The 144,179-nt window shown below is 40.8% G+C and overlaps 2 protein-coding genes across 4 annotated transcripts; one reads left to right on the top strand and one right to left on the bottom strand.

Moving 5' to 3' along the window:
- Positions 1-27,525: 27,525 nt before the first annotated feature.
- On the bottom strand, positions 27,526-85,671 carry OSTF1 (osteoclast stimulating factor 1). Of its 2 annotated transcripts, XM_015117913.3 has the most exons (10): positions 85,459-85,671; positions 56,955-57,001; positions 47,517-47,567; positions 44,657-44,720; positions 43,470-43,523; positions 41,907-42,014; positions 40,917-40,966; positions 37,705-37,783; positions 34,092-34,190; positions 27,526-28,047 (listed from the first exon to the last, which is right to left on the bottom strand). In XM_015117913.3, the coding sequence occupies exons 1-10, from the start codon at positions 85,490-85,492 to the stop codon at positions 27,989-27,991; spliced, it is 645 nt and encodes a 214-aa protein (XP_014973399.1). In that variant the 5' UTR covers positions 85,493-85,671; the 3' UTR covers positions 27,526-27,988. The 2 variants fall into 2 exon arrangements, 1 of the variants encoding a protein (XP_014973399.1); XR_013404889.1 differs by lacking the exons at positions 27,526-28,047; positions 34,092-34,190 and adding an exon at positions 35,730-37,214 and having other exon boundaries at positions 37,519-37,783.
- A 192-nt stretch (positions 85,672-85,863) lies between these two features.
- On the top strand, positions 85,864-114,403 carry NMRK1 (nicotinamide riboside kinase 1). 2 transcript variants are annotated; one of them, XM_015117794.3, is made up of 9 exons: positions 85,864-86,162; positions 91,273-91,336; positions 97,469-97,559; positions 97,842-97,890; positions 105,581-105,728; positions 105,811-105,882; positions 106,506-106,612; positions 108,761-108,844; positions 114,036-114,403. In XM_015117794.3, exons 2-9 carry the CDS (start codon positions 91,308-91,310, stop codon positions 114,053-114,055), a joined length of 600 nt encoding a protein of 199 aa, XP_014973280.1. In that variant the 5' UTR covers positions 85,864-86,162; positions 91,273-91,307; the 3' UTR covers positions 114,056-114,403.
- Positions 114,404-144,179: the final 29,776 nt, after the last annotated feature.

The following is a 144,179-nucleotide window of genomic DNA, read 5'->3' as shown; positions in this document are numbered from 1 at the left end:
AGGTTTCTTCAATAATCATAGCCACCATAAGTGCTAATGATAGTTTTTCAGAGGTATATGAATTCTAGTTTTGCTATTCTAGCTTTGTTGAAACATTTTTAAAATAATAACTTGTTTCTGTATTGCTCAAGAAGTCCATTATGAAGCATTCCCAATAATGGTTGTCTCTAGCAACAGCTATCAGGCAGAGGGTGGGAAACAGCTTTCTCAAATATTAAGTTACACCCTTTCTTCTCTGCCCAGCCCCCACGCTGCCCTCTCTACTTCCATGGGATAAAGTTAAATGACTGGTGATCCAAGTACCTGAGAGAGGAGGCGTGTCCAGCCTTAAGAGATGAGGTATAACCTACCAGATTATCTTCTGGTCACAGTTTTTGAAAGGAAGGACAGAAGATGTGGGCTGTCTTTCACAATTGTCTTCAAATATCTAAAGGGCTGTCATCTAGAAAAGGCAGATTTAATTCCAAAGGAACAAAAAAAATCTTGGAGGAGTGTATGAAAGTCTTGGTACAATAAACTAAACATTCTCTTTCTCTTAGAGTTGATTAAAAATGGAATGAGGTGTCTCAGAAAGTAACATTTTTCCATTCCCTGGAGGGGTAGGTAGCAGCAGGGTCTGGATAACTATTTTGTGGAGATGTTACAGAAGAATTCCTGCAACTGTCGATCAGGGACAGGTTGTTTATATGATGTCCAAGTGTCCTTTGGACTGTATACAATTTACAGTCCAAATAAAATTCACTTCTTGTTTTCATGCCTTCTTTTACAATCTATGTATGTAAAATCCTGTCAGTATGTGATATATTAACCATTCCTTCCCAGGTAGGGAACAGCTTTGAGGTTCAAGAGACCCATGCAGCAGAATTTGGGAGAGTAATAATAACTCTTACCAGCAACTGTAATATGTGCAGCTGTAGAGTCATTACTAGAAGACCCAGTAGAATGGCTAACAGATCCTGCACACTTGTGCTATGGCAAAAAGTCCAACATGCCATACAAATGGAGACACATAGGAATTGGATATAATAAGATGTGACCTCTATTGGTTTGGGGGCATAGGAAAGTCAGTGCACAAAGTATAGTGTTTGAAAGCAGAAGGAAAGTAAGCCTGGTAGGAACCTTGAGTGTAGTAGCATTTATTTGCCATGACTAGGTAAGAGATCATTAGGATTATTGGGATAAAATATTGGGATAGTTATGGGCATGGTTGTACTATTAGGCTGGGCAAGGGCTTCGGTCACTAAGGAACAGGCTATCACAAGACTAAAGACTACTATCTCCACATAGATCATTCTCACAGGGAAAGTGTTTCATCTTTACCGGAAGAATAATTAGAATCTTAATTATGAGCTCACCAATGACCTTGATATTGCCAAATACAGTTACCGTCCTCTGGGCTAATCTTACTATTTCTTTCAGTAACTTTTCACACAAGTTTTCATTTCTCTCTCTTTTTTTTTTTTTTAAGATGGAGTCTCACTCTGTCACCCAGGCTGGAGTGCAGTGGTGCAATCTCAGCTCACTGCAACCTCCGTCTCCCAGGTTCAAGTGATTCTCCTGCCTCAGCTTCCCAAGTAGCTGGAAATACAGGCCTGCACCACCGTGCCTGGCTAATTTTTGTATTTTTAGTAGAGATGGGGTTATGCCATGTTGGTCAGGTTTGTCTTGAACTCCTGACTTCAGGTGATCCACCCACCTCAGTCTCCCAAAGTGCTGGGATTTACAGGCATGAGCTACCGTACCTGGCCACATTCCTCTTTCTTTCTTTAAACATTTTCCTCTCTTGGTTTCAGTGGTTCTACACTGTTCCTGCTCCCTCCTCTTTGTCAGTTTACTCCACCCACATTCCTTTTGCTGGCCCTTCTTGACATCTGTTGTAAAGACTGGGAGTCCTCAAGCCCCATCATAACTATTATTTTGCCATATTATTAAACACCATCTATACCACCTATACACTGATCACCCCCGCAATGTCTATCTTGAGGCCAGACCGCACCTAAGGGCTCCACGTATATATAGGTTATATATCTAAACTGCCTACTTAACATCTCTACTTGTGTATTTCACATCCCTTAAACTCAAGATGTAGAAAATACATTGTTTGATTTTGCTCTTTACCCATACCATTCCTCATACACCCGTTCCCCTCCAAATCTGTTACTCTGTAAGTCTTCCCTATACCAGTAAATGGTGCATCACCATAGACTCAGTTGTTTAGTCAGACACCCAAGAATTTTCCTTGACTTCTACTTCTCCCTTACTCTACCATATCAAATCTGTATTAACAAGTTCTGTGAGTCCATGTACAAAATATATCTAGAATCCATCCACTACCCATTTTTTCATAGCCACAATCCTAGTATCAGCTACAGCAGACCTTGTAATGGTCTTCCTCACAGCTCTCCCCATACCTGCCTTGAAGACCTTCAATCTACTCTCCATCCAGCAAACGCCAAGGCTCTTTCAAAAAGTAATTTGTTTATCTAACATGTGTTTCCATTTCTCTCCACCCCAGCCCCAAATGGCTCAAAAAAAAAAAAGGCTTACAGAATTTTTACTGGACTGTAGGAACAGGTGAGGTATCAGTTCTTACTATTTCTAAGATGCAATCTTTCAGTTCTCGTTAATTCTTTTTTTCCATTTTTTCCATTATTCCTTTCCTTTTCATGTGTCAATAAAACGCCTAGGAAATATATCCTCATCTGCCAAGGGAGTCCACTTTTTGACACGTGTCATAGCCAAACTAGCCCCATAGTGGTCTTCTTAAAAGATAAATCAATTCAAGTGACTCTTAAAACTTTCTATGACTTCCTTTTGAACGTAAAAATAAAATCTAACTCTTTATTGGAACTTATAAGATCTCACAGCAATGCTTCTCAAACTATCTGTGACAAAGAACCAGCTTGTTTTCTGTTTTTCTTTTTTTTCTCTCTTCAATTTTCAATTCCTCTCTGATGGATACTTTTATAAGATAAAATAAAAATGGATTACTAGAAAAAATGAAACTAGAAATAAGACATCAAAATATAAGTCCAATTTTTTCATTAGATTGAAGAGATATCAAACCACTATGTCAAATCGTTGAAAAGGCTTTACAAGCTTATTTTCAATCTCTGTATTTATCCCATCATGAGCTAGTTCAAGGACTGACACTGACCTGGTTTTGGCTCCAGCTTACCTCTCTAACTTTGTCTTAGAAAGTCTTTCCCTCCTTCACTCTGTTCCAGCCCTGCTTTCTATAACTTAAACAAAGAAAGGTTTTTCTAGCTTCAAGGCATGTTCCTTCCCCTGGATCTGGAAGCTTCAGTATCCCATATGCCTCACCTGGAGAGTTCCTTCTCATCCAGTCTGTCAACTGAAGAATCATGAGTTTCATAAATTTGAAAAAGAGAGCTTTTTTTTATAGATATAAAGGCTTGCAGCCTGCAGGGTGGTCTCTCTAACAGTCTGGGAAAGTGTAGCCTCCAGCCAGAAGCCAGAAACATACTTCATGGGAAGGGCAAGGGGAACAGGAATTGATGATGAACAGGGTGACCAAATATACATATTCAGTAAGCTAGAGGAGGCCCGGGTGCAGTGGCTCACGCCTGTAATCCCAACACTTTAGTAGGCCGAGGCGGGTGGATCACCTGAGGTCAGGAGTTTGAGATGACCAGCCTGGCCAACGTGGTGAAACCCCATCTCTACTAAAAATGTAAAAATTAGCCAGGCGTGGTGGTGGGCACCTATAATCCCAGCTACTCGGGAGGCTGAGGCAGGAGAATCACTTGAACCCGGGAGGTGGAGTTTGCAGTGAGCTAAGATTGCACCACTGCACTCCAGCCTGGGTGAGAGAGCAAGACTCTGTCTCAAAAACAAAAATAAGCTAGAGGAGGAATCATGAGTATTTATGAAAGGAGAAACAAGCACATGCACAATTGAGCTTCATGACTCTCTAAGGAAACCAGGTTCAAACAATGGCAGTATTAGCATGATCCAAGGGTGGAGTTTTCAGCCCTCTGATGTCAAAAGGTGAAGAAAGGACATGAAAATCCACACTACTCATCCTTTGTAGACTGGTCAGAACCACTCCGTGGTTGGTGGTCTCTTACCAGGAAGGAATGCTGGTCAGTTGTGCTAAAACTGCAAAAAGGGGGAGCAGCCTCAGGAAGCTGGGTGACACCAGAGGGAAAACGTTTTGAAAGAACTGGTTTCTATTTAGCCCTCAGGGAAGAAAGCCTGGTGGTGGTTAGAGAGGGGATAAGTATAACAAGACGTGTCCTGTCTCCCATCCCATCATGGCCAAGAACTCAGTTTTCAAGGTTACTCTGGATCCTGTTGGCCAAGAGGGGGTCCACTTAGTCATTTGGGGGGCTTAGGGTTTTATTTTATCAAGTTTCATTTTAATTCCCTTTTCTCAAACGACAATCTCAACTGAAGAAATCCTGTTATTCCCTAACACAGCCCTGCTTCCTTTCTGCATACTACGGATAATAATTCATATTCTTTACCTATTTATTGTTTATCTCCTAAACTAGACCTCAGTTAAACATAGGAAAAAAAACCATGTTAGTTTTATTCACCACTAATACCTGGCATACACTAGGCACAACATAAATATTTGTTGTATGATTGAATAAATGAATGGATTAAATGAATAAATAAATGAGCTTTTCTGATAGAGCACACTACTAGCCATGCTATCCATACATTTCATTCTGCATTTGAGCAAGGGCAACCTAGCCAAAATGAACAACAAAAGTATGCAATTATTCTATGACTTCATTCAACTGTTCATCTTGTTGACCTAAAGGATAAACTGAGGTAAAATTAATACAAGTAGAGAGTTTATTGAACCAAGTTTGAGGACTGCAACTGAGGAGCATAGTTTCAAGTTTCCCAGAATATATGCTCTAATTAGCAGCAGCTACAAGTATACAAGTGGGTGTGTTTGTTTGTCTGTTTGTTTGTTTTTGAGATGGAGTCTCGCTCTGTCGCCCAAGCTGGAGTGCAGTGGCATGATCTTGGCTCACTGCAACCTCCCCCGTCTGGGTTCAAGGGATTCTTCTGCCTCAGCCTCCTGAGTAGCTGGGACTACAGGCGCACACCACCACATCCGGCTAATTTTTGTATTTTTAGTAGAGACAGGGTTTCACCATGTTGGCCAGGATGGTCTCGATCTCTTGACCTCGTGATCCACTGGCCTCGGCCTCCCGAAGTGCTGGGATCACAGGCATGAGCCAACACGCCCGGCCACAAGTGGGTTTTTAAAGGAGAAATGAAGAGGCAGTTTCTAGGTTGTTTACCAAGATTTTACATTAAAATAACATAAGCTAGATTGGCTATACATTTTTCTTTGTATCACAGATTCTAGGAACATGAAGATAATGGGTGAGTCAGCTAGTCAGGAAACTACATGGAAAAAAAAGAAAAGAATGAAATGCCTTTAAACAATTGCTCCTGGGCATGGGTAGGGGCTGGGGGATGACCTGTGTCCCATATTCGTGAATCTCCAGACCTGATAAATGTTGCACACCTCACAGAGCTCAGACTGCTCTGGGCTATTTTTTTCTCAATTCAGGAATTTTCTAAAAATAGCACTAAATCCAAAATTATTTATTGATACAACTCTCTGCTATTAACTAACCTTCATGGGGTTTGTGTGCCCCCCCCCCCCACCAAAAAAAAAAAAAAAACCCATCCCAGGTCTCTTCTATCCTTTTGAATAACCTCACAGATACTCTTTTACTCACTTAGCATAAGCATGTGGCACTTATATTCCCTTCAGATAATACCATTATCCCACAGGGGTAAACACTTTAAGGTTAAGATTAAAATTAAAATAGCACTATATATTTTTTTCATCAAGGCAATTTTGCTTTCTGATGTTTTGTTTTATCCTTTATTTGTAGACTGTGGTAGAATAATATGAATATGAAAGGCAAATCAACTCAAAAACAAAAATCTTCTCCAAGCATACAAATATTCTTAAAACCTTTGTTGAGAAAAAGCCTTGATATGCAAGTGGCACCCTAGTTGACTACTCTGACAAAAACAATGTGTAATTTAATTTCCTTGCCATTACCCTGAAGAAACTTAATTAAATGTTACGCCTCCAGAGAATATTTTTCGAGATGCAACCATCCACATTTGAAATATTAAATAAGGAATTAAGCAATCCTCAATTTAGAGAGTGGAGGTTACAGGGGAAGTTGAGGGATGAATTTCAGGTGCCTCAAAGCCAAAGCTCAACAAGGGAGCTGAGCCAAGAGTTAGATTTCAGAATTTTCAAACAAATAACAAAAGAGTTGGAGAACTAGGAGCTGTCCCCTCTTCAGCACTTTCTTGAATGTCCACAGTTTCTTCTGCAAGCCCAAAGGGTCCAGGAAGAAGTCAGAAAGAGAAGATGGTGTTTTTTTTTTTCTTTTGAAACAGTGCCTTGTTATGTTGCCAAGACTGGACTCAAAACTACTGGGCTCAAGTGATCCTTCTGCCTCAGCCTCCTGAGTAGCTGGGACTACAAGCACAAACCACCATGTCCAGGAAGAGGGATTGCTTTTAGATCCTTCCCCAGAGCCTAGTCTGCAGCTTCTGTTATCTAAGAAGTCATCACCAAAAGAGCCATCTTTCCAAGGAAACACTAACCAACCTGTTGCTTTGTTAATGTTATTTATTGTTGTCTTCCCTTCTTTAGACATTCACTCCTTTAGGAAAGAAATCTTACCTCTATGATTCACCCTTGTAACTCAGCTAGAGCATGTGTTGAATACAAGAGGTCAATAAATATTGTTGAATCAATGAATGTATATATGACTTAACACGAGTGTGCAGCAGATGATGAATACAGCACCGTTCAAGTTGAATATACATTGAATTCAATTTTATATAAAGTTTTACACTAAATGCTGAGAAAAACACAACTGTAAAGATTAACCACAGCTCTTACTCTTTAGGCATAGATGGTCTAATTGAAAAGTCAAAGTTGCACTAAGTGACATCAGCAAAATGGTGAAGTTGGCAGCTACAAGTTCTCATTTCCTACAGAAACTCTAAAAAAACAAGCATAAACTAACTATCAGAACCAATTTTTTCAGAACTCTAGCAAACAAAACTGAATGAAGAAAAAAGCACAACAACATGTTAGGAAAGTTTGTGGTGATTTTATAGCAGATTTGGTCTTAAAGCAGGGGCTGCCTACATTCTTAGTGTAGGACACTTTTCTCTGATTCAGGAGGGAGTGGAGCAGAGCAGATATTATTCACAAATCATGTATGTCTGTTCTAACCTGTCTGGGGACTACCTGAAGGAGTGATGGAAAGCAAACATCTCTTTTTCTATCTCAGAAATCAGGCCAAAAAAGCAATGCTCACAAATACTACAAGCCCAACTAACAACTTTCAGGTGCCTTGGACAAAAGATTACAGTGAAAACATAAAATAAGTTGCCCAAGTCAAAGGCTGAGGAAAATTTCTTTAGGAAATCAGGACATTCAAAAGCAGTCGTGTATACTGGGCATTTAGAAAGCCATGTACACACCCAGGACAAAACATGTACAGAGGAAAGACCTAAGAAGACCCTAAACTTTCACCTTGAGTTGCTCCACAGACTCAGTGTGAGGGTGGCTAACTGTTGAAGGAAGGGCACACATGCACATATACAGAGGCAGTCTGGAAAGATTAGTAGAGGTGGTTTTCCCTTTCTCTCCCTTTGTTTTGTTTTGTTTTGTTTTGTTTTGTTTTGTTTTGTTTTTAGCTCCTGGCACTGAAGGAAATCTTAGTCAGAAAACTAGCTGAATATAAGCTAAGGAACAAAGACTTCTGTGACCTCACATGATAAGAAATATAGTCTTTGCAATAATAATTTGGAAAAAATACTAAACAAACAGACTACTATAACATTCAATAATTTAAAAAAATCACAAGGCATACAGGAAACAGGAAATTATAGCCCATTCAAAGGAACAAAATAAATTGAAAGCAACTGTACCTGTGGGAGCACATACATCAGACTTACTAGACAAAAACTTTAAAACAACTGTCTTAAGTATGCTTACAGAGCAAAGGGAAAACACAGACACAGAACAGAAGAAAATCAGGATAATAACATATGGGCAAAATGAGAATATCAATGAATAGGTAGAAATTATATAAAGGAACCAAACAGAACATTTGGAGTGAGAAGTACAAGAACAAAAAATTTTAAAATTCACTAGAGAGATTCAAAAGCAGATTTGAGTAGGCAGAAAAAAGAATGGCCAAATTTGAAAATAGGACAACTAAAAATACTGAGTCTGAGTAAAAGAAAAAAAAAGTGAACAGAATCTAAGGGACCTGTGGGATACCATCAAGAGGACTGATATATACAATAGAAGAGCTTGAAAAAGAGGGGCTAGAGAAAGGGGCAAAATAATATTTGAATAAATAATGGCTGAAACTTCCCAAATTTGATGAAATACATGAATCTACAAATCCAATAAACTTAACCAACTCAAAGTGAGATAAGCTCTCAGACCCACGCCAAGACACATCATGATCAAACTGTCAAAAGACAAAGAGATAATCTTAAAAGCAGCAAGAGAGAAGCAGCACATCACATATAAGGGAGACTCAAAATTAGCAGCTGATTTCAAAAACTATCAGAAAATGGGCTAGAAGACAGTGGGATAACATATGTGAAGTGCTGAAGGAAATAACTGTCAACTAAGAGTTCTATAACCAACAAACAATTTTTCAAAAATGATGGATAAAAATAACATATTCTTAGATAAACAAGTGATGAGGGAGCTTGTTACCACTAGACCTGTCTTACAAAAACATTTAGGCCGGGGCGGTGGCTCAAGCCTGTAATCCCAGCACTTTGGGAGGCCGAGACGGGCGGATCACGAGGTCAGGAGATCGAGACCATCCAGGCTAACATGGTGAAACCCCGTCTCTACTAAAAAATACAAAAATCTAGCCAGGTGAGATGGCGGTGCCTGTAGTCCCAGCTACTCAGGAGGCTGAGGCAGGAGAATGCCATGAACCCCGGAGGCGGAGCTCGCAGTGAGCTGAGATCACGCCACTCCAGCCCAGGCAACAGAGCGAGACTCTGTCTCAAAAAAAAAAAAAAAAAAAATTTAAAGGGTCCTTCATATTGAAATAAAAGAACACTAAACAGTAACTCAAAGCCAAATGCAAGAAAAATAAAGACCTCTGGTAAAGGTAAATACATGATCAAATATTAAAGTGATTATTATTGTATTTTTTGTTTGTAACTCTACTTATTTCCTGTAGAATTTAAAAGAAAAATGCATTAAAATATAATAAATATATGCTTCTAGACACATAAAGATGTAATTTGTGATAACATAAGGAGAGGGATGACAGAGCTGTATAGGAATCAAGTGTTGTGTGCTGTTAGAGTTAAGTTGGTATCCAATCAAATTAGATTGTTATAAATTTAGTTATTTGTTTTATTTTTTAAATTTTAGGATGTTAAATGTAGTTCCTGTAATAACCACAAAAAATCTTAAATATATATACAAAAGGAACTGAGAAGGGAATCAAAATGGTCTGCTACAAAACAACAAAAATCAATTAATCACAAAAGAAGGCAGTAATAGAAAAAATGAAAGACAAAAAAGGCATAAGATGTACAGAAGACAAACTGACAGAAGTAAGTCCTTTCTTACCAGCAATTATTTTAAATATAAACAGGCTAAACTTTCCAATCAAAAGGCAGAGATAGGCAGAACAGATGAAAAACCATGATCCAACTACATCCTGTTACAAGAAGATCCAAAGATTGAAATTAAAAGGATGGAAAAAATATTCTATGCATCAAAAGAAAGCTGGGGTAGCAATACTAAAATTAGACAAAATAGACTTTAAATAAAAATCTATTAAAAAACACAAAGAAAGACATTATATGAAAAGGAGTTTATCAAGAAGATATAACAGTTATAAGCATATATACAACAGACAACAGAAATATTGACAGAATTAAAGGGAGAAATAGGCAGTTCAACAATAATAGTTGGAGACTTCAGTACATTTTCAATAATGGATAGAGCATGTAGACATAAAATCAATAATAAGAAAGAGAACTTGAACAACAACATAAACTAACAAGATATAACAGACTCATATACAAGACTTCATCCAACAACAGCAGAATCTACATTATTCTAAAGTGCACAGGGAATATACTCCAGGATAGAGCATATGTTATGCCATAAAACAAGTTTCTATAAATTTTAAGAGATGGAGATTATACCGTGTATCTTCTTCAATCACAATCACGAGATAAAGCTAGAAATAAATAATAAAAGAAAAACATTTTTAAATTCACAATATTCAATATGGCTCTAAGGGGAAAAAAATTCACAAATATATGGAAATTAAATTACACATTCTTAAATAACCAGAAGATCAAAGAAGAAACCACAAGGGAATTTTAAAAATACTGAGAGACAAATAAAAATTCAATACAATATACAAAATCTTATGGGATGCAGCAAAGGCAGTGCTCAGAGGAATATTTATAACTATACCCAACTACATTTTAAAAAATAGCTCAAATCAATAACTTAATTTTATACCTTTATGAACTAGAAGCAGAAGAACAAACTAAGCCCAAAGCTACTAGAAAGAAGGAAATAATAAAGATTAGAGTGGAGAAAAATAAAATAGAAACTAGAAAGGTAATAGAGAGCAATAAAACCAAAAGTTGTTTTTTTGAAAAGATCAGCAAAACTGACAAAATTTTAGCTAGACCTGACAAAGGAAAAAGAGAGAAGACACAAGTAACTATTAAATGAAATCTGAAATAAAAATGGAAACAATACTAGTATCTTTACAGAAATAAAAAGGGTACTATTATGAATAATTATATACTAATTAGATAGGCTGCAAGAAATGAACAAATTCCACACAAATTACCTAAACTGACTCAAGATGAATTAGAAAATCTTAACAAATCTATAACAAAAAAGATCAAATTAGTAATTGAAAACCTCCGAATAAAGAAAATTTCAGGACCAAATTGCATCACTGGTGAAGTACCAAACTTGGATGATTTACCAAATATTTTAGAAAGGATTAACACCAATCCTTCTGACATTTTTCTAAAAAATAAAAGAAAAAAGAACACTACCTAACTTATTATGAAATCATCATTACCTTATCTGATATCTGTTTAGGTGATCAGACCCAACACCAGGCCGTGGGAGCTACAAAGTCTGGCAGAGTCAAAGGAATGAGAAAAGACAAGTTAAGAATACACAAGGTGGGCCGGGCGCGGTGGCTCAAGCCTGTAATCCCAGCACTTTGGGAGGCCGAGACGGGCGGATCACGAGGTCAGGAGATGGAGACCATCCTGGCTAACACAGTGAAACCCCGTCTCTACTAAAAATACAAAAAAAACTTAGCCGGGCGAGGTGGCAGGCGCCTGTAGTCCCAGCTACTCGGGAGGCTGAGGCAGGAGAATGGCGTAAACCCGGGAGGCGGAGCTTGCAGTGAGCTGAGATCCGGCCACTGCACTCCAGCCTGGGTGACAGAGCGAGACTCCGTCTCAAAAAAAAAAAAAAAAAAAAAAAGAATACACAAGGTGGTTCCAGGGGGTCAGCGCTGGTATGGAGGCTGCGAAGGCCCCAAGCTCTGGGAGTCCACACTATTTACTGGTGATTAAACAAAGAAGCAGGTGGTGAGGATGTGCAGAGGTGGGGGTAGAAAGGTAGCGGTGCATCAAGTGTTGCTGTGATGGTTTAGCATTTTCTTTGACGCATATAGAATATGCTTTACTGCTTGAGATAATGGAGAACATGTTTACGAGCCTGGGAGAGCAACCAACAAGTCTGTGCACATTCCAGAGGCTACGAGGGGTTTTATGCCATGAGCCCTGGATTCTATCCAGCCACAAGGGGTTTTATGCCCTGGGCTTAGATTTGTGGTGCAGCAGGGCAGCCTTCCATCCTTTGGCACAGAGCTTGGTGTTCTAAGGGCCACGAGGGGTTTTAGTCCCTGGACCCCGGACATCTTCCAAGACTCTTCAATATTATGACAGACAAGCCAGTCCTGCCTCAGCTCTTCTACCAACAATATCAAAGCCAAATAAAGCCATCACAAAAAAAGAAACTACCTTTTGAAAAAATGGAAAAGCACCTCATGTTCATGAATAGAAAGGCTTAAAATTATCAAGATGTCAATACAACTAGGCAAACTACAAATTAATGTAATTCCTATAAAAATTTCAACAGCCTTTTGGGAAAAATGGAAAAGCCATCAAATTCATATGAAATTTTAATGAACCCCAAATAGCCAAAACAATATTAAAAATGAACAAAGTCAAGGACTTACATGTTCCAATTTCAAAACTCACTATAAAGCTACAGTGATTAAAACAGCATGGTACTGGCATAAGGGTAGACTATAGATCAATGGAATAGCATTGAGAATTCAGAAATAAACCCATATATGTATGGCAAATTAGTTTTTAACAATGATATACAGTCCACTCAACAATGAAAGAACAAGCTCTTCAACAAATGGCACTATAACAACTATATTTCTACAGGTGAAAGAATGAAGTTGGACCCCCAAATTATACCATATACAAAAGTTAACTTAAAATGGAACAACCTAGATATAAGAACTAAAACCATAAAACTTTCAGAAGAAAACATGGGAATAAATCTTGACCTTGGATTTAATAATGGAGTCTTAATATGACACCAAAAACACAAGCCACAAAAGAAAAAATAGATACATTGGACTTCATCAATATAAAATGTTTGTATATAAGGAGCATTATCAAGAAAGTGAAAAGAAAACCCACAGAATGGGAGAAAATATTTGTAAGTCATATATCTGATAAAGTTATATCCAAAATATAGTTAAAACTCCTAAAACTCAACAAGAAGAAAAACAACCCAATTTAAATGGGCAAAATATTTGAATAGCTGTTTCTCCAAGGACATATGGAAATGTCCAAGAAGTACCAAAAGGATATTCACTACCTTTAGTCATTAGAGAAATGCAAATTAAAACCACAGTGTAATACTGTTTCATATCTACTACGATGGCTGTAATTAAAAGTGGAAAATAAGTGTTGGCAAGAATGTGGAGAAACTGGAACCCTCCTACATTGCTGATGGGAATATAAAATGGTGCAGCTGCTGTGGGGAACAATTTGGTGATTCCTTTAAAAAGCTAAACACAGAATTACCATATGGCCCAGGAATTCCACTCGTAGGTATATACCTGAAAGAATTTAAAACAGGGACTTGATCAGGTACTTGTATGGCAACATTCATTGCAGCATTATTTACAATAATGCTGTCAATAGGTGGAAATGTGTCCACCAACAGATGAATAGGAAAACAAAATGTGGAATGTACATACAATAAAATATCATTCTGTAATTCCAGCACTTTGGGAGGCCAGGGAGGGCAGATCACCTGAGGTCAGGAGTTCAAGACCACCCTGGCCAACATGGTGAAACTCCATCTCTACTAAACATAAAAAAAATTAGCCAGGCATGGTGGTGAGCACCTGTAATTCCAGCTACTCAGGAGTCTGAGGCAGGAGAATCACCTGAACCTGGGAGACGGAGGAGGTTGCAGTGAGCCGAGATTGTGCCACTACACTCCAGCCTGAGTGACAGAGTGAGACTCCATCTCAAAAAAAAAAAGAAAAGAAAAAGAATATTATTCATCCATAAAGAGAAATAAAGTTTTGATACATGCTATAACGTGGATGCACCTTGAAAATATTACGCTAAGTGAAATAAGCCAGATGTTAAAAGGACAAATATTATATTAATTAGATAAAATATATTGAATAGGAAAATTCATAGAGACACAAAATAGACTAGAGATTGCCATGGCACTCGAAGAAGAGGGGAATCAGAAGTTATTGCTTAATGGTGACAGAGTTTCTGTTTGGGTAGTGAGACAGTTTTGCAGATAGATAGAGGTAATGGTTGTACAACATTGTTAATGAAATTAATGCCCCTTTTTAAATGTTTTATATATTTTACCACAGTAAAATAAATTACACTAACAAAAGAATGTGAACAGATAATCTGTCTTAAGAATATTTGCTTTTTAATAGAGAACAATATTTATTTAAGTAACATTTCTTAAAGGCCCTCTGTGGTCCAGACTCTGTGAATGCTCTAGTGCACAAGATTTCGGAGCTTAAAGAATTTACAATCCAGTAGAAAAGGTGGACCAGCCAACATCAACCCTGATAAATCCAGGGAAAAATGTAAACCTGGGAAGTTAGGCAGCGCACAACAGGAGCACTTAATTTAAAACAGATTGGGTAAGGCTATAAGATGAAAAAGGGTCAAAGCATTCCAAGAAAGAAGCGAAGTTGGCAAAAGCTGTCAATGAGACAAACTTCGGGCATTAGGGGGAAACTGTTAGTTAGTGGTTGAACAAAGTTGGAGCAGAACTGGGGAGGGAGAGGCCATTATCGAGGGGACAGTGAGGGATGAGGTTAAAGATACAAGCACAAACCTGACTAAGCTACACTGAGGAGTCCTTATCCCAGTGTACAGAGAAGCAATTACAGGATTTTATGCAAGATGGTAATACCATCAAGGGCAGCTCTATAAAGAATGGATTTAAGAGTGGTAAGACTAAATAAAGGGAGTCAGGCATTTCCATGAGCTTGAGAGAAAAATGTTTAGAAGATAGAGGATCTATCAATAATGTCCTAAAATCACAAAATACTTGATAAATCCTGTGTTGGTAATGCTTTGGGTAAACAGGCATTCTCATACAGTGTTGATGTAGGGCAATTACCCTATTATAGTAATTTGACAATATTTATGGAAATATATGTACATACTTAACAATTTTTCAGGAATTCATCCCAGAGATAGACATGCTCTTGTAATAAAATGAAATACATATAATGTAATAAATTTATCACTGCACTGTTTGTAATCCTAAATTATTGAAAATAGTGTAAATATCCACCAGTTGTAGCCCAGTCAAATAAATTATGGTACAGCCATACTCCGGAATACCATTTGACAATTCAAAATAAATGATAAAGCTCTTATGTAAAGACAGAGAATAACTGCCAAGATTTTTTTTTTAATAGGGTCTCATTCTGTTACCCAGGCTGGAGTGCAGTGGCACAATAACAGCTCATTGCAGCCATCAACTCCTGGGCTCAAGTGATCCTCCCACCTCAGCCACCTGAGTAGCTGGGGACTACAGGCATGGGCCACCACGCCCAGCTAATTTTTTAAATTTTCAGTAGAGATGGGATTTTGCCATGTTGTCCAGGCTAGTCTCCAACTCCTGAGTTCAAGTTATCCTCCCACCTCGACCTCCCACAGTGCTGGGATTACAGGCCTGAGCCACTGAATGAGGAGTAAAATTTTAAGCAATAACAGAAACAAAATAATCTCACTTCATCCCCCCAAAAAAGTGTAACATATGATACTATTTATATTTAAAAGAAGGGACAGATTTTTTTTTAAAAATGCTATTGCCAAGATAAAATTTTAAACAATAACAATAAAAAATAAACAAAGACCAGGCATGGTGGCTCAAGCCTGTAATCCTAGCACTCTGGCAGGCCAAGGCAATAGGATGGCTTAAGTCCAGGAATTCAAGACCAGCCTGAGCAACTGTGGAAATCCTGTCTCTACAGAAAACACAAAAATTAGCAGGTATGGTGGTGCACGCCTATAGTACCAGCTGCTCAAGAGGCTGGGAGAATTGCTTGAGCCTGGGAGGTCTAGGTTGCAGTGAGCCGAGATTGTGCCACTGCCTTCCAGCCTGGGTGACAGATCAAGACCTTGTCTCAAATAACAAAAGAGCAAGAATTGAATATGTTACTAATTGTGTAAAAACGAAAGAAAGAGAAATTCTGTACTAAAGAAGAAGAATGCAGCTGGGCGCGGCAGCTTACGCCTGTAATCCCAGCACTTTGGGAGGTTGAGGTGGGTGGATCACCTGAGGTCAGGAGCTCAAGACCAGCCTGGCCAACATGGTAAAACACCATCTCTACTAAAAACACAAACATGAGCTGGGCATGGTGGCGGACGCCTGTAATCTCAGCTACTCGGGAGGCTGAGACAGGAGAATTGCTTGAACCCAGAAGGTGGAGGTTGCAGTGAGCCAACATCACGCCGCTGCACTCCAGCCTGGGCAACAGAGTGAGACTCCCTCTCAAAAGAAGAAGAAAAATGTTAAAAGGACATTAGTAAGACAATTGGGGAAGTAACATTATAACAGTGTTAAATTTCTTGAGTGTCTTGAATGTGTTGTAATTATGTAGGAAAATGTCCTACTTTTCTATAAGCTGATTATTTGTTTTATCATTCATTCTATAATTTTGACAATGATTAACATAAAGCCCACTGGCCTATAGTTTCTGAAATCCAACTAAATATTTCCTTCTTTTAAAAATAAGCACGTTTGTTACCACCAAATATGAGCCTTTCTGAGAGATAATGAGGCCCTTTATGCAACTGAATCCCAGAAATATTAGTTGCTCAGCACTCAGTTTTAAATTTCCTCCTAAGGCCGGGCGCGGTGGCTCAAGCCTGTAATCCCAGCACTTTGGGAGGCCGAAGCGGGCGGATCACAAGGTCAGGAGATCGAGACCACAGTGAAACCCCGTCTCTACTAAAAATACAAAAAATTAGCCGGGCGCGGTGGCGGGCGCCTGTAGTCCTAGCTACTCATGAGGCTGAGGCAGGAGAATGGCGTGAACCCAGGAGGCAGAGCTTGCAGTGAGCCGAGATCGCGCCACTGCACTCCAGCCTGGGAAACAGCGTGAGACTCCGTCTCAAAAAAAAAAAATAAAAATAAATAAATAAATAAATAAATAAATAAATTTCTTCCTGACCATCAGTCTGATGCCTTGGTTAGAGTTCTGTGACTTTTTCATTTTCTCTGTGCTTTAGGAACATACATAAGAATTGTAAAGGTGGATACCAGACTGGAAAAAAAAAAAAAAAAGTTATATAGAACCACTGGGAATCTTTGAGTTCAAGGTTAGACATTTGGTGTCACTATTCCTTCATTATCATCAAGTATATTCCTGAATTAGAAGGCCTGGAGCACTATACCTAACTTATTGCCTCCAAAGTAATTTGAAACAGAAAAAAATCATTAACATTTTATTTTAAATTATCTAATGCAAGTCAAACTGGAGTATAAAAGAGAATTGAGACACAATATTTTACTTACCAATTCAGAGAATTGTGTGCCTGGTAGATATACCTGTTCATAACTCACTCAGTCACAAAAACTAAAACAAAATAAATCCAGAGCTAGAAAAATTTTTAGAAATCATGTACTCTTAGTCCCGCATTTCAAAGATAAGCAAGTCGAAGCTCAGAGAAGAAGGGATTTAGCGTTTATTGAAAGAATATTATATGACAAGCATTTTTTTTGAGACGGAGTCTCCTCTGTCGCCCAGGCTGGAGTACAATGGCGTGATCTCGGCTCACTGCAACCTCTGCCTCCTGGGTTCAAGCCATTCTCCCGCCTCAGCCTCCCAAGTAGCTGAGATTACAGGCACCCCTGCCATCATGTCCAGCTAATTTTTATATTTTTGTAGAGATGGGATTTCACCATGTTGGCTAGGCTGGTCTTGAACTCCTGGCCTTAGGTGATCTGCCAGCCTCGGCTTCCCAAACTGCGGGGATTACAGGCATGAGCCACTGCGCCCAGCCGTGACAACCATTTTACACATGATCTCTTGAAACTGTAACTGTCCTACTTGGCAGCCAATAGTAATCTCAGTTTTAGAGATGAGAAAACAGAGGTTCAAGAGGTTAAAAAAAACTTGGCTGATGCTTTTTAGTTAAGTTTATAGTTAAATCCAGGTCCAAAACTCAGTTCTCCCTAAAAGTGGATGCATTTTTCTAGAAGGGGAAGTCAAAACACTTTGCACTACTTTGAATTTTCTGAGAGTGTCTTGCTCTATTTGAAATTTTTGAGAATCTCTTGCTCTATTTGAAATTTCTGAGAATGTCTACAATGACATTGTTTAAAACTGTATTTAACGTGTTTTGTATTTCTGAATCACAGGGAGTAATTTTGTCAATGATATCAACAGACATTTTGGACCTCATGGAAGCATTTTAAAAACAGTCAATTAATTCTATATAAATAACAAAATAAACAAATCTTTGGGCAGGTTCATGCGTTTCTTTGGTTTGTAGGCCTCTGAGTTTGGGAAGCAATTGTTTGATTTCAGAATCCTAATAATGTTGATGATACCTTACCCGCATCCACAACTAGCCAGAAGTAACCCCATCTTTTTTTGAAATCTGAAAAAAAATTGTTTGTATGTCTATTTTAGAACTATTCATTATATATAATCTTTATCTATATAATATATATAAATATTATGTATATGTCCATTTCTGTATGTGCCTCCAATGAGGCTTATCACAAATTTTACTTACGTATAGCAGTCCATAAGACCACATGGTTGAAATTATACTGATCATTTATTCATCTGTTCATTCAAAAAGCACTTGCTTAAACCTGCACACAAATACTTATAGCTCTTTATAATTGCCAAAAGCTGGAAACAACCCAAATGTCCAGCCACGAACTGTGTTATATCCATATAATGGACTATTACTCAACAATAAAAAAGGAAGCCACGATTGATACAATAATCTCAAAGTCCTTATGGTTGAGTAAAAGGAGCCAGCCTCAAAAGACTACATACTGTATGATTCCATTTATATGACATCCTAGGAAAAAACAGAACTACAGTAACGAAGAATAGATCAGTGATTGGCTAGGGGAAGAAGAAGGGGAGGGTGTGACTCTAGAGTGATAGCACAGGAAGTTATTTAGAGTGTTCTGTGTCCTGGTTGTGGTGGTTACCTAAATCTATACAAAGTGTTAAAATTTGTAGACCTAAACATAGAAAGAAGTCAATTTTACTCTGCATTTCTTTTTAATGTTTAAGCACTTACTGTATGCTAGGCACTGTGCTATCTTGAGGCAAAAGCAATGACAGACCCTATCCTCAAAGAGTGCAATGAGTTAAGGCATGAATATAAACACAAAGTAACTACAACACAAAAATATTTGTTACCTGATAACTAAAAAATAAAAACAGCAAATGTTATAAGAAATTAAAGGAAAAATAGATCATTTCTAGCTTAACTACACAGAAAATGCTTCAGAGTGGAGGTTGCATTGGATCTCACTTTCAAGAGCCAGAAAAGGCAAATGATCATTCCATGTGAAAATTTAGAAAGATTATCTTGTCAATAGTGTGCAGAAAGGTGTCTTAGTCTGTTTTCTGTTGCTTACAACAGAATACCTGAACCTGGGTAATTTACAAAGAAAAGGAATTTGTTTTTTAAAGTTATGGAATCTGGCCGGGCACGGTGACTCACGTCTGTAATCCCAGCACTTTGGGAGGCTGAGGCAGGGGGATCACTTGAGGTCAAGAGTTCAAGACCAGCCTGGCCAATAAGGTAAAACCCCGTCTCTACTAAAAATACAAAAATTACCTGGGTGTGGTGGCACATGCTTGTAATCCCAGCCACTCAGGAGGCTGAGACAGGAGAATCGCTTGAACCCAGGAGGCGGAGGTTGCAGTGAGCCGAGATCATGCCACTGCACTCCAGCCTGGGCAACAGAGTGAGACTCTGTCTCAATCAATCAATCAATAATCAACAATCCCTCAAATCACAATTTAAAACTCCTTATTGAGGTAGAGATGAGTAAAGAATTTTCATAGATTTTATAAAATAGAGAACAAGAAAATACTACATGGTAAGAATTTCTTAAGACTTAAGTATTGGCTTCTTTCATAATAAAGAAATTATGTTGAAAAATGAAAATGACTTATATACAGAATAAAGTAAGCTTATCACATAGCTTGTAGTAACAAGGAAAATGAAACAGTACTGGATGTACATTGTTACAGTTTTAGTATTAAACCACAATCAACATGCAACAGAGGAGACCCACAAAGGAATGTGAACACAATGAGACTTTTATTGTGTATCTGTATGAATTATGTACAGCACAATAAAAAATATATGCGAGCCATTAAAATAAGCAAAGCATATCAATAAAGATTGAGGACATGAAATGGCCTTGTGTTCTCATTCAATTGAAGTAATTACAAATTTTACTGGGCTCTTGGTTAAAAGGGAAACATAGTCACCACAAGTGTTTACTGAAACATTACCTATTTGCCTATTCATGATTATTTCATTCTTAAGATTCCCCAGTGGGCCTAAACGACAATGCTGCTACTAAAGAAAGCCATTCAATACATTTATTCTTATTCTCCAACTTTAAAAGGAAGCATTTTAAACATGAAAGTGCTATTCACTGCTGATAGATGAAATAAAGAAAAAGCAGAGTGAACACTGATACTCTGTAATAGGACAGACCCCAAGGGATCGAGTGATCTTGTTATTGTAGTAATTAAAAGACCATAAAAATCAGGACACAAGACATTCAACTCCTGTTTATCTAGGAGAGGTAATAGGGGATGGTCAAAAAACATGGATTATAAACTCTATCATCTCGAACGACATTTTGGTTGGCATTTCAATTTCTTCTCATATTAGCCACATTAAATCAGAAGATAAAAGAGTTTTGTTTGTTTGTTTGTTTTGAGATAAGAGTTTCACTTTTGTTGCCCAGGCTGGAGTGCAATGTCACGATCATGGCTCACCGCAACCTCCGTCTCCCGGGTTGAAGCGATTCTTCTGCCTCAGCCTCCCGAGTAGCTGGGATTACAGGGATGCGCCACCACGCCCGGCTGATTTTGTATTTTTAATAGAGACAGGGTTTCTCCATGTTGGTCAGGCTGGTCTCGAACTCCTGACCTCAGGTGATCCGCCTGCCTCGGACTCCCAAAGTGCTAAGATTACAGGCATAAGCCACTGCGCCCGGCCTCAGAAGATAAAAGTTTTTTTAAAAAATAGTTGATTTAATCAGGCCCTTTCCATTCCCCTGTGTGTGGCTAAAATGGAATTAAAGAAAAGGAAGGAGGAGAGCGCAGAATATAGAGTACCTGGAAAATTCACTCAAGGAAAACAAGCCCACAGTGGGAAAATGATCTCGCAGCAACACGATCTAGAAGAAAATACCCATGGCAACCATCTCAGACCCCTTGCTTCCAATTCCTCACTTGCTGGTCAGCTCTGGTATTGACTTATGTTTCTCACAGCAAGTCACTTCTGGGCCTCAGGCTCCAGCTATTAAAAAGGGGATGAGGGCAAGGCACTGGACTGGACATCTAAGGACTGTTTAAAGACAATATTGAAGAACAATTCTCATGTGAGCAGTTATAGTTTTCCTGCTGAGATTTCCTAGCAAGGAATAAATGCTTAGTAGTTAGAAGTAGCAGTAGTAGTTTCAGTTTCAACACCAGAGGAAAATAAATACATTAAATAAATAGTAGTGGTAGTGGTAATAATTAATTCACATCGCAGTATACCAGACACTATTGCTAACTAAAAATGAGAAATGGGGAGAGAGCTGATAAGGCATGATTTCCCATTTTCAAAAACAGAAGAAAGGCATTCACTAACTTCATACAGTATCCATATATTGTGGCCACAACATAAACAGTTTGTGAAACGCAATGGTTCATCGAAGAGCAAGAATCCCAGCACCGCCCAGAGCAGGTCTAAAGATCCGGTAAACATCTCCACCACACCAGACCACACTCACATACTCAGCTGGGCCCTCGAGTGCTCTTTCATCCTGAGACCAACCATCTGAACCCCAGATCTGAGACTAAGCACAGGGGTTTGTCACGCATCCTGATGCAGATGAGGAGTACCACACCCTGGAAAGTTGACACAACCACCACAGAAGGTTATGCTGTGATCTGAGGCTCAAAAATCAGGTCATGGTCGAGGATCTCTAAGAAACTGATGCAGCAATGATACCTTGCTTCACACAAGGAGGAGCCGATATCACCTGATCCTAATTTTGGACATATCATGTGGACCAAGGGACCGGGTCAAAGTCACAGGCTCAGGATGACAGAGGACTGAATGCCAGCTTTCCCTGAACCCTGCTGTCAGGGTGACACACCCTCTCTGAGAGCTTTCAGGGCCACGAATTTCTCCAAAGCCATTTCTAGTTTCAGTCAATGACCAGCTTTGCGTGACTCTTCAAGCCAACCTGTGTCCAAACAGGCATCACATCCACATCTCATACTTACTGTTGCCATAAAGCATTTTCTTGCGGCCTCAGGAATTCCCCTTCTGAAATGGGTAGTAACAAAATATGCAATTTAGTTCTTTTTAGTTTGCCTTGTTGTTCAAAGTTAATGATGATTGTATGATACTTAACTTTTAAATGTCTTCAATTCTCTTTTTCTCATTGACACTGTGAGACTAAATTCTTGAAGTTTAGACTTTATAGGGGAACCTATGAAGGTGCAAAGTCTATTCATTTGAATAACAGTATTTCTGAATTTTGAAGTCATGTAAGAGCAGGATAGTAACACCTAACCCCTTTCTGATTTCAAATCATCATGTATCAAACATCAGACCCAGGGTCTATCAAGCCTATCAAACCACTTGAAAGCAACAAGATGAAACTGAAACAGTGGCAGAGACATTCTCCCTACTTCATCTTTGAATTACTCTATTAACAATAATAACAATAGTAACCATCTTTGAATTACTCTATTAATAATAATATTATTAATAATAATATTAACAATAATAGTCTTTTCCAGTTACAGACCTCTTCCCTGTAACTCAAATAAAGTACATTTATATTGAAAAACTCGGCCGGGCACAGTGGCTCACGCCTGTAATCCCAGTACTTTGGGAGGCCGAGGCGTGTGGATCACTTGAGGTCAGAAGTTCGAGACCAGCCTGGCTAAAATGGCAAAACCCCGTCTTTACTAAAAATACAAAAATAAGCCAGGCGTGATGGTGCGCACCTGTAGTCCCAGCGACTCGGGAGGCTGAGGCAGGAGAATCGCTTGAACCCGGGAGGTGGAAGTTGCAGTGAGCTGAGATTGGTCACTGCACTCCAGCCTGGCGACAGAATAAGACTCCGTCTCAAAAAAAAAAAAAAAAGAAAAGAAAAAGAGAAAAAGAAAAACTCTACTACCACATATAAAGAAACCTAAATGACTGGAAAGCAACATCATTGTCCTCCACTGATTTTTTTTTTTTTTTTTTTTTTTTTTTTTGAGACGGAGTCTCGCTCTGTTGCCCAGGCTGGAGTGCTGTGGCGCGATCTCGGCTCACTGCAAGCTCCGCCTCCCGGGTTCACGCCATTCTCCTGCCTCAGCCTCCCGAGTGGCTGGAACTACAGGCGCCCGCCACCACGCCTGGCTAATTTTTTGTATTTTTTAGTAGAGACAGGGTTTCACACCCGTGTTAGCCAGGATGGTCTCCATCTCTTGACCCCGCCCACCTCGGCCTCCCAAAGTGCTGGGATTACAGACATGAGCCACCGCGCCTGGCCCCTCCACTCATTTTTAAAGTATTTTTAAATACTTTAAAAATACTGCTCAATATTGGTAGTGAAACTGAAAAACGTGTTGACACACTCCTTTGAATAACACACATATCTGGTTTTAATGTAGACTTCCTTGTTCATGGTTATACTCAATGTTAACTGAGCAACTGCTCAGTAGTAGAGTTTTTCAGGAACTAAGTCATTTGCATATATGATTTTATTTAATCCTTTGAACTCCAGGCAGTAGATACTACCACTTCCTCCATTGCACAGCTAGGGAATCTGGGTGTTTAGGTAACCAGTCCCAGGTCACTCAGCAGAATCTGGCTTGAATCCAGACAGTGTGATTCCAAAGCCCATACGCCTCACCACTTCTCGAAGCATTCTACTGATTTCTGTCAGAACTATGGGTCATTAGAAAAGGGAACCATTTTTCCTTTGAGGCTCAGCTTCTTCACTACTTGTCTATTCTTTCCACTTTCCTTCCTGCTTCCTGTCAGGCTCTCTAATGCATACCTTTGGATTTCCTCAGTGTTCTTTTCCAGTCACAGCGAGGAACCTGGCCTCCCTCCGGCTCCCAGTTGCTCACAGTGCAAGCTCTGGAGAAAGGCTGAGCCTGCTGGGAAACCCGATCCGCTGGCCACTGACAACAGACACAGCAGCACTGCCTGGGAAGTGTGAGGTTACTTACCTCCATGTACACATCGAGCTCCCAGACTCAGGTAAGACCACATCCCCTGACCCTTCCAAGGGATGCATTTATTTTCATGGTTACACAGAAGTGAGGCTCTCAGATTCTGAGAACTGCTGAACTTAGCAATGTAAACTCAAAGCAAAGTGAGTAGCTGCTGATCTAAGCTTTCCTTCTCTTATACTTGCTCATACTCTAATGTGCACAGAGTAGGAAATTTTGGAAAATTGGGAGTAAAACCTGCTTCATTAAATCATGTGTCTTTAGGGTTACTGGGAACTAAAAGTTTTACAAAAATTTCTCTGGAAGCACTTAGGGTCATTTTAAATAAATTATGAATTGATTAGCAGATATGCTGAATTTGTTAGACGCTCGTATCAGGGCTTCCATTGGAAAGAAGCTGTTCTGTTTCTGCAGATTTTTCTGACAATGCGAATGATGACATCTGACTGTTGCAGCAGGCAAGAGCGCGTGGGTTCAGGCATCCCCCAGACCCGTGTGTCCACCTTCAAGCAGTGTGCATTTGAACCAGTTCTTTCACTTCTTCAAACCTCAGCATCTCTGTAAAAAGTTGGGGCATTAACGTTCCTCGCCTAAGGTTACTGCAAAGATCAAATGACATCATGTCTGTGAAAATGTCTCACACAGGCACTGGCAGAGTAGACATTTCATAAATGGTAGTTGTATTTAATTTCATGTCATTTTAAGGGAGGGGCAGATGTAAAAGCTTGTTATTGAGAAATAAGGAAACAGAAGCCATAAATTTGTGGTCTGCAATTTTTCCTGCACATAAGAAAACTATTCACCAAAGCTATATTTGCAAACAGGAATACCAGAATCTTTTACGATACTTCTCCCACTAAAACCTCAACTTTTAGTAATTGGACACTTCAAAGTTTGGCTATACGATATTTTCCTGCTATGTACATGTTTACAATATAAAAATCAAGACAAAAAATACACAGTCTGAGTCAACAGGGAATGCAGATGATCAGATGTAAATGTTAGCTTCCACAGCCTATCAGAAAAGAAATCATTTACAAAGATGATGAATATAGTGCTCACAATGAGAAAATCAGCAAATCAGAAACTCTACACAGTAAAAAACATTTATGAAGAAGGCTTATGTGGAAAAATTACATTTCCATCTTTAGAATTATCTGCAAATTACCTAAAATTTCATTTTCAGCATTATTTCCTTTTTTTTTTTTTTTTGAGACGGAATTGCTCTCTGTTGACCAGGCTGGAGTGCAATGGCACAATCTTGGTTCACTGCAACCTCTGCCTCCCGGGTTCAAGCAGTTCTCCTGCCTCAGCCTCCCAAATAGATGGGATTACAGGCACCCGCCACCATGCCCAGCTACTTTTTTTATATATATATTTTTAGTAGAGACAGGGTTTCACCATGTTGGTCAGGCTGGTCTCGAACTCCTGACCTCAGGTGATCCTCCCGCCTCAGCCTCTCGAAGTGCTGGGATTACAGGCGTGAGCCAACCACACCCAGTCTATTTCCAGTTTTTTTTAAGATTAATAAAATGGAGTCGCCATTGCTTTGTTCAACATTTCCCTTTGGGTAATAACATGATTAATCTATTGAAAAGAGGAGCCATGGGGGCTCAGAAAGAAATGAGGTAATACATGTCAGCCCAACAACAACAAAATGTGCAACAGAACAGTCCAGAAAGAAAACTGAAATGGGAACCCCTGCTAAGAATTTTTCTTTGCATGAGGCTCCTGGGCCTACAACTAAACAAGTATCGCACTGCCCAAGTAGCTGGAAGGCATTTCCTAAAGGGTGCAATCGCTAGAAAGGAGTTCAGGCCACAGTGACTGTCAGCAAGCTCAGATTACAGCAAAACCTCTGAAGTTATTTCCAAAACATAATCAAAGCTCTCTGCACAGTCAGGGCAGTGGCAAATTCCTAGAACTGATTTTTGTTGCTGAGTTCAGCACTAAACAATCTCTGAGAAAGCTCAGATTAGTCAGGCTGAACAAACAAGAAACAAACCAAAAAAATTTCCAGTAGAGTTTTAGCCACAACTAAATGAGTTGTCCTGTTTCACCAAAAATTCATGCACATAGCTAAGTACTTTCCTCATCTTCAAAAAAACTATAGTTGTCCAACTTTCTAAAATTCTCTTAAGTTTGCTAATGTTAAAAACAATGATAGTGAAACCTCCACTATTCTATCCCTCAGATATACAAATAATATATCTAAAGCAAGTACATGGTATTTTCATAAACACTGTCTATAGCCACACAAGCTGTATTATTTCTGCCCATGTTTTAAAAATTAAGAATCTTTAGTTGAAATCTATCCCAATTACTCCGGCCCAAAGTATAGAAGAACAAAAAGTGACAGGGTTCTCTAAAAGCTTTTTGTTAAGAAACAAGCCCCATTTTAAAGAAAAATCTTAAAGGATCTATGGGAATAGATAACAATTTCAGGAAGAATTTCGTATCTTCAAGTTTATGTTTAAGAAGAAATACAACTGGTTACATCAAATTTAATAACATATTTAAGAATAACATGCCCTCTTTCATTGGTGCCAGAATTTGTGTTCATACTTTGTTGTCACTAGTGGTACAGATTCCCTTCTACTAAAATTTAGTTGGGGGTGTTTGAAAGACCTCAAATGGGCTTCTCTGGGTATCGTTTCTCAAGGCTCCCACAGAGAGAAAAACCAAAGAGTCACAGAATAAACTCTTATAGAGGCAGTTATTCATTTCCTGAGCTAACCCACTTCCTTCTTCACACATTTCCTTCTCTTCAACAACGTGTTTTTTGAAAGTAGCATTGAAATCATGCAAAATATACTTTTGGACCTAGGGCCGGGATTCCAGGCAAATTCTAATCCATATCATTTTTAATATCATCACTGTAGTGATACCAAATTAGAATGCCAAAGAAGTGTCGTGTCAGTGGTACAGAAGGCTCCCTGCAATGTTAATTGTGTTTCAGCAAAAGAATCTGAATCATTATGAACTAGATCCATACTGTGAGAAAACAAATGTTATTAAAAAAACTGAACGCAAAAAATTTCATGGTTCCTGACTACTCTATATGGAAAAGTATGGCATCTAACATAAGGAAATAAATTTTTTTAACCTTTCAAATCTTACAGAAACTCTAATGAGTTGTTGAGTTTCTCCACTCTAAATACAACCTTGGAGATAAAAACTGGAAGTCTCATAATTATTAAATTTACCTATTTTATTAGACATGCACCTTCTCAATGATTATTGTCTTGACTTTGATCAAAGCTGACACAAGAAGTTGAACTAACATGTGGCTCTCATTATTCTTCTGTGCTAAAAAATATTAAATATAATTGAAAAAATAAAATCAGTTCTTACCTAAATATAAAAAGCTTTACTTAGTGACAACGAGTGATACCACAGAAACAGACAAAAGGAATAAAGTTTCTCAAAATGTTTATTTTTGTCAGAATAGCTGACGATTTTCTGTTAAGTATTTTGGTTTATTATTATAATAAGCATTTTTCCCCCTTAAAAAATCCATTCAAAATATTTCAACCATTGAGGTAAAGCACTTTAACTAAAAAAAAAAGAAAAAAAAATCCTGATTTGTTTTAAAGAAAAAAAAAATCTTAAAATTCCTTTAGCTTGATAAATAGAAATAATCTCTTTTTGTTCTACTCTGGTGAACACAAATGTATTTTATACAGCCAAGAATCCAGTCACTTATTGGCAAGCCAAAGGTGGGAACAAGTCATTTACACTTGCTACTCAAACACAGTGCAACACTGCCGTGTTCATATATACTTTGCTTTATAGTTACCAACACTTTTCTGGCAAAGACCAAGTTTTGGAATGGCAAAAGCAACAGAAGTTTTAGATCTCAAAGCTCCAGAAAGGAATTAATCTGAGTCTTCATCATCGAGATAGTCCTCGGCATTGCTTAATGTTCGAACTGCATCTAAGAGAAAGAGGAGGGGAAAAAGCAAAATAGGGAAATTATAAACTGCTCAGATTTTATTTTTTCATTTTCAAAGCTCTTAAATAGAATAGAATCTTCCATCTGACCCATGGATTGTACTTTCCCTGAGGATCTTTCTCTGCTTTAGATTTTCAGCCTGACCATTAAGTTTCTGTTGCCACAGAGGCTGACGATGTGCTGGTTCCATAGTCATGCAGAAGAGTTTTGGCCCTAGGTGCCATGCATCCATTTCCAACAGAAAGGCCCAGCCACAGGCACCATGACCAACAGGACACACCACCAGCAGCACTCCAGTCTGACAACTGCGCTTCCAACCTCCTCTCCCAGTGACAGCCTGAGGTCTTTCCTAAAGGCAGGGTCACGGGTTAGGAAGTTAACTACTGAAGGGAAAAAAGGAAAAGAAAGAATGAAAACAACGAAGCTTCAATTTCAATGTAGACAACACCGACAATAAAGCAAAAGGCTGAAATAGGGGGGAAAAGTTTTAAAATAGAAAGAGCTGGACCCCATCAAATGTTCAAGCAACCTTGAACAGGACTTGAAAGGAAGACATCTGATCTTTCACTGTCACCTCTTCAACTGTCTAGTCAAATTCCTATAGCAACAGATTACCCCAAGTATAATTTTACTGGGAAAAACAGAATGCAAACACAGGCACACTGTTGAAGTTCAATAAATACATGTCTCAGCACCCAGATCATCATGGTCTGTAAGTATCACATCTCTGAAGCTCATCATACATTTGACCAGTTCCGAGTATGGGGCAGGAAGTGTAAGAGATGGACCTAGAACCCTAGTCGTGCCATAAAGTAAGGATCCTATAAAAGACAGCATCATGTGAAAGGGTCTGAGATTCAACTTAAAGAGGCCTCCACTAGCCAAAGATGGGCTATGGATAAAGCTACTAATTGGAATGGATTAAAGCACATAAATGCACCCCAAAAAGAACTCATTTTTCACCCTTTGGAGGATGACAGAGACCAGCTTATTTTTTAAAAACTCTTAAATAAAGGGCAAAAATCCAGCATTTATCCCACCCTTGCTACATTAACTATTCCACTGTGTAACAAAACAATTGATGAGGGAAAACTTTTATGTTCCAGCTAATAACTCAGAAAGAAGTGATTTAATTAGAATATTATCATTTTGTGCTGTTTAGTAACAGATCTAGGCAATGATCATCAATGGATGTCACATCACAGGAAAAGTGACAACCAGGTATCATGTGCCCCTGATAAAAAAAAAAAACACAATATTCTGTATGACCTATTATTCCTTCTATTCCCAAGAAAGAAACACGATTAGGTAGGTAGGCAGGTAGATACACAGATGGATAGATAGATTGACTGACTGAACCTAAATTGGATCAAACCTTTAGCTACATAGATAGATTAGATACATAGCTAGGTAGGTAGGTAAGTAGATGGATAGAACCTAAATTGCTTCAAACCTCTAGACAGACAGACAGACAGACAGACAGATAGATAGATAGATAGATAGATGAAAGAATGAATCTAAACTGGATCAAACCTCTAAATCTAACACCAATTGACAAAAACTTAAAGGACAGAGGAACATGGCAAATGACACCATGGGAATGCAGTCAGCAATGTCCAGAATGGGAAATTCAAGTGAGTTGACCCAGTTTCTTTAATAAATAAATGGTAAGGTTAAAAAGGGGGAAGAGGGGAGGGAAAGGAACTGTCGCTTAAAAAATAAAGAGATATATCTACCAACCACAAACTGACCTTATGTGAATCCTGACGTAAATAAACCGTAAGTAAATAAATAAGTAAAAACAAACAAAGATGTACGAGAAAATGGAAGTTTGGACAAGGACAAGATATTTGATGATATTAAGGAATTATTTTTTTAGGTATGCTAATGCTCTCTTTTAAAAAAAAAAGTCTTCACGTTTACAGGTTTTGGAAAATGATTGTTAAGAAAAAGAAAAAGGAGAAGGGATGATCAGTACAAGGGAGGTGGGAGCTGATTTATCTTGCAAGAGAGAGAAGGAAAGAACAGAGGTCTCTTTTCTGGATCTCATTCTGTCACCCAGGCTGCAGTGCAGTGGTGCAATCATGGCTCACTGCAGCCTCAACTTCCTGGACTCAAGCAATCCTCCCACCTCAGCCTCCCAAGTAGCTGAGGCTACAGGCGTGCACCACCACACTCAGCTAATTTTTAATTTTTTTTTGTAGAGATGTCATCTCACTATGTTGTCCAGGCTAGTCTTGAACTCCTGGATGCAAGCAACCCTCCCTGCCTCCCAAAGTGCTGGGATTACAGGTGTGAGAAACCGCGCCTGGCCATGTTTCAGTGACTTCACACCAGCTTCCAAGCTACTGGAAGTCTCCAGGTTGATTCTATTTTTCTCCACTCTCCTCAAGAGGAGTTCACAAGAACTGGGAGGAATATATTTTGTTCTCCCCCAAAACACACCCAGGAACTTCAGGACTTCATGTCAACTTGGTAAAACGTAGCTTTCTAAGCTAAAGCCTGAGAGACAAATAGGAAAACTCTTTCCCCTTCTACTCTGCTATCCTAAGGTCTGCCCATATTCTGTGTCCTCAGATGGTTACTTCTGTTCTTTATTTTATTCTCACTTCTCCTATTAAAAAGGGAGGATGATTTGCCACGGTGCAGACTCTGACTGAGTGGTCATCAAAAGACAGGAACAAGTCAGGCAAATAAATTATTTCTCCTTCTTTCCTTTCATGAACTGTTCTGAGGCAGTTTTCTCAGGAAACCTCTCACATGGTCAGGTGTTGTTTAATAAGCTGTATCTCTTCATAGCCCACCTCGGCGTAGCATGCATGGGAATGCATCTTCCTGCAGCACTGCCATCCTTCCCTAGCTCACGTTCATTTTAACTCAATCCTATCACCTTGGGTTTACACATCTCAAATCAAGAACCAGCACTTAAGACCAACCAACAAACATACAGACAATAAATAAATGATGGATTAACAAACACAGGCACACAGATGAATCTCACAGACATAATGTAAATGAAAAGAGGTCAGTCACAAAAAGTACATACCGTCTGATTCCATTTACATAAAATTCACAAACGGGCAGAACTAATCTATGGTGAGAGAAGCAGAAGACACTGAGGAAGGAGTGTGGGAGGCATGAGGGTGGCATGTGGGAACTGTTCTCTAGCTTCATCTGGGTTGTGGTAAACAGGTGTAAAAAAAATTCATCAAGCTGTATGCTTAAGATTTATATACTTAGGCCGGGCGCGGTGGCTCAAGCCTGTAATCCCAGCACTTTGGGAGGCCGAGACGGGCGGATCACAAGGTCAGGAGTTCGAGACCATCCTGGCTAACACGGTGAAACCCCGTCTCTACTAAAAAATACAAAAAACTAGCCGGGCGAGGTGGCGGGCGCCTGTAGTCCCGGCTACTCGGGAGGCTGAGGCAGGAGAATGGCGTAAAAACCCGGGAGGCAGAGCTTGCAGTGAGCTGAGATCCGGCCACTGCACTCCAGCCTGGGCGACACAGCGAGACTCCGTCTCAAAAAAAAGATTTATATACTTACTTAATGTAAATTATACTCAGAATTTTAAAAGTTGGAAAAAATTTTAAAGGGCTCAACTCTTGAGTATAACCCCCAGCCCTATATCCTAGTTATCTTCCATAGTAACTACAACATGTGAATTTTTGTACCTATTAAAAAATCCACACTGTGCTTCTAAAAGTAGACAGCAACTCACACCTGTAATCCCAGCACTTTGGGAGGCCAAAGCAGGCAGATTGCTTGAGGTCAGGAGATCGAGACCAACCTGGATAAAAAGGTGAAACCCCATCTCTACTAAAAATACAAAAATTAGCCGGGCGTGGTGGCGCATGCCTGTAATCCCAGCTACTCAGGAGGCTGAGGCAGGAGAATCACTTGAGCCCGGGAGGCGGAGGTTGCAGTGAACTGAGATCGGTCACTTCACTCCAGCATGGGTGACAGAGTGAGACTGTCTCAAAAAAAAAAAAAAAAAAAAAAAGGACAACAATATCAGAATATACCTCTTCCAACTTAAGAGCTCATGCTGACAATTAACTCTATGGCCAAATAGTCCAAACCTATTCCAATGAGGATCAATATACAAATTAAAGCTTTTTTTTTTTTTTTTTTTTAACTGTATAACTGGGGAAATGAAGCAAGAAAAAACATTTTAAAAGTAACATGAAAATTGAAATATCAAAATTCATTTCTTGGCTCTGTCTGCCAGGCCCTAAGATTACGTCATTAATGAACCCATTACCTAATCAGTTCAAATTTAGGAAGGCAGACTAAACACACTTGGGGTACACAGAGAAAAGAGGACCTGCCTCCCAGCCCTGTTCTACAAAGGCGGCAGAAAGCCCCATCACCTGCTTCCCTCAACTCAAACCGCTCCTGAGTAAGGCTTCTGGGTAAGCTCTCTGGGATCTAAGAAAGTTTGGTATATGCCTTGTCTATCAAAATGGAGCTCATAGCATGCATGAGACTCTGGTACCTTCAGGTCATAAGAAGCCTCACTCTTCGGTCAGGACAGGCTAAGGGTAGCCACACAACAGGAAGTCAGTGGCAGAGAAAGGAAGTTAGGCCAGAGTCCTACTTCCTGACCCAATCAAGGCAGCAAGGAGTAAGAGGTTGACCTCAAGCAGAAGTATGTCTCTCACACAGCTGCAAATATGGCTTCTCAATCATAATGTAGCTGGGGGGCACCAGCTCAGCTGATACTTTCTCATTCCCTTAGTAGAACCCATCTCCATCTATCCACGAGGAATTACTTTAAAGAAAGGCTTGCACTGCCAGTGAGCTCTCATGGCTTAATTAAGGAATACCAACTGATTAACAGTTTACACTACATTCAAACTGAAGTTAAAAAAAAGAAAAGAAATCTGGAACAAAGACATATCTAGAATAAAGAACAAAAGGAGGCCGGGCACCTTTTGGTGGCTCTCGCCTGTAATCCCAGTGCTTTGGGAGGCTGAGGCGGGAGGATGGCTTGAGTCCACGAGTTTGAGACCAACCTGGACAACATGGCAAGACCCCTATCTTTACGTTAAAAAAAAAAAAAGCTGGGCATGATGACACATGCCTGTAGTCCCATCTTCTCAGGAACCTGAGATGGGAGGATCACTTGATCCCAGGAGTTTGAGGCTGCAGTGAGCTACGACTGCACCCCTGCACTCCAGGCTGGGCAACAGAGCAAGACTCCATCTAAAAAAATAATAATAATGTACACCTAAACTCTATTTTAAAAAACCACCCATAGTACTATGAATAAAGTCCAAACTATTTAGCAAAGTCTAGAATAATTTTGATTACATTTTATTGATATCCTCATTTAAAATAGAAACAAAATATAATCATGGAGCTATCAAATATGATTTTTAAAAATATTTAGTGATAATCACTCATAAATACATATTGAAATGAGGGAATGAAGACAATCGTTCTCTGAAAAGGACTGTAATGGAAAGCAAGGTGATTAGAACTTGATTGCAAGGAATAAAAGAAACACAAAATAAAGGTAAAAGATTATGTTTCTCGTCTAATTTCTGTTTAACTGAGGGTATCCTATTTTGGGGGTTCTGATTAAGATCAAGGATATAGAAACAAACTTTAGAATCATCTGAAGAGTTTATGTTTGTTTTGTTTTGTTTTGTTTTTAAGATATGGTCTCGCGCTCACCCAGGCTGGAATGCAGTGGTATGATCACAGCTCACTGCAGCCTCAACCTCCCAGGGCTCAAGTGATCCCCCAGCTCAGCCTCCTGAGTAGCTGGGACTACAGACCCACACCACGATGTCTGGCTAATTTTTTATACTTTTTGTTGAGATGGGGTCTCACTTTGTCGCTCAGGCTGGTCTCCAACTCCTGGGCTCAAGGGAACCTCCCGCCTTGGCCTCCCAAAGTGCTGGGATTACAGGCATAAGCCACTGCATTCGGCAGAGTTTATTTCTTTTGCGCAATTCTAAGTTAATAAATCTTAGTTATGGGGCACCAGAGAAGAAAGAAGGGTTTAAAACAAATACCTGTTCCCTGTTTCTTTTTCAGGAGAGATGCACAGGCAGCATTGGTAGCCATGTCGAAGGCCAGCTTCTTCTCATTGTTTCTTAAGTCTGTTCTAGCACCTTCCCAACACAAGAAAAATCAATTAGGTGTCTTTGAAGACTATACAGTAGTAGCCAATCCTGTCTCCCCATAGCTAACCACTTTTGGCAAAACAAACTAGTGAACAACTCTGGCCCAGAAGTAAACGTTCTCAAAACAACAAACTTTCTCATGCAGTATATTTGGCATCTTTAATCAGGAAGCTTGTTGCTGCACCTGTGATAACAATTAATTCCGAGCCTTTCCCTTCGAGTCCCTTTAGAATTGCATGTGAACTTTGCAGTGAGGAGTTTATGGTCCCTGTGGAGCTTAACTTCAATGAGCCCTTTGCTTCCTCTTTTGCTCAAGAGGGTCTTTAGAAAAGACCAAGTGGGTAGTGCTTGAGGGGATTAATATTTTATATCTGTAAGCAGGTTCTCATGCAAATTAGCAGAATAGCAACACATAAAACCAAGAGGCAATTCATTATTCCCATAAGCCATCTTCTACCCGCTTTTCCTTTGCCTTTATTGTGTTCAAAATTACATCAGAATTCATAAATACATTTGCATTGTTAAGGATTCAAAAATACAAATGTATGCTGAACAAAAGCACAAGTCCCATTTCATCCCTTCATCTTCTACCTACTCCTAAGGTAACTATTCTTAACAAGTGGGCGTGAGTTCTTATCTCCCTTATTTGCATCAATGCATTCATACACATATTGATATAGACACAAAATCATACTACACGTATTGGTCTGTAATTTCATGTTTTTAAAACTTAATGTCTAATGGTACTGTTTTCTTAGCAATACATATATTTGTAACTCAACCATTTAAGTATTCCATTTTGTGGATGCTCCAAAATTTAATTACTCCTGTACTGATGGGTACTTAGGCTACTCCTAATTTTCATTATCTCAAACACTCCAGTGAACATCCTTGAACAACATCTTTGTTCACGTGTATTTCTGAAGAATGATTTACTAAAAGTGGTATTGGAAAGTAAGGCTAAGTCCATTTTAAATTCTGCCAGCTACTGCCAGATTGCTTTTCATACTAGTCTCTAATGATCCTCTGAATTTATGTGGTATCAGTTGTAATATCTCCTTTTTCATCTCTGATTTTAAGATTGCTTTCCAAGAAGGCTTTAGGCCAAGCATGGTGGCTCACGCCTATAATCTCAGCAATTTGGGAGGCCAAAGTGGGTGGATCATTTGAGGTCAGGAGTTCAAGACCAGCCTGGCCAATATGGCCCATCTCTACTAAAGATACAAAAATTAGCCAAGCATGGTGGCGCATGCCTGTAATCCCAGCTACTTGGGAGACTGAGGCATGAGAATCACTTGAACCCGGGAGGCGGAGACTGCAATGAGCCAAGATTGCACCACTGCACTCCAACCTGGGCAATAGAGCTAGACTCAGTCTCAAAAAAACCAAAAACCAAAAACAGAAGGCGTTATCAGTTCATACTTTCTGCCACAGTGTAGGAAAGTGTCATTTTCTTTGCAACCACTTCCCCTTCAATAAACAAAAATAGGCCAACAGAGTAGCTCATCACGCCTGTAATCCCAGCACTTTGGGAGGCTGAGGCAAGCAGATCGCTTGTGTTCAGGAGTTTAAGACCACACTGGGTAACATGGCAAAACTGCCTCTACAAAAATTAGCCATGTGTGGTGGTGCACATTTGTAATTTCAGCTACTCGGGAGGCTGAGGTGGGAGAATCACTCGAACCCCAGGAGGCAGAGGTTGCAGTGAGCCGAGATCATGCCACTGCATTCCAGTCTGGGCCATAGAGTGAGACCAAGTTTCAAAAAAAAAAAAAGAAAGAAAGAAGTGTCCCCAAATTTAAAGGCACAGAAATATTGCATCAAGAAAAAAAAAAATAGTATGTTTAATTAGTAATATAATGATCTTGTGTCAAAATCTTTCTCCTAAGCAGATCGTTCTATTCACAGTAGGGTTATATAAGAAATCTCATTCTCTCAGTGTGCTACAGGTCAAAAACTCCCGAGGGTTAACAGTTCTGTGACTAATCATATATTATGTTACACTTTAGAGCTCATAGACATGATTTCTATCAGAACAGGAAATATTCAGAGAGTGATGATAGAGAAGAAACACAACCATTTCCTGGGTCCCTTTAGATAAGCACTAATAGGAATATAATGTGATCCACATATATAATTTTTAATTTTCTAATAGCCACATTTGCAAAATGTGAAATTAATTTTAATTATATATTTTATTTAACCCAGCATGTCCGAAATGTTATCATTTCAACACATAACCAACACGAAAATTACTGTGATGTTTTACTTTTTGTTTCACTAAGTCTTTGAAATCTGGTATGCATTTTACACTTACAGCACATCTCAATTCAGATAGCCTCATTTAAAGGGCTCAGTTGTGCACGTGGCTAGTGGCTGCCATATTAGACATCAAAGTCCTCAGCAAACCCTTTACAGGGCCCTAGAGTGATTCTCATAGTGTCTGGCCTTTTAGACCTGGAGCTTACCTCACCAGCATACTTAAAATCTAACCATTCCTATCATATATCCCACAATATTGCTCTGAGGATCCCTAATAAGGGTAATTCCATGACAAGTGTCTTGGGGACTCAAGCATCCTACATGATAGGCTTCTGGACTAGGGTACGGTATGGGTGGTCTGCCTGGCCTTCTCTAAGAGTAAACTAATATTTACAGGACAAATGGATAAAGGGATAGTCTGTTTATAACTTCACTGTTTCCCCTGACTTATAAAAACAGGGGATCAAGATATCCTCTCTCGTTCACTTTACATCTAGCACCTGCTCACCTCAAAGCAGGACATTGCAGCCACATCATTCTTGCTTATCCATCAAGACTTCCCTGTGAGAACAGGGGCCTCAGCAACTTTACTTATACAGCTTTCTCAGACAGGATCTCCCCAACACATGTGTACACACACATTCTTTGTTTCTAAGGCTCTATAATCCTGCAGAAACGTACAATACAGTTCTTACTAAAAGTAATATATGTAATGTTAAAGCTTGCCATGGTTTTAGTTTATATTAAAAACTAACACAGCCGGGCGCGGTGGCTCAAGCCTGTAATCCCAGCACTTTGGGAGGCCGAGGCGGGCGGATCACAAGGTCAGGAGATCGAGACCACAGTGAAACCCCGTCTCTACTAAAAATACAAAAAATTAGCCGGGCGCGGTGGCGGGCGCCTGTAGTCCCAGCTACTCAGGAGGCTGAGGCAGGAGAATGGCGGGAACCCGGGAGGCGGAGCTTGCAGTGAGCCGAGATCGCGCCACTGCACTCCAGCCTGGGCGACAGCGTGAGACTCCGTCTCAAAAAAAAAAAAAAAAAAAAAAAAAAACCTAACACAAACCAACACCCAATAATTTCATTTTATCATAACTACTCCACGATATACAGGCAGAGCAAAGGTTAAACCCTATTCTGAAATAAGACTATTATTCTTCCTACCATTTCAAATGGCATAATTTGATATAGACTATTTTTCAGGGCAAGCAAAGACCAGATAAACTCAGCACAAACTTTACCTTTTGCCAGAAGCAACTGGACAATATCTGCATAACCCTTCCAGGCAGCAGCATGCAAAGCTGTGTCTCCCAACTTGTTCTGTAGTGATAAAAAGAGAAAGTACCGTTTTTAAGATAGAGGGAATCTTAAATTATTATTTAGGTTTAATTTAACCCAATTAAACCTAAAATGGGAATGAAGTTCTAGAATTCCAAAGAGAAAAGGAAAGGAGACTCAAGAGATGGGAGAGGAGTCATTCTTGGGAGATGGAATTGGACGGAGGAGTACAAGCTCACTTGGTGGAGCACGAGCTGAAAAGCAGATGCCTGCAGAGGGAGACCCAGGAGGAAGCAAGCAGATTTGAACATGCAGAAACCTGGCAAAAATGAGGAACTGGAGATTCCTGGAGGTGTTAGGGCAGATATGAGGCATTGGTGGGAAAACAGAGATACTGGTTAAAAGTACTTATAAAAAGTAGAATCTCAGAACCTCTTCCCCTTCTCTTGCTGCCAGATGACCCAATCATGATGACAGATTTACCTGTTGATAAAGTAACCTGATAGTTTCCAAGTTCATGAACACTAGGTACAAGAGAAGGTAGCAAAAGGCCAAACACTAAAAGCTGAGGGTTAGGTAAAAAACCTACAGACTGAACAGTAAGACCCCTCTCTCAGGTACCTTCACATACCCCACTGCCCAGTGTGCACACACCCCAGGCAGGAGACTGGAGGGTTCCTCTGGTGAAGCAGTGCAGTCCCATGTGCAGGGGAGAGAAGGAGTGTACTTTCATTAGCATTTGGGTGTCACCTAGCGAAATAGCGAGGACCTCACCAGATCGCCCTGTGGAGGAGCCCACCAGCCAGCAGACCTCACCAAGCACACACAGCTTCCAATCACACTTAAAAATGAATGGATAAGGGCCAGGTATGGTGGCTCATGCCTGCAATCCCAGCACTTTGGGAGACCAAGGAGGGCGGATGACCTGAAGTCAGGAATTCGAGACCAGCCTGGCCAACATGGTGAAAGCCCATCTCTACTAAAAACACAAAAATTAGCCAGGCCCGGTGGCAAAGGCCTGTAGTCTCAGGTACTTGGGAGACTGAGGCAGGAGAATAGCTTGAACCCAGGAGGCAGAGGTTGCAGTGAGCTGAGATTGCGCCACTATACTCCAGCCTGGATGACAGAGCGAGACACAATCTCAAATTTAAAAAATAATAATGAATGGATAGATAATGACATCAAGTGTTCATGGAAAGCCTACAATATTTTAGGAAAGACCAAAACAAACAAAATAAATGGATCTCAAAGGGAAAAAACACAGTACAGTGAATAGCCAAAAAATACAGTTTGAAAAGTTATACATATTATATCAGCAAGATACAAGATCATATTGTATCATGAAACAAGAAAAAGAAAGATACTACATAAAAGTAACAATCAGAGTAAAATAAGAGCTTATAACAGACAGAATTCTAAGAACGGCCCCCAAGGTTCCTGGCCCCCGGTATAGGCCCCCTCCTCTTGACTGCGAGTGAAAGCAGTGAATGTAATAGGCTATCACTCCTGTAATTAGGTTTCTAGTCAGCGGATGCTGAGTTCATCAAAAGGGACATTATCCCAGGTGGGCCTGACCTAACCAGGTGGGCCCTTAAAAACTAAAACCGATGAAGCAGCAGACAGACAATCTCCTTCTGGCCTTGAGGAAGAAAGCAAACAGCCATACTGTGAGCTGTCTACAGAGAGGGGCGGCCTCTAAAAGCTGAGGGCCTCAGTAGCACTACAGACACAAGAAAATCAATTCTTCCAGCAACCTAAATATACTTGGAAGCAGACCCCAAGCTCCAGATGAGAATCCAGCTCCAGCCAATACCTTGATTTCCACCTGGGAGACCCTGAGCAGAGAACGCAGCTATGCCATGCCCAGAATTCTGACGTACAGAAAGTAGAAGCTGCTAAGCCTGTGGTTGTTTGCTAGGCAGCAATAGAAAACTAATACAGAACTCTGCGGAATGAAAAAGATAACCAAAATAAAACAAAGGTGAGAATATCTCTGGGAAAAATTAAGAAAACTGAAGGTTCAATCCAAGAAGTCCAACATCCTACTAATCAGGCATTCCAGAACAAAAAGAACAAAGAAGGGTCAGATAAAAACCCTAAAAGAAATAATACAAGATAATTTTCCAGGCCGAAAGAACTCATCATAATCATTGGGAAGAGATGAACGCTAAGGCACATCATCATAAAATGTTAAAACACCAACAAAAAAGTAAATACTGTTAGCAAGAGAAAAAGCAGATCACACATAAAAGAAGGGGAATCAAAATGGCACCAAACCTCTCAACAGCAGCCCTGGAAACAAGAATGCCACAGGGCCATGCCTTCAAAATTCTGAGGGAAACTGTTTTTGACCTAGACTTCTGATCAGTCAAATAATCAATCCCAAGCTTCTCTTTCTCAGGAATCTACTTGAAGATGTTCTCTGACAAAAGAAACACAAGGGATCCAGAAAAATGAAGATGCAACATGGCAGAGAATGGAAGGGGTTCCCTGGAGGTCAGCAAAGGGCCACAGGGACCAAGTTGCTCAGCCTGGAGAATGATGGAGAACTTCAGGAAGTATGAGTCCAGGGAGAAAAAAGAAAGCTGTTGATGATCTTACACATTTTGGAAAAGTATTATATGTCAAGACTGTATAAAACAGTAGAGAAGTCACAGTGAGATAACAAAAAATGAGTTTTAAAAAGTCGATAAGTACAGAAACAAAAAAAAAGGTTATATAAGCAGTGAACACTATTTAGACACCCATAATAAAGTAAACGTCATATAGTAATATAACCAAAAACTGTGATGAAGTGCATTGAGGAGCAGAGGACAGGCTGGGTGCTGGGGTGCTGAAAGATGAGAGCTGGGGCAGTGACAAGCTTAACCCTTCACATACCCAACAGGAGGCCAAAGTACACATGAAGATAACGCACAGAGAGATAGCTCCGTCAGCCTATTCCTTGGTAAGACAAAGGTAAGTACACAAAGAAAGAGCTAAAAGCTGAAAGTGACATCTGAGGAGGAGTGGGTTTGGCACTTGGGGCTGTGGACAATTTGAATTTTAGTGCAATTATAATTTTTAAATTATGCGCTTGTAGTATTTTGACAATACTTCACATGCCCATAAGTTGCTCTGTACTAAAGAGAACAAGCAGGTATGTGTTAAATAATTTTCAGATAAGCAGTCTTACCTGCTGGTTCAGTTCAATATTTGGTTGAGTAAATAGCATTTCTACTATATCTGAAATTCAAAGAGAAAAGATACTTTTTTAAGAATTAAAATTAGAAGCCTGACAAATCTAGGTACAATAATTTTATAAAAGCGAGATTCTTTAGAAGAACCTTCAAGAAAATGTTAACACATTTTCTAAAATTTATAAAATAGAAAAACTTAAGAATCTAAAAAGTGGAATTATTTAGGAAAATACACTTTTTCTAATAGTTTTGGCTTTTGCATTTTCATATGACACAGGAATATTTTTACATTCATTATAATACTTTTCATTCATATAACTAACATGTTTATTAGCTGAAATAAGATAAGCTTCTTTTTAGGAGACAGTTACAAATTTTCCTTTGGCACTGCTATTTAATTTGTTGAGATCTTCATTTCTTATTGTTGTTGAGTTTATTTCCTTTGTTATAGAGAGACGTAGAAAAGCAGTGGGTAATACATTTTTGGCCAGGAAAAAATACATCTAAAAATTCACTTTGTCATTATTATTGATTATAACAGAAAAAGTATCAATGGAATCGCTAACTTAGGCAAATGTTGGCTTTCTCTTGAATCTAATAGTTTGCATGAAACTTAAAATGCAAATCATAAAAGCAGACCTTGTGAAAAGCTAAGCTAGGGAGCCAATTCTGATCTTTTCTTCTGTAAGATTAGACAGCGGTTTTGTTTTGATATTACTGCTGTTTTCCAGTAACCTTTCTAAGCCTGAGAGAGGAAAGGAAGTGTCCAGTCTTTCAAGCGAGAGGGGCCCATGCGGAGAGACTGGCTGACCACACTCTACCCACTGTTCTACAGAGCTTCCAGGAACAAGGCTTTTGGCCGCTGTTCTAAAGGATTCAAAAACAATAGCCAATGCTTTTTCTTTCTCATTTTTTGTAAATCTGGCTCCCGTAGGTGAAACATATTTTCAGCAGCATAGAAACATATAACAAACAAAATGGAATACCTTTGTGACCCCCGTGGCAAGCCCAGTACAAGGCAGTGCTTCCAGCTTTGTCTAAGCCATTAACACCCACTCTGTTGTCCAAACACTCTCTCAACCAGCTCAAGTTGCCTGAAAGAATTTTACATTTACAAAAACACAAGAAGAAAAGCTTTCACTTTTTATTTTGCTTTTAAATAAATTTCATTGTTTCATTCTGCACAAATTTCCATTTGCAATGGATTAATCAGTAAGTAGTAAATTAAGACCTGCCCATTAATGCATTTATTATGGTACATTTTGACTTCCAGGTTATTAATGTAAAGTATTAACATCAATGTTTCTAATGATAGGTTAATGGGAAGAGTTGCCTAAATGGGTATACTTAAGGTATTTCTATTCTGTTAAAAAATATATATATGTGTGTGTGTGTTTGTATGTGTATATACATATATTATTTTTTCTTTGTGAAATTCTGGAAATTGAGGAAAAAACAATCAAACCTAAGAACAAGCAGATACTATTCATATTCATATTTACAATGCATCTTCAGTTCCTATAAGAAAGGCTAAATAACCTACTCAAAGCTGCTGCTCTTATATGCTAAACTATAACTATTAATTTAAAATCCTCAGGCTAATGTCCCAAGTATCTAATTTACAAAGAATTTTTAAAATGTCAGTTTACTCCTTTTACTTTTTCACAATCCTAACCAATAATTTCCTTGTGTACATTCAGATTTCCAAAAAATCTAAAAATTGAATGAAATGGAGCTCACTGAGGCTTTACAAAAACTCCCCATTATCTATAGCAGGGTTTCTTGGCAGCAACCCCATTGGCATTTGGGGTTGGATTTATTGTGGGGGTGCTCCTGTGTGCTGTAGGATGTGTGGCAATAACCCCTGCCTCTCCCCAAAAGATGCCAGTAACATCCCTCCAGTCATGACAGTCAACACCTCTCCAGATATTGCCAAATATCCTCAGGGTTTGTGAAAGAGGAATCACCCCTAGCTGAGGACTACTGATCTACAGAATAAAGCCCAAGACAAGATTGACAGTTGTTTGGTCAAGGATCCTCCCCAGGTTCATCCCTGTTGTTATGCCCTCCCTGGCCAAGTGCTCACCACACCAATGCTCTCCTAAATGCTGTACCCACCAGACCGTTCCATTCTTCTGCCCTCCAGTTACCCACCCTGGCCTCTACAGCCTGTTAAACACATTTCAATTACTGTACTTATCATACCATATTTTAATGATCTGTTACATCTCTCTCTCCCCTGCCAGATGTTGAGCTTTGGAAGTCACAGACCATGTCTTTCGACTTGTGTCTCCCCACAACAGTGTTTCTTGATTGACATTTTAAAATTAAAATCACACTGCTCTAGGGTAATAGATGTTGGGACAGACTGTCTCTGGGGAAGGCAGGGATTTAACTGAGAAGGTGCAAAGGGAACTTTATAGGATGGTAGAAATGTTCCAGATCTTGATCTGAGTGTTGGTTACATGGGTGTATGCACTTGTCAAAACTAATTGAAATCCGTGCATTTTACTGTACTGTATACCTCAGTCAAAAAGAATCACACCTACCTCTTTTTGCTGCTTCATGCAATGGATTGTCAATAGATTCTGCCTGCTCAGCCACTAGATTGAAAATAAAAAGTGTTAGCCCAATGTTGAATTACCACACAAATGATTTACTGAAGCCACTCATTCACCACAGTCCCCCAGCTTCAGGAGTACCAGGGCCTTCAACACAGTTTCCTTTACTTAATGTGGATAAAAAGTAACAGAAAATCAAATGGATAGTTCTTGCATTAAATGAAGCTGAATTAGGTGTTAAGGGAAAGGAAGCCAGGCAATAACGCAATAACCTAGTAATTAACTGGAAGTATAAACAAAAACAAACAAACCTGCATACCTGAGTTGAATGCATACTTGATATTACTCAAGTATTCAATAAACAAAGCACAGAAATGCAAAAGAAAGCATTTGATGTTCATTTTTACATTTTGTAGATCACTCTGCTTTAAAGATGCCTAAAAGTAATTTTGAGTCTCTTGTGTGTATTTATGTAGGAGTGGGTGGCGGGGGGATTATTTTGCTTCCTGTATTCAGAAAGAACAATCAGCATAGCTACCTGCCTCTAAAAGAAGGTGTGTTCACTGCTGTCCTAGAATCAGTAGGGAGTGTTATTAGGAAATGGAAGAAAAAGGATTAAAACTCAGGAGCCTTGTTTATCAATTCTGTGCTCTTTTGACTTTATTCTGCTGACAACTAAATAAGTGTTTTGTCCATTTGTGCCACTTGCAGCTAGAAGCAGCTTCATGGCGGGAGCCGTGTCTCTCCTCTCTCAAGGTCCCCAGACTGCCACGATAAGCATTTAATGAACGTCACTGCCCCGAACATGAATTAACAAGGTCGTGTTACTCCATCACAAAAGAAAGGGCTAGTCTAAGAAACGATCTGCAAGATTGAGTTTATCAGCATTAAAAACAATTGTTTTAGGAGCTGAAGAAAGTAAAACCATAAGCGTTCTCGGAAACCTTGGGTTAAGAATGCTATAATGCTTTCTCTTAGGCCACACAGTCAGGCTCAAGCACATCTGGTGGTCATGACCAGTTTATTAACAGGAGGCTCATGGAATGGAAAATGTCCGAGACTGACAGTGACTCCATTGCCTTCTCAGCCACAGCAGCAAGCAGAGAAGCCTCAAGAACCAAAAAAATTCCAAGTGAACGAAGAATAGCTGAATAAAACCACTCAGCAACACTTACCATAGTTGCTTGGAATTAGTCCAGTCCTGCCTTTGGAGGTGCCTTTCCACCAGTTGGTGTCACTCTGGTAAAAGAAGAGTTAAATTAAGCGGTGTGAAATCCAGACTGCATTCATTCACTTTTCAAATTATTTGGCTCCTAGGGAGTACCTGTTCTACAAAATGTCCGTCAACCCTACCCACACTGTCAAGTTTCCTCACAGCCTAGCTGTGGGTGTCTGTCTCCCTTACCACTAAGTCACAAATAAATGTGCATCTGCCTGCAACAAATGGAATACGTTTCATGACAGAGTCCCAACAAACAAACAAATCAGAGATGATACGAAACAGAAGAAAACAAATTACGCTAGTTTAGACTAGCTATATGATTTTGTGTCCACAGTTTCATTTCTCTTAGCTCCGAGATAATATTTTTTATGGGGGAGGAAGTTCTAAAGATCTCTTTATATTATCTTCATTTTGGGGGTAACTTTTTACCATAGAAAAATTTAAACTTATAAAAAAAGAGAACAATGTAACGACCTTATATATACCCATTTCCCAACTGCACAAATTATTTCTTAATGATCAATATTGTTTCATATATGCCCCCACGACCTCACTCCCCTCCTGGATTATTTCAAAATAAATTCTAGACATCATATTATTTCATTTGTAAATATTTCAGTATGTATCTCGGAAAGATACATACTTTTTGAAAGACAATTATAATGCCATTATCACAGCTTAAAAGTTTTTTCCAACAATACTCAAGGTCAATACTCAAATTTCCCAACTGCCCCATAATTTGGGATTCAAATAAGGGCTATACAATATGATTGATTTGTCTTTTAAGTATCTTTTAATCTAAAGGTTGTCTCTCCATTCTTTTTTATCTCTTAGAAATATATTTGTTGAAGAATCCAGTTGGTTTGTCCTGTAGTTTCAACCTCTATGGATTTTGCCTGTTGTATCCCTGTGTTATCATTAAACATGTTCCTCTGTTCCCTGTATTGCCTATAAATTGGTCATTCGTTCTAGAGGTTTAATTAGATTCAGCTTCAATGTTTTTTGGCAAAGCTATTTCCTAGGCAGTACTGATTTCTTCCATTGGGAAACGCGTACTATCTAGTCGGCTTCTTTTCATAATGTTGGTAGCCTTTGATGATCATTGTCTAGATCCACTATTTCCTGGGGGCTGCAAGATGGTGACATGCTAATTCTATCATTCCTTCTTCATTGAAATAACCTGAATACCTCTTCAAACAAAAACTTCCTCATCAACTCTCAGGTTGCCCAGATAAGAAATTCATAAAGAAAACACAGAATAAATGGGGATTCTTCCCCTTAACGGTTGTCAGAATAAAAACCTGGTTTCCTAGCATTCTCTCATGCTGACCAATGAGATTTGTTCAGAAGTAACATTAGGAACTCATAAATTTAAATGTATTGAATATGTTTCAATTCTTGAAAGTTGTTGCCCTAATTGATGCTCAAATTGTCCTATCTTTGGCCAGTGGGAGTCTCTTCAAGTTAGTTCCCAAGTCCTTTCATTATGACCCTACTGTCTTTGGGAGCTTCCATGGTTTCTAATAAGAGGATGTTCTGGGTTTATCTTGTACCTCTGCTGCCCCTGAGTTGGTACTAACCATTTCTCAAAGAAGCCTGTTCGTTTCAATGGAAAATAACATATTATTATTGGGTTGGTCATTTTTCCTAGGCCCTTTCAAAGAACACAGCAGGGAATATTTTCGTTTTATTTTAGATAAAATACAATGTGATCCTTCCAATTCAGATGAAGGAATACAGAGCTTTTCTTAAACTGTCATTAATCTTATATCTGTCATTAATCTTGTATCCTTTTTGCCATGCTGAAAATCCGTTAGCAACATCACCAACCTAATGACTCATTTGCTCTAAACCACAATACACCTGCAACAATCTCAGACTTAGCAATACCAACATTTCCCTAACAAGGGCATGATTTAAATCAATTTACCCTTTTTTGGCCAGTTCTTTTTGTCCTTCATATATATATTCTTCATATGTATATATATGTTCTTCATATATATATTCTTCATATATATATGTTCTTCATATATATATTCTTCGTATATATGTTCTTCATATATATATTCCTCATATATATATATATATCCATATTCTACTATGGATGTTCAGTCAAATTGCTGAGTTTTAAACTTGGAATATTTCCTCTCTGTGTGGTTATGTCAATTACCAGAGTACAATTAAGGTCATTTGATTCATTCTGCTTTTAATTTTTAGGGATTGCTTTTTACTCCAATTTTTAACTATGTCAAGGTTTACATCAGTTCAAAGTCAAATTCACAAAACAAGGTATAATTTCCCAAAAAGTCTATCTTCCATCTATGTCCATTATACCCTATTTCCCTCCCTCCACCTAGAGAAAGGATATTTACTCTTCACAGAATAAAACTAAATTTTACTTCGCAACTCATCTTTCAATTTTTTATTCGAAATTGAGAAAAACAAGGGTCTGCGTGTGTGTGTGTATACATACACTCTCACCCTTTCCTAAAAAGTGAGGATATACTATCTATATTTTCTCACTTTGCTTTTTTTTCACTTAAATCACTTCATAATAGCATATAGAGATATTCCCCATTTCTTTCTATAGCTGCATAATATTCTGTTTGTCGATAGACCAAAGCTTATTCAACTCTTTTCCTATTGATGGAGATAAGGGCTACTTTCAATCTTATGCTACTATCAATTGTGCTAAAATGAACAGACTTGTACATATGTATTTCTGTGTACATATACATTTAAATAACTTACAATGTTATAGCTACATAAAACACTCTTTATATGTGGTATTACAAGATATTATCTGGACTTACCATGTCAGTAATGTAGATAATATCACCTTCCTCAAAGTATAATTCATCTGGCTAGAAGAAAAAAAAAGTTTGACTCCATGTGATTTTTCATGAATTAGAATATAATCATTATATAGATTCAAAATTCTATCATATTCTAATAAATAATGTGGTTTTATACACTTAAATCAGCACATAAGCCATATAATAAAACACTACTGAAAAATTAATACATGAATAGATTTTTTCCCATGATGAACTTCAAAGAATTACATATATAAAGATTCTCCAACACATCTTGTATTCTTCTACAACCAAAGCAAAACATTTGTATATCAAAATAGAATATTAATAAAACTTCTTCCTTGTAGAAATTCTAAAAGGTGGTATTTTTTTTTCATAAAAAGATAAATGTCTAGAATTAGAATCATGAAAAACAGCCAGAAGCTTGGCTTTCTCTTAAACAAGGCCTCAATCCTGGAACACTTTAAGATCAACATCTGCTATCTGCTTATTACGAGAAAATCATTGTCCTAACTCTTCATGTTCAGGGAGAATGAACATTTTCTGTATGAGAAAAGTTAATATGTAATTCAACCATGAATAAGGCTAAAGAGCTAAAAGATATGAAGCAGTAACTCAGGCAGTCCAGAAACCCCAAGCAGCTCTAAGGAGTTGGCTAATTACACCAACCATATGTGCTCTGGCCTGTACCAACCAAATGTTCTAAAAACTTTCTGAGGCCAGGTGTGGTGGCTCATGCCTGTAATCCCAGCACTTTGGGAGGCCGAGGCAGGTGGTTCATGAGGTCAGGAGTTCAAGACCAGCCTGGCCAAGATGGTGAAAATCTGTCTCTACTAAAAATACAAAAATTAGCTGGGTGTGGTGGTGGATGCCTGTAATCCCAGCTACTCGGGAGGCTGAGGCAGAGAATTGCTTGAACCCAGGAGGCAGAGGTTGTGGTGAGCCGAGATTACGCCACAGCACTCCAGCCTGGGTGACAGAGCGAGACTCCGTCTCAAAAAAAAAAAAAAAACCTCTCTGAATAAAGATACACATTTTAAACATCTTTTCCCCATTAGTAGATAACATTTGCCGTGACTTTATAAGTAAGTAGGGTGATGCCTACTGAGAGCAAATTTCAGATATTAGGAAATATTTACATCATCATGGTGGATGAAAAATGTAGGACACAAATTTCACATGTGATAAGAACACAACTATGCATTAAATAGACACAGAAAAATTTCCAAATTCTGTCATGAGCATGTGTTGCTTTCATAGTTTAGGTGGGAAAAATACTATTAAAAGAAAGGCTCTGATGTTTGTGATTATAATTACTATTCCATATAAATCAAATTTATGCTAGTGAAAATTACTTCACCCAGCCAGGTGTGGTAGCTCACGCCTGCACAATTCCTGCACGTTGGGAGGCTGAGGTGGGCAGATCACTTGAGGACAGGCGTTCGAGACCAGCCTGGGCAACATGGTGAAACCCCGTGTCTACTAAAAATACACACAAAAAATGTGCCAGGTGTGGTGGTGCACACTTATAATCCCAGCTACTCAGGAGGCTGAGACATGAGAATCACTTGAACCTGGGAGGGAGAGGTTGCAGTGAGCTGAGATTACACCACTGCACTCCGGCCTGAGCGACAGAGCGAGACTCTGTCTCAAAAAATTTTTTTAATATTTCATCCATTCATTTTTCCATTTGTTTACCTCCTCTCAGTAGCAGACTAGGGCAGCAAATATGATTCTGCACTAGTAATTTATTTAGTTTTAAGGCTGATCTACATTCTTACTATAACTATTTCTCCATGAATGTAAATTAAGGCTATTATCAGCCATAACATGCTTTAAGCAACCATAATACAGGAAAATATTTAGATGCATTAAGCATTCAAATATAAAAATAAGCAAACGATTATTATTGATGCCCCCAAATGGCTAAAGTCCTTTAAAAGGTAACTTTCTGACACATATATTGCTTTTATACTTTGATTTGCACAGACTAGTCTGACACATAGCACAAACTATGGAAAATTGGTTATATGTACTAGACCTTGTGACATACATTTTGATATTATTTGAAACAAGTTTTTACTTTTTATTTTTGTTGCTTGAATTTGGGAAAAAAGAAAGTAATAACCACTAATATTCTCTCAAACCTGTCTCTACAATGTTCTGATGATCAATGATCACTATTACTACCAATATGTGATAGATACAGAAAGTGATTAGGTAAAGAAACTATTTCCTTTAGTATTTATTTTGATGCAAACCGGATTACTCCCAGAGAGGCCAGAAAGATGGCTCTCTCCCCACCACAGCATCCCAGCTGGACTCAGCAACTACCACCACTCACCCCCACAACATTAAGGTTGGCCTTTGTTGACAATTTTAACCCCATCTGACTCTCCTTTAGATGGTGCTAAGGCCTGGGAGGGGAAAATGGAGGAAGAAGAGTATAAGGAAAATAGGACATGTGGACAGCAACATTTTCCTGGAGCAACTTTTCATTTCCTGGAACTTGAAAGAGTTCAATGCCATGAAGAGGTCTGTTCCATCTTTGAGCCGTCCCGGGCTATTCTTACTGAGCACGTCTCCCAAAGTTAATCTCACTCAGTTATGTCTTACAATAAATCCTCCTCAAACAGTACTGTCAAGAAGTTAAGAAGTCATCTTTCCCTACAGTTTTACCCTCCTTCTAAAAATCACAAAAGTCACGTCTCCCTAAATTTCCATTTAATAAAACCACTCACCCTTTAAACAAACAAAATACATTATGAAAAAGTACCAAACAAATAGCTTTTAAAAACAAAGCACACACATACACACACACACAATCATGGTAATGACTCTTTCTTATAAAAACAAGCAATAAATCAGGGGGAATAGGGAGTAACTGTTTAATGGGTACAGGCTTAATCTGTAGGATGATGAAAATGTTTTAGAACTACACAGAGGTAATGAATTGTAAATGTACTAAACACCACTGAATGATTCACTTTAAAATGGTTAATTTGGAAATAAGCCAGGCACAGAAAGACAAACATCGCATGTTCTCACTTACTTGTGAGATCTGAAAATCAGAACAATTGAACTCATGGACATAGAGAGTAGACGTATGGCTACCCGAGGCTGGGAAGGGTAATGGGAAAACCTGGGGGGAGATTGGGATGGTTAATGGGTACAAAAAAAATTTAAGAAGAAATAATAAGACCTATTATTTGATAGTACAATGGGATAACTATAGTCAATAATAATCGTACATTTTAAAATAACTGAAAGAGTATAATTGGGTTGTCTGTAACACAAAGGACAAACACTTGAGGGGATGGATACTTAATATCCCATGATGTGATGATTCCACATTGCACGCCTGTATCCAATCATCTCATATGCCTCATAAATATATACTCCTACTATGTACTCATAGAAATTAAAAATTTTAAAAATGGTTAATTTTATGTGAATTTTACCTCAATTTTTTAAAAAAAGTATTAAGGCCCAAAATAGTTAAAACTCTTAATGTCTTTCAAGTAATTCTTGTCCTCTGTGGTTTGGGAAAGTGCATCATTTGAGAAAGACCACTGAGCACCAGTCGCTTCGATACCTCTCAGTGCTATTTCGGTTTTTGAATTAATGGCTGCCATTCAATAGTGGTGTCTGCCACAAGCCGCCCATTAGGTCAGACTTGTTTTTCAACGGAGGCAACGAGAACAGGCAGTCCATTTCAGTCAGGCAAAAAGTGACCTCATTTTTTCATCCCGAGAAATTACAGTCGACAGTTTATTCTCTTTTAATCCATAGCTCCCAGACACAGAAGGCTACTGCTCGTAAAATATCTTCTTCCAAAGAAACCAGGGACACGTTTTCCTAATCTAGCTAAGTAGGTAGTCTACTAAATTCTTCGCAGTGTTGGTGGCAGTACATACAACACGATAATTTCATGGTTTTAAGAACAGATTTCACCTGCAATATTCACATTTTCCATTAAGAAACCACTAGCAGGATACCTGATGTAAATTGTTCAACGAGCATCTACTTTTAAATTCCCAGCATCATAGTCAGGGAACAGAAATGGGAAAACAGTAACATAATGAAGTATGCACTTCCCCATTTCCAGCTTGTTCTTTGTTTTTTAACCACATTCCTCCTTTCCTCTCTCCTTGAAGAACAACAAGGTATCAGAATAAGAAAGCTATTGTCCACTGGGATGTTACACACTTAGTAACATCAAAGCAAAGAGTACACACTTAGTAACATATATTCCCATTCCCATTCCATATATTCTTGGTAACATATAATTCCCAAGGCATTAATTTTGTTGGTTTATGCAAATATACCTTATGAAAAGTTTAGAAAAACTGATATACTTTTGAAATTTTTCAGATTTGTTAGTCTGAAGCCCTCAAACTTCATAAAAAGAGAAAACAAATTCTCCACAGATGTTTTTATTTAACACTTTATTGTCTATATTATGTGCTACATACTGGTCTGGGCATTCAGAAATATTAACTAATTTGCTCCTCACCAACAACACTACATGAAGTGGGTGCTATTCTTATCATCATGTTATAGATGAGAAACCTGTCCAAGGCGATAGAGCAGGTACATGGTAGAACCTGCACTTGAACTCTAAGTCAGATTGCGGAGTCCCTGCTCTTACCCACCACCTATGCTTTCTCTCATACAAAAGGCATCACACACAGCCATTATTGGCCATCATGGTGTCATGACCAGATTAAAAGCTGGCCGCCTTGGAAAATACCTGTCTCTATCCACTCCCAACTCCCCCACCCCTATAGTGCAGTACAACAAAACCAATGGCAGCATATTTTACTTGCAAAGTATACTTGACCTCATTTAGTCCTCACAACTCACTAGGCTTGGCTGGGTCATGGATACAATCTCTATTTCACAACCAGGCTTAGAGAAGTTAAAGAATCTCTGAAAATCAGCGTGAGTGGCAGGGCTGGGCTCCTACCTCAGCTCTTAGATTCCCAGTCTCCTTCCTCTACACGTGGCTCTATTAACCTAGTGCAGCCCAGCAGCTTTTACATGACAGAGCAGGGTCCTGCTGGTTTCCCTTTGGAAATCAATGCACCTCAGCCACACAGGAAATTCTGTTCTCTCCTCATTAGTCTGTCTTGACACTCATCAATCCAGTCCAGCCAGGTCTGTGGTTGACACTTTATTGAAAGGAGCTGGGTGAGAAAAAAGAACCAAATGGGGCTGGGTGGTGCCAAGACACCCTTGCCTTTAAGCAAGACAGATGGGAAATGGGTTGGCAAGAAGAACCAGGAGCTACCTAGCGTTCTTCCGGTTCAATGAATCCCCAAGACTGGGGTTGGGCATTGCTGTCCCCATCTCCTGAGGGGGAACAGGAGCTTAACACTGGACCCAGGCCTGCCTGGGGGGCTGCACATGCCAGCAATGTCTCTCAGAGCCCACCTCAGCCTTTCAATATTGCCTGGTCCCAGTGACTTCGAGGAGGCCAGGTCAGCTTGGGATATGCTGTGGTGTATCTATCCCTCCAGAGGAGATGGCTGCTGGTCAGAGGGCAGAAAGACCAAACAGCTTCCAACAGAAATTCTCATTCAGAAAAAGAAGGTAAGACAAATCTAGTTCTGGAATGATATTCAAAATTTAACAATGGGTATGGCATGGCACTTTACCAGTCAGGAAGGCCTGTGGGAGCTAGAGGCTGCCTGCTGTGCTAGATGCTACCCACTTCATACCGGAATTGAAGGGAGCTGAACAGGGGAGAAATATGGCGGCAACAGGGCTTGAGGTGGTCATTACTGACTGCGGCCTACAATCCTAGGGACTAAAAATATTAAAAATACAACATTTTAAATATTGAATATTTTTTAAAGCCTAATGAATTAAATGTATATTCTCCTGTATATTCAATCATAACTAAGATCTTTTTAAAAGCAGTGGAGAAACTCCATTTTGGAGTAGAACTGGAAGTAAATAAATCAATACACAACCCATCAAAAATATCTGTTAAATGTCTACTAATACAGCAACCACTATTCTGTCAATAGTAACAAGTACTCCTTAATAGTAGCAATAGCAGCTTTATGCAATTAATCTCATTTAATTCTCATTAAAACCCGGTGGGACTATTATTATCCTCACCTTACAGATGAGAACACTGTGACAGAGAGGTTCGGTAATTTCCTCAAGGTCACACAGCTGCTCAAGAAGTGGAGCCAGTCCTGAACCCTAGTGTAGGCTCTGAACCTGGTGCTACCCTGCTTCTTCAGATGTCGTGCCTGTGAGCAGGACTTCAATACCAAGTGTGGAAGTTCAGAGGCGGGAGAGGCAGTCCACCTCCAGCTGGGGTGGTCAGAAAAGTCTTTACAGAACAGGAAGTATGTAATGTGAGCTTGGAAGGGACAGGGCCATGGGTCTAGAAAGGGCTGAGAGATAGGTTCTACCGTGAGTCACCTCCAGATGGGATAGTTCAAGAACAGGAAGGAGCAGAGCACAGCGGGGCTGGAATAGGGGCTGGACTATAGAGGACGACACCTTTAGTCAAATAAAAGATTGAAGCAGGAGGTGGAAGCAAAGCCACCTTTGAGGAATGCCAATCTAGCTCAGACTACACAGATGGAATGGAGGAGCTAAGTCTGTAGGTGGGAAGTGAGGAAAGGCATAACCAGGTCATGAGGAAGCAAAGGGGAAGGAGGAGGTTGGTGAGAAAGGACAAAGGCGGGGACAACGAAGCATACTAAGAGAGGAGACAGAGTCAGGAGTCACCTCAAGCCTCAAAACAAAGTAAATGCAGGTCCTATTCTAGATTCACAGAGGCAGCAGAGAATGGTCTATTCATTGAGTGGCCCAGGCTGGCACCTGACCACCCCTAACCTCTCTCACTCTTATCCCTCTTAGGGTCATGCAACCACCCAGGACACAACTGATAAGGACAAGCCGTGGCATAAAATGACAGCGCTCCCTGTGAGCAGGGCTTAAAGACAACAGTCCTGGGCCTCACACTTCCCTGTTATGGGCTCTCTGTGCCCTCTCCCTACCTCAAATTCTTACGTTAGAGTCCAAACCCCCAGTACAGATGCCCCTGACATATGATGATCCAACTTAACAATTTGTCAACTTTACGATGGGCTTATCGGGGTATTAAATGCATCTTTGACTTACGGATTTTTTTGTCTTACAATGAGTTTATTGGGTTCATCATAAGTTGAAGAGCATCCGTACTTCCAAATATGAGTGTATTTGGAGATAAGGACTTTAAAGAGTTAATTAAGTTAAAATGAGGTCTTTAGGGTGAGCCCTAATTCAATGACTCACATCTTTATAAGAAGAGGAGATGAAAACACAGCCATACGGGGAAAGACCATGAGAAGATGTGGAGAGAAGTACGACATCTAGAAACCAAAGAGCAAGGCCTCAGAAGAAACCAACCCTGCAGACACTTTGATCTCTGTCTTCTAGCTCCCGGAATTGTGAGAAAATAAATTTCTTTTGGTTAAGCCACCCAGTCTGTAGAACTTTGTTATGGCAGGCTCAGTAAACTAACACTACCCACTCCCAATCCCTCACCAACACAGGAGAGTTGTCAGTGCAATCTCTTGGTCAGAAGAATAAAAACCCCACCTTTCTTATTCCAGAAACATTTCGTGGACAAACTCTTGGGAGAACTGTCTGAATATGCACACTCCCATGTTAGTCTATTAGTGGCTACCATTTATTGGTGCTCACCATGTGGTAGGCCTTCAATATTCACCCCACTCCACGCTCACGGCATGGTGCCACTGCAGAATGGTATCCCTATTTTCACATGAGGAATCAATGGCTGTGAGGTAAGAACATTCATGCAGTAAGTAAAAGACAGATTTGGGATTTGAAGTCAGGCCCTGGCCTGATGGCAGCGAACTGATGTTCAGTGTCACTTGCTCTGTGTGACCTTCTGAGTTGCCTCTAACTTTGGGGACAGTGGGGTCTGGGACAAACCCAGATGAAGCCGGCAGCAAGCTGACTGCCCACAGAGAGAAAGCTCTGGTCCCTAGCCTATATGAGAGAAAAGTCAAGGATAGCAGGTTTCTCCTTGATACGGTTTTGCTGTGTCACCACCCAAATCGCACCTTGAATTGTAGGTCCCATAATCCCCATGTGTTGTGGGAGGGACCTGGTGGGAGATAACTGAATCATGGGAGCAGTTTCGCCCATACCGTTCTCGTGGTAGTGAATAAGTCTCACAAGATGAGTTGATTTTATAAGGGGTTTCCCCTTTCACTTGGTTCTCATTCTCTCTTGTCTGCTGCCATGTAAGACATGCCTTTGCCTTCCGCCATGACTGTAAGTCCATTAAACCTCTTTTTCTCTATAAATTACCCAGTCTCAGGTACGTCTTTATCAGCAGAGGAAAAACGGACTCATACACCCCTTCTCCCCGAGAAACCTTCCTGATTTCTTTCCTTTCCCTCCTGTCTCAACTCCCTGCTTCACCATCTAGTCACTCCTGTATCAAAACCATCTACTCACCTCCAATCTTACCCAGAGCAAAATCGAAATGAGATCCACAGGCCCTAAATGCTTTGCCCTTCCAGTTCACCCCAACTCTCAGAAGTAGTCTCCCACCACCCTCTCCTGTGTCTGCAACTTTCCAAGCCATGCTGTCTTCCCTGTTTTTTCTATTCTAGCATCCACCAAGGATGCTGCTTGCACTTGTTGCTCCCTCACTTCCTTCAAGTCTCTCCCCCGATGCCACCTTTATAGAAAGGCCATCTCTGAACATGCTATTGAAGACAGCACTCTTTTCTCCATTCACTTCTTTGCCCCTCACCCTCCTTATTTTTCTCCAGAGTACTTAGCCCTTGACAGTCACATTCACATTCACATTCATTTGTCTGCTTACTCTCTGTCTCTCTCCATTGGATGCAAGCTCTATGACAGCATCCTTTCTGTTGTCCCGGCACTAGTACCAAGGCCTGGACCAGTGTCTGGCATATAATAGATGCTTAATAAACCACAGATCAATGGATGGATACCAGAAACTATAACAATGAAAATGCACACTGCAGAGAAATAAAAAATTGTTCTGGAAGGCTAGCAGTGGGTACCATTATGAGCTATTTTGAGGTAGAAGGTCAAGAGGAGAATGAAGGAAGGTTAGTACGAGATTCAGCAGAAGGATGACTAAGATAGGGTCGCCATGCTTTATATGCAAGTCACTTGTCAATTTGAAAGCAGGTGGTGTCACTATGTGGGGAGAAGCTTTACAAGACAGACATGACCTCAAGATGCAGAAGACATGCGAATCAGCCGGGACTTAACTTGCACAGCTCTGCACCCAACATCCATTCCTGAGAATTACCTAGGTTTATCAAAGAAAACGCAGACCATTCACACCAGAGAAAATGTCTAAATAAAATCACCTTAGGTTTTTCTGTCAATTTCAAAAGTTAAAAACTGAACACTTACAGTTCTGGGTTCAAACGTGTACAGGGCTCTGAAGACTTTAACTTGCCCTAAAAAAGGAAGAAAAAACAACAACTGAATTTTTCATTGCTGAATTTGCTCTTAATAGCATTATTCATCATATCCTTCAGAATTCCCTAATTAAAAACCCATGTGATCAAGTAGAATAGAGGCTACTAGAGGCTGGAAAGGCTAGAGAGAAAGGAAGGACAGGGAGAGATGTGCTAAAGGATATAAAATCGGCCGGGCGCGGTGGCTCAAGCCTGTAATCCCAGCACTTTGGGAGATGGGCGGATCCCGAGGTCAGGAGATCGAGACCATCCTGGCTAACACGGTGAAACCCCGTCTCTACTAAAAAATACAAAAAATTAGCCGGGCGAGGTGGCGGGCGCCTGTAGTCCCAGCTACTCGGGAGGCTGAGGCAGGAGAATGGCGTGAACCTGGGAGGCGGAGCTTGCAGTGAGCTGAGATCGGGCCACTGCACTCCAGCCTGGGCAACAGAGAGAGACTCCATCTCAAAAAAAAAAAAAAAGATATAAAATCACACTTAGATAGGAGGAATAAGTTCCAGTGTTCTATACCACTGTAAGATGGCCATAGCTAACAATTATTATATAGTTCAAACAGCTAGCAGGAAGATATTAAATTTCCCAATACTAAGAAATGATAAATGTTTAAGATGATGAATATGCTAATTACCCTGATCTGATCGCTATACATTATATGTATCAAAGCATCACTATGTACCCCATGAATATGTACAATTATCTGTCAATGAAAAAATAAATTTAAAAAATACGTCACTATATATATCAATGTGACTACATAGAAAAATTATATAAGTACCAGCAGCAACTATTGTCATTATAAAAACATTGACTGAAATATCTCTATCCAAGAAAAAAAAGCCTGTGGGAGAACTGTGTTTCAGAATTGAATGCCTTTTCCACATAGGAGATATTTTTTAATATTTCTTAAGTGAATGTACGAACAGACGCACACCTCTGAAAGATGACTTTGCTTCCTTCTAACAGCAAGAGCTACATAATTATTTGTGCTTCGGTTCTGTCCTATACAGAGTCCTTCCAACCCTGAGATCTCAGTTTAAAAATATAAACATGACCATCTTAACATAAACAAATCCTTAATGTGATAATCTACACTGGTTTGATATGCTTAAATCAGCGGGTTGGAATTTTATATTTTCCAAAAGAAAAGAAAATACCATGGAGGGAAAAAAAGGACCCATTGGAGAAACCTATGAGTCCATTAAGTCCCAAAACAGAAAAGAGGCAACGAGGTCACATGCCTGAGAGTTGCCCTCCTTCCCGCCAAACAATCCTTCCTCCTTTCTCTCCTTGTAGACTGCATTTCCATAACACTCTGGGCTATAACCACTGATTTGCTACCTGTCTCATTTGAGGGCAGGAACTCTAACTTGGTCAACTTCCAAGCACCTAATTGGCATATAGTAGAACTTAATCAATGTTTGCTAAATGAGTATAATCATCCCTCAGTATCCAAGGACACCGGTTCTAGAACCACGATGGATACCAAAATCCATGGACGTTCAAGACCTTTATATAAAATGGCATAGTATTTGCACATATATACATCCTCCCATATACTTGAAATCATCTTTACTTATTACGCCTAATGCAATGTACATACTATGTAAATAGTTGTTATACTGAAATTTTTATTCATATTGTTGTGTTATTATTATATTATTTGAAACAGATTCTCACTCTTTCACCCAGGCTGGAATGCAGTGGCGCAATCTCGGCTCACTGCAACCTCCACCTCCCAGGTTCAAGAGATTCTCCTGCCTCAGCCTCCTGAGTGACTGGGACTACAGGCACCTGCCACCATACCCAGCTAATTTTTATATTTTTAGTAGAGTCGGGGCTTCGCCATGTTGGCCAGGCTGGTCTCGAACTCCTGACTTTAAGCAATCCGCCTGCCTCAGACTCCCAAAGTGCTGGGATTACAGGCATGAGCCACCACGCCTGAACAGTATTGTTATTTTTTAGTAGTTTTTCCTGAATATATTTGATTCACGGTTGAATCCATGGATGTGGAACCAGTGGATACAGAAGGTCAGCTGTACAAAGTAAATTAACAAACTCAAACAGTATAGGAAAAAAGCCTATAGATAGCAAAAAAAAAAAAAAAGGGGGGATCCTCTTTTAATAAAATAAATAGATTTAGAACAGATATCAAGATAGAAGGGCTATCTATTTGATAGCTATTTAAAAGCTTTGGGAGGCCAAGACAAGTGGATCACTTGAGGTCAGGGGTTCAAGACCAGTCTGGTCAACATGGTGAAACCCCATCTCTACTAAACACATAAAGATTAGCCAGGCGTGGTGGCATGCACCTATAGTCCGAGCTACTCAGGAGACTGAGGCAGAATAGCCCGAACCCAGGAGCTGGAGGTTACAGTGAGCTGAGATCACGCCACCACACTCCAGCCTGGGCAACAGAGCAAGACTCTGCCTCAAAATATAACAACAATAATAATAAATAAAAGCTCAGTTGCAACACTCGAAGAACCTTTACAGATGATTATCTAAGACAAGAAAATCATGCAGAACAGTGGCCTTCAAGGTGGGATACGGGAAGACTACCTCAGAAATTATTTACATTTTTATCCTTATTCTTTTCTATTCCTATTTGAACATGTTTTATGATATAACAGCATAGAATAATATACATACAACTTATAAATCCATATGCATTTATATAGACTGAGTACTCAAAAACCTTTTGTGGATCAACTGTAAGCGTTATGAAGACAAGTATTTTTGTTGTTTTTTGAATGAGACACCCGAGTACCTACCACAGTGCCTGGCACATACGAGGCACTCAGTAATTAATTAATGAATGAATTAAGTAATGAATGAAGCATGAAGAAAGGAATAGATGGAAGCAGGAATTTTAAAAAGTCTGAGGCCAGGCATGGTGGATCATGCCTGTAATCCCAGCACTTTGGGAGGCCAAGGCAGGTGGACTGTTTGAGGCCAGGAGTTTGAGACCAGCCTGGCCAACATGGCAAAACTCCATCTCTACTAAAAATACAAAAATTAGCCAGGCTTGGTGGTGCACACCTGTATTCCCAGCTACTCAAGAGGTGGGAGGCAAGAGAATCGCTTGAACCCGGGAGGTGGAGGTTGCAGTGAGCTGAGATTGCACCACTGCACTCCAGCCTGAGTGACAGAGCGAGACCCTGTCTCAAAAAAAAAAAAAAAAAAAAAATTAAATTAAAATTTAGAAGTCTGAAACCAGTAGTTTACAACAGTACTGTCTGACATAACTTCACACAATAACAGAAAAGTTCTATATCTGTGCTGGTCACATGTAGCTTCTGGGCATGAGAAAAGTGGTCCATGTGACTGAGAAATTGATTTTTAATATTATTTTAATTTCCCCCATGTTGCAGGTTTAGAATATCAGAAAATGGATTGACTTAATGTCCATTAAAAGGGGATTATGTAAATAAACTCTGATTTGTCCACAAGACACAGTCATTTTAAAAAGAACCCTGCACATTATTCATAATAACCAAGATAGGAAGTCAACCTACGTGTCCATCAATGGCAGAATGAATTTTTAAAATGTGATATACGCGCACGCGCACACACACGCACTAGGCTATTCAGTCTTAAAAGAGATCCTGTCATTTGTGACAACATGGATGAACCTGAAGAACATTATGTTATGTGAATTAGCCAGGCATGGAGAGACAAATACTGCATGATTTCACTCATATATGTGGGATCTAAAAACGTTGAACTCATAGAAACAGACAGTAATATGGTGGTTGCCAGAGGCTGGTGGGTAGGGAGACTTGGGGGGATGTTGGTTAAAGAACACAAATTTCTGTTAGACAGCAGGAACAAGTTCAAGAGATCTAGTCTACATGATGGTGACTAGTTAGTAACAATCTATAACATACTTGAAAATGCTGAGAGTAGATCTGAAGTGTTCTCACCACAAAAAAAATGCAAGGTAACACACGTTAATTAGCTTGATTTAGTCATTCCACAATGTATGCATATCAAAACATTATGTTGTATACCATAAATGTATACAATTTTTACTTGTCAATTAACAAAAAGCGTTGCCTAGCCTGGGCAACATAGCAAGGGATACAAAAATTAGCCGGGCATGGTGATATGCACTTGTAATACCAGCTACTGGGGAGGCTGAGGTGGGAGGATGGCTTGAACCCAGAAGGCGGAGGTTGCAGTAGGCAAGACTGCACCATTGCACTCCAGCTTGGGCAACAGAGCAAGACTCTATATCAAAAAAAAAAAAAAAGAGAGAGAGAAAAAAAAATGCTGCAGACAGAACCACAGACACTGACATAGAAAATAATCTACACACAAAAAAGCAGGTTTAGAACAGTGGGCAAGTACCATCCTGTTTATGTCAACAAAACACACAGTCATTGAATGAGAACACCAATTGTGGGGGCATCATATTCTACTTGACATTTACTGTTTACATTCATTACGCCAAGTGTGTATTACCTTTATAATCAATGAAAACAGTAACAGTGTGATTTGGGATTGGGAGGAGGAATCATTCTCCTTCTAAACATCTTAACATAGAAGAGCAGCTCAGATCCCTGTTACAAGAAAACAGTCTTTTCACCAGCAGAATTCCAGGGCCACATCTCTCCTGCTCTACTAAGAGGAGCTTAATACGCACACACAAAAGTGGAAACTGTTTTGGGTCTGGAGTTTGTTTTTCACTCATATAGACTGAAGAAAGGAAACACCAAGCGGAAGGAGGAGCTGCCAGGAGAAATACAGTATTTTCTGCTCACTAGACTGTCTCCCTGAAAGCAGAGATTAGTTATCTTGATTACTCCAAACTTTCCAAAGAGAAGTTATACAAGGAAGCAGTCCACTTGTGACCAAAATCAATAACGATGGAACTTTCTTGTTCCTCTGAGGGAAGGCAGCGATGAGATGTGTTATGGCTAATTGTGGAAACAAGATCCCATGTCAACTAAATGGGTTTAGGTGAACTTCAATAAAAAGTATAGAACCTGAAAACAACTATGTGCAGTGTGACTAAACCACTGATTTTTGTAATTGTATCTTTCACGATCATCTTACTTAAAATGTCCACAACTGAAAGTGAGATTTATTTGCATTTTGATTTATACTAAACAGTGAACAGCAGGCAACTCCTTAGACTATTTTGCAAATGAATATTCTATCTGTTGTAGAAAACACTTTCACATACACAAACTTATTTATTGCTTAATGTTGGGACATTAGCCTCTTGTCCCTTTTCATCCATACATTATAAAAGTTCTGGGATTAATTTATTCCGTCCTCAAAATTGAGTCAAGTGGTAATGAAAGAAGGCAATAGAAATAGCCTCAGAATATAAAAGAAATGCATAAAGAAGAAACACAGATGACTTTTATGATTACTGTTTAACAACCCTGGATATTATTCCTCTCAAAACAATAATACTGAATTCATTGATCATTTTACATCATATTTATTTCAATTTTGACCAATGTTCTATAGGTCTATACATTTATGTGCCGAGGGGAAGAAATTAGAGTACTCTGTGTTTCTATATTATGTTCCCTGAAAACATCTTTAAAAAAAAAAAAAAAGTGTTATGGCTAATTTTGGAAACAAGATCCCATGCCAACTAAATGGGTTTAGGTGAAATTCAATGGGTTTAGGTGAAAAAAAAAGCAATAGGCTGGGCGCAGTGGCTCATGCCTGTAATCCCAGCACTTTGGGAGGCCGAGGCGGGCAGATCACAAGGTCAGGAGTTTGAGACCAGCCTGGCCAACATGGTGAAACCCCGTCTCTACTAAAGATACAAAAAATTAGCTGGGCGTGGTGGTGCGCGCCTGTAATCCCAGATACTCAGGAGACTGAGGCAGAAGAATCACTTAAACCCAGGAGGCGGAGGTTGTAGCAAGCTGAGATCGCACCATTGTACTCCAACCTGGGCAACAGGGAGAAACTCCATCTCAAAAAAAAAAAAAAAAAAAGCAGTAAACATCTTAATAGATCACCAAGAGGAAGCACTGATCAATTCCAAATTTACTTGTTCTTGTATATGCAAGGAAGCTAAGTTAGATGCTTTCCTCCAGCTCCCTCAAGCTTGATCATTTTCTCATCAAAGTCTAGTGACATATAACAAAGAGGAAAAGTGGAGCTCAGAAGACTCTATGAATATCCTGAAATTACCCTGGAATTCAACTGAATTAAGGTTAAAAAGAGGTCCAATCTTTTGACTGAGGCTTTAGGTGAATCTTGCATGAACCAGCATGTATTAGCACTAAGGATCTATGCAGCGCTGGTCTCCTCATGTAAGCAAGATCAGCAAACTCCCATTACAGCAACAGCAGTGGTGCACCTGCTGACTCACTTCACCGGTTCCTCACCTTGCCAGTCCCACCCTTCTCTGTTCTGTCCAACCCCACTGCGTCCCTGAAGAGAAGGGTGAGTCCACTAGGCATCAGCCAAACACTGTATTTTCCTCTAGAGTTGGGATGACCCTAGGCTTCCATAAACGAATCCCTGTCCATGGTGGCAGAGGCATGGTAAAGGCAGAGAGAAGCGTTCTGCAACAGGATATTCTACAGGCAAAGGGTAACTAGGTGAAATTTCTGCTCTAAGTTATGCAAACAGAGTATGAGTCAGCTCATTTTTGAGGCCCTGAAACAGCACTTAGAGGGGCTGGGAGCTTACAAATTTGAACAAAGAATTTCTAACCTATTTTATTCCCCGTTGGTGAAGAACTGGAGAAGACTCTAAAGAAAGCCACTCAGACATCACTAAAAAGGGGTTGGTGCCGGGCACGGTGGCTCACACCTGTAATCCCAGCACTTTGGGAAGCCAAAGTGGAGGACTGCTTGAGCCCAAGAGTTCAAGACCAGCATGGGTAACACAATGAGACCCCAGCTCTACAAAAAATTTTAAAAATTAGCCAGGTGTGGTGGCAGGTGGTACACACCCATAGTCCCAGCTATTCAGGAAGCTAAAGTGGGAGGACTACTTGAGCCCAGCAGGTCAAGGCTGCAGTGAGCCATGATCACACCATTGCACTCCAGCCTGGATGACAGTGAAACGCTGTCTCAAAAAAAAGAAAAAGAAAGAAAGAAACTGCTCACTATAAGAGACAGACATACAATAAACAACAAGACAAATGACTACTTAAAATATCAGCCCCTGGCCATCTGTAATAGATGGATTATTTCACTTATGTCGTTTTAAGAATGTTAAGAAGCGTGAGACATTTAGATGGGCTTCACTTACAATGGCTATAACAACTACATACCCACTCTGATGGCCAAAGTGAAAAATACTGACAATGGGATAAATCAACTGTGGTGTATTCAGACAATGGAATATTATTTAGCACTAAAGAGAAATGAGCTATCAAGGCATGAAAAGACATGGAGGAAACTAAAATGCATATTACAAAGCGAAAAGTCAACATGAAAAGGCTATGTACTATATGATTCCAACTATATGACATTCTGGAAAAGGCAAAACTATGGAAACAGTAAAAAGATCAGTGTTGCCAAGGGTTGGGGGAGGTTCAGTTGAACAGGAAGTGCACAGTGGACGTTTAGGGCAGTGAAACTACTCTGTATGATACTCTAATGGCTTATTAGAGTATCACTGTCATTACGCATTTGTCCAAACCCATGGAAACCACATCAACAAGAGCAAACCTTAACGTAAACTATGGATTCTGAATGATGATGATGCATGGATGTGTCAGTGAAGATTCATCAATTCTAACAAATGTCTTTTTAAGAATGTTATCTCTGGTGAGGGATGTTGATGATGGAGGGGCTACACACGTGGGGCAGGAGGGGTATATGAGAAATCTCTGTACCTACTACTCAATTTTGCTGTGAAACTAAAACTGCCTTAAAAAAAAATAGTCCATTAATTTAAAAACAATACCAGCATTGCTAAGCATTATAGAACAAATAGAATTCTCAGATACTGCTAGTGGGAGCGTAAACTAGTACAGCCACTATAGAAAATTGTTTGGTGGTAGCATTAATTTATTTTTACTAGTCTTAACATGCCTTGAAACCTTAAGTTGCATTTTTGGGAGTGGAACATAACTAGAAATCCCTTCCGGTCATCTTCCGTAGGACGAAAATATTGCATACAAAAATAACCCCTCCTCACTGTTTCACTAATCCCACAACACAGTGAGTCACCTCAACACTTTTCAACTGAAGGTCATGGTCTATTAGTAGATTGAGAAACTAATTTAGTTGACTTTAAGACAATTAAATGGGTCAGAAAGACCAGTGTACACTACACATAATAGAAGAAATCATGGTTTTGTGAAATTTTGTTTTATTGGGAATGGACAGGTGGATGAATATTTAATTAATAAATTTACCAAATACACATTTTTTGGCCTAATGCCAAATGATCAAATGCTAAAATAAATATTTGCCAAAGCCAAATGTGGCTTTAATGGAATGAACAACTGGGATACAAGAATAAATCTGAAACCTGGCCGGGCGTGGCGGCTCACGCCTGTAATCCCAGCACTTTGGGAGGTGGAGGCCGGCAGATCACTTGAGATCGGGAGTTGGAGAACAGCTGGCCAACACAGTGAAACCCCATCTCTACTAAAAACACAAAAACTAGCCGGGCGTGGTGGTGGACACCTGTAATCCCAGCTACTTGGCAGGCTGAGGCAGGAGTATCGCTTGAACCCAGGAGGTGGAGGCTGCAGTGAGCCAAGATTGCACTCTAGCCTGGGTAAGAGAGTGAGACTCCACCAAAAAAATAAATAAACCTGAAATTTTATCCAAAAAAATAATTAAAATTACACTCTTATGACTAAAACTCCGGTAGACTCACTTTGAAAGTCTGATATAAAAGGACAAAAATGGTAATTCCTTGGTACTATTAACTGCAGCCTGATGGGACTTTTGTAAAACTGAACAAATCCTCTAAAATGAGATCTGTAGAAAAAGCAAGATGCTTTTGCGCTAGCTCTGCCAGTCTCCACTGCCGGCAGTGACGCTGCCGGTACATTAGTAAACTATCCTTCCTCCCTAATAGGAACCAACTGAGGTCAAGACTTAACCTCTTCATCTCCTGGGCCTGAAGATTTGCTTAGTGATGATGATATAAAGTCACCGACAGTAATCCCACAAAGAATACAATGGATTCCAAAATTACTAGCAATCACACTCTCTCAACATTAATTCTCAATCTATACCTGTAATGTTTACTCTTTATATAATAATTTTCATACTTAAAATTCAGACTCATTATCATTATTACAATAGTTTACATCTCCAATAGTGAATAATCATTTATACATTCAACTAACTGAGAGAATTTCAATTTATTAATATTGAAAATTTTCTTGGCGAAAAATGGAAGAAAATGATTTCAGTCCTGGGAATTAAAAAAAAAAAACACTTACCCTGGTCATGCCACCTCCACAAAAGGCAAATCAGACCAATACATAAAGCACACATTGTAAATAAGTTACATTTAGAGAACTTACCTGTTTTCAAAGCAAATTTTCTTTTTTTTTTTTTTTTTTGAGAGACAGGGTCTCATTCTGTCACCCGGGTTGGAGTGCAGTGGTGAAATCATAGCTCACTGCAGCTTCGACCTCTTAGGCGCAAGAGATCCTCCTGCCTCAGCCTCCTAAGTAGCTGGGATTACAGGTATGCACCACCACACCCAGCTAATTTTTTGTAGACACGGGAGTCATGTTGCCCAAGCTGATCTCAAACTCGTGGCTTCAAGTAATCTTTCCATCTTGGTCTCCCAAAGTGTAGGGATTACAGGTAGGAACCACCAAGCCCAACCTTCAAAGTCAATATTAAGGTAACAGTAAATCCACATGTCATGCCTTGTTTGCATTACTGATGCTGCTAAAGTGATTAGGCAAGAGTGTCACCTATGCAATCTATAATCCTTGCTCAGGCAGAAGTCTTGGTGTGCCAAATAAAGTAGGCATTCCACCATTGGGCCAGTTATCCAAAGCTTAATGGTAGATTTTGGAAGAAATCTGAGTCTAAAGTGAACTTCCGTGTTCCCCTCTGGTCATGTGTGTGTGTGTGTATTTTTATGTTCTGGGTTATCAAGAAAAATACATCTTACTGAAGTTCAAGGTCAAAAAATGTTTGGGAGCCATTGCTCCGGACTATCTGATGAAATTAGGAATTGTTACAGGACTCTATAAAGAATATTTTCCTACTTTGTGGATTTCAGTAAATATATAAAAAACAATATTCTCTCGCTTCCCCCAAAAGCAGATAATTACAAGCAATCTTAGAGCTCTCAAAATGAAAGAAGAGGAAGAGAATTATTTGATCAAGAGAGAATCATGGAAAATAATACTTTACTATATACATATATCTTTCTCACATCTGTCTAAGAACATGCAGGGAGCATTAATCTTCTTAATTTATGAAAATTAAGTGGGTATGAAAAAACAGTGTCATCATCTCTGGCTATTCTCAGGGTAAGAAAAAGTATTAATTATTTCTATGAGGCGTATTTGAATTATTCTATTAAACATGCATGATGAAACAGGATGTTTTCTGTTGAAAAACAAAACAGGAGGAGTCTGTGGGATGGTATCCAAGAGTTAAGGCCATCGTTTTCGATTCTTGGGGTGATAGAAAACAGCTGTACTCTGTTGGGCTAACATAGGCTCCCCCTCAACCTCCGGCTTTGTGGATTCCAACACCCATAAATGAGGTAGGTGATTAGCTCAGAATAGGCCTTCTGAACCACATCTCTATTGGCGTCATTCCACAAAAGTCCACTGCTTTTTGTTTCTTTCTTTTTTCTTTTTTTTGAGATGGAATTTCACTCTTGTTGCCCAGGCTGGAGTACAATGGCCTGATCTCTTGGCTCACTGCAACCTTCACCTCCTAGGTTCGGGCAATTCTCCTGCCTCAGCCTCCCGAGTAGCTGGGATTACAGGCGCCCACCACCATGCCCGGCTAATTTATGTATTTTTAGTAGAGATGGAGTTTCACCATGTTGGCCAGGCTGGTCTTGAACTCCTGACCTAAGGTGATCTGCCCGCCTCAGCCTCTCAAAGTGTTGGGATTACAGGTATGAGCCACCAAGCCGGCCTAAAAGCCCACTGCTCTTGAAAATAAAAAGAGAGGCTATAATCCTTGGAAAGAAAGTCATATTGTGAGCATAACAATGCCCAATAGTTTCCAATGTAACGAATAAGTTCCTTCCTGCCTACTTATACTCTTGGATTTATTAAATCAAGTTCAATTAATTCTGTTTGCACATATACCTTTACAGAAAAAACTAACAGCAACGACTCTGAACACATTTCCATCCCTCCTCTCTCTAACACCACCTCTTCCCCATCACTTCCCCTATCCAATCCAAAAAAGAAATAGAAAAAACCTAAAGAATTTGAAACATGTCTTGACTTCAGCTGCAGGAATAGCGGACTCTTTAAAAACAGTAGCCTGTGTGTTTTCTGACAAGAGGGTTCTGTTTATTAACAGTGTGCCTTTCTAATCCATTTTTTTCTTTGCTTATACTTCTCAGTGCCTTTCAGCAAACTTGGTTTACTTTTACATCTTGAGGGACCATACCCACTGGTTAATTTTATTTAGTCTCCACCATATAACATAAAAATCCCAGGGAGCAGGGTTTGAAATTTCAACTGACAAGCTCTTTGCCAACTGTCTTCACTGGGTAAAAAATAGAGAAAGAAAGCAAGGTCCCTAAAACCCCTTCATCTCAGGACAAACTGCTTCCAATGTCAGTTTGGGGAGACCTTGGGAAAAATGGAAGAAAATGATCTCTGTCCTTGGAATTAAAAAAAAAAAAAAGGTTACCCTGGTCATGCCACCTCCGCAAAAGGCAAGGTCAGTCCAAAGGCTCGTCCATGAAGGCAAATGCTTGTTTTTGTATGACGTTTAAGCTAAGAATGGTTTTACATGTTTAAACGGATGAGAGAAAAATGAAAAGTAGTATTTCAAGATACATGAAAATGATCTGAAATTCAAATGCAGTGTCCATGAATAAAGTTTTATCGGAGCACAGCATTCATTTGTCTTTTGTCTGTGGCTGCTTTCACATGATACCATGGCAGAGCTGAGTAGCTGAAAGAGCCATATGTGGCCTACGAAGCCTAAAATATTAACTATTCGGCCCTTTATTGATGATGTTTGCAGACCTCTACCTCGTACTCCTCTTTCTCTGCAAGTAACAAGTCAGACAAACAGAGCACTGGGCCACCACGTGAAGATCTGTAGCTCCTAACCTGCTTCTTCCCAACCCCAAACTAATCTGGGTCACGACTTCCTCCCATATGAAATGACTGGTTGGGCAAATGATTACATATATGCAAGATCAAAGACAGAAAATTCCCTAACATCAAAATCTTTAATCCAAAACTAAATTATCCTTCTACACTCATGTTTATCGGACACTTACCATGGGCCAGACATCATGCAAAGTACTAATTCACAGCAATGTATTTAATCCTCAAAACAATCTTGTGATGTAAATGTTTTATTAACCCTATTTCACAGCTGGGGAAACTGAGGTTAGAGAGGGTAAGTAACTAGTCCAGGTCCATACAATTAGGGAGTGGCAGCGAAGAGCCTTAAACTCAGGCCCCTCTGGCTCCAGAACCCATGCTCTGAATACCGGGCTCTTAATTCTGGCACCCAGGGACTGAAAGACACTAAACAAATACCACGTGTGAAGTACTGAGTGCAGCTCCTGATGTGTTGTACGTTCCCATAAATATTAGCTACTATTAATTATGACATCTTGTTACACTATTCTGGGACTTATTCCCTGTGTTTCTCCTTACTGGCAAGACAGCATTACTGAAATCCTCACCCTGATTACTAGAAAATTTATCACATATAATATCCCAGCAAGAGATAATCTAATGCTTTTTTTGTTTATTTTTAATTTTAGAGACAGGGTCTCACTCTGTCACCCAGGCTGGAGTACAGTGGCTCTATCATAGCTCTCTATAATCTCAAACTCCTGGACTCAAGTGATCCTCCTGTCTCAGCTTCCCAAAGTGCTGGGATGACAACCACCATGCCCAGCTAACTTTTCAAAAACATTTTTTGTAGAGACAGGGTCTTGCTGTTACCCAGGCTGGTCTTGAACTCCTAGCTTCAAGCAATCCTCTTGCCTTGTCCTTCCAAAGCACTGGGATTATAGGTGTGAGCCCCTGCACTTGGCCATAATGCTGTTTTTTTGTTTGTTTTAGACAGGGTCTCACTTAAGTCGCCCTGGCTGGAGTGCAACGCCATCATCACAGCTCACTGCAGCCTTGACTTCCCCGGCTCAGGCAATCATCCCACCTCAGTCTCCCAAGTAGCTGAGACTACGACTACAGGCTTGTGCCACCACACTGGGGCTGGGCTACCTTTTTTTTTTTTTTTTTTTTTTGTATTTTTAGTACAGACGGGATTTCACCATGTTGCACAGGCTACCCTTGACCTCCTGAGTTCAAGTGATCTACCCGCCTTGGCCTCCCTAAATGTGGGATTACAGCCTTGAGCCACAACGCCCAGCCCGTAATGCTTATTTTAAGCAAACACAGCTCACACCTGTAATCTCAGCATTTTGGAAAGCTGAGGCGGGAGGAATGCTTGAGCCCAATAGTTTGAGACCAGCCCGGGCAACACAGCAAGACCTTGTCTACAAATAATTAAAAAAAAAAAAAAACTAGCTGGGTGTGATAGTGTAGGTCTGTGGGTCCTAGCTACTTGGGAAGCGGACATGACAGAATCTCTTGAGCCCAGGCAGCCGAAGCTGCAGTGAGTTGAGGCTGTGCTACTGCACTCCAGCCTGGCACTCCAGCACTCTAGCAACAGAGAGAATTACCATAATTAAAAATAAGAGTTTATTGTGTCCTTTAAAATTTAGCTTTTGGGGTATATACTTATCTTTTGTTGTTATGTAAAAAAAAAAAAAGCTGGTGGTAATATTATACATGCAATCAGCTCTGTAAAACAAAAATCTGCAGAGAAGAAAAACTGGAAAGAAACAGTATCAAAATGCCAACCCTTAGCTCTGAGTGGTAGAACTATGAGTCATATTTATTTTCTTCTTTATTTTCTAAATTGTCTACAGTGAATAGGTATCCCATACACAATTAGGAAAATGTGTTCTCTTTTAATGCCCTTTTGAAGAATAACTTACAAGGTACCTGAATTTTATATATATTTATCATTTATTTGTGACAGAGTCTTGCTCTGTCGCCCAGGCTATAGTACAGTGACACAGTCATAGCTCGCTGTAATCTTGACCTCCTAAACCTCCTGCCCCAAACTCCTGGGTAGCTGGGACCACAGGCACGTGCCACCACACCCAGCTAATTTTTCTTTCTATTTTTTTGTAGGGATAGAGTATCACTACGTTGCATGGGCTGGTCTTAAATGCCTGGCCTCAAGCAATCAACCCACCTGGGCCTCCCAAAGTGCTGGTATTATAAGTGTGAGCTTATAATCTGGCCTACTTGTATTTGATTTACCGGCAATGTATTTACTAATATGAGTCCTTCTTTATTCTTTCTCTTCCTGACTTCACCACAAAAAAAAAAAAAAAAATTGCCATGCCTAGTACACCCACAAAACTGAGAACACAGGGAGACTTAAACGAACACAGTGAGGAGACCTTCATGATCAGCGCAGGCTATTGTGGGAGGTGGCATCTACTTTAATTTTGGAGATAACAGTAGTTATCCACTGTGATGCCACAGGACTAGAAAAAAATTTAAAAAACAAACAAACAGTAGTTACCCACGCAAAAGGGGGCAGGGTCAGGCAGCCCCAGAATAAAGAGCAGGGTCTGGGGTTCGGGAAGCAGGGTCTAAGAATGTCCAGTCAATCAACATGCCTGAATCCTGGGGTAAAAGATGGCAAGAGATTAAACTGGGGCGTGAGCGGATGCTAGAGGTTTTGAAACTTTTTTGAGATCCACAGGAAGAAACATATTTCGTATCAGGACACGCACACTCATGAAACGTAAAAAAGGTCTTACAAAAATTTCTTATCCTTACTTTGAGTGATTCACTCTGATATTTTCTGTTCGTATTCTATTTTCTTTTCTTCAAGACACTAGTCATGACTAATTATACTGACTTGACTACCTACCAAGTCACCACTCACAGTGTGAAAAAACACCAGGCCAGAGCATGTGTGCATCCACTGTTTAGAGACGAAATTACAAAAATGCCCTCACTGGCTGGATGTGGTAGCTCACACTTGTAATCCCAGCACTTTGGGAGGCCAAGGTGGGAGGATCACTTGAGGCCAGGAGTTCAGGGTCAGCCTGGGCAACAGAGTGAGACCCCATCTCTACAAAAAACAAAAATAAAAAATTGGCTGGGACAGTAACGTGCGCCTACAGTAATGTGCGCTACTATATGGGAAGCTGAGGCTGGAGGACAGCTTGAGCCCAGGAGGCTACAGTGAGCTATAATTGTGCCACTGCCCTTCCAGCCTAGGTGACAGGGCAAGACGCCACCTCTAAAGAAAATAATAACTTATAAAAATTTTTTAATGGCCTTAGTCTTGGCCATCTATGAAGATACATGGTAGCAAGACAACATGATGATATAAATGTGCCCTTTATTTATAGCGCAACCTCTTTCACACCTGATATAGAGACCAGGATATACACAGTATCTAAGAAGACATAATGGGAATCACTAGGGACAGAACTGAACTTCAGCTAAGAGTTCAATCAAAGCTGACCCAACAGATACACAGGGGCCAAGTTTGTAACTGAGGATATTTTACTATTTCTAGCTAATATTAGAACTCTGGTAAAATAATACAAACTTTGGACATATGAGAAAGATTATAAAACACAAGAGGAAAAAGTAAAGCAAAGGATTATCAATATCTTTGAAAACAGAGCCCCTCTTTGTTCAGAAAACAGAAGGATTCAAATGTTCTTATGTAGCACATATGAGAGCCTCCACAAAAGTCCATGTCTCAAATTCTAACAGACCCAAAAAGAGGAAAATGAGTTCAGAAAGGCCATCTATGAGAAACTAACAAGCTGTCCAAAGCATCTGTTTCTTCCAAGATCATCTACTTACTAAGACAACAGCCTTTAAACTGAAAATTGTTTCCCTAATCGCATCCTCTCTCAAGTCACAGCAGTGCTACTTCAAAAGGCTGGTGTTGTGTTCCTAAGGGCCACATTCCTATCATAAAAGTGGCTCACCTGGTGACCCGGAAATGTCTGACCTGACGCCCAGACCTGCCACTCCATTCCAGGGCTCCGCCTAGACAGCCCAGGTGGTGAGCTCTTTCTCCAGCTTGGCCTGGTCCTGAGAGTTGAGATTGTTTATGGGAAGGAGGGGCTCGGCAGAAGTCAGGAGGATCTGGAAAGACCGAAGGAGTCCAAGTGACTCCCAAAAAGGCCAGGGGAGAATTTTAACCCTAAGAAATGTCAAGGTATTTTCCAAGCCAGCTCAGATTAGGGGTGGAGGAAGGGAAGCACAAGAGAATGGAGTCCTTTAGGATTTCCCCAGAGAATGGGAAGGCCAGGAAGTGAAAAGCTGTGGTTTCTGGGGCTGTAATTAAAATAGGGTAAATTACAGGACCATTCTTGCAGAAATCCCCCTTTGTTCAGGAAGGTGGGGGAGAGTTGTGACAATACTTCTATGGTCGTATTCTTACCTTCAGCCAGGCCAAGGCCCCGGGTCACACCTACCCCTGAGGCTGCAGCTGCTCAGAGACTTTTTTTTTTTTTTTTTTTTTTGAGACGAGTCTCCCTCTGTTGCCCAGACTGGAGTACAGTGGCCTGATAACAGCTCACTGCAACCTCTGCCTCCCAGGTTGAAGAGATTCTCCTCCCTTAGCCTCCTGAGTAGCTGGGATTACAGACATGCGCCACCACGGCCCGGCTAATTTTTGTATTTTTAGTAGAGACGGGGTTTCACCATGTTGGCCAGGCTGGTCTCAAACTCCTGACCTCAAGTGATCCATCTGCCTCGGCCTCCTAGGTGTGAGCCACCGTGCCTGGCCTCAGAGACTTTAAAAAAAAAAAACAACTCTTTTTCACTGATGGATGCCCAGAAGATCATTTTATCTTTTTATGAACATGGGCACATGGACGAGAAGGGAGGAAATGGAGACAATGGAATTTTTTCTTAAACTTCTAGGAATGCCCTGGTTCCCTCCCAAGCCCTTGAGCCTGCAGAACTATTTACTGTTGGAGATGTGGATGGCGTGGCAGTGAGAATAGCCTCTGCTCACGGAGACAGAAGAAGGAAAAATCCGTGCTCTCTAGGGCAGCGGCTTGCCACCAATATGCAGTGGTCATTTAAATTGTAGGCTTTCAGAATAATCACTAGGAATTTGCTCTCCTTCTATACCTACTGTCTACATGCAGAAGTACTCTGCTATCTCTTGTTCTCTGTCCTAACAAATTGTAGTTCTTTACCTTTGGTTTTAAGATACTTAGTGGAAAACTAACACTTGAGCACTGTAATAATTTTCCACTATGAATAGAATGATTTTTGTTTGAATTCTAAAGCCATAGCAACAAAATTTATTCCCACAAGTATAATTCTATGTCCTTAAAACTGCCATTTTGGCCAGATGTAGTGGGTAATCCCAACGCTTTTTTTTTTTTTTTTTTTTTTTGGAAACAGAGTCTCACACTATTGCCCAGGCTGGAGTGCAGTGGCATGATCTCGGCCCACTGCAACCTCTGCCTCCTGGGTTCAAGCGATTCTCCTGCCTCAACCTCCCGAGTAGTTGGGATTACAGGTACCCACCACTATGCCCAACTAATTTTTTGTATTTTTAGTAGAGACAGGGTTCCATTATGTTGGCCAGACTGGTCTCTAACTCCTAAGGTGATCCACCTGCCTCAGCCTCCCAAAGTGCTGGGATTACAGGCGTGAGCCACTGCACCCAGCCTAATTCCAACACCTTGGGAGGCCCAAGTGGGAAGATTGTTTGAGTCCAGGAGGTCCCACTATGGAGACCCCATCAGACCAGCCTGGGCAACACTGTGGGACCCCATCTGTACAAAAAATTAATAGCTGGGCTTGGCAGCACATGCCTGTAGTCCCAGCTACTCAGGAAGCTGAGGCAGGAGGGTCACTTGAGCCCAGGAGGTTGAGACTGCAGTGAGCCGTGCACTCCAGCCTGGGTGACAGAACAATACCTTTTCTTAACAACAACAACAAAAAAAGCAAAAACAAACCAAAAAAAGCCATTTATCAGAATCTCTTTAAATATATAAATGTTATTTTCTTTACCCCTGTAATCCCAGAATTTTGGGAGGCCGAGGTGGGTGGATCACCTAAGATCAGGAGTTCGAGACCAGCCTGGCCAACATGATGAAACCCCGTTTCTAATATAAACACAAAAAATTAGCTGGGCATAGTGGCACGTGCTTGTAATCCCAGCTACTTGGGAGGCTGAGGCAGGAGAATCGCTTGAACTCAGGAGGCGGAGGTTGCAGTGAGCCGAGATCATGCCATCGCACTCCAGCTTGGGCAACAAGAGCGAAACTCTGTCTCACAAATAAATAAGTAAATAAAAAAGAAAAAAAGAGGCTTTTGGTTTCTGCCAGTATAACTGGCAGAGTGATGGGTAGGCAGAGAATCATTCTCTTAGTAGATTAGTCCTCCCTCTTCTCGAGATAAGCAATGAAAACCCTCCTCTCTAGAATCAAATACAGTGATTTCTGTAAAAAAAAGGACTGAATTTAAATCTATGGCTTAAAACCATCACCTCCAAAAGAGATGGGAAAAAATAAGATGAGAAGAGACAAGAGGATCCTGAATGATATTTTGCACGGAGAATTTCTAAAATCTAGTCGAATACCTAGTATTCTCACATCTTGGGCCTACAGAGTTGATGTTGTTGAGTTATAACCAACTTTACATCTTCCGAACATGAGAGTCTTCAGTATCTAGATGGCCGTTCATGAACAAACACATTTTGCGAGGGTCTCACTGGAATCTGTGCATATAAAGCCCCAAACATATTCCTGCAGGGAGACCCCAGTATTCTCTTTGTCTAGACAGTTACAAGAAAAGAAAAAAAATTAAAACTGCCCTATGTAGCAAAAGCGTAAGTGAAATCAGATCAGACCTAATTATTAATACGTTCCACCCCCTTCCTAACCCTCATCCTGTCCTTTCCTGCCTCTTTGTTGTTTCTCATGGAAATCTGGACTTAGGAAAAGCCCTTGCTTGGTGTGTTTAATTCCTCCATGTTTCTATCCACATGCTGCTGAGCGCTGAGTAGCTGGGAGTTGGGATGGGGATCATTGAAAATGGCCCAGGAGTCTAGGAGAAGGAGAACGAGATGAAATTAGTCAGAAATGTGAGAAATTATTGAGAGGCCAGTATGAGGCCATGAAGATGATTTCAAATCAGATTTAGCATGAGGTGAAGAAACTAGCCTGGGCAACATGGTAAAAGCCTGTCTCTACAAAAAATACAAAAATTAGCCAGGCATGGTGATGCACACTGGCAGTCCTAACTCCTGGGAAGGCTGAGGTGGGAGGATCGCTTGAGCTCAGGAAGCAGAGGTTGCAGTAAGCCCAAGATCATCACACCACACTCAAGCCTGGGCAACAGAGCCAGACCCTTGCCTCAAAGAGAAAAAAAGCAAAAAGAAAAAGAAAAAGAAACTGAGGCATAGAGTGGTTTAGTGACTTATAAAGGTCACCTAGAAAGTTAACTATAAAATTGGTGCTAATGGAGCTGTTGCTTTAAAAAAAAAAAGGGGGGGGGGGAACAGCCAGAAGTTCATCCCACTCACAATAAGGCATGTCCCACCCCCATTAGCCTTTTATGTTTGGAAAACGTAAAGGTGATTATAACTCAGTAACATCAACTCTGGAGACCTAAATATGTCCGGGGCTTTATATGCACAGATTCCAATGAGATCCTCAAAACATGTGGTTGTTCATGAACGGCCATCAAGACACTGAAGACTTGATGTTTGGAAAATGTAAAGTTGATTACAACTCAGAGTATCATGGTCCGAACTAGTTTTTCAGGTTAAATCTGGATGAGGGGAGGGGTCCATTCCATTGGTTAGGGAGCTTAGAGTTTTATTTGGGGTTTACACTTCAGAGCCCCAATATTTAGATACAGAATAGGTTTTCAAGAGTGCAAAGGCCTTAGGCAAGGACCAGAAGCCCTGTCAGATGGGAAGGGTTCCCTGAAAGTGGAAGCAGGCAGTCACCATAGCAGTGACTCCTACCTCACATTTCAGCTTCAGATAGGCCCGGGTTCTAGTGAGCAGGTGCTCGGATGACCTGAATGCAGAGATCAAAGAGAATGATTTATTCCCCCAAAGAAAAATATGGTCGACAACAATTTTAAGCTTGGCACACCATCAGAATATTAACTTTGGCAGGGCTGGTTTCTATTGCAATGTTTCATGGACACTTCCCTTGCCTGAAAAACCAGTAGGAATACCTTCAGATGAAGTTGTCCCAGGGCTAGCTACAGATAAATCTGAGCACTGACTCATCAAAACAATAAGCCCAAGAAAGCAGTGAAATAATACATGCTAGCCAGAAAGTCCTGTGAACCTGGGTAGTCAACATTTCAGACATAAGCATAAGAGTTTGGTTTTCAAATAAGGAAGAATGAGTCTCTGAGATCCTCCAAATCTTCTGGAGTCTGAGATACCTTCCAACCATGTCTAAAACCTAGAGGGGCTTCTTTCAGCCAACCCCCTCTAACCCACACTCAGCGAGCTAAAGTTTGGAAGCATCTTCTCCCCAAATATGGATGTGGTCAGGAAGTTCCTAGAAGACACACAGACATTCCAAGATAACATCCAGGTTCAAGTCATTTCTTGGTCTCATGGGAGTGAGTCCTGGCTGGGAAGCCGGGAATCCTAAAATAGAATCCATGAGTTTCTCAGAACCAAGCAAAATTCCTGGAGTGTAGGGATGCCAGACAGACCCTTGTAAGGGGCCTGAGACAGTCCCTCTAGTGTGAGTATAAACTGAGTTGGTTAGAGGATCTCCCTTAATTTGAATTCAAATTGCCCTCATGCTCCCTGGAAATTGGGAGTACCCAGCAGAAAAGATCCACATTAGATGCATTCTTGGGTCCCAAGAATATAAAACCAAAATAGCTTATCCAATTATAAGGGATGCTAAAGAGTTTTAAAATTTCATGCCAATCAAAATGCACAAATATAAAACTATCCCCCAACTCTTATCCCAAATGTAAGCTGAGAAATTTGCCTTGTGGCTTTCTAAAAATCCTACAGATGCACAGACATAAAGTGGTAAATAACTGAATAAAAGGGAGGGGGAAGGCCACAGCAGTCACACCAGTAACTTGTTTAACTGATTTGCAGCTGCTAAATCTCTTTAACCCATTGCCCTACACTAAACACCTACTACACCAACTGTTAACACTCTGAGAAACAGATAAGCAATCTGTGAAGAGAGCTGATGTGTGCATTTAAATTCCTGCTTTTTGTGTGGAGCAATACCATTTTTCACAAACTGTTACACGGGGTATAAACAGCCTTCTCTTTATTCAGAGAAAGTTATGTGGTTCACAGTTCTCCGTGCACATAACAAATTTCCTTGACTTCTCTGAAAGAAGCTTTGCCCTTATTTAGTTAGACAAATGTGGATAGGAGGATGCATTCTTTCCTTTGCGCCTGAATCAAATGAGTTTTCCCCTTTTGCTGCCCAGCAAACTCTTACTTAGCATTCAGAACTCTGCTTGGATTACTCCTCTTCCGTGACATCTTCTCAGCTTCCTCAGGCTCCTTGCCCTGTGCTTCCCAGCCCTCTGATCACACTTTGATAACATCTCCTATCACAAGCACTGCAATCTTTCTGTTTAAGACATGCTCATACATTATTGGGAGGGAAGTAAACTGGTACGACCTCTTTGAAAAGCGATTTGGAAATTTCTATGAAAACAGCAGTGCGCGTACCCTCTGAAACAACAAATCCCACTGCCAGGACTTTATCCTGTGGATTTACACATGTAAGCAACAACAATACTGTTGGGAGACTATTTGTGATAACAAAAGATCGAAAACAATCCAGAAGTACATTAGTTAGGGTCTGGTTCAATGAGCTCAGCAGAATACCTTGTAGTTATTTAAAAGAACCAGGAAGTTCTCCTGGTTCTAATATTTGTATTGTTTGTTTGAGACAGAGTCTCGCTCTGTCACCCAGGTTGGAGTGCAGTGGCACGATCGTGGCTTGCCATAACCTTGACCTCCCAGGCTCAAGTGATCCTCCCACTTCAGCCTCCTGAATAGCTGGGACTACAAACACGCACCACCAAGCCCGGCTAATTTTTTTCACATTTGTTGTAGAGACAAGGTTTCACCATGTTGCCCAGGCTGGTCTCAAACTACTAGGCTCAAGGAATCTGCCTGCCTGAGCCTCCCAAAGTGCCAGGATTACAGGTGTGAACCACTGTGCCCGGCCTATAAATTTTTTTGAAACTCCTTTAATTTGATAGAGAATCTTGACAGCTCACTCACATCAGCCCACTGAAAGGTGTCTCTGTATTTTTTTTTTAAATGTAGTTTGTCTTCCCCTGTCCATTAAGCAAGTGAGGACAACTTTGGCAATGGCTTCTGTTGTGCCTTGAGGTATAAGGTGTGTATTAGAAAATCTCACTGCACCAGTCATGTAAGTCAGATTGTGGGAATGCTGAAACACCAAGGGAGGGAACCCCAGTATTTCCAGAAGGGAGGAGTGCCGATCAGAGGCACACAACCTCCAGCCTTTGCTACTTCGTGGTAAAGCTACAAGAAAAGCCCAATCACAGTCTCTGAGTCCACCCCCCACCTTCTTTCAGACAAAAACAAACAAAAAAAACACTTTTTTTTTTTGTATCAAAGCATTTTACGTATCTGTCATTCATAAATGATTTAGTGGCTGTGCAGTGACAAAGAAATAAAAGACTGTTCCACTCTCAAAAAGTATATAGTTTAATGGTCTAATACGGATCCACTGAAAGAGGGCAGTTACACAAACCAAATACCAATAACACAACTGCATAAGCTGATAAAATGACTGTCCAACCAAAGCAGGTCCAACCCAGTAACATCTCTGGCAGGTTTCTCTGCTCACATGCATGGACCCAATTAAAGCTTGCGTTCCACTTCCAGGTCACACCAACCACTCACCAGCTTTGAGATCTTAGGTAGTTTACTTGACCTCATTAAGTACTACTTCATCCATAAAACAGGGAGATGAGGACCCACCCACCTGACAGGAAAGTCAGAATAATTAAAGGAGACAGAGCATACACAGTACTGGGTGCAGTCCCTGACATATAGGGCCAAATATACATTAACCATTCCCTTCATCATCATCATTCTGAAATTTTCAAGATGTTTTTCAGGCTTTATTCTGCCATCAGGTATAAAATGTATCAAGTCTATAAAAGAAGACTATTCACATGCATATTTCACCTCACTTTTTATTAATTCCTTTGTTGGGGTAAAAAAATACACAAAAATTTAGTTCATTTTAGATAAAAACCTTTTTCTCTCAAAACTGTTATTTAAGCAGCATGTGTGTGATGTCTTTTAAGTTTTATGACATTTTTTACTCTGAATAACAAAAGAATCTGAAACACTGACATTTGCTTCTTCAAAGTTCCATGAATTTATTTTCACAAGGCACATGAAATATTTATGTTGCTTCACTTTCACCACCAAAATCAATAAGCCATTTGGGAAAAAATGGCCAAGGTCAGACATCAGGTTTCCAACTACAATAGAGGGCTACCAGACCTGCTTAGAATGAGATGATTCTATGGCCCAAATCTCATTCAGTATTCTTTGGCCCATCCTTACTCTCAGAATAAAATATTTTTTTTAAAGATTTCATGAGAACAAAAGTTCCGTTTTCTACACTTCTACACTCTAACAAGCCAGACAGATTCACGCTAATTGAACTGCAAGGCTTCTGAGAGCGGCTGAAAACAACATAAATGCTGTATGTGTAAAACTAAGAGGTCGTACTCATTCAGAAAAAGGAAAGGAGGGTCCCAGCCAGGTTTGGTGGTGAGCACCGATAATTCCAGATACTCTGGAAGCTCAGGCAGGAAGACTGCTTGAGTACAGGAGATCAAGATCAGCCGGGCAACACAGCAAAATCCCATCTCCAAAAGAAAAGAAAAGAAAAGAAAAGAAAAGGAAGGAAAGAACGATAAAGAATGAGCTAAAGACCACGAAATTGAAACACATCTTAGCAGAGTACCATGGTGACACAGATAACAGTTAAGAGAGAAAGTTTCAATGACAGACCTTGTGTGGCCAAAAGTGATTCTACAGAAACAAAATCAGTAAGCAAGGAAAGATCAAGATGCGACAGAACTGATTTTTCAAGCAGAATGCGGCAATACCATACAGCCTTTTGGAAACATATACCAACCAACAGCAAGACATTTCAAATGGAAGCTGAGACACTGTTCTAAGGATAATTGTTTTTATTTTCTTTTTTGAAATGAAATGGATGTGAAGAAGAAAGAAACCTGAAACAATATTCAACCAAATGTAAATAACGATTATCGGTAGATGACAGGGATGATTTCTAGATTTTAGTTATATATTTATTGTTTACCTTTTCCCAAATTTTCTAAAAATAAAAAAATTACTTATATTTTTAATTACAAGCTTTTTTTTTTTTTTTTTGACAAAATGAATGAGATCAGCCATCCAGTTGTAGATATGGGATACTCTAGGTAATATCTATAGATACATATGTCTTCCCCATTAGACTCAGGACCCTGGTGAATGACACCTTAGGTTACTGCTCCTTAGAACCCCAGTGTCTAGCACAGGGCCTAAAATATGAGCTACATGTATTAAGAAATGTTTAGCAAATGAATTCTGGATATGGCCAAAAACCCAAGAAGGTAACCCTGATCTATCCTCCAGATAGTACAAATATGGCCAGGGTCTCCCACTGGTATCTGCCCAGGACTTCTCAGCCTCCTTCCACCAACGGTGCCCCTGTTGGGCATGTGCTGATCAGCCGGAAAGATGCAATTAGTCTGCATTATAGCTTAATGTCCCTCGCTTTTAATATCTTCCAGCGAGTCCTTTGTCCTTACTCATCTAGCTTCTTTCCTTTTAGTATTGTCTACTGAATTGAGCCATGCTGTTTTACCCACATCTTGCTCTGAAAGAAGCTATAAGAAACACAGCTAGGATGTGCTGTCTTGTATTTCTGCTAGAGATATCCAGGCCACTCCAACACTTTAAGAGAACCCACGGGAAAATCTGTCTCAGATCTCAATGCCATTAAAATAACTACTTTTCAGAGCAAGTGACACATTTTAATTTTATGAGCACTGTGAATCTTGAGATTTTTCTCTCGGCTTGCAGCTGAGAGCCAAATCTACAGTGACCTTACTACACGCAGGTCTGTCTGTAAGCTAGCTTTTCCTCTTGTTTCATCTTATCATTCTTCCCTCCCTCTAAAATGACCTTGCTTTATCTTTTTTTCCTCTCTCTCAGATCATGTGTATTTTTAGAAGTCCTTTGGAAAGAGGTAGGATATAAACAAACCAAAAAATTAAATACAACCCCAAAGTCCCCAATCCCATGCTGTCTTTGGAGATTTGTATCCATGTAGCTTGCCTGCAGGACAAGAAAGTAAAGCTCCACACCACTCTCCTTGCTGTACCAGCCAGGGGGTGACCTTTATGTGCATCTGTGACAAGAAGGTCTGTAGACCAGAGGCCCCTCCCTTTCGACTTCCTGACCACCAGCTCTAAAATACACATGACCACCAATGTGAATGGAGCACTATGACTCAAGGCAGAATTGCAAATGGTTAAGAGTGCAGACTTCGGCTGGGGGCGGTAGCTCACGCCACTGTGATCCCAGCACTTTGGGAGGCCAAGGCGGGTGGGTCACAAGGTCAGGAGTTCAAGACCAGCCTGGCCAAGATGGTGAAACCCCATCTCTACTAAAAATACAAAAAACTAGCCAGGCTTGGTGGCGGGCGCCTGTAATCCCAGCTACTTGGGAGGCTGAGGCAGAGAACTGCTTGAACCCGGGAGGCGGAGGTTGCAGTGAGTCGAGATTGTGCCATTGCACTCCAGCCTGGGTGAGAGAGGAGACTTCATCTCAGAAAAAAAAAAAAAAAAAAAAGAGTGCATACTTCAAAGCCAGACTACCTGGGTTTTAATCCTGCCTGCTACATCCCCCACTCTAACTGTTGACTTTAGACAAATTAAATAACATTCCTGCGCATCTTTATTTCCCCATCTGTGCAACAGGAACAATATAATGGTACTGACCTCATAAGATTGTTGAGAACAGCAAATGCGTTAACACATGTAAAAGTGAGTAGGCCATTGCCTAATACACAGTAAATGTGGGACAGTACGACAATAGGACATTTCTGTTTTTGTTTTTTGTATTCTGTTGAGACGGGGTCTTGCTATGCTGCCCAGGCTAGTCTCAAATTCCTAGCTTCAAGCACTCTTCCCACCTCAGCCTCACAAAGTGCTAGGATTACAGGCACGACCCACTGCTCCTGGTCATTGCTTTTTTTTCTACTAAGGTAGCCCACCCACATTATCAAGTCTGATTGGCAGTAATGTTTCTGACTGTAAATTACTAAACTGACAAACCCATTTCTATGGTAACTTTGTGTCTGGATCTCATTTACAAATTAATGTTCATTCAAAATTCCCTGTATCCTGAATCAAGGACCAGATAAAACAAAATAAAATAAAATAAAATGCAAAATTCCCTCTAAACACCAGTCACGTTTAACCACAAGCTTTCTGATGTGAAGGAGAAAGCAGGTTCCTGGGAATGTATCCACAATTAGTAACAGGATGATCCCTCAACCCCCAAGTGTGAATGAATGCACAAGTATACACTACTGTGTGCACATACACACACCTGTCATTTTCAATACAGACATTTAATATGCCTGAAGAGATTTTTAAAAAAGAAAAAAAAAAAACTCATGAACTTTTTCTCAGGGCATTCTTTAAAATAATGTATTTCAATAGGCCGCAGGTGGTCAGAAAAAAAATATACTGTTTAGCTATCAAAGAACAACTCTGCATTGTTAGATACTTGAGGTCCTGATTTGCACCTGGGTTTAGAAAGCTACCTCATACACATGCACTTAAAATGGAAATTTCTCATCAGATTCCACATCTAATGCAATGCAGAGCCCAACTCTAGATGTGCCCCATCTTTACTCAGGGAAGAGCCAGTCTCAGCAACTTCCTTCACACTCAGCCCACCGAGATGTCAGTCCTCAGTGAAGGACTATTCCACATACGTATGTACATGATTATCAAATAAAGGGACTTCATACTCCAACTGCAGGAACGCAAAGGAAGAAAACCAGACAAGTATGAAAGCTGTAGCGTTTAGGAAAATCAAGGAAAAAATTAATCACTGAAACTCTTATCTCCTGCAACGAAAGTTACTTCAAAATTTGATGTAAATGGATTAAATTTCAGCATTTCGCTATACCGAAATTACACAAGATGGGAGTGAAAATAACCAAGAATACATTGGAGTCATTTATCTTCCATTTCCCGTATTTCCCTTAATTACCTACCCAAATGAAAGCACCTAAGAGTTGTTAAAGTATTGAAATACGTCAGTCCTTTCTAAGCACCTACCCAAATGAACGCGCGGAAGAGTAGGTTACAATATTTAATTAAAATACGTCAGTTTCTTTCATAATTCTCTTATTTCTGCGTATCACAAAAAATAGTCTAAGAACAGAGCAAAAATGAACAAGGACAATCCGCCAAGAAAACTGCTTTGAGGAATGTAGTAATCTCAGTCCTCTCAGGTTTACCACGCCAACGTCTTTGGGAGAGCGAAGGCAAAGGAGATGATAAAATGACACTTCCGAATAGCAACAGCTGAGATTACTTTCGCATCCTAGATTCTTTCCACCAGGAGCGCGAGCACGGGGTCTTCTAAACGCTCTTTCCACGATCCCGAGGTCAATTTCAAACGCTGCTCCTAGCCTAAGTCCCGAAGGAGGCTCGCTCGCCCACCCCACCCTGCAAGCATTGCACTTCCCGTTCGCTCTGGCCGGTCAGGAACCCTAACTTGACAGTGACAAACACCGAGAAAAGAGGAAGTGGCTAAAGACCATTTCAAGACATTTTTTAAAGGGAGATCAATGGCCCTGTCTTTCCGGAAAACTTCCATGGGACGTTGCCATCACACCCTCTGAAAGTTTCAGCGAATGACAACGTAGCAAAAGTGAGGTCGACTCCCCTTTAAAAATATATATATATATATATTTTTTTAACCCTCGAAATCCTCTCGCTATCAAAATCGATCCCTCCCCGGTAACAGCGAACGCAAAAGAGCTCCCATCCCAGTGGGGCAGATCTCGTAAGCCAGGCTCGGGGCCGGGTGCGCGCCGGGTCCTCCCTGCCAAGCGGCAGAGGAGGGGCCGGCACCGCGGCGGCCGGAGGACCCGACGAGCGCCTCCCTTACGTCCCTCACCTGGTTTGACTGGTTTGGGTGGCGGCTTCGACATCTCGCTTCCTGGCGCTGCAAATCCTAAAGACCCCGCCGAAAAGCCCACCGCTTGCCCGCCACCTGGCACTCAGGCACCCCAGTTTCTTTTTGTCTGGCTTACAACGGTGCGCCTCCCAGGACCGGCGCCCACCCTTGGCTGCGCAAAGAACGGACGCAGGCAGAGCTGCTCCGCCGTGTGCCCCGCCCCGCCACACGGCCGCCGGAGCCGTCCTAAGCGCCAGCCGGGCCGACGAGGAAGTGGACCCTGCCTGGCCGAACGCTTATTGGCTCCCGGGCTGGCAGCTTCGCCGCAGTGGGAGCGCGGGCGGCGCGCACGGCGGCGGAACGGGCCGGAGCCGAGCGAGGGCGAAGCGGGCGCGCGCCAGTGCCGCGGGCCGCGCGCGCTCCCAATAGGGAAGAGCCGGAGCTGGCCAGGGGCGCGCGGGAGAGGCCACGCTCGCCGTAGCCCCGCCCCGCCCCAACGGGGGCTGGAACCCGGGGCAGAGCTGAGTGGAAAGGGGCTTCAGGTGGCCACCGCTACCTGGCATCCCTCTAATCCAGGAGGATCGTGGAGAAAGAGGTCGTGGGCCTCTCGGGGAGCGAGCTGCGGGTAGCGGCGCACTGGGGACAGGCGCGCGCCTGGCTGTCGCCCTTGCCGCTGTGTTTGGGAGGACTCGAACTGGCGCCAGGTGAGTGCTTACCTGCTCGCCCCTGCCGCGCCGCGCCGCGCCGCCTTGGTGGGGCCTGGAGGTGTTTCCAGAGGGTTTTTGTGCTGGAGCTCGGGACTTGGTTACACCTTGAAAGCCTTGCCTGGACTCTTGCCACCCTCAGAGAACTGATAGGTGGCCTGCCGAGGAGCACGTGGACTCCTGCTCTAGCGCCCTGGCATAATCCTGAAAATGGGAACTCTGCCTCCAAGAGACCGCGCAGCTGGGAGAAGTCGCCAGGGACAGGATTCAGTACTCGATCCTCGCGGGTCGAGATGGTCTCATTGCTCTAGCGTTGGGGTGATGACCTACTGCCCGCCTGTTGCCTGTTATTGTATGGCCTGCTAAGAAGTTTTTTTTTTTTACGTTTTTAATGGCTGAAAAGAAATCAAAAGAAATATAATACTTTGTGACACGTGAAAATTACATGAAATTCCGATTTCAGTGTCCGTGAAAATTACATGAAATTCCGATTTCAGTGTCCGTAAAATTTTACTGGAACACAGTCACGCTCATTTGCATCTGTGTTGTCTGTGGCCGCTTTCGCATTACCCAGCAGGGTTGAGTAGCAGCTGGCAAAGCCCAAAGCATTTCCTATCTGGCACTTGACAGAAAAAGTTTGCCGACCCCTGATCTAGCGGATATTATCTTCGGTGGGAGGAAAGAACTGGAGCACACAAGGAAGCCAATGGCATAAGTTCAAAATAACAGTCAATATTGTAAATTAATTGTGTATTTGGGGAAGGAAAAAACTATTTACACAAGAACCTACATAAATGAAACCAACGGGGGAGGGGCATGAATTGCGTTTTCAAAAACCCCAGCCCTTCACGCCTGTAATCCCAGCACTGTGGGAGGCCAAGGCGGGTGGATCACGAGGTCAAGAGATCGAGACCATCCTGGCCAACATGGTGAAATCTGATCTCTACTAAAAATTCAAAAATTAGCCGGGCGTGGTGGCGGGCGCCTGTAGTCCCAGCTACTCGGGAGGCTGAGGCAGAAGAATCACTTGAACCCGGGAGGCGGAGGTTGCAGTGAGCCGGGATTACACCACTGCACTCCAGCCTGGTGACAGAGCGAGACTGTCTTAGGAAAAAAAACCCAGCCTTGAGGGATTTGTTTACCAAAAGGGAGCAAAGTTTAAACAATAGTAGGAAAAGACTGCCCTATCTCCTGGAAGAAGAGAATCAAAATAGCCGTTCAATAGAATACAGAGTGAGAAGTCCTGGAAACATTTTCCTCTTTTTAAAATATCAGGCTGTCCTGTAGATACATTTGAAGAGCACATTTAGCAGGAACTTTGTCTTTCAGATCATTTGCGTCAGCTGCCCTCTTCGTACAATCTGCTGATTTTGCACATGCAACTTCTGACCGTTCTACTGTTTAGAATCCAAAATGTAAATGTTTAGTAGTGAAATGAATTAAACATAATAAACACATCTGAATTAAAAAAAAACCCAACAACATTTTACTTAGGATTAAAAAAAAGTGTAAAAAATAAAAATTAGTCATTTTAGATTTGCTCTTGGCTATCCTAGTTTGTTCTCCCGCTATGCAAAAGCTCTCTGTTGTTGAGGAAAGCTTTGCACACACCGGGAAAATAAACTACACAGATATTCCATGAGATTGAAGGTGGTGTGGATTCTAGTGATAGATGTGCCCTGAAATGATGACTCTTTGGACACATCACATGATTGACAGTTTGTACGAAGCTTGCATTTGCTTCATGAAGCCTGGCAAATCATAATTGCAAGCTTTTTAAATTTGATGTTTTGTTTTGTTTTTGGTTTCTTGGGAGGCAGTTTTGGGGTTGTTTTTTGTCTGTTTGCTTTGGTTTTTTTTCAAGAGAGGGTCTCGCTCTATCGCCAAGGCTGAAATGCAGTGGCGGGCGCAGTCATGGCTCACTGTAGCCTTGGTGATTTTTTTTTTTTTCTTTTTTTTTTTGAGACGGAGTCTGGCTCAGTCACCCAGGCTGGAGTGCAGTGGTGCGATCTCAGTTCGCTGCAAGCTCCGCTTCCCGGGTTCACGCCATTCTGTTGCCTCAGTCTCCCGAGTAGCTGGGACTACAGGCGCCCGACGCCACGCCCAGCTACCTTTTTTGCATTTTTAGTAGAGACGGGGTTTCACTGTGTTAGCCAGGATGGCCTCGATCTCCTGACCTCGTGATCCGCCCGCTTCGGCCTCCCAAAGTGCTGGGATTACAGGCGTCAGCCACCGCACCCGGCCACCTTGGTGATTTTTAATAGTTCTTATAGAGGGCAACAGGCAATGAAACAGTAGAATATGATGTGGAGGTGGACAGTGCCAGGCCTGAACCTGGAGCTCCCCTAAAGCTGCCCTGTGCATGCACAGTGTTTTTGAAATAAATGACTTCAGGGATTGCTAGGCCCACCCCCACCCACCCTAGTCACTTAGCCCTGTTGCCTCTCTTGTCTCTGCATGTTCCAGTTGCCCACCCTGCCGGTCACATATTTATCTGCTCATTGCTGATAGGGTATGCCCAGCATTCACCCAAACACTGGCTTGGACAGGCCCAGACTGCTAACTAATGTAGAACTGGGAGTTCCTGTTTCAGTTAAAAAACAAAAACAAAACTTACATTTCACTGTATCCAAGAGATTTTATAAGTGAGTTTTTTATGCCATCTCACTCCTGGTTCCTGAATGCAAGTAACCCCCTCAAGCCTATTTCCCGTGCCACAACCATGCTCACTTGTTATTTACATGCCATGTAATTGATGCAACAGTCACACGTGTAAGCACAGATGTGGCAATTAGGACGGGGAACAGTAGTTCTTTCCATTCTGTGTGCACAGCAAATAGTGCCCCATCAATAACACATCAGTAAGAATGACATCAATTATCCATCAGAGCCTGACAATTAAGCTAGCACATATGTAACACCCTTTCTTTGCTGTTAGTAATAAAGTGCTTTTTAGCAGCTTGGAGTGATGGAAAGAAGTCAACTGGTTTAGTTTCATATCTGGCTTTTCCACTTACTGTCTGTGTGACCTTAGGCAAATCGCTCTATTGTCTGAGCCAGTTTCCACTTCTGCAAAATGAAGAGGTAGACCAAGTAATCTCTAAAGCTGTACTTCTCCAAGTTTGAGAATTTATGCTTCAGTGAGCTATCCAAAAATAAGTGAAATGGGGGCAAGGAATGACAAAGTTTTATGAATTTTTATTTGGTCAAGTGAGGATATCACTCTGCAAACAATTTTTGACAACATAATTTTGTAAGAGAAAGAACATTTATCGCCACAAAAGTGAGATTAAAGAGCAGCCTCTCCCTTCCCAAAATAAGGCTAGTTGGCATCATTGCACTGACATACCGAAAAAATAAGAATAGGGTAAAGTAAAATTCAAAAGCAGAAAAATTACAACATAAAAATGTATTTTACAATATTCATTGTATGCAGTCGTTCCCTCGATACATCTTGTAAATTTGGATGGAGATGTGATTCAACAACATAACTCTGGATGAAACTCAAATATCCAACTTGTTCTGCTATTTTATTTTATTTTTTAAGCCAGGGTCTCGCTGTCACCCAGACTGGAGTGTAGCAGCTCAATCTCCACTCACTGCTACCCCCACCTTGCGGGCTCAAGCAATCCTCCCACCTCAGCCTCCGAAGTAGCTGGAACTACAGGAGCACACCACCATGCCTGGCTAATCTTTTGTATTTTTGGTAGAGACAGCGTTTTACCATGTTGCCCAGACTGGTCTCAAACTCCTGAGCTCAAGCAATCCGCCTGCCTTGGCCTCCCAAAGTGCCGGGATTATAGGCATGAGCCACCGTGCCCGGCTGCTATTTTATCACAGTCATTATTGAATTCTTGTCTCACACAGACTTGTTAATGGAATTGGACCCAGTGTTAAGCAATTGTAGTCAATGTGGAATATTCTAGAAAGGTCAAGAAGTCAGGCAACAATAGCCCTTTCCCCACCAGGCTTTTTGTGCATAAACCCTCCCCAGGGAGAGTGTGGACACAGATCATAGGAACTGGAGCATTGCTGGGAGCCTCCAGCTTGACAGGTAGCCACTTGCCCCCGGCTACACAGCCTAGGTCCCTGGCCACCCCCCCGAGCAGATAGGAATGAAGAACAGTGACTGTCAGAGATGACCTTCAGCAGCCACTATTAAGGTTCCCTCCAGCTGCGCTTCACCTTTTCACTTAATGATGAAAAATGGCTCATTGTAATAACCAAGGACTGCTTTAGTGAATCTTAGGGAGGCATGTATGAAACTGCCCTCCATCCACTAGACCAAAGGTCCACAAAACAGCAGCCGGTGGCTTAACCTGGCCCTCTGCCTGAACATTTGCAGTGTCATGTAGAAAGCACTACAGAAATCCAATTAAGGGAAATGATAGCCCAATAAAAGGGAATTTCATTCTTGTCATTAGTAGACCTGTTAAAAAAAATTATGATTATATATTGAATTTCATCACAAAAATTTGTGAAAATATTTTTTCTCTTGTTATATAAGTCCATACATAACAATTTAGATTTTGCCTCTTGACCCACACAGTGTCAAATATTTACCGTCTGGCCTGTTTCCAAAAAAAATGTACCTAGCCAGGCCCAAGAGCTGGGCTTTTGGGTGAAGAAATCTCATCTTTAAATGGCATTAGCTTCATTTTGCCTCTGGTCAGTAGCAACTTTTTTCCTGTCTTATCAGGGGAGAAAGAGGCCAGCCCACAGAGGTCCCTGCCTCACTGATAATGAGTCATACCCAGGTGACTGAATTGTGCAGGTGGAAGGCAACCTGGCTAAGGAGAGAATGAAACTTCATATACCACACTGTGGCCTAGCAACTCTTCCACGCTTGGAAAACAGACATTCAAGGGGGAGTGCTCCGCAGCTCACCTGAAGTTCAACTGGTTGAGAGGCCCTGAGCACGTCCCGGCTGTTGGCACTCAGTGGTAGCAGGGGAAGCCAGTACGGCAGGGAATGTGGATAATGCGGGGCTGTGCTGAGAGGTCACTGTCACCCTCCCCTCTCAGCTGGTGTTCCTAATTTAGGATTCTTTATCTCCCTAGACATCTAAATGAAATGCATTTGAATTTTTTTTTTTTTTTTTTACTTTTAGGAAATATTAGGAAGCTGTGGTTTTCAAAGCTAATTATGAAAACATTTATCGTTGGAATCAGTGGGTGAGTAATTTTGGTACAAACAGCTCTTTAAGATACTGAGGATGTGCAAATGGTGTTTCCGTGTGGATGGAGTAGGGGACGGAGAAGCAGTGAGGATTCCAGAGTCCTGGGGAAGAGCAGACCACTGTGGGATATCAGTGGAGTGCTGGCGTCATAAATGCCAACAAGAGATGGAAGAGTTTTCTATAAACAGAGAAACAGAAGAGTCCGTCAACCACGTTTACCCACTTCCCCTTTTATTTTGTGGAGCTAACACCAGAGGCAAGGTCTGATTGGGCACTGCTTTCATTCAGGATGATTTATCATTCCCCATATGGGTGTTCCTCCATCATGACGGAGGAGAGAGCTTAGTGTTTCTTTCCAGCTGTGCCCAGCTTCAGACATGTGCTATAGAAAACACCTTCACCTCCATTCCTTTCCCCCATGTTTTGGGTGGCCTTATGTCCCATGTTGCCCAAGCTAATACTTGTGGTCCTGGATGCACTTCTCTTTCTCTCAAACATGTTCTAAATTATATGGTCATCCTACCTGTGGTCCCAGAGGCAGGCGTGCAAATAAAACATCAACATCAACTGAAAATGACACTATTTGTCTTGCTACCATATTATGTTCACCTTTACTCTAATTATATTCACATTATTTGTGACCCAGTTAATAAAATATGAGACTATTTTGTTTGTAATTTTGGGGAGATCATTGTGTTATGGTATTACATTACCATAGTAAGTCACCAATCAGAAGTAAAATTGAGTGAACTAAATGTCAGAACTCTGCTTTGCCTCCCATCTAATCAGAAGAAAAGTTCGGTTTTTCTCTGCAGTACCTCTCTTGTGTTTCTCTTCCTTCCCGCACTCACTCCCACCATCCTGATATAGGCTGTCATTCCCTAATCCCCATCTTTCCCTTCTAATCTTTCCTACACACCTCTACCAGTGTAAGCTTCATACAGAACATTTTAATTATCTGCCTGAAGAATGATATTCAGTGGTTCCCAGTTATTGAGAATTAAATCTGAATATCATGGTCTATGAAGGCTATCCATAAGTAATAAAGGAAATGTATTAGCCTCAGGGGTAGCAGGCTGCAGGAAAGATTTGATACAGGAGCTCAGTGGTATCACCAAAGACAGTTTTTCTCTCTTCTATGTGTCTTTCATTTGGGTTCATCTTAGAACTGACTTATCCTTTTGGTCACAAGGAGCTGCTAGGAGCCCTGTGACTTGTTTCTTCATAGCCTGTCACTGGGCAGAAGGGGAAATACTTCTCTTCTCCTAGGTCATAGGTCTCCCTTTGACTGGACAAGCATGGTCCACATACACGCAGCCACCGTGGTAAAAGAGGTGGGATTACATTGATTGGTTTAGGTCAGTGGGTTCTGTTCTGGAATTGAGAGTGGGAGCAGTTCCAACCAGACCTAGAAAACAGACATAGAACCTGGAAAGGCAACTACAGAGTCCACTACAGGATCCAATCCACCCTTCATTTGGCATTTGTGTAAATAAGATTTCCCTCTGCTCAATGTCCCAATACAGGGCCATGTACCTAGAAACCTACCTCCTGTCTTGTCCTGTGCACTAGGTACTATCCATAACTTCCTAAGAAAGCCTTCTTCCCACTATCTTTTCTTTAGCAAGTGCCATGATTTCTCCTTTTTCTCTTTTAAGAGATAGGGTCTTACTATGTTGTCCAGGCTGGTCTTGAACTCCTGGCCTCAAACAGTTCTCCCACCTGGGCCTCCCAAAGTGCTGGGATTACAAGGATGAGCCACTGCTCCTGGCCAAGTGCCTTGATTTCATTTTAGTGCTGCTGTACCTGTGAAGCCCATGCCAGATTCAGTTATGGCGACTTTTGTTCCTGCCTTGCATCTTATGAACTTAACCACTTGCTTCCCTACGAAGTAATTGTCCAATAAGTCTCGACCGAATTATTACTTCATAAGGAAGTAATAACAGTAATTATTCAATTGCAAATAACAGGTGTTCTGAAGGAATTCAGAGGGCATCCATGAACCTCCTGGAGATTTAACACAAATGTAAATATAGTCATTTTTCTGGGTGTGTTAGTCCATTTGTCTTGCTATAAAGGAATGCCTGAAGCTGAGTAATTTATAAAGAAAAAGAGGTTTATTTGGCTCACTGTTCTGCAGGCTCTACAAGAAGCATGGTTGGTACCTGCTTCTGATGAGGGCCTCAGGAAGCTTACATTCATGGTGGAAGGTGAAGGGGATCCAGCATGTCACATGGCAGAAGGAGCAAGAGAGAGTGAGATGGGGCTGGGCGCGGTGGCTCCCGCCTGTAATCCCAGCACTTTGGGAGGCCAAGGCGGGTGGATCACGAGGTCAGGAGATCGAGACCATCCTGGTTAACACGGTGAAACCCCGTCTCTAGTAAAAATACAAAAAATTAGTCAGGCGTGGCAGGCACCTGTAGTCCCAGCTTCTCGGGAGGCTGAGGCAGGAGAAGGGCGTGAACCTGGGAGGTAGAGCTTTCAGTGAGCCGAGATCACACCACTGCACTCTAGACTGGGCGACAGAGTGAGACTCCCATCTCAAAACAAAAAAAAAGAGAGTGAGAGGGAAGTCTCAGACTTTTTAAACAACCAGCTCTCACATGAACCAACAGAGCAAGAACTCACTCATTACCATGGGGATGGCACCAAACCCTTCATGAGGGATCTGCCCCCATGAGCCAAACACCTGCCAGCAGGCCCCACCTCCAGCTTGGGGGTCACATTTCTTTTTTCAGACAGAGTCTCGCTCGCCCAGGCTGGAGTGCAGTGGTGCAATCTCGGCTCACTGCAGCCTCGACCTCCCGGGTTCAAGGAATTCTCCTGCCTTAGCCTCCCAAGTAGCTGGGACTACAGGCGTGCACCACCACGCCCAGCTAATTTTTGTTCTTTGTGTTTGTTTGTTTGTTTGTTTGTTTGTTTGTTTGTTTGAAATGGAGTCCCGCTCTGTCGCCCCAGCCGGAGTGCAGCGGCTTGATCTCGGCTCACTGCAAGCTCCACCTACCGGGTTCACGCCATTCTCCTGCCTCAGCCTCCTGAGTAGCTGGGACTACAGGCGCCCACCACCTCGCCCGGCTAATTTTTTTGTATTTTTTTAGTAGATACGGGGTTTCACCGTGTTAGCCAGGATGGTCTTGATCTCCTAACCTCATGATCCGCCTGCCTCGGCCTCCCAAAGTGCTGGGATTATAGGCACGAGCCACAGCACCCAGCCTAAGCTTTGTATTTTTAATAGAAGCGGGGTTTCACCATGTTGACCAGGCTGGTCTTGAACTCCTGACCTCAGGTGATCTGCCCACCTCGGCCTCCCAAAGTACTGGGATACAGGTGTGAGTCACCGTGCCCAGCTGGGGATCACATTTCAATATGGCATTTGGAGAGGACAAACATCCAAACTCAGTCACTAGGGAAAGAGATGATAACCTTCGTGGGATTCTCTCAGAGTCCTACAATGTAAAAAAAATTAAAATCCATCCTGGCATTAGACTTTGTATCCCATCTCCATTTCTTAACATGGACTGGTTTTATTACTATACAACTTCTCAATCCTTAGTTTCCTCAACTGGAAAATTGGAATATTAACATCTACCTGTTGCAGAATGTGTTTGAATAATTACAGACAGCCTTTTAACTTCTCCCTAGCCCACTTTTATGTCCAAATACAATGAGCCCTCTTGTTACCTGGCACATAAAAAAATAAATGGGCCAGGAGTTGTGCATTTATTTGGGTGTTGTGAGCAAAGAAGGGAGCGGCACCAAGTAGTCACCCTTTTTCCTTCCTAGGCTCCTAGGATCTGAGCACGCTGGGCACGCTTCTCCTCAGGTTGGATAGCACATGCGAGCAAGGCTGTGAGTGTGCTGCACGTGGTGGTTGTGGGTGTGCCATAGGAGAAGGTTCCTATTCCTTTCCCACATGTTTTGGGTGACCTTCCTATTCCTTTCCCCCATTCTATTCCCCCATTTCTAGTCCTTTCCCCCATCCTATTCCGTTTCCCCATGTTGTGGGTGGCCTGAGCTGTCACCTGACCAGGATGTCTCCCAATCTGAGTGTGGATTTTAGGTGCAGGCTTGTTTAAATACTTTTTCTCTCCTCTCCTCTCCGTATCTCAGACTATCTTCTAGCCGGTCTGGCTCCAAGGCTTGTGCAAAAATGGGGTGTGTATTTCTCATTGGCTTTAGCTAAGTCAGTGAGAAAGGATCTAATTACTACTGTTGGTTTGACTGCATGATCTTAACAGAGATAAGTCTAGAAAATGACAGATTTTTTTCTAGCCAGATTGTTCATATTGTAATAAAGTCACTCCCGTTCACTATCTCATTTAAACCAAAACTTAATACCTAAACTATGGACACTTGGTATAGTTTACAGACATTTTTGTTAAAGAGGGGGAAAAGTTGTAATATTTTCTCGATACATAGGGTAGCACCCACTCCCTTTTCCTTATTTTCAAAGAGATGGCCCATATCCTACCCAATTGTGTATCGTAAGGTTAAATGAGAAATCTTGTGAATCAGGTTCCTTCTACCTTGAGGTATAATGTAATAGTAGAGTTATATGCAGGCCATTTTGATGAATGGATGTTAGTTCATTTTCCCTTTTCTAGATTATAAGTATTTGTGGATTGATCTCATCTGGGATTAAGCAGCGTTTCTTACAAATAGATGTGTAGTCAGGAGTTTTTTTGTGCTGTGAACATTTGGTGGTATGGTGAAATCTTGACCTCAGAGTAATAGTTTTAAGTGTACAAAATAAAATACAGGAATACAAAGGAAATTGGTTATATTGAAATATAGTTATAAAATTATTTTTAAAAACAAATTTGTGATATTGTGATATATAATCTTCTATGTCAATATATTAAATAACAATACCCAGAGGTGGGTCTAAACAATGCCACAAATCAGAAGTAATAATGAACATTGATGATACTTCAAGATATCCAACCCAACTGCAACATAATATGAAAATATCTGTGATTTCTCTTGGTGAATGTCAGGGGTACTTATATCACTTATATTTATAATTAAAGGAGATGCTAAATTTCTGTTAGAATTCAGTGAAATTAAAGGTATAATTTTTTTCTCGTTCAAGTTCACAAATGCCCTGACTTATATTTACAGACATGAGTCCCAGGTTAAAACACTCTTTCAATAAACGACTGAGTAGGGAAGTGCCTCCCTCCCATGTGATCTCCTAGACGCTGGGAAACTAGATCTAAAGAGGAGTGACTCAGTGCCCCTTCTCCTGGACTTCACGGTCCGGCCAGAAGGGACAAATAACTGGCCTGATGGGATAAGCTACAGCGGACCTCCCAGCTGGCCCCCAGGTGGAGAGAGATGGGGAAAAGGAGGCACCACAGAGGAAATGTGACTTCATGGTAGGTGGGCTTGTACTAAGCCACTCCTGTTTTTTCCGCTGTGCCTTGAAGCAAAATCACAGTGACCATATGTAGTTTTATACACTTGCACTAAAACGTGCTACTCATATTCTCTGTGTTGCATATGAACCATGTGAATATTTTGACATAGGCAAAAAAACATTTCGCTTCCAACACAGTGTCTGTATTTTTAAGTGTTAGTGTTACTCAGTTCACTTACTCGGCAGTTACCTTTCTCCTTCATCTTTCCCAGCTTATTTCTTATCGTTTAGTACATCAGATCCGCTGGTGCCTGTGGTTTAAGGCACTATCTATGAAAGAAATCTTTTTTTCTTAAATATTAAATATTGCTTTAAATATCCTCTTTAAAAATATTTTAAAGTGTTTAATGATTTTTTGGCCAGGCCCTGTGGCTCATGCCTGTAATCCCAGCACTTCGGGAGGCCCAGGCGGGTGGATCACCTGAGGTCAGGAGTTCCAGACCAGCCTGTCTAACATGGCGAAACCCCATCTCTACTAAAAATACAAAAATTAGCCGGGTATGGTTGTGGCATCTGTAATCCCAGCTGCTCAGGAGGCTGAGGCAGGAGAATCACTTGAACCCAGGAATCAGAGGTTACAGTGAGCCAAGATCGCACCGCTGCACTTCAGCCTTGGTGACACAGCGAGACCCCGTCTCTCAAAAAAGCAAAAAAAGTGTTTAATGATTTTTAATGGTTTTTCCTTCTTGGTACTTTTCTTTGCTTCAGTGTGACAAATGGTGGGAAAACAACACTGGCTAAGAATTTGCAGAAACACCTCCCAAATTGCAGTGTCATATCTCAGGATGATTTTTTCAAGGTATCTATAAAACTTCTTAAATTATTTATTTAATACAAAACGGTTTAACCACCAAGTTAATTGAATTACATCCAAGAAGTCTTTGGCGAGTGATGTACCTTTTGTACTGAAATTAGGCTCAGTGCAATGGTGCCACTTATCCACTAGATGGCACTGTCTATCAGTGCTGATCTTTAATTGCTCATCCAAAGCATTTATTAAAAACTTATCTCCTCTTTAGTCTATAATTGTATTATTTCTTTCCTACACACTATTTTGATGGGTACTTTATTATTTTTCCAGCCAGAGTCTGAGATAGAGACAGATAAAAATGGATTTTTGCAGTATGATGGTAAGTAGATTTGCTTGTCAAATATTGTATGCTTATGTTCATTTTCTTTTTCAAACCCAAAGAACTTCACTATGTTGAACTTGATGGTTCTGTGAAACAAAAATTTAAAAAAAGAGCTTTACTGTATCTGTGAAGGCAGTCTTAAAATGTGTTTAAATATATTGCTGTACTTTAAGCCTGCCTTTGTAGGTTTCTGATTTCTGTTCAACTATTTAAATAAGTGAAAACCTTTTTCCAGTTTTATATTTAAAACTGAAAACATTGGGGCCAGACTTGGAGGCTCACACCTGTAATGCCAGCACTTTGGAATGCCGAGGCAGGCAGATCACTTGAGCTCAGGAGTTTGAGACCAGCCTGGGCAACACAGGGAGATTCCATCTCTACCCAAAAAAATACAAAAATTAGCCAGGTGTGGTGGTGCATGCCTGTAGTCACAGCTACTTTGGAGGCTAAGGTGGGAGGATCACTTTGCCCAGGAAGCTGAGTCTGCAGTGAACCCAGGTCATACCACTCTACTCCAGCCTGGGTGACAGAGTGAGACCCTGTCTCAAAAATATGTGTATTTTTAAAATAAAAATAATAAAACTGAAAACACGGGAATGATAGATTTTTCTTCTTTTTAATTGAGGTAAAATATGCCTATATAATTTACTATCTTTACCAATCTTAAGTGTACAGTTCATTGGTAATAAATATATTTTTTTTTCTCCCTTCATTCCCCTCACCTGCTTCCCCTTTCAGGCCTCTGGTAACCACCAGTCTACTCTCTATCTTCATGAAATCCCCTTTTTTTAGCTCCCACATATGCATTAGGATATGTGATATTTGTCTTTCTGTGCCTGACTTACTTCATTTAACATAATGGCCTCCAGTTCCATCCATGTTGCTGCAAATGACGACTTCATTTTTTTTATGGCTGCATGATATTCCATTACATATACGCACCATACTTTCTTTATCCATTTCTTCATCGATGGGTACTTAGGTTCATTTCATATTCTGGCTATTTGTGAATAGTGCTGCAATAAACATGGCGGTGCAGATATTTCTTGGATAGATTGATTTCTTTTATTTTGGATATATACCTGGTAATAGAATTGCCGGATCATGTGGTAGTTCTATTTTTAATTTTTTGAGGAATCTCTGTACTCCTGCATAGTGACTGTACTAATTTACATTCCTCCCAATAATGTATGAAAGTTCCCCTTTCTCCACGTGGAATCATAGGGTTTTCTTCTGAAGCAAGTTAAACTTGCTGTCCCTCTGCCTATGCCTGTTCTGGAGATGTATAAGGAGCTATATTGGTCACCCTCAACCACCCCATGACAGAATTTTGCCTGGAGCAAACTGTGTTCTCTCATTCTTTCAGCTTTCCTTCCTGGTGGCCAAAGTACTAGACAGCTGTGGTTTGGTTTTGTTTTTTTCACTGTTCAGAAAGTTTTGTGAACATATTTTACATGGATTCTCCTCATTCCTTACTCCAAGCTAACAGTTTTGAGGCCAAAGGATTACAGTCTATCCTAAAACATTTTCTGTAGAGAATATCATGCTAATAGGCTGTTTAATATTTGGTGGTCTTATTAACCTTTACAATTAAAAAGATGATCATTGAGTACTTACACAAACTAGTAACAGAGGGAGCTCTCTTAAAAAGTCATAAAGTATGTTCTCTATTTTTAACTGATAATCTTTTAGGAAAAGTGTTATATGATCAGTTCTTACAGACACATAATAGTTTTATGAGAGGCAAAATTCTTGACTCACTCTCTGTTCTTGCAGCTTGAGTTGCAGCCAGGATCATTTTTTCTTTTTCTTTTTCTTCCTCTCGTCCAGAGGTTAGTGAGAAAAATCATTGCAAAGGAAGGGTGAAAAACAGGGTAAAACAGTTTTCAACAATTGGAAAAGAATTACTATTTCTAATTTTTAATGAATTCTTACAAACTGGTAAGAAAAACTAATATCCCAGTAGGAAAAGGGCCTAAGTTGTGAATAAGCTCTTCATAGAAGCAGTCAGTTATTGGATTGATAAATGTACGATAAAAGTCAACCTTAAAGAACTGTAAATTACTTTTTTTCCCACTTACCAAGTAAACAAAGATGTTTAAAGCAATGAGAATTATCCAGTGATAGCACGGGCTCAGTAAAACAAAGGCCCTAATATACTTTAGATGGAAGTATATAGATAAATTGGTACAGCCTTTCTGGAAAGGAGGTTGAGCATGTGTCCCAAACTTAGTATGTTCATGCCATGACTTCAAGCATCTGACATCAGGAATCTATCTTAAGGAAAGATTTGAACATTTTAGGTAAATGCACAAATTTAAGGTAAATCAAAGTACTAGTCAAGTCTATCCCAAGCACAAACAGGATAGTTTTAAAATGTGGAACCATCAAGTTTGTAGAGGAAATAATTATATTTTCAATGGAATATAGTTGATTAATATGAAAGAAATCAAAACAAAAATTAAAAATCAAAGGATGGCCGGGTACAGTGGCTCACACGTGTAAGCCCAGCTCTTTGGGAGGCCAAGGTGGGTAGATTACTTGGGTCCAAGGGGTTCAAGACCAGTCTGAGCAATGTGGCAAAACCGTGTCTCTACAAAAAATACAAAAATCAGCCGGGTGTGGTGGTGTGCACCTGTGGTCCCAGCTACCGAGGAGACCGAGGCAGGAGGATCACTTGAGCCTGGGAGGCAAAGGCTATAGTGAGCCGAGATATGCCACTGCACTCCAGCTTAGCTGACAGAGTGAGACTGTGTCAAAAAAAAAAAAAAAATTCAAAAGATGGTGGAAAAATAGAAAATAATAGTAAGATGATAGATTTAAGTCCAAATATACCAGTAGCCACATTAAGTGAAAGGAAGTAAAATACTCCAAAAATTGTCACACTGGTATTTTTTTTTTCTAAGCCAACAGTAAGTTCCTTAAAAGAGAAAGGCTTAATAGTTGGGTGCGGTGGCTCACAACTGTAGTCCCAGCTACTCAGGTAGCCGAGGCGGGAGAATCACTTGAACCTGGGAGGCAGAGGTTGCAGTGAGCCAAGGTTGCGCCACTGCACTCCAGTCTGGGCAACAGAGCGAGACTCTGTCTCAAAAAAGAAAAAAAACCAAAAGAAATGGACTTAAGTATAAGGACATAGAAATATAGGCAGTAAAAGGCTAGAAAAAGATCCATGATGGAAACACCTACCGAAAGAACTGTTATAACTCTAGCAACTATACTAATACCAGACAAAGTAAACTTTAAGGCTGAGTTTTACTGAGATAGAGAGAAATGAGTTACTTCAACAGGAAAATAAAACAACCTAAAATTTTTATCTACCTAATAACATAACATTAAAATGCATTAAACACTGACAGAGCTAAGAGGAGAGAAAGACACAAATCCACAATTGGCGTGGGAGTTTTTTGTTTGTTGGTTGGTTGGTTTTTTATTGAGATGGAGTCTCACTCTGACACCCAGGCTGGAGTGCAGTGGTATGATCTTGGCTCACTGCAACCTCTGCTGCCCAGGTTCAAACAATTCTCATGCCCCAGCCTCCCAAGTAGCTGGGACTACAGCCATGAACCACCATGCCTGGCTAATTTTTTTTTTTTTTTTTTTTTTAATAGAGATGGGGTTTCCCCAGGTTGGCTAGGCTGGTCTTGAACTCCTGACCTCAGGTGATCTGCCCACCTCAGCCTCCCAAAGTGCTGGGATTACAGGTGTGAGCCACCACGCGCAGCTAATGAGGGGGATTTTAACACAACTTCCTTTGTGTATTAGTTTGCTAGGACGACATAGCAAAGTACCACAGAATGCCTGAAACAACAGAAAATTATTGTCTCACAATTCGAGAAGCCAGAAGTCTGAGATCCAGGTGTCAGCAGGGTGGGCTCCCTCTGAGGCTGTGAGGGAGACTCTTTTCGGTGCCCCTCTCCTGGCTTCTGGTGTTTGCTGAAATCTCTGGCAGCCTTGGCTTCGGCTGCATCACCCCAGTCCCTGACTTCATCTCCACATGGTACTGTCCCCATGTGTGTGTCTGAATTTTCTCCTTCTGTAATCAGTCATATTGGATCAGGTGCCCACCCTACTCCAGTGTGACCTCACCTTAACTGATTGTATCTGTAATGACCATATTTCCAAATAAAGTCACATTCTGGAGAACTGGGCAGGAGGACTTTAACATAGGGGGACACATTCAGCTCGTAACAGCCACTAATGGGACTAGCAGACAAAAATTACTAATGATATAACAGATTTGAACAACACAATTAACTAACTTGACCAAAAACTGACATGTACAGAACATGCACCTAATAACAGCAGAATACATATTTTTTTTTCTTGAGTACATGGAATATATTACCCCAAATAGTCCATATATGCAAGGGCATGGAGTAAGTCCTAATACACTTTATGGATTGAAGAAATATAAAGATACTCTGTAATCACCATGAAGGAAATTAAAAAGCAATAACCAAGTGTTTGAAAAGTAAGCATTACCCTTTTTTCTGATTTTCAAAAACTTTTTCTTTTCTTTTTTTTTTTTTTTTTTGAGACGGAGTCTCGCTCTGTCGCCCAGGCTGGAGTGCAGTGGCCGGATCTCAGCTCACTGCAAGCTCCGCCTCCCGGGTTCACGCCATTCTCCTGCCTCAGCCTCCCGAGTAGCTGGGACTACAGGCGCCCACCACCTCGCCCGGCTATTTTTTTGTATTTTTTTAGTAGAGATGGGGTTTCAACGTGTTAGCCAGGATGGTCTCGATCTCCTGACCTCGTGATCCACCCGTCTCGGCCTCCCAAAGTGCTGGGATTACAGGCTTGAGCCACCGCGCCCGGCCTCAAAAACTTTTTCTAATGGAAAATTTCAAACATATGCAGAGGTCAGCAGAAAAGTATAATGAACTCTCTCATGAGTTCACCATCCAGTTTTAATAATATGAAATTTTGACCAATTATATTTCATCTATACCCTCACCCACTCTATTCATCTATATTGTTTTCAAGCAAATCCCAAACATCATTGTATTTTATCTGAAGCAAAACACATATCTATTCCTTGGGTCAAAAGCTAAATCACAATGAAAATTAGAAAATATTTTTAATGAATGATCACAAAAATATATCAAAACTAGAAAGACTGCTGGTTCCAGCCAAGACAGATTAGTCCCATTGCTCACTGGTCCTCCCTCCTACAATGAAAAACCCTGGACATAATGCAACAAACAGACGGAGGAAGACTGAAGGGAAAAAAGAAAGCATGCTGGCTAGAGATCCCAGGAGGTGAGGAATGACATGGCTATGGGATCCCTGGGTTTTCTTTTTGCTTCCTACCTATACAGGAGAAGTATACAACATGGAACCATCCATGGGCACAGGCTAAAAAAGGAACAAGGAAAAGGGTGGCCTACCAGAACAGAAAACCTTTTTGATAATATCCACCCTACTCTAGCCAGACACAAAAGGCAAAACCGTCCTCCCTTCATGGTGTTAGCTGGGTGCGGAGCTGGACTTCCAGAAGATCCATCCAGCATTAGCAAGGCAGGGTGATGCTGGATCATCACCTCCACGTCACCCACGGGGGTTGGATCAGTGGAACCAAATGGGGAGCTGCACTTTCGCCTCCACCTGGCAGTACTCAGGTGGAAGGAGGCAGTGTGCAATGGAGCAGGTTGGCACTTCACCTTCCTTACTCAGGTGGTGTCAGCTCCTGTCAGCGGAACCCAGTGGAAAGATGAACTTCTGCCCACAGCTAGCAGCAATGAAACTTCACCGGCACTCTCCTTGACCCCCTCTTCCCACAATGGACCAACTTCCCCCGCAACACAGCATCAGCAGGGCCTAGCAGGAAGCAGAGCATCCGCCCCCACCTGAACCTGCAAGCTATACAGGAACAGGGTGACTGCCTGCAAAAGAGGATTAAATAGGATCTACAGCCTTATAACACAGGATCTAAAATGTCCTGGACACAACTGAGAATCACTTGTTATACCAAGAACCAAAAAAGTTTCAACTTGACCAAGAAAAATGAATCAATAGACACCAATACCGTGATGACACAGATGTTGAAATTATCTGACAAAGAATTTAAAGCAGCGTTATTAAAAGGCTTTAAACATAGTATTGCAAACAGGCTTGAAACAAGTGAAAACCTAGAATGCCTCAGTAAAGAAATAGAAGATTTGAAAAAAGAACCAGATGGAAATTTTAGAATGGAAAAAATACATTAATCAAAATTTGAAAACTCACTGGATTGGCTCAGTAGCAGAGTAAGTACGACAGAGAAAATAATTAGTGAACTTAAAGACAGAACAATACAAATTATTCTCAACAGAGAGAGAATAGACTGAAAATAAATGAATAAAAATGTGGAACAATAATGAAAGATCTAATATTCATATCTTTGAAGTCTCAGGAGAAAGTGTGGGACTAAAAAAGTATTCGAAGAGGTAATGGTTTAAAAAACAAAAAAAACTGGCCGGGCGCGGTGGCTCAAGCCTGTAATCCCAGCACTTTGGGAGGCCGAGACGGGTGGATCACAAGGTCAGGAGATCAAGACCATCCTGCCTAACACGGTGAAACCCCATCTCTACTAAAAAATACAAAAAACTAGCCGGGCGAGGTGGCTGGTGCGAGATCCGGCCACTGCACTCCAGCCTGGGCAACAGAGCGAGACTCCGTCTCAAAAAAAAAAAAAAAAAAAAAAAAACTTCTCAAATTTGGTTTAAGACATAAAACTTCAAGAATCTGAGCAATCCCCAGATTAACTAAGTCTGATAAAACAGATTACAAATTCCAAAAGCAAAAAAGGTAATATCACTGTAAACCCTACAGACATTAAAGAGATAAAAGGATATTATGAACACTCATTATACAAATAAGTTGGAAAAGTTAGGTGAAATTGACAATTTCCTAGAAAGACATCACTTACCAAAACTAACACCAGAACAAAGAAAAAAAAAAAACCTTAATAGTCCTATGTCTGTTAAATAAATTAATCCATCATTGAAAAACCTTCCGCTAAAAAACACTCTTAAGTGCTGTTGGCTCAATTAAGTAGTTCTGGAGTGGAGCTGAGAATTTGCCTTTCTGACAAGTTCCCAGGTGATGCTAATACTACTGGTTTAAGTACCATATTTTAAAAGCTATAGGCTACTTCTCTAAAATCACGATTAGCTCGAGAAGCATGTACATTTTAGAGTGTGACAGTGACACATTTGTGTTCTTTACAAATAGTCTGACTTTTAGTTATTTATCTAGAAGAGCTCTTTGCTGATTAAATATCTTAACTCTTTGCCAAGGACATTACAGATATTTCCCCCCATGAGTCATGTATCTTTCGAACTTATCTGTAGATATTTCATCTTCTAAAAATTTTACATTTTTGTGTAGTCAGGAGAGAATCAAAGTTATAAGTAAAGCAAGGTTAGCCATGGGTTTCTGATTGTCAGAGCTGGTATTAGGGACGCAGGAGTTCACTGTACTTTACTTTTTTGTATGTTTGAAATTTTCCATAATAAAAACGTTTCACTCTGGTTTATCAGTATTAGAGTTTCAAAGTGTCATCTAAAATATTTGTTATTAGGAGTTTTGAAGGGAAATAAAATGCTGGTCTATATGTTTACAGAATCCTGGATATATGCATCACAAAAAGTCACATCACAAAATGTTTTGCTATATTGATTGCATATTTTTGTGTGTTTGTTTGAAGTGCTTGAAGCTCTTAACATGGAAAAAATGATGTCAACCATTTCCTGCTGGATGGAAAGTGCAAGACGCTCTGTGGTATCAACAGACCGGGAAAGTGCTGAGGAAATTCCCATTTTAATCATCGAAGGTTTTCTTCTTTTTAATTATAAGTAAGCATCTCCACTCTAATATTGGCTCTGAGTGAATGGGGGGAAGAAAAACCCTTGTGAACTAAGTATGCTGTTATTTTAGGCCCCTTGACACTATATGGAATAGAAGCTATTTCCTGACTATTCCATATGAAGAATGTAAAAGGAGGAGGAGGTAAGTTGTGAAATCATCTTTGTGAGTTGTAATTCAAAACAAAAAATTTAGAAGAAAAATGAGGACAGCAACATTATTGAGCAATGTCATTTTTCAGACACAGGAAGGCTTAACTCTTCTTTATAAAAGGAGCAAAACCTTTTTCCATAAATGGTCATCCACACAGAGTAATGCAAATTACTTTCTAAGAAAAGGGCCTTATATCAAGCTTTTGGCTCATTTCTCCTAAATCCTCAAACAAAACAAGCCCATGATGATTATGATTTTAATGTGAGTGAGCCTGTTCTGCCACAGCTACAGAGAACACCAATTAGTTCAAAGCTTAATCCAACATAGTGGTCTCTCCATCATTATTTACACTATTTGTCTCTTAATTCTCTTATAAAGCACTAGAAGGAAAAAGGATAATTAAGAATGATAGTCAGTGGATTACAAAATTAATTTTAGGATCAGAGAACTAAATCCACATTACTACTGTCTTTCTAACTGCCACTGAGTTAAAACGTGTAGCACACTGTTTAGATTCAGCCTCTGAGTGATTTCTCCATTATCCTGACCATTCATATTTTACTTTATCAATTGTGTGTTTCTGTCAACATAAAGTTTCCTACGTGTTTTGATAGTACAAGGGTCTATGAGCCTCCAGACTCTCCGGGATACTTTGATGGCCATGTGTGGCCCATGTATCTAAAGCACAGACAAGAAATGCAAGACATCACATGGGAAGTTGGTAAGTGCCTTTTCTCCCTCTGTTCAAAAAGTCCCCCTTTTACTTGTCATTTGCCTCAAAGTATAGAAAAGAAAGGACTCATAGAAAAGTATAAAGGGACACTTAAGCAAGAACACTCTGGGCTTCTCCTCTTCCATAGCTGGTTCTCCTGGTTTCTGTTTCTCTCTGTGGCTCTCTCATCAGCCTCTGGATGGTTATTCATTCAACCAGTATCGAATGAATGCCTTCTGGTGCTACCCTGGAGATGGTGAAGGGAATAAGGCAGACCCAACCCCTGCTGTCATGCAGGTGACATTCTATCGTGGAAACAGGTGCTAGAGACACCAGCCTGTCCTTTCCAGCTGCTGTAAGTTCTGTGACACCAAGCTCTAGAGGACTGCCGAGATCCCAGTAGTCATGGAAGGCTTCCTTGAGGAAGTCACATTTAACCAAACTTCGATGAGTTTAACTGAACAAAGGAGATGGACTGGGGAATAGAAGATCACCCCAGAAAGTGGGTATGGCACACGAAAGGACCAGGGGACAGGAAGGAATGAGAAGCCCCTGAAAGAAAGCTGGTGTGGAGAAAACTTTCTGGTAAAGAAAACCAAGGAAGCAGATTGATGCTGGTGATACAGGCAGGGTCCAGACCCTATAAGGCCAATAGTCTAGGTAAGGACTTTGATCATTATTCTCGGAGAAGTGGGAAGCTCTCTAGAGAGAAGTTTTAAACAAGGACATGATTGATACAAATTCTTTTTAGTTAAGACCCCTCTGGCTGTGTGGAGAATGGAGGAGGATAGATTTATAGGGTGTGATGTTAGACGCCTGCACTCAGTAGAAATGGGTGATAGAACAGCTATGGAGGGGGCGGGAAGATGACAGATGCCTCAGCAACTGACGGATGTTAGAAAAAAGTGAAGGCATTGCAGACCTGTAAGGGAGGAATGCATGTCTGTTTTGCATATAATAAGGTTGAGGTGCCTGGGAGACATATGTAGCAATTTGGAGGTAAGCATCCGGATCTGTGGGCTTGAGCTAAGAACAGATCACTGGAATAGGGCACTCGATGCGGAGAAGATGGCAGAAGGCTGTTCTATAAGACAAAGGAGTTAGAACTGATGTATGCTTTTCACAATAAAGGGGACTTGTCCGTGTTGTGAGAAGCCTGTTGGCCTCCAGGATAGGTAGCTATGTCAGAGCCGTGTGGAATGCATACAGAGTGTATCCCCAGGGCCGATGCTGAGATTCTGGCTGCACCATGTCCACCTTGGACCATTGGTTGCAAGAACATCCTCTTGCTTCCCTTCTCTCCCTTTTACCTAAAATGCAAATCTAATCAGGCTCTTGCCCTGCTTGAATACCTTGAGACGTCTCCAGATCTTTGAGATACAATCCAAACAGCCAGACATCAAGGCCTCTAATGACTGAGGTACTGAGGTACAGTCTTGCTCTAGAATCTCATCTCATGTTGTTCCCAGAGCTTCCCCCTATTCTAGCCATTCCAAATGGTGCATTATTGCTCTTGCCTCTCCCTGCTATTTTCTGACCAGAAGGCCCTTTCCTTCCTTTAACCTAGACAACATCTACTTTTTCTCCAAAGCTGCTTATGCCAGTTTTATTAAAAATACATCTTTTCTCTGATAGCTGAAAACACACACACACACACACACACACACACATACATACATACATACATATTTTCTGAGCCTGGTGAATTCTGAGTTAGTACATATGTTGCAGATCCCAGACCGCTGCATGGTTTAAGAAGCTTCCCAGGTGATCCTCATGTCTAAGTATGTTGAAGAATTACTCCTTAAGTGACCCTTTTGGGTGAACACCTTCAGTGCATCAAAAGTGCCATATGCAGAACACCACTTACTTTCTTCTGTTTCATTCCTCTTTTCTTCTTTCTTTCTCTTCTCTTTTAATTAAATAATTTTCACATAAGCCAGTGTGGATTTATCTGTAACAATCCAGCATTTTTGACCTATTATACCTGGCTAGTATCTATTTCTTTCTTCAATCACTATTAATTTTCTTTTAAGTTATGGTCCTGGGTGCCTTGGTTAAACCTATTGGCATTAAAAGAGACGTTGGGTGCCAAAGTAAACATTGTATATTAATAAGCCTGTTAGCATTTGAACCGCTCTCTTTTCCCCTTCGTAGTGTACCTAGATGGAACAAAATCTGAAGAGGACCTCTTTTTGCAAGTATATGAAGATCTAATACAAGAACTAGCAAAGCAAAAGTGTAAGTATTGTGCTAACTAAGTGGAAGGTGGAGGAGAAACAGCCAGGAAAATAGTTCATTACATATGAAAGGATGGAATACCAGAATGCTAATGTAGGAGTGATTGTGCTCATCCATTCTTTGCTTTGAGGATAATTCAGAATCAGAAATTCTGGGGGAAAGGTTTCGAGACTCAATTAGTTTGTCTGTCTGTTTTTAGGGGTGAAACCATGTACCCTTTGTTACATCTCTTAATGCTATTTATGTGATTTACTTTAAAATGTTTAGTAGATGGTTGTACCAAATGGGACTGGAAGTATCCTTTGGGCAGAGTATAATTAAAATGCTGATGATTTTGTTTTAGTATGTCCAGAGCTCCCCGTTTCTTTTATTCCCTTAAAGATTTCCATAAAATTTCTACTTTCCAAATACCTCAAAGATAAACAAAAGATTTTAAAAAGTATTATGAAGTGTTTATTTAAGGTTTTCATATTGGACAGCACTTTCTGCAAGTGCCAGAGATTTGCCTAAATATGGCTTCAGCAGAAAGACAGTACAGGGGTAATGGTGGCTTCAGACCCAGCTGGATTAACCCGTTTAATCCACTGTTGGAACTCTAAGCTAGTAGGAGTTATTTATATCCTAACGCTCAAGGTCATCACCAAGGTCTGGTTTTTCACACAAAAAAATTTGCAACCTCCAACATTAATGGGTTAAGGAACTCAAATAAGGTCCTCAGGACTCTGCTTCTATTCTACTTTCTACTTAGGGTTTATTTTGAAGTCAGGCTCTCCACTGACCTGATGTCTGTTGATAACAACATCCTTCTAGGTCCATCAGTCCCAGTGTGAAAAGATACCTTTTTCAAGATTTGACCACGAGTTGATAAATGTTGGAGCTGGGTATTGAGTACAAGGAGGTTCATATTTATTCTCACTTCTTCTGCATAAATTTGAAGTTCTTTATCTTAAATCATTTTCTAAAAAGCAGTGTTCTGTTGTAGCCCAGATGATTGGTCCTGCTGGACCACATGACTTGCCAAAGCGATCGTTATGGCCAGAGAGATGGCATACTCTGGCGAGGTCTGGATCACGTAACCCATCTTGTAATTGAACACCCCACCTAAGACCTTCTGATTTTAAAAATTTCTCTGGCCAGGTGCAGTGGCTTATGTTTGTAATCCCAGCACTTTGGGAGGCTAAATTGGGAGGATTGCTTGAGGCCAGCAAGGCTTGGTCTTGAGACCAAGACCAGCCTGAGCAACATAGTGAGAGAGACTCTGTTTCTACAAAAATTAAAATTTTTTAAAAATTAGCTGCCAGGCATGGTGGCTCACACCTGTAATCCCAGCACTTTGGGAGGCCGAGGCAGGTGGATCATGAAGTCCGGAGATCAAGACCATCGTGGCCAACATGGTGAAACCCCATCTCTACTAAAATACAAAAAATTAGCCGGATGTGGTAGTGTGCACCTGTAGTCCCAGCTACTCAGGAGACTGAAGCAGGGGAATCTCTTGAACTCAGGGGGCAGAGGTTGCAGTAAGCTGAGACTGCGCCACTGCACTCCAGCCTGGTGACAGAGTGAGACTCTGTCTCAAAAAAAAACAAAACAACAACAACAAAAAAAACTAGTGGGGCATAGTAGCACACGCCTATAATCTCAGCTACTCAGGAAATTGAGGTGGGAGGATTGCTTGAGCCCAGGAGGTCAAGGCTACAGTAAGCCATGATTGTGCCATTGCACTCCAGCCTGGGAGACAGACAGCCCTATCTCTGAAAATTAAAAACTTAAAAATTTCCCAAAGAGAAAGCAGGGCAGGAGGTAGAAACCAGAAGAAGAAGGTCGAAAAAACATGCTGGAAGGACAGAACTGTAGATCTAGCTATTGTTATATTTGAACTATTTGAATTAAAAGAATTTCCATGGCTAACACCGGCAAAATGCAATCATCAACTGGCTCAGAGAAGACAGTATGACTCACTCCAGCAGTAAAGAACATTATATGTTTTTTTGGTGAGAGGCAACTGCCCTAATCCAAATGTTGTCCTTCCTCAGTAAGAGACTGAACCCAACTAGGCAGCTCATTGATCCTAAATATTGTTGATTTCAGGATCAGCCCATCATATAGGCATGAACCCATTTGAAGGAATTTCAGGACCATTTTAAATTTTCTTCTTGCAAGTAGAATTTAGAATCTTTGCCAGATATGCCCGCCCACTCCTGCCGTCTGTTACTTTGATGAAATTCAGGCCTCCTATAATGAATCTCAGAGCACCAACGTGAGTGGATATAGAGGGTGTGGGGTGAAGGGAAGGGCTCAGCCTTCATAAATGATAGCACATGAGCCAGAGCCACTTCTCTGAGAGTTACTGGCCCCCCTTTCTGTCCCTAATGAGGCACTTCCAGAAGTGTTTCAGCTGTTGGACACCTGTAGCTCTTTGTCTTCTCAGCGATGGCCAGTGCTTGGGTCCAACTTTCCTTTATGACTAAGTCATACACTGGAGTTTGGCCTTATGATCTACCTACTGATAAAGATGAAAGTAGCCTTGGTCATGTAGCTCAGGTAAATTGCAACCAGTTCCATTCCAAATTGAGCCTTCACCATCTGTTCCAAGGCCCAAATACAGCTGGCATGTTTTGACAGGTGCTGCTAGCCCACAAGAAAGTGCATTTCGCAATGTTGTGATGCCCCTCCTCTTTCCTTCCCTACATCCTAGAGGCAGGCAGGAAAGTATTTAGCTATGCCATTTGAGGCTTCTAGATATTAGATAAAGTTAAAAAAAAAAAAAAACTTACAAGAGGGATAAAAACAGAAATCCATCAGCTTTTCTTACCTCTAACATTTGTGCTGTTTTTTCTCAGTTACATAAATAAGTTACTGTTTTATTTCTAGTAACCTATTACCTTTCCTGGTGCTTCCATCCACAGTAACCTGGCAAAGCTGTCCTGAAGGTACCCTCAGTGTAGCCTGGTTTAACCCTGAGTATGACACACACTGAGCCAGCTAGGGAGACCTTTCCTGTTTCCAGTGACTGATCTTCAGGGTTTTTTTTTTTTTTCTCACATCTCATAAACTTGTTTAGCTAATTTTTCAGTCTTAAGTACATAAAATCATAATTATGATAAAGTAATAATAATGAAGGGGAAACAAGAAAGACTGAGTTTAATTGTTAATGAAACAATAAATTATTCAGCAGAGTAAGGGAATGGAGTTATACATTTAATTTAATCCTTATTTAAATCCAAAGTGTGAGGCATAATTTAATCATTTCCTTATTCTTACTAAAACAAAGTAGTCTAGCCACCAGGAACATTCAAACTCCCTTTAAAAACATTTATTTTCACCTCATTATAAAAGCATATTATTTTTAAAGGTTTTTTATTTTATTTATTTATTTATTTATTTTTATTTTTTTGATATGGAGTCTTTTTTCCATCTTTTTTTTTTTTTTTTTTTTTTTTTTTGAGACAGAGTCTCGCTCTGTCACCCAGGCTGGAGTGCAGTGGCGCTATCTCGGCTCACTGCAACCTCCGCCTCCCGGGTTCATCTCATTCTCCTGCCTCAGCCTCCCGAGTAGCTGGGACCACAGGGGCCCTCCACCACGCCTGGCTAATTTTTTATTTTTTTTTAGTAGAGACGGGGTTTCACCATGTTAGCCAGGATGGTCTTGATCTCCTGACCTCATGATCTGCCCGCCTCAGCCTCCCAAAGTGCTGGGATTACAGGCGTGAGCCACCGCACCCGGCTGATATTGAATCTTGTTCTGTCGCCCAGGCTGGAGTGCAGTGGCGTGATCTTAGCTCACTGCAGTCTCCACCTTCTGGGTTCAGGCGAATCTCCTACCTCAGCCTCCCGAGTAGCTGGGATTACACGTATGCACCACCACGCCCTGCTAATTTTTGTATTTTTGTCAAGACGTGGTTTCATATGTTGGCTAGGCTGGTCTTGAACTCCTGACCTCAGGTAATCTGCCTGCCTTGGCCTCCCATAGTGCTGGGATTACAGGCATGAGCCACCACACCCTGCCTTGTTAAATGTTTATTATAAAGCAAAAGGGAGCAAGTAATTACCTGTGTTCTCTCCAGTCATTAGTGTTAACATTTTAATGAGTACACATCCAGTCTTTTTACTGTTCACATCAATCTCTCCTTTACAAGACTGCAAGGGCAGTGTAGTTAATCAGCCATGCTTATCTCTGTTTTTAAATTAGTATTTAATTTTTATGCAGCTTTATAGAGTTCATTATATAATGAAACTAAGTAGCTCTTCCAGTTAAAAACAAAAATCAAGGCTGAGTTCTGTTTTGTACACGGAAGAGAAATATAAGACTTGACATTGACCTTTCAGTAGAGAAGAAAGATGTCACATGTCTAGTTTCAAATCAAAGGAATAAGAAGTTGCAAAATAAAATTTAATTATCAGATGTTTGCATTGTTCTCATTAAATTTAAAGCATGATCTCATTATAAAATTATAGTATAATTATCTAGGACAGTAGTCCAAATTAACATAAGATCACTTAACCATTTCCCAATTGTTGTCTATTTACTGTTGTTACAGGTGTTTCACATGGGTAAATCACATGCTATAACAAAATATCTACATGTATTCTATGTTGGTTTTCTTCTTTTTGAATTATATCCCTGGAGTAAATTCCCAGAAGTGTCACTTGTGTAGTCAAAGGATATAATCATTTTTACATTTCACATATTTCAAAAATGAAATACTACACTAAAAAATGTGTGCTCTCCAATATGAGCTGTGTAATAAGAATGTGGTAGGTTTATCATTGAATTTCTATGCCAAATCAAGTATTCCATGGGCTTCCTTCGTTTAAGAAAAGGGATTAAAGGTAATAATACTTTCCCCACATCAAGGGTAACACTCCAAAACAAGGATTATACTGCAGACAGCTACCCTTTGTGGGTTTATTCTAGTCTTCAAACTATTTCATTCCCTGAAGTCAAGGATTACTATACCAATTACAAGTGATTTTGGATATCTATCTGATATTTTCAGGCATGCTTCAAATTTAATGCAGGGATTAAAAGAATGGGACTTGGACTCAATTTAGTTCTTTACAGGAAACCAGCATTTTTGGCTCCAGAATCCCCGTAATTTAAACATCCTTAGATTTACTGTTGTTGATGTAAAGATTTAATAAAATGAGAATTGGAATTCTCCATTAATTTCTTTTTATGTTTATTCCCAAGGTTTGCAAGTGACAGCATAAAGACAGAATGCAGCAAATCCTTCCTGAAGTGAATTAGGAAACTCAAAGGAGTAATTTAAGAACCTTAACCAAGATACAAGGTGTACTGTGGTACAATGACAGCCATTGTTTCATATGTTTGATTTTTATTGCACATGGTTTTCCCAACATGTGGAACAGTAAATATCCATGCCAATGGACAGGACTCTAGCTTAGCAAGTTGCTCCCTCTCCAGGAAGCACATAGATATAGCAGAGCTCACAGTGAGTCAGAGAGTCTCCACTTTTTGAACATAGCTCTAAAATGATGATTGTCAAACTTTTCTAACTGGAGCTCAGAGTAAGAAATAAAAATTACATCACAATCCAATATATGTAGAGTTCATTGTATGTGTATTTGTGTGTCTGTAGGTGTGTATATGTGTGTGTGATACATACATACATCAAGTATCGTAGGACATTGACCTTATATATTCTGCACTGTGATGTTTTTCCATCTTTAATTTCAAAAAATATATTGATCACAACCACAATTTGGAAAATGTTGCTCCATACCATCCCATACCACACTCACCACCTGCAAATAATAGCATTACTAGGAGCTGCAGTCACAATGAATAAATCAACAATTTGCTACAAGATCTAGGATTATTTATGTATTTTGGTAGGGGTGTGTGTGTGTGTATGTGTGTGTGTGTGTGTGTTTGCATGTATCTAATACCATTGTATCTCATTGTTGAAACTTTATTACAAATAGGGTTTCTGGGTTTTTTCCCCCCACTCCTGGTTCATTTTGTTTTTGTCAAACCAGTGGTCTAAAATCACAGAAATAAGCAGTTACTTCAATCATGTGGAATCCAGGGGACCTATCTTTGGAAAGCACAGGAAGGAGGTCTGAACTGTGTGATCTCTTGAGGCTGCTTTCAATGCTGGAATTTAAATTATGTACTGGACAATCTTTTGCTTATTCATAACAAAAAGATTACAGACAACCATCTCAATTTTCTTTTTTTTATACTTTAAGTTCTAGGGTACATGTACACCATGTGCAGGTTTGATACATAGGTATACATGTGCCATGTTGGTTTGCTGCCCCCATCAACGCGTCATTTACATTAGGTATTTCTCCTAATGCTACCCTTCCCCCAGCCCCCAACCCCCGACAGAGCCCAGTGTGTGATGTTCCCAGCCCTGTGTCCAAGTGATCTCACGGTTCAATTCCCACCTCTGAATGAGAACATGTGGTGTTTGGTTTTCTATCTTTGTGATAGTTTGCTGAGAATGATGGTTTCCGGCTTCATCCAAGTCCCTGTAAAGGACATGAACTCATCCTTTTTTATGGCTGCATAGTATTCCATTGTGTATATGTGCCATATTTTCTTAAGCAAGTGTATCATTGATGTACATCTGGGTTGGTTCCAAGTCCTTCCTATTGTGAATAGTGCCACAATAAACATAAGTGTGCATGTGTCTTTATAGTAGCATGATTTATAATCCTTTGGGTATATACCCAGTAATGGGATCACTGGGTCAAATGGTATTTCTAGTTCTAGATCCTTGAGGAATTGCCACACTGTCTTTCACAATGGTTGAACTAGTTTACCCTCCCACCAACAGTGTAAAAGCATTCCTATTTCTCCACATCCTCTCCAGCATCTGCTGTTTCCTGACTTTTTAACAATCGCCATTCTAACTGGTGTGAGATGGTATCTCATTGTGGTTTTGATTTGCATTTATCTGATGACCAGTGATGATGAGCATTTTTTCACGTGTCTTGGCTGCATAGATGTCTTCTTTTGAGAAGTATCTGTTCATATCCATTGCCCACTTTTTGACGGGGTTGTTTTTTTCTTATAAATTTGTTTGAGTTCTTTGTAGATCTGGATATTAGCCCTTTGTCAGATGGGTAGATTGCAAAATTTTCTCCCATTCTGTAGGTTGCCTGTTCACTCTGATGGTAGTTTCTTTTGCCGTGCAGAAGCTCTTTAGTTTAGTTAGATCCCATTTATCTATTTTGGCTTTTGTTGCCATTGCTTTTGGTGTTTTAGTCATGAAGTCCTTGCCCATGCCTATGTCCTGAATGGTATTGCCTAGGTTTTCTTCTGTGGTTTTTATGGTTTCAGGTCTAACATTTAAGTCTTTAAACCATCTTGAATTAATTTTTGTGTAAGGTGTAAGGAAGGGATCCAGTTTCAGCATTCTACACATGGCTAGCCAATTTTCCCAGCACCATTTATTAAATAGGGAATCCTTTCCCCATTTCTTGTTTTTGTCAGGTTTGTCAAAGATCAGATGGTTGTAGATGTGTAGTGTTATTTCTGAGGCTTCTGTTCTGTTCCATTGGTCTATATCTCTGTTTTGGTACCAGTACCATGCTGTTTTGGTTACTGTAACTGCAGAATAGTTTGAAGTCAGGTAGCATGATGCCTCCAGCTTTTTTCTTTTTGCTTAGGATTGTCTTGGCAATGCAGGCTCTGTTTTGGTTCCACATGAACTTTAAAGTAGTTTTTTCCAATTTTGTGAAGAAAGTCATTGGTAGCTTGATGGGGATAGCAATGAATCTATAAATTATCTTGGGCAGTACGGCCATTTTTACTATAATGATTCTTCCTATCAATGAGCATGGAATGTTCTTCCATTTGTGTCTTCTTTTATTTCATTGAGCAGTGGTTTGTAGTTCTCCTTGAAGAGGTCCTTCACATCCCTGTAAGTTGCATTCCTAGGTATTTTTTTCTCTTTGTAGCAATTGTGAATGGGAATTCACATATGACTTGGCTCTCTGTCTGTTATTGGTGTATAGGAATGCTAGTGACTTTTGCACATTGATTTTGTATCCTGAGACTTTGCTGAAGTTGCTTATCAGCTTAAGGAGATTTTGGGCTGAGACGATGGGGTTTTCTAAACATACAATCATGTCATCTACTAACAGGAACAATTTGACTTCCTCATTTCCTAATTGAATACCCTTTATTTCTTTCTCTTGCCTGATTGCCCTGGCCAGAACTTCCAACACTATGTTGAATAGGAGTGGTGAGAGAGGGCATCCTTGTCTTGTGCAGGTTTTCAAAGGGAATGCTTCCAGTTTTTGCCTATTCAGTATGATATTGGCTGTGGGTCTGTCATAAATAGCCCTTATTATGTTGAGATACGTTCCATCAATACCTAGTTTATTGAGTGTTTTTAGCATGAAGGGCTGTTGAATTTTGTTGAAGGCCTTTTCTGCATCTATTGAGATAATCATGTGGTTTTTGTCGTTGGTTCTGTTTATGTGATGGATTACGTTTATTTATTTGTGTGTGTTGAACCAGCCTTGCATCCCAGGGATGAAGCTGACTTTGAGACAGTCTCACTCTGTGGCCAGGCTGGAGTTTGGTGGCATGATCTCGGCTCACTGCAACCTCTGCCTACTGGGTTCAAGCAATTCTCCCGCCTCAGCCTCCCAAGTAACTGGAACTACAGGCGCGCGCTACCGTGCCCAGTTAATCTTTGCATTTTTGGTAGAGACGGGGTTTCAGGATGGTCTCTATCTCCTGGCCTAGTGATACACCAGCCTTGGCCTCCCAAAGTGCTGGAATTAGAGGTGTGAGCCACCACGCCCAGCCAACTATCTCAGTCCTTAAAATATATTGTTACATTAGCCATTCTCTACAGACTCAGTAAGCTCTCATTATTTCTTTATTTCTAACTAGCTTGCACTCACTTGGTGATGACTGGACAATTCTTTGGCTCCCACACACTACAAAAAATACAAATAAAAACAAAACCCAGGTTCAAATTACAGTTCATCCGCTCAGTAGCTATGACTTCAATCAAGCCATTTAAAGTCTTGGTTTTCTCTTTTTAAGATGGGGGATATCAACAGTATTTAGAATGGATATAGGGTAGAATAAGGATAAAGTTCAAATATTTTAATGTGGCCTCCAAGGCTTTCTCTGATCTGGCTTCTGTGTACCTCTCTATCCTTATTTCCCATCAGAACTGGGTCATATAGTCACTTCTCCCTGCAAGGGAGGCTGGGAAGATGTCATGATAGTTTCAGACCAATTGTGATTCTGCCTTGGGATGTTGCCACTGAACAATATCAAGGATCTTTTAGTGAGGAAATAGGAAAGCCACTGAAGATGCCTACCACAGCCTTTTTCTGCATACCTTCCCTGGCCATGATTGTATCAAGTTTGGGTTGCTGTAATTTGTGTTATTAACACATTAGGAGGGTTTTGTTTTGTCTTATTAGGATAAAAATAGAGTGTCGATATGATTATTAAACTTCACTTCTAAGAATTTCTGAGATGCCCTCTTCTCCCCCTCCCTGCTACAGAGGCATGGCCCTGCTGATTGAGAATCATCAGTTTTCTCCCCATTTCAGCATATGAAGGTCAGAGAAAATATCTTTATCTTGCAAAAAAAAAAAAAAAAAAAAAGCATTAAAAAGGAAAACATTCCAGTAATTTTGGGAAGAAATAAGTATATTTTTGCTCACTTGTATCAGTGAGAAATAAATAGGAATTTGAAATAAGAATACCAGTGCTTCATTTCTGCATGCACTGATCATATTACAGTTACTCTTTATTACAGGAGTTACTGGTGGTACTGTTATCTATTTAGAAAGATACAATACATATTTGACAAGGAGCAAATCTGCTGAAGTCTTCACTTTCTGTGCATAAATAACCCCAGTTCCTTTAAGATGAGTTTGCTGTAGGAAGGCTTCATCGTGTTTAGTATTAAACATGAGTTTGATTTCAAAGGTTTGGAAGACACACAGACCATTACACTAAAGGATGAGATTCAAGCCAATAGTTTAAGTATATGCTTGTGATATATGACAGTCACAAAATGTTGAGGTATTAGTCCAACACTCTATATCTCAATATTGAAATTGAAACTAAAGCTGTCCACAATCCTGACATCATACAAGCATGCACACATACATTTTTCATTTTAGACAAAGAATGGCAGAAAAGTAGCCTGCTAGAATACATCATCTCTCCTTCCCTATTTTAAGGGAGCAAATCAAGGAGCCTGGAAAGGCAAGAGTTGTGTCAGGGCAAAATGAAGCTTTCTGTTCCGCACCTTTGGAGCCTAGTCAAGGATGCAAGCCAGCTCATGAGGTTATCCATGGGGTAAGGAACAGTGGTGAGGTCCTGGAGCTCCATGCCACCATCTGGCCGTGTTGACCTGTGGTTTGTGACTCTAGCTGTCCTTTCAATATGCCATCAATGGTGGGGAGTTCAGAAAAAGCAGGTTGAGTGCAGTGCTCTTGCCTGTAATCCCAGTACTTTGGGAGGCCAAGGCAGGTGGATCACCTGAGGCCAGGAGTTCAAGAACAGCCTGTCCAATATGGTGAAACTCCATCTCTACTAAATATACAAAAATTAGCCAGGCCTGATGACGTGCACCTGTAGTCCCAGCTACTCAGGAGGCTGAAACAAGAGAATTGCTTGAACTGGGGAGGCGGAGGTTGCAGTGAACCGAGATTGTCACTGCACTCCAACCTGGGCAACAGAGTGAGATACCGTCTCAAAAAATAAAAAGAAAGAAAGAAAAAAAAAAGATTATGGTAGAAGTGAGCTATGTGACTTTTTAGGCCAGATCATAAAAGGTGATACAGCTGAAAAGATATGCAAAAGGCAGAAAAGGCATTACTCTCCTGTGCACACACAGAAATAGATGAAAATTGCAATAGCAGCTTTTGGGCTCTAATCAGGGTAGCATGACATGCAGATAAGAGAACATCAAAAGCAAAACTTCTTACCACAGTGAGCATATCTGATTCTTGCTCACGAGCCCAGAAATGCAAAAGTAGAGACATAGTAATATGTTCCTGGAAAAGTTCGGTTGTCTTCTTCAAGATCAGAAATAAAGACTAGGCTGGGTGTGCAGGAAGCTGAGATGAGAGAATTGCTTGAGCCCAGGAGGTTGAGGCTGCAGTGAGCCGTGCTTGCGCCACTGCACTCCAGCCTGGGTGACAGAGCAAGACTCTGTCTCAAAAATGAAAAAAAAAAAAAAAGATAAAGAAATAGAGACTAGGCTGGTTGTGGTGGCTCGTACCTGTAATTCCAGGGTTTGGGAGGCTGGGGTGGGAGGATCACTTGAGGCTAGGAGTTTGAGACTAGCCTGGCAATATAGTGAGACCCCATCCCTACAAAACAATTAAAAATTAGCCACCCATGCTGCCTCGTGTCTGTAGTCCTAGCTACATGGGAGGCTGAGGCAGGAGGATCACTGGAGCCCAGGAATTTGAGGCTGCAGTGAGGTACAATTGCACCATTGCACTCCAGCCTAGGTGACAGTGACCTTGTCTCTGAAAAAAAAATGAGAAACTAAAACTCATACAAAGAAGTCCTATTGACTCTTCCTGTCAAGCTCGCACAAGCAGATTCCTGGAACTTCCTGCATATAGCAGTGTTTTCCCAACCTTAGCATGTGTCAGAATCACTTGGAGAGCTTGTTAAAACGTAGATTGCTAGTCCCCAATGCCAGAGTTTCTGATTCAGTACGTTCGGGATAGGGCCCTAAAATTTGCATTTCTAGCATGTTTCTAGGTGATGCTGATATTGATTACCCAGGGACCACACTTTCAGAATTCCGGCTCTATAGTGGACAAATAGCAGCTTCCAGGCCCTGAAGGGCCCACACTGAATTGTTATTTGGATACTAAAAGCCTGAAATTATCAGTATTATCAGCCCCTAAAATATTGCAGAATCGCTCTTATACCAGTTATTGATTTTACTGACATTTAGTTCCAAATTCTCCCCTTTTGCCTCATCTGTGAAAATGAATCCGGGCCCTTTAAATATTTTTCTTTTGCCAAGCGGCATAATGTTGAGCATTGTCAGTAGAAGGCACTGGAGAGACACTGCAGGAGGGAAAGGTTTTGACTTTTGTTTCCTGTGTGCTGGCTTGCCAGGTGACTGCAGCAAGCATGACTTCCCCAGTTTTCAGTTCCTGCAGTGCAGGGCAGAGAGCAGCACCCCAGGGCCAGCCGCTGCAGTGGAGCCCCTATAGAGAAACACCTCCCCGTGAGCAGCCTGTCCATGGCACCCCAGAGGGCAGATTTCCCCAAAATTCCAGAGAATAGATTTCCAGCAAATTATGCCAACATGGCACCAGAGCTACTTTCTTTAGTGCCCTCTCTAACAAGGTCTGGCTCTCCTTCCTACCAAGGCTCTTCTTTCGGTGGCTGTTACTTTTTTTTTGGAGACAGAGTCTTCACTCTGTCACCCGGGCTGGAGTGCAGTAGCACAATCTTCACTCACTGCAATCTCCGCCTCCCAGGTTCAAGCGATTCTCCTGCCTCAGCGATTCTCCTCCTCCCAAGTAGCTGGGATTACAGACATGCGCCACCACACCCGGCTAATTTTGGTATGTTTAGTAGAGACAAGGTTTCACCATGTTGACTAGGCTGGTCTTGAACTCCTGACCTCGGGTAATCCACCCGCCTCAACCTCCCAAAGTGCTAGGATTACAGGCATGCGCCACTGCACCCGGCCAGCTGTTCTTTTATCTCTTCTTAGAGTTCCCTCTTTACTTCTTACTAGCCAATCCTTTGTTTATATTTTATATAATATTTAATTATATTTATTTATTAAATTGTTTATGTGTATCTATATATTGTATTTTTGTTATATATTTTCTACAGCCCTTTTTAAAGCATGAATGTTTTATATTTTATCTATTTAAGTAGATTTAAATAAATCTACTTAAAATATATTTTACACATGTATATATAATTTATTATCTGTTTATTATTAAATTTATATAAAGACTATATTTTTAAAAATAATTACATTTATTTTATAGAAAGATTTTATATACTTCTTTTTGTTGTTGTTTGGTTTTTTGACACAGAGTCTCCCTCTTGTCACTCAGGCTGGAGTGTGTTGGCACAATCTCAGCTCACTGCAACCTCTACCTCTCGGGCTCAAGTGATTCTCATGTCTCAGCCCCCTGAGTAGCTGGGATTACAGGTGTGCACCACCACACATGACTAATTTTTGTGTTTTAAGTAGAGACGGGGTTTTGCCATGTTGGCCAGGCTGGCCTCAAACTCCTGACCTCAAGTGATCCACCCACCTCGGCCTCCCAAAGTGCTGGGATTACCGGCCTATGAGCCACCATACCTGGGCTGTATAATTCTTTATATTAAACTTCCAGTTCACATTATTATTGACTGGCTTTTCTCTCCTGATTGGACCCAGATTAATACACCTATTTGGTGAATTATCCAACTGAATTATAGAAGATGGATTTGGGCAACTGTATGGCTGTCCTTTCCTTTAAAAAAATAAAAATAAATAAAATAAAAAAACTTTTGCCACCTTTTACTTCTCAAATTCAATGCACATACCATTTGCTCGTAGAATAAAAACGTTTTTGCCAGTCACAAGTGCCACAGACTACAGTCCTGAAATTTTACCTTACCATACTTGTTCTACATCAGTCAACGGGTTTCCTAAGGATACGCTGGATACCCTCAATTTGAGGGTACAGTTTCTCAGGCAGAAAGAGAGGCTTGGTTTTTTTGAGTCCAGGATTTCAAGATAATTTTAAAATATGGCTTGCTTTTTAGACATGATCTACCATCTGTTTGTCTGAAGGTTATACTGAAGGACTTTCTTAAAACCTCAAAGTTACTATGATGGAATAATCTAACAAAAATAATTTCCAACAGTGCTACGGCCACTGTAGTGCACTTCTCAGACTCAAGTCTAATAATGTGCTTATCTTATTGAATGGAAATTTGGCCTTCTACCTAGTGGCCTGTAAATTTACAATAATAACTAATATTTACTCAGCACCTATCATGGACTAGGTACTGTGTCGAATGCTGTAGGAAAATTTTCTAAAACTTGGGGTCTGGCGTGGTGGCTTACGCCTGTAATCCCAGCACTTTGGGAGGCCAAGGCAGGCAGATCACTTGAGGTGAGGAGTTCAAGACAAGCCTGGCCGACAGGAGAAACCCCATCTCTACTAAAAATACAAAAAAAGAAAATTAGCTGGGTGTGGTCGTGGGCACCTGTAATCCCAGGTACTCAGAAGGCTGAGGCAGGAGAATCTCTTGAACCCAGGAGGCAGAGGTTGCAGTGAGCTGAGATGGTGCCACGGTACTTCAGCCTGGGTGACAGAGCAAGACTCCATCACAAAAAAAAAAAAAAAAAAAAAAAATTCTAAAACTTGGAAATAAGCAAAAGAGGTCCTTTCAGGGTTATCTGAGCATTGTCTAACCAACTTACCCAATGGTTATCAAATTCTTCATAAGTGTATACCTTTCACTTGGAGTTTTCTCTTAATTAGCATATTTTAAATCTCATAAAGGTAGATATTAACTTGCAGAAGCTGACAGCCTGGGTTTCTCAACCTCAGTACTGTTGGCTGGATAGTTCTTTTGTGGGAGGCTGTCCTGTGCATCAAAGGATGTTTAGTACCATCCTTGTTCTCTACCAACTACTACCACTAGATGCTAGTAGCACTCACCTCCCCCAACTCCAACACAGTTGTGACAATCAAAAATACCTTCAAACATTGCCAAGTGTTCCCTGGAGGGCAAAATCATCTCCACTTGAGAACTGCTGATTGTGATACAAATTAAATTTGTCCACTAGAGATGCAAATGATTTTTTTGGTAGAAAATATCATTCTAAAAGTTACTGTTTTATTGCTCTATACCTTAACCAGTTTTATATCAAATTAACGATCTTATTCAAACACTCTTCTTTCCGCCACCACGGATACTTTGCTGTCTCCAATTGTCTTTGAACAAGATTTACCATCTTGCCAGGTTAAATGAATGAATCTTTGAGTCATGTTCTCTTTATATTGGTATGAGAGTCATATTTTCAACTTTTGAAAAGTATATTTTGACAATACTTTACTTACATTATTTAACCATTATAACAACCATATAAACATGAGGCTTTGAGTGGTAAAGTAACTACCCAAAGTCTCATGGCTTACAAGTTTTAGAGCCAGATTTGGAACCCAAGTTTGCATGGCCCAAATAGTGAGTTCTTAACCACCCTGCTATACTGTATTATGAAGCTAGCCCCAAAACTCTATGACCCAGCCTGCGACTATCATGCATGTAGCTTGCAATTACACCTCTGTCATCTTGGCTGCCCACACTATATTCTATGAAGAGGCTTCATAGTTCAGAATCCAAGAACCAATCAGAGAAGCCCTTTAACTTTGGAACATGCTGTGCTCACTTAATTGTATTATCACAGGAGGCTGATTGAGGAGTACCTGGAATCTGTAGCTAGTCAATTCAAGACATGAGTTGCTGCTTTCTCCAGGCAAAAGAGAGACCCAGCAGGAACTCTGCAGAGGCTCATTTATTCTGATACTGACTTTTTTGTCCCTCTTCCTATTTTACAAAAGGTGGATGGATAGAGTAGTGTAAAGCACAAAGGCATCAAAGATTGATGATATCAGTACTTAAAGATATTTCGTTTAGGTCTGTGCTGATATTCATGTCTTCTCTATCTAAGTTTTTTTTTTTTTTTTTTTTTTGAGACAGTGTCACTCTGTTGCCCAGGCTGGAGTGCAATGGCCCAATCTCAGCTCACTGCAACCTCTGACTCCTGGGTTCAAGCGATTCTTGTGCCTAAGTAGCTGGGACTACAGGCTTATGCCACCACTCCCGGCTAATTTTTGTGTTTTTAGTAGAGATGGGGTTTTGCCATGTTGGCCAGGCTGGTCTTGAAGTCCCGGCCTCGAGTGATCTACCCGCCTCAGCCTCCCAAAGTTCTAGGATTACAGGCGTAAGCCACCACACCCGGCCTGTGAATGCTTATTAGACTTTCTACTTAAACAGCCATTTACCTGAGTCTTGAAGTTCTGAGGAGGTAACTCAGATTATACTTCAAGTAGCTGTATCTCAAGTTATACCTCAAATAGCTATAACCTGTACAGTGCTTATCACATACCATTCTAAGCACCCTACATAGATCTCATTTAATACTCATAAAATTCTATTAGGATTGTGCCACTGCACTCCAGCCTGAGTGACAGAGCGAGACTCCATCTCAAAACAAAACAAAACAAATAAAACAAAAACTCTATTAGGAGATACTGTTATTTTTCAGATGAGGAAAATGAGGCACAAAGATGTTAAGTAACTTGACCAAGGCCACATAAGTATTGGCAAAGCCAAATTCAAATTTGACTTCAGAGTCCATGCTCTTAACCACTGGACTCTACTGGTGGAAGTGATTGTCTACCAGATTGGCAGGAGTACAATGAGAGGGTCAGAAGAAGAAGATTTTGTTGTGAGTGAAAGCCAACTATGGGGTTGGTGGTGTGGGTAGTAAGAAGAATTTACCAAGACAGTTGTAGATAAAGAAAGGTAAATGTATTAGAGAAAGTATGAAAGTATGTTGCAAGGAAGTAATGGGCAAGTCAGCAAGAGAGGAGCTGACTGCAAGGAGACAAAGACTTGCTGGGGATTTTATAGGACAGCGCTTGTGCTGGAGAGAGCTACGTGCAGTACTGGTAATGCCAAGGCTGCAGTGAGCTAACTTGCATTTTTCTATCATCCCAGGGTCTGGTGATAGCTGGGCACAGGAAGATTGTGAGTTATTTGCATAGGAGGGCTATGTGTCCTGGACTGCGAAGAAAGGCAGACTTAGAGCTTATCTGCTTTTTCTTTTTGCTTTCCTCTGCTCCCACTAGCTTGACTCCTTTTCCCTAATTAGGGCTCCGCAGACTTCACTGAGGATATGACTGGCTGAGTGTTTGGGAGTCCCAGATAGGTGGAGCATGTAAGATGACGGCTCTTCCAGACCTCTATTTTTATGTGGTCCTTACTGTCCTGCAGAGGTGCTGCAAGGTTCAGAAGAGAAGGTCCCCTGTTCTCGCCTATGATCACCCTGATAATACTAGATTTAGGACGTGTTGTTCAGCTGGTCTACAGCTGCTAGAAATAGCAGATTCATTTGGTGGGAAAGTTGACATCTATATTGGATAATCTCAGGTATTATTATTATTAATCCTTTTTTTTTTTTGAGTTGGAGTTTCACTCTGTTGCCCAGGCTGGAGTGAAGTGGTGTGATCTCAGCTCACTGCAACCTCCACCTCCCAGGCTCAAGAGATTTTTGTGCCTCAGCCTCCCGAGTAGCTGGGGACTACAGGTACTCGCCACCACCCCCAGCTAATTTTGTATTTTTAGTAGGGATGGGGTTTCACCATGTTGGCCAGGCTGGTCTCAAACTCCTAACCTAAACTGATTCACCCACCTTGGCCTCCCAAAATGCTGGCATTACAGGTGTCAGCCAGCATGCCCAGCTATTACTATTATTGCTTTTAGTAAGCCACAAACCATGTGAAGAAGTAATGTTTACTTCTTGCAGTTGGAAACTTTGACTCAAATCACATTTAAGCATATTTGTAAGGTAAAAGAGTGATTAAAAAGCTTGAGACATTAGTAATAGAGATGACATATGCTGCCTGAAAATGATTTATTTCACCCAAATACCTATAGGAATACAAAGTGCTTTCCACCATTCATGCCACCTATTCTACTATATCCATGAAAGGTAGGGCAACCCTGAGAAGTGTTACCACACTTGACAACAAAGGAAAATGAAGCACCAACATGTTATTTGGGGCCACTGAAGTAGTCAGTGTTAGAGCTAGACTTGTTGGGTTTATTTCAGTATAAACTGTGAACTACTTATCCTTTCCAATCCAATATACTTCCTTCTCTCTCTCTCTTTTTTTTCTTTCCAATAGGCTTGCAATAAAGCAGTCCCCAAAACAAAAGGAAAAAAAATTGTTTAGGGCATAATAAGTGTGGACCTGTCTGGAGGCCAAAGCAATTCCATCTTCAATGCCTAATCCACCACGTTGGCTTCTGATTAACCCCAGGTCTGAGAAGGCCTCTAAGATTTTCCGTTTATCTACTGTCCCTATGTAAGACCAGGTACGTACTATAAATCCAGCCCTTAGATCGAACAATCTTGGTGTTATCATACTTCAATTGTACTACATGTCCCTTCTGAACCACTCTTTCCCTAGGGAATATGAGCTGTGGATCTGAAGGGTAATTGCCCAGGGATCCACCATCTTGTTTTGCCACAGCCCAAGACACAGACAAGGCTTCTGTTCCTAAGTCCTTATTAAATACTTTTTTCTTTTTTCTTTTTTCTTTTTTTTTTTTTTGAGATGAATTTTGCTCTTGTTGCCCAGGCTGGAGTGCAATGATGCGATCTCGGCTCACTGCAACCTCTGCCTCTGGGTTCAAGCAATTCTACTGCCTCAGCCTCCTGAGTAGCTGGGATTACAGGCTCCCCCCACCACGCCCAGCTAATTTTCTGTATTTTCAGTTGAAACGAGGTTTCACCATGTTGACCAGGCTGGCCTTGAACTCCTGACCTCAGGTGATCCACCCACCTCAGCCTCCCAAAGTGCTGGGATTACAGGCGTGAGCCATGGTGCCCGGCCTAGATGTTTTTTTTCTAAGAAACGAAATTCGTCAGGCTATTCCTTTGGCCTCTCAGCTTCCTTGGACTTTGGCGGCAAACTTGCATAGACGTGCCCACCATGGAACGGTCTATGTTTTTAGGGTCCTCTGTCTTTTGGGGAGTCCTTTGCTGCCAGAAGAGGAAGAGGAAGTCGGGGATGGAGCGTAAGGGAAGTGACAGCAATGACTGGTCATGCTGAAAAATGAAGCAGCTGAGTTGAAAGCACATGGGACTGGGAAAGCTGGGTTCTCAGTCTGACTCTGATGCTTGGCCATGAGCATGTCATTTAACCTCCCCAAGCCTAAGGAAGCTGAGCCTCCCTCAAAATTAAAATTATTCATTTCTACCTCTTGGTATTTTATTTAAAGAGTTCATGAATATAAAGCATCTAGCCAAGTGTCTGGTACCTGGTGGGTGTTCACTATTATTAGCTCCATCTTTCAATCCCAACTCTCCTCATTCCATCCTACAAACCTAAGATTTGTTCTTAAATTCAAATAACAAGTTATGAAATCACCTGAGAAACTCTAAAGGATTCTGCAAATATTAAAGATATTAAAGATTAAAAGACAGAGCTAAGCCTATCACCATGGCTAAAGGCAGTCATCCATAACCCTTGGAGTTTTAAAAATTATTATTCTTTCCTCTTCAAGGCTTCCCTTGATATTCATTTTAATTATTTAATAATTTTCACCTTATTAAAAAACAAATGGTATAGTGGAACATGTGGTATATTTTCTTTTAGTACCTAAAACTCCATATAAGGGTGGCCCTCAGCCTTTGCAACATTAGATCATCCAACCTATGCATACCACCCACCTTTTCCTATGCAAGGACTCCTGAATCCCAGCTGTAAAATTGGATCGAGCTGCTCTGCCTTGCTCTCTTGGATTGCTTGCTCTGGGAAAAACCAGCCAACCCATTGTGAGAATACTCAAGCTATTCTGTGCAAAAACCCATATGGCAAAACAGCAGGACCACCTGCCAACAGCCAGCACCAGCTTGCCAGCCATGTGACAGGCACCATCTCAAAAGTAGGTCCTCCAACGCCAGTCAAGCCTTCAGATGACTGAAGCTCAGCTGACACCTTGATTTCAACTTTGTGAGAGACCCAGAGGTAGAATCGCCAGCTAAGTCACTCCCAAACTCCTTCTGTACTGCTCTTAGAACTTTCCGAAAGTCCTATATTATTTCACAAAGTGATGGAAAAGAGAGCAGGAAAAAAAAAAGCGTATCCCATTGCATCAAATTCTAATCAACTATATAGGCTTAGAGGAAAGAGAGAGAGAGTAAGAAAGAGAGACAGATAGAGGGGCGGGGAGCATTGGAGAGAATATGAACGCATACCTAGCAGGTACATGAGATGAGAAGTGAATTTACAAGACAAACCATCAGCTCCCCCAAATGCACATATAGTATGAACATCCCACTGTGCTAAATGTGGTTTGACTCTTGAGAGAATGTGATGCCTAATTGCAAGTCAGTTACTTTATCTGGCACTCAACTGAAGAAACAGTGGTCTGTTCCAGCACGACAGTAAAAAATGATTGTGCTAATTTATTGGATGTGGCAGAGAAGCCCTCACAATTTCCATCGGCCCTTTCTTCTTTAGCAATAGAAACCCTAGGCCGGGCGCGGTGGCTCAAGCCTGTAATCCCAGCACTTTGGGAGGCCGAGACGGGCGGATCACGAGGTCAGGAGATCGAGACCATCCTGGCTAACACGGTGAAACCCCGTCTCTACTAAAAAATACAAAAAACTAGCCGGGCGAGGTGGCGGGCGCCTGTAGTCCCAGCTACTCGGGAGGCTGAGGCAGGAGAATGGCGTAAACCCGGGAGGCGGAGCTTGCAGTGAGCTGAGATCTGGCCACTGCACCCCAGCCTGGGCGACAAAGCGAGACTCTGTCTCAACAACAACAACAAAAAAATAGAAACCCTAGTTTTCAGATTAGAACGTTGTCACCCTGCAAAAAGAAATTTCAGTATTTCTCTATGTGTTTGGAAAAGAGTATAATGTAATAATAAAATGCAGAACTTTGGTGTCCATCATTTAGAACAGAATCAAATCTAGCTGTGTGATTTCAAGAAGCTAAGTCTTGAGACTTAGTCACCTTGTCTGTAAAACAGAGATAATGACAAACTTGCTTTATAAAGTTGCGTTGAAGATTAAACTTTTTAACCTACGCTTTACATTTATCACAGTAATCTGGCACAGGACACATGGCCTTTATATATTAGTTGTTATTATCTAAAGATGTAAACAAAAAGTCTAAAGTTTGTAGCAGTGGAACGCTAAGGGTAAGACATTCAAGTACAGCTGTTGGCTTATAGTTCTTCGGATACTGAGCTAATGTGTGCTCCAGTAATCCAGTAATCAATAGTTTTGAAATTGTGAGCTGGTACTCAGCTTTCTTTTTTCATTGTAGACTTTACTTCTTTGCTCACTCTTACATTCTCTACATTCTATCCACCAAATCATCTAATCACTCTAGTTTCCTAAAATGAAGAATCTGTCCTTCTGATTTAGTGCCCGGAGAAGGGAAACTAGGAAAGAAAGATGAGTATCTTTGTCTGAGTGCCAATGCCAGCCCTCTCCCAGTCTAGAGACATCTTTACCTGATGGACTTTTCATCTTTCATTTTTCTCTCTCTTTTCTTCCTTCTGCCTATATATAATTGATATCCCTATCAAATAGTTTAATTACTAAAATTAGGTAGATATATGTGTGTGGGGGGGTGGGCAGGCTGTCACTGTGTCGTCCAGGCTGGAGTGCAGTGGTGTGATCTCACCTCTCTGCAACCTCCAGCTACCAGGTTCAAGCGATTCTCCTGCCTCAGCCTCCCTAGTAGCCGGGATTACAGATAAGCACCGCCACGCCTGGCTAATTTTTGTATTTTTCGTAGAGATGGGATTTCACCAAGTTGACCAAACTGGTCTTGAACTCCTGACCTCAAGTGATCTACTCACCTCAGCCTCCCAAAGTGCTGGGATTACAGGTGTGAACCACTGCACTCGACCTAGATAGATACACTGTTTTTTTTGTTGTTTTTTTGGTTTTTTTTGAGACAAGAGTCTTGCTCTGTTGCCAGGCTGGAGTGCAGTAGCATGATCTCAGCACACTGCAACCTCCTCCTCCTGGGTTCAAGTGTCTTTTCTTCGAAAATATTATCTGGATTTTTGCTTTAATCTCTTCCCTTTGCTATTATTGTCTAGCCTAAACCTTTATCGTGCCATTTCAGGATTCTTTAAACAATTTTCTCATCTACTGATGACAGTTAATCCCCTGGCTCTTGTCTAATGAATCATTCTATAATACTACTTTCATCATAGGATTCTAGTGCTTTAGAATCTAAAAAACAATCTCCATTGCTTAGTGATTTATCCAAACTTTTGGTCTAACTTGTAAAGTTCCTAATAGTTTTATACCACCTGAATTATTGAATATGATTTCTCCTGCTTCTTCACATGGTTTATAATCAGACAGGTCTTTGCTTTCCTTTCCTCCTTGCTCATATTGTTATTCTTCCACTACACCAAAGATGGTTGTATTTTGCTGTGCAGAATCAGTTTTACCTTTTGGTAATATTTCTCAGAATTTTGGGGGGAACCGTCAGACCCTTACTTAGAGTCCATAAATTTGGAAATGGCTGACTCCGCAGCCAGCTCTAGGGTAGCATGTGACCCAAACCTGGCCAATCAGAGCACCTCAGCCCTTGGTTATAGCACTTGAGTCAGTGAAGGGCACAAGATCCAACTTGGTCCAATTTGGCCCTACCTAGAGCTTCTGTTAGAATTTTTAGAAAAGAACAGTGTTTGGGAAAGCCAAGAAATAGCAAGGGACAAGTTCCTGATGATGATATAATTTGAGCCTCTAGATCTACCTATGCCTGATCTTTTTAGTTACAAACAATAAATCCTTTTGCCTTTTGGCTTAAACCAACTTGAACTGGTTTGCAAGGAGTACTCCTACCTCTTTGCTTCTTTGAGTTAAGTTCACTCTTCGAGATCTAGCTGTCACGCCACTTTCAAACTGTTCTTTCCTTTCTTTAATTCCCATTACATCCTGCTTAACCCATACTGTTTTAACACTAAATTGTCTCAACTGTTTAACATTTTCCAGTTTTGCTTTCCCAATGGGCCATAAGTTTACTGAGGGCTTGGACCATGAATTACATTTCTCTTAGTTCTCAACACTTAAGAATGTTTCATACTTGAGATGCAGATTGATAAATTCTTAAGATAAGTTATCAGCAGTAAGAATCTCAAAAACAAATGAAAACTGGGCAAATTATTGCTAATCAGGACCTAGATAATTAGGTAATTCTGTTCCATCTTCCTGATTTCAAAAGAAACACATCAGGAGCGAAGGGAAAAATGGTATCTGTTGGGCCTTTGGTGGGGCCCAGTAACAACGGCTTGTTTTAAAATGTAGATGTTATTATTTAGGTATGGTGAGGCCAGCAGACAATGAGATGACTGCCACTGAAGAGATGGCTTGTGACTCACAGTTCCCAAGAGGGAGGGGGCACAACACACCACACAGGGCCACACGGGGAAGCACCAGTGTTGGTCAGGAGGCAGAAGAAGCAAGAGGAAACCACGGGCATGAGCCTTTATCATCGTTTCTACAGGACAGAGAAAGGGAGGGGAGGGCAAGGGAGGAGAGGGAAGGGGAGGGGAGGGCAAGGGAGGAGAGGGAAGGGAAGGGGAAGGGAGGGAAGAGGAAGGGAAGGGAGGGAAGAGGAGGGAAAGGGAGGGGAAGGGAGGGGAGGAGAGGGGAAGGGAGGGGCAAGGCAAGGAAGGAGCAAGGCAAGAAAAAAGGCAAGGCAAGGCAGATGTAGGATTGGTTAGTTTTAATAATTTCAGCTGTTTCTGGGGTGTAGGGACTATCCTGAGTTGCATGGTACCTGGCCCTAGGTTGATTAGGGCAGGGGAATGTTGGCTTGTATATAAAAGTTCGATAAAGGAGGTGGTTGGGAGATATGAGTTCTGCACTGTTCAGTTTGCAAATGAAAGGCACAGAGGAGTTGTTGACTATCTCTAGGAACTAGCTAGTCCTGGGAGAGTCAATCTCTCCCTGGACAGTGAGGCTGCAGATGCCAGGATATCAAGAATACCGAATGTAAGAAGGTATCTTTATACACTCCCTTCTTTCCCACTGGGCTCAGAAGAGATTAAACAATAAGACAAAGAACAAACTGATGGTGGCCAAAATGTCTGCTTAATCGTAGGCAATAAAGCTAAGCTGGAAGAAATATGTTAATGTGAGAGTAAAAGGAGCCTCCTAACTCTATCCAGAAATAGTCAGACTTACATCATGATAGGCAGCACTAAATGAGGACAAGTAGGAAGAATTTTATGGAATGAGTAACAGAGAAGAAATTGCGCTTGATGTAAGCAAATGTAATCCTAGGAGGAAAAAATAAGGTCAGGGGCTGAGCCAAGCAAGCCCAGTTTATTCTTTCCAGATGTACCAATCAGACGATTTGCTCTACCTTTCCCAAACAGGATGAGTAAAGAATAGAAGACAAGGACAGTTGCTTGATTGAACTCCCTTTCTGTGGATAGAAACCTCAAACATGAGAAAGAAACATCACTACCCCCCAACACACACACACCAGGAAACATTGACTTTTCTAGAGATTTTAGGAAGATAAAATTCTGACACGTTCCTAGTTATGGTTCCAGCTTCAACGTTTTACATTTTAAATCCAGAGTTTTAGCTAATTGACGTTCAGAAGAGAAATGATTCAACCCACATAGGGGTCCATAGGTGGGTTCCTACACTATAAAATTTAGGGTGAACTTTCAGACTCTCTGGTATGTGGGAAATATCCTGCTGTGGCTGTTGGTTTTATACTTTCCCTATTTAGACTTTTTTGAAAGAGCCAGGGGAAGGGCCAATAGGCCCAGACCCTGGGGAACTATCATCTGGCAGATATGTTAGTAATGAATGACCCAGACATGATGTTTGAGGCCTAGAAAGGCCTCAAGGTGGTATGGGAAAACAGGAGAAAGTCATTTACAGTAGCATTCATGTTTACTGTCAACATTTATTCATCTGTGTTAGGGTCAGCAAATTATGTCCTATTGGCCAAATTTAACCAGTCACCTGTTTTGTTTTGTTTTTTAAGTTCTATTAGCCGGGCACTATGACTCATGCCTGTAATTCCAGCACTTTGGGAGGCAAAGGCGAGCAGATCACTTGAGTCCAGGAGTTCAAGACCAGCCTTGGCAACCTGGCAAAACCCCGTCTTTATAAAACATATGCAAAATTAGCTGGGCATGGTGGTGTATGCCTGTGGTCCCTGCTACTCACGAGGTTGAGTGGGAGGATTGCCTGGGCCTGGGAGGTTGAGGCTGCAGTAAGCCAGTATCATGCCATTGTACTCCAGCCTGGGTAACACAGTGAGACCCTATCAAAAAAAAAAAAAAAAGTTTTGTTGAAACGCAGTCATATCACTCCTTTTTGTGTTCTCTGTGGTTGTCTGCATGCTATAACAGCAGAGTTGAGTAGTTGTAAGAGGTCTCATGGCCTGCAAAATTGAAAATGTTTATGCACTGATTCTCTGTAGAACAGTGGTCACCAAGTTTTTGGCATCAGGGACTCGTTTCATGAAAGACAATTTTTCCCACAGACCCCGGGTTGCAGGGGGATGGTTTTGGGATGATTCAAGTGCATTACATTTATTGTGCACTTTATTTCTATTATTATTACATTGTAATATATAATGAAATAATGATACAGCTCACCATAATGTAGAATCAATGGGACTCCTGAGCTTGTTTTCCTGCAACTAGACGGCCCCATCTGGGGGTGATGGGAGACAGTGGCAGATCATCAGGAATTAGATTCTCATAATGAGCACACAACTTAGATCCCTCGCATGCGCAGTACACAATAGGGTCCATGCTCCTATGAGAATGTAATGCCAAAGCTGATCTGAGAGGAGGTGGAGCTCAGGAGGCAATGTGAACGATGAGAAGTGGCTGTAAATTCAGATGAAGCTTCACTTGCTTGCCTACCACTCACCTCCTGTGTGGCCTGTTTCCTAACAGGTCACCGAATGATATTGGTCCATGGCCCAGGGGTTGGGGACCCCTGCTATAGAAGTTTGTCAATGCCTGCTCTATACATGTTCATTGTATGTTTACAGGTTGCCCTCACTGTGCAAGGCACAGTGCTATGACCAAGGACAACCTATGCCTTAAATGAGTTCACATTCTACTGGGGAAGCAGATATTTTAGCAGTGTGAGAAACTTAGTAACTGAGGAGTGACTCTTTGGGGGATGATAAGGTAAGGGGTTGAGAGGGAAGTCATGGGATTGACTGGAAAGATGGCCCGTGGCCCACATGAGAAGGACATTATATGTTATGTCAGGGAACTTAAGACTCTGCCCAATAAACAGTGGAACACCATGGAGGGATTTGAATCAGAAGAGTAACATAATCAATTCACATTGGACAAAAAAGTTATTTATTGAAAAAAGAATAATCTGGAGTCACTCTATATCTAGTGGCACTGGAGGAAAGTCTGGAGGCTGGCAGATTAGTTAAAAAGTGTTGGCCCAATGACTGGACTATACCAAGCCCTGAACCAAATAATTTTTATGCAATGTATTGATTAGCAAGTAAAGCACACACCAGCATTTCATTGGGCATAGAGCATAGAACACAAAAAAGTAAACCAGGCCGGGCGCTGGGGCTCAAGCCTGTAATCCCAGCACTTTGGGAGGCCGAGACTGGCAGATCACAAGGTCAAGAGATCGAGACCATCCTGGCTAACAAGGTGAAACCCCGTCTCTACTAAAAAAAATACAAAAAAACTAGCCGGGTGAGGTGGCGGACGCCTGTAGTCCCAGCTGCTCGGGAGGCTGAGGCAGGAGAATGGCGTAAACCCGGGAGGTGGAGCTTGCAGTGAGCTGAGATCGCGTCACTGCACTGCAGCCTGGGTGACAGAGCGAGACTCTGTCTCAAAAAAAAAAAAAAAAAAGTAAACCAAAGCCAAACATTAATTAAATATACATATTTAGTTAATTATGCTTATAGTGTGGGTATATATTAAATCAGAGAGAATTCATTCCTTGAAGAAGATTTAGTTGGGTTTTTTTTCTGTTTAAACACGAAGATAAAGTTATTTTCACTTGTCTTCTTAGAAGCAAACTCTCCCATCTCTACCCCACTGTTCGCTTTTCTTCTTTCATGTTTTAATTTTTTATTAAAGACAGGGTTTCTCTCTGTTGCCCAGGTTGGAATACAGTGGTACAATCATAGCTCACTGCACCCTTGAACTCTTGGGCTCAGGTAATCCTCCTGCCTCAAGCCTCCCGAGTAGTTAGGGCTAATTTTTCAATTTCTTGCATGTTGCCCAGGCTGGTCTCAAACTGTTGACCCCAAGCAATCCTCCCACCTCAGACTTCCAAAGTTCTAGGATTACAGGTGTGAGACACTGTGCCCAACCCACCCTTCTTCTTGATAAGAGATGAGAGAGATTTGATTGGATTAGGTATCAGGTATCATGTGTTTCAGAACCATGAAGATGATATTTAGTCTAAGCCAGATAAGGTAATTCTATATTTTTTGTTTATTATTTAGAATGTGATACACTTCTGGGAAATCTGCTGGGGGCCTTTCAAGAAAAGTATCCCTACAGAAGAAGAGACATATGGAGGAGGAAACACACCTTCTCCTTTGCTGGATTTGCTGTATCTGGGTGTGATGCCTGGAACTGTGGCAACCATGTTTTGATCATGGGAGACTAAACTAACATGCTAAAAATACCAGAGCAAAAGCCTGAGAAAAACTGGGTCCTTGATGGTACTGATGACCCAGCCTAGGGTTATTACAGCTTGAAACTTCATTTTATTTTACATAGTAAATGTCTATATTGTTTAAGCTGGTTTTAGTTGGGTATTCTGTTCATATTGTTTAGAGCATCCTGACATAGGTTCTCAGAGAAAACAATACATATGAGGGTTCTTTTTTGTTTGTTTGTTTTTGACAAAGTCTCACTCTATTGGCCAAGTTGTAGTGCAGTGGTGCAATCTTGGCTCACTGCAACCTCCACTCCAGGGTTCAAGCGATTCTCCTGCCTCAGCCTCCCAAGTGGCTGGGAATACAGGCCAGCACCACCATGCCTGGCTAATTTTTGTATTTTTAGTAGAGACAATGTTTCACTGTGTTGGCCAGGCTGGTTTTGAACTTCTGACCTCAGGTGATATGCCTGCCTTGGCCTTCCAAAGTGCTGGGATTACAGGCATGAGCCACCATGCCTGGCCATATATGAGGTTTTAATCTATCAGTAAAAGGACTGAGATGTATATGTTCTGCTGGAGCAGTGCTTTTCAAAACTTTAACGTGCCTGTGAATCACCTCGGGATCTTGTTTAAATGCCGATTCAGATTCAGTAGGGGAGGTCTGAGATACTGCATTCCTAAGAGTATCCCAGGAGATATAAATGAGCTGGTGCAGGGTTCATACTTTGAAGTAGCAAAGGTGGACTGCAGGTATCACTCATTAAGCATTGGGTAGAGGGGAACCTTCCAGAGACTGAAAGAATTTTAAATAGAGAGATAGGAGTCATGATAGGGTGTTAGAGTGATTCTGCTAATTCAAATAGGATAGCCCACTCTTAACTTTTATTAATAATTTCAGAAAAGGTCAGGTCCAGATGATAAAACCAGGCCAAGATCTTGGAGACTGGCTTTGCAGTGAAGAAGGAAGTAGAAAGTGCCTTTCTTACTTGTATGAGGGCCTCAGACAAAACGCAAATCTGTGCTTCTGGCAGAGCTTTCAGATGAATTTTATAGGGCTTTTGCCCTGGACATCCTGTGGTACATCTTTGCCACTAAAAGTAATTTAAAAAAACAAAAATAATCTGTAAGATAAATATAAGGAAGTCCAACCAAATTCTGATATTTCCCCCATGATTATTATTTTGATGCTTCTTGGGGAAGTAAATACATAATTCAGCCGAGCACAGTGGCTCACACCTTTAATCTCAGCATTTTGGGAGGCTAAGGTAGGAGGTTCACTTGAGTCCAGGAATTGGAGACCAGCCTGGGCAACATAGTGAGACCTCGCCTCTACAAAAAATAAACAAAATTAGCAGGGCATCGTGTTGCATGCCTGTGGTCCCAGCTACTTGAGAGGCTCAGGATGGAGGATGGCTTGAACAAAGGAGGTCAAGGGTGCAGTGAGCCATATGCATGCCACCGCACTCCAGGCTGGGCAACAGAGCAAGACCTGGTCTCAAATACATACATATATACATGCCCAAAATGTTTTATTTGGGTGCAGTTGCTTGGCTAATACCCTAAGCATGCACGGGAAAGCATTGAATAATGTCAGTTCAGAGTATTCTTTTAACTTGAAATGTTCCCCAACAACAAAAAGATGTAAAGGTTATGGGATGTAAAGATATCTTTGTAGGGACCACTGTAGGACCCCTAGAGAGACTTATTCCTGGCAGTACATACCCTATGATGTTTCTCTGTGAACTAACTTGGCACTAATCAGTTACATAAGATCCATTTCACTTCACTTTTTAACCATCCCCTTGAAAATTAACAACAATAATAGAATTTTCATTCCAAGTTTGAGAATAACCACTGAGTGCATTAAAACTACGTGCATACAAAAACTGCAACTGGATTCTGGTTCCTGTGATTAAGAAAGAATATAAAAATTCACTAAAGGTGTTCTATGAGTCACCAGGAGTAATAAGACAAAAAACAATTTAAATATTGTATAAAATATTTAAATAGAAAAACTCACTAAAGGCACAAGGTGACTATTTACAGGAATCATATCCCTAGCTCCATAGTGGAGAGCATTCTTATTATTTTAAGAGCAAATTATAATATCCTTCATGTGGATCCAGGGACTAGAACAAAGAATACAAAGGCAAAACTAGCTAGTTCTCAGTCAAAGACAGTTTTGCATAAAGAACAGAATTAATAGAGGAATCCCAGGAGTAAAAATAATAAATCCTAGAATGATGATGAGAATTGTAAGGGAGCCCTTGTATTAAGTGAAAAAAAGCCCCTACTTGCCTTTGCCTTTTTCCTTGAGGTTCTAGATCAACAGCAGTTTGAGTCATCGTTGATATATAAACTAGATTTTTAACATAAAGCGTAAGAAATTGTTTATTTTCTCTATAAACAGACTCTGTGGGCAATCTAATCTTTCAGTTTGGGTCAGCAAAATACATATTTTCTTACCCGACTAAAATGCTAAATCACTACAAACAACAATTATTTACAAATTAATAAGATTTCCAGAAGTAAAACAACTTAATGAAACTTATTTAAAGATAGACAAGACCAACTTTAGCAGAGGCAGTAGATCCAGTAATCATTTCTTGGGCTTGCTTTCAAATTGAGGCTTTGCTTATTAATCAAATGACTTTGAGCAAGGTACTTAATTATAGTGTGTTCATTGGTTTTTTAAAAAGTGTGTGTTGGGGGCTTCCAGCTATTCCAACCTGGGCAACACAACAAGTCCCGGTTTAAAAACAAACAAACAAACAAAAAAACCAAAAAAGATGATACCATTGTATTAAGTTATATGCAATGATACATTACAGGGTTTAGTGCAGTGTCTGGCACTTGTAAATTCATTTATTCATTTCAAAAAGTGGTTATAGAAAAATCTCACTTTGCTAGATGCCGGAGATACAAGCATGAACAAAACAGATATGCCTCCTGCCCTCAGACATACAGTCTACAAGGCAAGGCAGTTAAAAGGTCAGCTAAAACCAACATAATACATATTACAAACTTTCAATGAGGCATTTAACCGGGAAATGTGAGGCTAATAAAAATATATTTAGTAGCTGCTAAACGTTGATGTTTAAAAATATGTATATATACTTAGGATTAATAGATGAGTAGACTTGCACATTTCAAAACCCTTACTTACAAACATTTATGGATTATGAACCATCCTTGAAAATAATGATGGAGTAACTTCGTTGGTATGACTGGGAAAACAAGTTGAGTCTTTCTGGTTCAGACAATAGAGCATGGAGTTTAGTGAGTTAACACTGATATAATTAATGGACCTTATTTGAATTCACCAGATGGATGAATTTGTGTGTGGTGTTCATTTGTGTGTGAGTTGGTGTGTATATTAATTTTAAAATTTTATTTTATATTTTGTGGGGCGGTCTCCTGAGCCAAAGTGGGCTGAGAGAAACGCCTTCATTTTTATGCAATTGTATCTCGTGTATAGATTTCTGTGACCACTGCTGTAGCCAAGATACAGGACAGTTCTACTACAAGTTTCCTTTGAACTACCCTTTCATAAACACAGACACTGCCCTTATTCCCCACCACCCCCAACCCCCAGTGACTAATCATGTTTTTCATCTCTATAATTTTGTCATTTTGAAAATGCTATATAAATGTAATCATATTACTTGAAGCCAGGAGTTCAAAACAAGCCTGGACAACCAAGCAAGGCTCCATCTCACAAAAGAAAAAAAAATCAGCCAGATGTGGTGGCACACATCCGTAGTCCCAGCTACTCACAGAGTCTGAGGCAGGAACATCGCTTGAACCACGAGCTCAAGACTGCACTGGGCCACTGTCACACCACTGCATTCCAGCCTGGGTGAAAGAGTGAGACCCTATATCTAAAAAAATAAAAATAAAATAAAATAAATGCAATCATACAGTATGTAACCCTTTGAGACTGCTTTTTTTTTTTTTTTTCCCATTCAGCATCATCCCTTTGAGATTCTTCCAAGTTATTACACATATCAAGAGTTCATTACTTTTTATTGCTGAGTAGTATTCCACGGTACGGATATGCTACAGTTTGTTTAACCATTCATCTGCTGAAGGACACTTGGGTTGTTTACAATTTCTGGCTTTTACAAATAAAGCTGCTATGAACTTTTATGTACAGGTTTTTGTGGGTACATGTCTTCATTTCTCTGAGATAAATCTCTAAGAGTGCAATTGCTGGGTTGTATGGTAAGTGTACGTTCAGTTTTGCAAAAAAAATCACTATACTTTTTGCATGACAGTTCCCAGCGGACTTGGACTGATCGAATTCTCCCCAGTTTCTCACTTGTATTAATAGTTCTCAAGAATAACTGTAGAATGTGCTAGGAATGCAATATCCTGAGATGAGATACTGGCTAAAACATCCCAGGCTCTGTTCCAGTCCCTCCTAGAAACAGGATGTCCTTCATCATTTTAGTCCGGCATGTCATGTTGCCTCCAGAATGCAAAATCCAAGATGGTCTGCTTTCCAGGGTCACTCAGCTGTGGTACAAATGGGGTACACACAAATGAGACTCCATCCTCCTGGGGCAGCTTTCCTGAGTCTTGGGAGATTGGCCCACAATGAATCCTATGCTTCTGTTGTCCCTTGTTGCCCCTTGTTGCCTAAATAATCAATTCACTTCGTGTAACTTGTACACATGGGTGTTCTGTCTCACCAGACTCAGCTGGTAACCAATGCACAGCAAACCTGCTTTGCACTCTTTTCCAGAGTGGCTGCACCATGTTACGTTCCTAGCAGCAGCGTACAAATGCATGTAAGCAGTTTAAGTGCTTAGCCAACAGTTCTTCAGAATAACTAACAAAAGTATAATGATGCTTTTTACTTATTAATTCCTGGAGATTAATTAGTCTCCTCCTGATAAAAAAACATTCCAAATCTTGCATCTCAAATCACTCTATAGTTTGGGAAGATATTAATGGAAGAAACTCACTACAAAGAACTTAGGTCAAGGAAGTCCTAAGAAAAGTGTTTTAAAACAAGGCTAAAACTTTATTCTAAAGACAACTGAGAGCAGGGAAGGTAACTAACATTTATTGAGCCTATATACCAGGCATTTTTCAGTCTTTATCTCATTTATTCCTCCCAATGACCCTGTAAAAAGGGTAATATGTCTATTTTATAAATTTTACAATTGGTGGGCTTGGTGGCCCATACCTGTAATCCTAGTACTTTGGAGGCCAAGGCAGAAATATTGCTTGAGCTCAGGAGTTCAAGACCAGCCTGGGCAAAATAATGAAACCTCATCTCTATTAACAATTTAAAAAAACAGTAGCCAGGAGTGGTGACGCATGCCTGTTGTCCCAGATACTCAAAAGGCTGAGGCGGTGGGATCACTTGAGGCCAGGAGATCGAGGCTTCAGTAAGCCATGATCACATCACTGCCCTCCAGCCTGGGTGACAGAGCCAGACTCTGTCCTCCCCACCTCCCCCAAACAAATAAACACAAAAAAGAAAGAAAAGAAAAAGAAATATAAGAAACATTGCAATTGAGGCTTTACATAATGTTTCATACAGGTCATGGAGTTACTAGGTGGCGAAGTGAGAATGAGAGGCCCATACTTCCAGCTTCTGCTGCCTGGGCAAAGAAACACAGAAGCAATCAATACATGTGTCGAAAAAAAGAAAAAAGGATAAATGAATGAGTGAGTTAACTTCAGCCCTGCTATTTATGTGTCCCTGGGCAGGAAAATTAATTTATTTGAGTCGATTTCTTCATTTCTTATAGCAAGATAATAATGACATCTAGTTCACAGAGCTAAGGGACAAATAAGGTGATAAACTGGGAAAACAATTTGAAAAATATTAAATAAACGAATGTTAGCTAGCATAATATTTAAAAAGTACAGTCACAGTCCTAAACAAATACTGATAAAATATAGGTATGAGACATGGGTGGGTGTATGAAGATCACTTAATATCTCTGATTCCCTTGTTTCGCCACCTGTAAGATCGCAATTGAGTTGAAAGTTGAGCACCTTCATGACACAGACTCTAAGACTTAACAAGTTAGGAAACAGAGTCAAGCAAGCCTCTGCACATGACATTAATTTGAAAATGTGTATTGTACCTCCGAGGATACTGCAAAGTATGGAGCTGATTATCTTTATCCATGACATTCTGGCCTTTATCAATTAGGTCATTGAGACCTATATCAATACATGTAACGAATTACATGTATAACTTGTGTGCATGTGTATATGAGAACAGTATTAGAAACAGTTACTACTATGAGAGTTTATACATAACTTCCAAACAATTAGTGTTTGGAAAAATAGACATTAGATAGAAAATCTGGAAGAATCGACAAAGAATTGGTATATTGTGTCTGGAGAGGAACATAGTTGGCTAGGGACGAGGTAAAGCAATTATTCACATTTGGCCGAGCGTGGTGGCTCATGCCTGTAATCCCAGCACTTTGGGAAGCCCAGGTAGGTGGATTGCCTGAGTTCAGGGAGAGCAGCCTGGGTAACATGGTGAAATCCCATCTCTACTTTAGTATTTTTTTTTTTTTTGAGACGGAGTCTCGCTGTGTCGCCCAAGCTGGAGTGCAGTGACGCGATCTCGGCTCACTGCAAGCTCTGCCTCCCGGGTTCAGGCCATTCTCCTGCCTCAGCCTCCCGAGTAGCTGGGACTACAGGTGCCCGCCACCACACCCGGCTAATTTTTTGTATTTTTTAGTAGAGACAGGGGTTTCACTGTGTTAGCCAGGATGGTCTCTATCTCCTGCCCTCGTGATCCGCCCGCCTCGGCTTCCCAAAGTGCTGGGATTACAGGCGTGAGCCACCGCGCCCGGCCAGTACAAAAATTAGCCAGGTGTGGTGGCGCATTCCTGTAATACCAGCTAGTCGGGATGCTGAGGCAGGAGAATCGCTTGAGCCTGGAAGTCGGGGAGGTTGCAGTGAGCTGAGATGGTGCCACTGCACTCCAGCCTGGGCAACAGCGCGAGATTGTCTCCAATTCATATTTGTAATCCTTTGCACTTTCTTTTTGAATTTTGAAACATGTATTACCACATTACTATTAATAGACTCACATTTTAGAAAACTTTTATATAAAAATGTTAATATAAGTCATTTTGAGGGTTACTTTTATTTCAACTATTAATTTAAATTATGAAAATATGAAGCCACTTCACTTTCAATATGGCTGTAACTTTTTAACAAACTTTGTGGTCACTGGGCATATTTAACCCTTTGAATAAAGCAATCTTTCCCTTTTATCCCTATTTTGTAAGACTCATTTGCCAGGTGGTGGATTAAATTGAATAGAATAGGTTATTTCTTAAGAATAACTTAGTTATTTCCCAAGAGCCACCCTTAGATGCTGGTAGGTGTCACGGTCTTCCCAAGACCAGCAGCTGGATAGAAAGTCCTGGCATTTTCCTCATCTGCTGCCACCCTCAGTAAGGGAGGAATTAGGACTGCCGCAAGCCCCTAAAGACTGGAAAGATGGGACGGGAGCGATGGCTCACGTCTGTAATCCCAGCGATTTGGGAGGCCAAGGGGGGTGGATCACCTGAGGCCAGGAGTTCCAGACCAGACTGGCCAACATGGTGACACCCCATCTCTACTAAAAATACAAAAATTAGCCGGGCGTGGTGGCGCGCACCTGTAATCCCAACCACTCGGGAGGCTGAGGCAGGAGAATCGCTTGAACCCAGGAACCAGAGAGGTTGCAGGGGGCCGAGATCGCACCACTCACTGCACTCCAGCCTGGGCGGCAGAGTGCGGGGGGGGGGCGGGTGTGAAAAAAAAAAGAAAAAAAGAATGAAAAGATGGCGCTCACTCCCCACCCCCTTAATTAAAAATAGGAATTTATTTAGGAAGCGAATTAAAACTTAAATTAGGATGGATACAAGACGTTCCTTCTAGACTTTCTGAAATAA

The sequence above is a fragment of the Macaca mulatta genome, chromosome 15 (genome assembly GCF_049350105.2).
Source record: "Macaca mulatta isolate MMU2019108-1 chromosome 15, T2T-MMU8v2.0, whole genome shotgun sequence".
NCBI lineage: Eukaryota > Metazoa > Chordata > Mammalia > Primates > Cercopithecidae > Macaca > Macaca mulatta.
Note: the sequence above shows the minus strand (reverse complement) of the source record. Positions and strands in the feature narration are given on the sequence as shown.

Bases quoted from the DNA above. Each gene is read 5' to 3' on its own strand.
- OSTF1 (XM_015117913.3), bottom strand. From the start codon at position 85,492: ATGTCGAAGCCGCCACCCAAACCAGTCAAACCAG. The intron at 42,015-43,469 runs GTAGGTGTGATT...AAATTCTTTCAG, and splicing joins GCATGAAGCAGCAAAAAGAG to GCAACTTGAGCTGGTTGAGA. The intron at 40,967-41,906 runs GTATTCCATTTT...TTTGAATTTCAG, and splicing joins TTGCCACGGGGGTCACAAAG to ATATAGTAGAAATGCTATTT.
- NMRK1 (XM_015117794.3), top strand. From the start codon at position 91,308: ATGAAAACATTTATCGTTGGAATCAGTGG. The intron at 91,337-97,468 runs GTGAGTAATTTT...TCTTTGCTTCAG, and splicing joins TTTATCGTTGGAATCAGTGG to TGTGACAAATGGTGGGAAAA. The intron at 105,729-105,810 runs GTAAGCATCTCC...CTGTTATTTTAG, and splicing joins TTTCTTCTTTTTAATTATAA to GCCCCTTGACACTATATGGA.